A 133,651-nucleotide genomic window follows, 5' to 3' on the forward strand; every position below is an offset into this window, starting at 1 on the left:
GAAAACCACACTCAGAAACCACTTCGAGGCCAATAAAACAAAATTCTGGTTTTTCCTGGGGTAGTGGCGTATCACATTTTCATTTTTATGCCCACCCTGAGGTTCCTGCAAAATTTCATGGAGATTGGCTGACTAGTTTCCGAGATCGACCGTCGATAGATAGACAGATAGACAGATAGAAACATACAGAGTAAGTTGAAAGATTTTGATTGTTTGGAAAACGTTAATTTGGTGCATTTTCTATCAAAATGACCAACTTCAAAACGATGTATCTCCGGCAATTTTAAAGTTACATAGTCGAGTGATAGCTCGTTTTGCTCGTATTTGAAGCGCGAATAAGATAGAATAGGATTTGTGGTGATACAGGCCAAAGGAAAGAAACTTAAATTCTCGCCTATATATAGTTGCCGCGTCTCAAAAAATTTTCTTCGTTCTTTTTTTGGAAGTTAGACTGCGTCAAGTCCTCCGCTATCGCTCCGGACATGATACTGTATACAACAGTATACAGCCTTGCTCCTGCCTTGATCGTTTTGTCGAAGCTTCAACTACAACTGTCTAAAAGAATTCGCGGTATAGCCTCCCATATATCAAATACCTGCTAAAAAGCTTATCCCGATCAAGAGAAAAGGAAAATTTAATTTTCACGTTGGTGAAATGGATTTCCGATACGTTTTATTTTTAGAAAAATTATTTGCCGACGAACAAACTTGGATAACTACAAAGTAACATCGGAGGCTTTTATTCCTTTACATTAGTTAATTGTTACACGATTGTTTAAACGGATCATAGCATACGTTCCCACAAGGACGATAATTTCTGTTGCAAATAATGTCTCCCGGATAACATTCCTGCTTGAACGGATCAAAGCACCTCTTGCCACATGGACGATTATTTCTATTACAGACAATGTTTCCTGGATAGCATTCCTGGTTGAACGGATCGTAACATACTTTGCCACATGAACGATTACTCAAATTGCATACTGTTTGACTTTCCACTATTTTGGTTAATACATTGGAAAAAAAACGGTCACTTTGAGCCATAAATATTTCACGTGATGAATACGAACCCACATACGATATAAGTATCAACATTACACATGCTACAAGCGAAAAATATTCAGAGAAATTCAACTTCATGTTTATGTTTCACTACAAGAAAAGCTAATGAAAAGACAGTTGGATATAACCGCCCTGATATAATTTTTGAGATTGAGATCAAGACCTTAAATACCTTGATGAATTGAGATTATGAGTACGTCGTTATTTGCTAGTACATAATTCACCTCATTAACAGGGACAGGTGATGTATATTTGAAGGTTAAAAATGTACTCAAATACGCTGGTTTCAAGGGGCTTAAGAGAAGGCTTGACTAACAATTAGATTTCCTAATTTTTCCTATTGCCTGATGAACATTTTCAAATTATGATCACAACGGTGACACGTCGCGCCATCTCTGTGAATAATAACTGAAACATTGAAATCAAATATGTTGCTGTCGAAACGGTTCTAACCGAAAATATTCAAAAATCATCGTCGATTTCAATGGGATAGAATCGATAGAATAGAATTCATTCTACAAAGTTACTATAATATTAGATATTTGATGAGACTGACTGCGCCGTATGCGAGCAGTCTTTTTTTTCGCTTTGATAATAAATGAGAATGATCAAGTACCAACAACACCACAAAGGTACCGAAACAGGTAGTTGCGGATAGTACTTATGTTAAGTATGGCTTCCACTCAATAAAAAGTACTCCGTGAGAGAGCCGTGAGGGCTGTGAGAGAGTGACAGGCCCGGACTGGCTCAAAAAAGCCCTTCGGGGAAAAAGTCAAAAGGCCCTTCCGTTCGGGCGACTTTTTCCAATTAGGCCCTCGATTCTTATGATTGAAAATTTTGTGTAATTTCCACAGTGTAAGTGAATCACACAGTTCCGCCACATCACACGAACAATTGGGACATTTGCCTAGGGCGCAGCGATTTGGCGGTGCAAAATTTTAAAAGAAAAAAAAAAGATTGTGGAAATAGCTCAAAGAAACATTTTCGAGGGGAATGTAAAAAGTTTTTTTATTTTTAAAAGCGAAAAAAAGGCCGCAATTTAAAAATGTACAACCAACGAAAAATTTATTAAAAAAATTTCGCTTTGTGTTATTTTTCTTTGAATTCCAATCGAAATTTTCCTACTGAGACCTTTCTCTCAATTTTTTCTTCGATTTCCAATCGACATTTTTCTACTGAAGCCTTTCTGTTGACTTTTCTTCGAATTCCAAACAAAATTTTCCTACTGAGGCCTTTCTCTCAATTTTTTCTTCGATTTCCTACTGAGGCATTTCTCTCAATTTTTTCTTCGATTTCCTACTGAGGCCTTTCTGTTAATTTTTCTTCGATTTCCAAACAAACTTTTCCTACTGAGGCCTTTCTCTCAATTTTTTCTTCGATTTCCTACTGAGGCCTTTCTCTCAATTTTTTCTTCGATTTCTTACTGAGGCCTTTCTCTCAATTTTTTCTTCGATTTCCTACTGAGGCCTTTCTGTTAATTTTTCTTCGATTTCCAACCAAAATTTTCCTACTGAGGCCTTTCTCTCAATTTTTTCTTCGATTTCCTACTGAGGCCTTTCTGTTAATTTTTCTTCGATTTCCAAACAAACTTTTCCTACTGAGGCCTTTCTCTCAATTTTTTCTTCGATTTCCTACTGAGGCCTTTCTGTTAATTTTTCTTCGATTTACAATCGAAATTTTCCTACTGAGGCATTTCTGGAAAACAAACAGAAAGGCCTCAGTGGAAAAAATTCGATTGGGAAACATAGAAAAAATTGATGGAAATGCCTCAGTAGGAAAATTTTGATTGGAAATCGAAGAAAGAATTAACGGAAAGGCCTCAGTAAAAAAATTTCGATAGGAAATTAAAGATTTTGTCTATGTTCGCTAAAATGGACTTCATTTGTTTGAACAATAAATGGCTGAAATTCAAAAAAGGCCTCGTCGGGACTTCGCCCGACTAAGGCAAAAGGCCCTTCGGGAATCGCCCGAACGCCCAGTATGGCCAGTCCGGGCCTGGAGAGTGAGCTGTCAAATAAACAAATCAAAAATTGAAAAAAAAAATCAATTTTGTCTCTCATACGGAGTAATTTTTTGGTAAGTGGAAATCAAGCATTAATCTGATTTGATTCTTGTTCCCTGGACTGTAAGTCAAAGAAAATACGCCGTTACGTACGTTCACTATGATCAAAAATGTATGGAAATGTGATGAAAAAACGTTAAATGTTAAAATTTTATGCCCTTTGTTAACACGATAACTTGAGTAAATCTCAACCGATTTTCAAAAAATTAATCGACGAAGTAATGAAATCCTCAGGTCAAGTTCAAAAATGGGTGGTATCGGCTCAACCATCTGGTGGTAGTTCTCGAAAGAAGCCCTTTCTGCTCTTTGTTAACACGATAACTGGAGCAATCAACAGATTTTCAAAAACTTTTTTTTAATCAACGAAGTATTGAAATCCCCATAGTTGAAGCTCGAAAATGGGTGGCATCGGTTCAACCATCTGGGAGTAGTTCTCAAAAGAAGCCTTTTCTGCTTTTTGTTAACACGACAACTGGAGTAATTCTTAACCGATTTAAAAAAAAATGTTTGGTGGAGAATGGAATTAGTTCCTAAGATAGATTATGTTGTAAACCAAACCGAATAAATAGAACAAAAATTAACGAGTGTGAAGTTTGCGGCCCGAGCGAAGCGAGAAAAATACTATTGAGAAGCTCAGACAAACAGTCAAGGGATCTGACCCACCCAACAGGTGAGACCTAGTTGTAAAAAAACCAAGGTAAATATAGTGAGGAGGTAATGTCATTCGCGGCCTAGCACTTAAGTTCGATGCCAGTGGCATCTTTTTTTTTTAAATGGTTGACTACTATTTTCTTGTATTTCACAAAAATATTTTCACTATCTCACAACAGATGGCCCGACTTTCTATTCCATTTTCTACTTTCAACGAAGGGATGAGATGGCGTTTGTATCGAACTTTCATGCCACCGCACATCTGATTCGATTATGTATGGCATTACCTCCTCACTGTATTTACCTTGAAAACGAGCCATCAGAACAGTCGGAGCGTTTGCTGCGACTGAGCCCCGTACAAACCCGTATATCTATTGCGTACGTGACCCTAGTGCGTCTGTCACCCTACTTTGACCGTAAGCCTATGCGCCGGTTAAAGTAGTTAAAGTAAAATTATTATGTAATGTGTACATCTTAGAAATTGCGCATAGCGCAATTACGAAGCCCCGTACGACGTTCCTTTCAAATAAAACAAAAATTTCAAATAGCCCTAAAATTTTAATTTATTGAGTATAAATACACATAGGGCCTAGTATCGGCCTCAGTCCGAGGATCCAAATTAATTTTTTTTTCAACTACATTCTATTCGGCCTTCGATTACCTTCTAAATTAAACAAAAATTACGAAAAACGGATGAAATTTGCTCGAGTTATATGTAAAATACACATAGGGCCCTAGTAGCGGCCTTAGTCCAAGGACCCAAATTTAATTTTTTTTTCAACAACATTCTATTCGGTGTTCGATTATCTTTCAAATGAAACAAAAATTACGAAAAACGGATGAAATTTACTCGAGTTGTATGTAAAATACGCATAGGGCCCTAGTAGCGGCCTTAGTCCGAGGACCCAAATTTAATTTTTTTTCAACAACATTCTATTCGGCCTTTGATTACCTTCCAAATGAAACAAAAATTACGAAAAACGGATGAAATTTGCTTGAGTTATATGTAAAATACACATAGGGCCCTAGTAGCGGCCTTAGTCCGAGGACCCAAATTTAATTTTTTTTCAACAACATTCTATTCGGCCTTTGATTACCTTCCAAATGAACCAAAAATTACGAAAAACGGATGAAATTTGCTCGAGTTATATGTAAAATACACATAGGGCCCTAGTAGCGGCCTTCGTCCAAGGACCCAAATTTAATTTTTTTTCAACAACATTCTATTCGGTGTTCGATTATCTTTCAAATGAAACAAAAATTACGAAAAACGGATGAAATTTACTTGAGTTCTATGTAAAATACACATAGGGCCCTAGTAGCTTTTCACTTCTAAGGCCCTAACTCACGGTCCACTCACCCGACTTTAAAAAACTTTTTTTTCCTGGATTGGTATTGACAATACCTATCATTTGCCGTGTCATTTACATTTCCATCGTTTATTTTGCCATAAATATCACCAAAAGACCTTAAATCACTTAATTGGCCCTAACTCACGAAGGGCCGACCCGAATATGCCCATCTTCGAACTTAGCCTCACTATTTCGACTATCTTTCAGGGAAATTTTTTTTTTTTGAAATCGGATTTGATTTACTCAAGATATCGACGTGACGGACAGACGGCCCAAATTTTTATTGCGGATTCGTCATCTATAAACATAGGCAAACACTTTGCCCTTACCGTCTGCTTCGAATTCCATCAATTACACACGGCATCGTAATCCTATAAGCCCCTTCGTACTTCGTACGGGGCTAAAAACGTAGAAAACAGTGTACATTAGTGTAACTAGAACTGGGTTGACATTTTGATAACCTATCCGCAACATAATCAAATAAATCAACAGACATTTCAAAGTCAAATTCTAACAAATTTTATGAAAATAATTAGAAATTTTGGTCCCTTTGCGTCACAAATATAAATGAATCAATTTAAGTAGAGAAACAAATAATTCAAATATTATGGATAGCCAAACGAATCGGTAACTTAAGTGGTAACAGAATCAACTGGTAACAGTCAGAGTCTACAACTTGACGAAACCAAAAACCGATTACAACAATAAAAGTCGGACAGATGTCAGTGATGAAAACTTTTTTTTAACGTCAGTCGTGAATTGAATTTAGAACGCAATCGGCGTAAAAATTCCAGCGTTGTCCCCCCGATAAATTGAAAAAAATTCTTTTACCGTGTCATCATTTTGTGAATATCTGTCAATAAATCGATATATAAATAAAAGTAAAACGATAATTGGATAAGTGCAAAATGTGCAGCGATTAACCGTCGCAAACGAAATAAATTCTGAAAAAGCTTCGAAGGAAGTCTGAAAGAAAAAATAATAAAAAATTTTCTGTGGAAGATACTCACTAATTCTTCGTGCTGTGTGTGGTGCAGAGTGTGTTGTATATGTGGAGTGATTTTCAATTAATTTATTTTTTCCGCTAAATTGAGAAAAACTACGCAATCACTGGATTATTTTTGGATAACCAATTTTTCCCAAGGTAAATGACTTATATATTCAGCTTTATGATATGGTCGCCTATTATATTAATTGCTAATAAGAACATCCAGTCAGTTTCACTTACATTCTTACGTTGAATTTTATCGTCTTCGATTAAAAGAATCTACGGTTCTACCAACACATAGATGCAACGCAATCAGTTTGATTCGATCGGTTGAGCCGATTAAACACTTTTGATAAAAATTTTAATTTTAAGTTGATCGTCGTCGTCCGTACAATTCCATTCAATTTGATAATATTACAGTGGACAATGTTCTCTTTCGAATTTGTATTTTGTTTAGCGTTCCAATTGGAACAAGAATACAGGCGATGATGATGTTATACACATTCAAACTGCTGTCACGCATTAAAAGATGCTAATGATTTTAATAATGTCAGTAAAAATTCTCCATTAAAATGAGCTTCTTTACCTTCTCTGGTTCCAACATTCTTCGGTTGCGAATGTTCTTTCAAATTGTCACAATATGCATCTATTTTCGGATGGATTCTGTACTAAAAATTGAATAATCGTCCATGTTACGTAATACATTTAATGAATGACATTGCTACTATATTTCTCTAATTTATAAATCTAATAAGTAGGTACTGTTGCTGGATGGGTTGTTGTTGTTGTTGTTGTGTTAGTTGCGGTTCGATTTTGTTTTAGAAAATCTAACAATTTATTTTGTCAAGTTCAAGTTTGAATTCGTGATCACGATGTTATACCTTTACTCATTGTATTACATGTATTGTGTATTCATCCGTGTACGAAGACGAAATTGAGGGAGATGATCAACTCTAGCTTATGAGTGGTCTTATAATTTAGGAAAACGAATGTCAAAACAATTGAAGTAAAAGATTTTTTTTAACAAAATGTGTCGATCGGTTGAAAATAGTTAGAAAATTCGTTTGATAAATGTATTCTGATCATGATATGCATGCTTGCCGTCCTGTGAAAGGTTAAAATGGTTTGACGAAATATTTTCTTTTTAAATGATCGAATAGTAGGGCTCACTAGCTGCATTTTGGTGCATTTTGGTATAAAAGCGTGAATTTTTTACAATTGATTAATATGCATCCGGTTGAAGTTTTCGATGCATAGGTAACTTTGATGAATTTCTGTGTAGCGGGAATCGAAGCTACGCAGGTGATATTGGTCTCAAACGAAAGCTGAGGGTTCAAAGTTTTTTTTTAGTGCAAACAATTTTCACAAATTTTCCGATTTTCCCGCAGTTTTTCCGAATTTTCTTAAAAATGATATTTTAAAACTGAGGTGAAAGTTAAGTAATTTTTAAAATTGATTCAAAAAAGTTTTTTTTTTCTTCGCTATTATCGTTGCACATTCAATTTCCAAACTTTTAACGATGAAAAAGTTTTTGGATGTTCCGCAACAGTGGTAACTAGTTTCAGTTTTCATCGAAAATTTGAACCCTTTTGCATGGCGAATTTTTTTCGGCGAAATTTTTTTTCGTAAATTTTATGAAACTAGTACTGGGAATGCTAGGCATGATCTAAAAACAAAATGAAACCAGTTTTTCGATTTTTAAAAAAATATTAAGTTTCCGAAATCTGCTAAAATTTGTAAATTTTCCTCCTTCGGCGAACTTTGACAGACCCTAAAAAATCCATAAACGTTTCAAACAGCACAAAAATACTTTAAACGCTTAGCTGGGACCCTCAGCTTTCAACCAATACCAAACACTCCACAACCGGATCAAAGGATGTATGACCTGTGATGTGAGATATGTGGTTGGACGCGATTTCAAGCAAATTTCGAAATATATGAGAGGTAAGTGGAAAAGGCAAAACAAAAACGATTTTAATTATTTTGGGTGAGTCAGCTTTTGACAACTTCCGTTTTCTAATCAATATCCCTTTAAAAATGATTTTTGCGGCTGCGACTCCCGCTACACAGAAATTCATCAAAGTTACCTCTGCATCGAAAACTTCAACCGGATGTAGATGGCGCTAGAGGTCCCTTTTTCAAAGTCTCCTAATCGTTTTTGATTTCCCAAATGTATATTTATCAATGGTAAAAAATTCACGCTTTTATACCAACATGCACCAAAAAATGTATTTTGTTCAACTAGTGAGCAGATAACGCAGATAGTTTTTGAAGATGCACCAGAATATTTGGTACAATTTGTCCTCTTCAAGCCGGTAAAACAACCAATCTTACCTAAAAATGCCTCTCAAAAATCTTTAAAAGCCTCCGGATCCGGATCTGGATGTAACTTTACAAAATTACCTACCTACCGCATCTGTTCTAATTAAAAGACGCTAAGTCTATCAATTACAATGATATATGCGCTTTCGGTAGCGTCAACCCCTGTTGGATGAATAATTACCATTTTTGTTGCATTTCGTTGTCTTGTTCTTGTGCAACGAATTGTATCTGCACCAGGGCCTACTTTTTAGAAACTTTTAGAGAAAATCGAGAAATTCAAGAAACTTTGAGAAATTCAAGAAACTTCGAGAAATTCAAGAAATTTCGAGAAATATTTCTTGAATTTCTCAAAGTTTCTTGAATTTCTCGAATTCGAGAAATTTCAAGAAATTCCAGAAAATTCAAGAAATTCCAGAAAATTCAAGAAATTCGGGAAACTTCGAGAAATTCAAGAAATTTCAAGAAACTAATTTTTCGAGTTTCTTGAATTTTCTCGAATTTCTCGAATTCGAGAAATTTTAAGAAATTCAAGAAAATTCGAGAAATTTCAAGAAATTCAAGAAATTAGTTTCCAAAAAGTAGGCCCTGATCTGCACCACACCTTATCAATTAACTAAGGGTGAATTCAGTCCGAAAAGTGTACGAAAGTATAAAACCGAATTGTATAGTCGACTCATCCATCATATTCCGAAATAATTTTATATTTTCTGCTTCTAGCTATAGCACACAATTTAACAGGTGTTTTGTGTCTGCATTTGTTTGTAACTGAAATAGTTTCGATTTTTGTTTCAATAATAGGAAAAAAACGAATTCCTTCCAGTTGTGTGCAGGCGTTCTTGATCGTATCTCATACGCACAGGGCACACCAATCGAATGTCTTTTCCTATTTGAGGAAAATTATGAATTGAAATTGAAATTATTTATAGTTCGGAGATAAAAAAGTGTGTTCAAGGTCATTGCCCACACATAACATTAACACTTTTTGTATGGTTTTAGCCAAACATAACGTGAAACTCAAACATCAAAATGTTTTACTTCAATAAAAGTTACAAAATCGAGAATATAATTTACATAACCTGATAATCAAAAATTGATATTTTGAAAATGAAATAAAATTATTCAACATTTTGGATGCTTTGTGAAACAAACAACCAACCAACCAACAAAACGAGCCATCAGAACAGTCGGAGCGTTTGCTGCGACTGAGCCCCGTACAAACCCGTATATCTATTGCGTACGTGACCCTAGTGCGTCTGTCACCCTACTTTGACCGTAAGCCTATTGCGCCGGTTAAAGCAGTTAAAGTCAAATTATTATGTAATGTCTACATCTTACAAATTGGGCATAGCGCAATTACGAAGCCCCGTACGACGTTCCTTTCAAATGAAACAAAAATTTCAAATCGCCCTAAAATTTTATTTTTTTGAAGGGCCTAGTATCGGCCTCAGTCCGAGGACCCAAATTTAAATTTTTTTTCAACTACATTCTATTCGGCCTTTGATTACCTTCCAAATGAAACAAAAATTACGAAAACCGGATGAAATTTGCTCGAGTTATATGTGAAATACACATAGGGCCCTAGTAGTGGCCTTAGGCCAAGGACCCAAATTTTTTTTTTTTCAACAACATTTTATTCGGTGTTCGATTATCTTTCAAATGAAACAAAAATTACGAAAAACGGATGAAATTTACTCGAGTTATATGTAAAATACACATAGGGCCCTAGTAGCGGCCTTAGTCCAAGGACCCAAATTTAATTTTTTTTTCAACAACATTCTACTCGGTGTTCGATTATCTTTCAAATGAAACAAAAATTACGAAAAACGGATGAAATTTACTCGAGTTCTATGTAAAATACACATAGGGCCCTAGTATCGGCCTCAGTCCGAGGACCCAAATTTAATTTTTTTTTCAACAACATTCTATTCGGCCTTTGATTACCTTCCAAATGAAACAAAAATTACGAAAAACGGATGAAATTTACTCGAGTTATATGTGAAATACACATAAGGCCCTAGAGCGGCCTTAGGCCAAGGACCCAATTTTTTTTTTTTTTTCAACAACATTCTATTCGGCATTCGATTACCTTCCAAATCAAACAAAAATTACGAAAAACGAATGAAATTTACTCGAGTTCTATGTAAAATACACATAGGGCCCTAGTAGCATTTCACTTCATTCCACTCACCCGATTTTAAAAAACTTTTTTTTCCTGGATTGGTATTCACAATACCTATCATTTGCCGTGTCATTTACATTTCCATCGTTTATTTTGCCATAAATATCACCGAAAGACCTTAAATCACTTAGGTGGCCCTAACTCACGAAGGGCCGACCCGAATATGCCCATCTTCGAACTTAGCCTCACTATTTCGACTATCTTTCAGGGAAAAAAAAATTTTGAAATCGGATTTGATTTACTCAAGATATCGACGTGACAGACGGACAGACGGACAGACAAAATTTTTATTGCAGATTCGTCATCTATGAACATAGGCAAACACTTTGCCCTTACCGTCTGCTTCGAATTCCATCAATCACACACGGCATCGTAATCCTATAAGCCCCTTTGTACTTCGTACGGGGCTAAAAACGACGAGAATAATCCAATCAATAAAATTTGAAAATATCGACTTAAGACATCGAATCGACTATATATCGGCCATAATATATATTCCGAGATTAGCGTTACGATCATGGTCGTTCAATGAATTCGCTTTTTTTTCTACTTTTATCAAAGAAATATTACAACGAACAAAAACACACGAAAACGACATCGCAGTGTCTAAATGTGATTTAAATATTGGCTTTGAATGAATGCATTGTACAATACGTTGGATATGTCGTTGGATTATACAAAACATAAAGATTTTGTCATTTGTGGAATTTTCTTTGAATTAAAGAATTTTAATGTTTCCGTTACATTGTCGCCCTTTACATTCCTTATGCTAGTTTCTTTAACTTCGTTTCATAAACCTTGTGATTGTCATCTATATTGAAAGTTGGTGATACAGTCACGTGAGACAAACGATACACTAGATGCATTTTCGATGTAATCAATTCTTTCTCTCTTATTTTATTTCAATTAAATTCGAATTATGCGATTAACATGCAATCGAATGCCCAGCCTATGAATTGGGTCGTATCCACACACAGTGCAGGCGTAACTTCTTTGCCTGAAAATGAAACATTCTTCACGAATATTGAACCGACAATTTCAGTCCAATTCACATGCGATATCGACATTATATGCTACACATACGGATGCGTTGTAATTCTTATGGGATAAGCGCATGTGGAATGAATGTGGAGAAATGGTTTTCGATTCTTATAATTCTCTTACAGTTGCAGTTTGCATTGTTCCACCAACAATAAATCGTTAACCAACAGAATTGTAATTGTGTGATGCTCCAGATACATCGGGTGGTACGTGTACAATTCAAATAACTTTTAATTCGAGGCACAAGGATTTGAATCAGTCAGGCAGAGAGATACCCTCTTCACTTTTCACCTTAATCACTGTCGGCTGATCATTGTTGACAATCGAAAATATGAAAAGTATGAAAATGATGAGACCATCGCCGATGCAAATTTGGTGTCGTTTCATTAATCACTGTCATTACATTGTTTTGCTGACCAAAAATCTCATAGGGTAAAACTACCAAATACGAACCACTGCCTTAACACGACCCCTGTATTGTCTTTTAATTTGTTAATTCGAACTGAAAAAGGTAACGGCAAGAGAGGGCTCGAGAGATTGAGTGGGCATTGTAAATTAAAATGTTCAACCCATAAACAAAGCTCAAATTTGTGAAAAAATGCCCAGCCAATGTCCGATGTCGAAGACAGTTGCCTAACGTTTGGATGTAAATGTACAATAAAAATCATGTGAAACGACAAGTATGGACGAACAATACTTTAATGCCCATATCAGTGCTCACGAAAAATTTGAAAACTTGAAAATAGGCAGCTCACTCATCTGTAACAGTATGAGCCGTTTTTGATGGTTTTACCCTATTTAATTGACAATAATTGATTTCGGTCAATCACTTTAAGCGTATTCAAGAGCGTAACTGTTACGTAAATGACTTCTCAGATTTAATTAACAAAACAAAGTCGATTGAAACCGATGACTTGAGTGAGCTTAAATTAACAGTTTCACATTTCACAGCAAATCCAATAATATTTCAACACATCAATGCTAATGAGTTACACAAGAAACTGTGTCTTCTCTTGCACCCAAGCACTATACTTCAGTGTAAGTTAAGTGCTTCGCAGAGATATTTTGTTTTTAGCATAATTTGAACTACATCCGCCGTTTTCATACATTTATAATCCAGTCAAATTGAAGACCCATGTTGCTTCCTTATAATATATAATTTATTAAAAATGCTCTAGTGGCCTTTAATGCCTTCCATGACCTGCGATTATAGCGATGATGTACGACGAACGCGATATTCAACAACACCAATTAATTTTTCCTTTTATTATCATGTCCGGAGCGTTAGCGGAGGACTTGACGCAGTCTAACTTCCAAAAAAAGAACGAAGAAAATTTTTTGAGACGCGGCAACTATATATAGCCGAACATTTCAGTTTCTACCCTTTGGTTTATATCACCACAAATCCTATTCTATCTTATTCGCGCTTCAAATACGAGCAAAACGAGCTATCACTCGACTATGTAACTTTAAAATTGCCGGAGATACATCGTTTTGAAGTTGGTCATTTTGATAGAAAATGCACCAAATTGACTTTTCCCAAACAATCAAAATCTTTCAACTTACTCTGTATGTTTCTATCTATCTGTCTATCTATCGACGGTCGATCTCGGAAACTAGTCAGCCAATCTCCATGAAATTTTGCAGGAACCTCAGTGTGGGCATAAAAATGAAAATGTGATACGCCATTACCCCAGGAAAAACCAGAATTTGGTTTTATTGGCCTCGAAGTGGTTTCTGAGTGTGGTTCTCGAGGGTCGGGAACGCGTTTTCGGCTGTAGCTTAGCTGTATTGAAACCTACAGAGGCGTGCGACCCATCAAATGAAAGGTATTCGTAACACGATTCGAAAAAAAAAATAATTAAAAAAATCGGGTCAGATTCGTTTGAGCTAGAGTGATTAGAGTGACCAAATTTTGAGCTACTCGAGCGTAGGATGAAAGGACTAATATTTTTTGGGTTATGAAAGATAGAGAATTACTTTCTTCGGCAAAGTCTCAGAGTTTTTCGAGTAGAACAGGGGGCCATATGTGAAAAATGTCGAAAGTTGGAAATGGGTGGGTCAATTATGTTTTTAGAGGTATTTCTTGAATGGTGGCAGATAGAGAATTACTTTCTTCGTCAAATTTTCGATTTTCGACAAATTTTCGATTTTCGACAAATTTTCGATTTTCGACAAATTTTCGATTTTCGTCAAATTTTCGATTTTCCTCAAATTTTCGAATTTCGTTAAATTTCGTCAAATTTTCGAATTTCGTCAAATTTTCGATTTTCGTTAAATTTCGTCAAATTTTCGAATTTCGTCAAATTTTTGATTTTCGTCAAATTTTCGAATTTCGTCAAATTTTCGAATTTCGTCAAATTTTCAAATTTTGCCAAATTTTCGATTTTCGTCAAATTTTTGATTTTCGTTAAATTTTCGAATTTCGTCAAATTTTCGAATTTTGTCAAATTTTCAAATTTTGCCAAATTTCCGAATTTTGCCAAATTTCCGAATTTCTGTTATAAACTGTTATAAAAAGAAGTGTTTTAAAACTTTTTTGGTAAAATTTTGGTTGTTTCCAGTCAATTTTTTTTTGGTAGAAATTATTTGGCAGATGATGAGAAAAGCTAAGCCAGCTTGTTTGAACTAAAATTGGGTGTAAAATTTAATTTTTGCGTAACGAAGCTGAAAGCGTCAACTCTAGCGATATCATTCATTTTAGAAATTGTACTTCAAAGACTGCGTCACACTTTTCTCGAAGAGATTTTTGTTGGGATTATCATTTCCATACGAAATTGGTACCGCCGACCAGTTGATAAAATAATTCCACGGCTTGTCTAGGCGTTTGAACAGTTGAAAATCAATTTTGCCTGCACAAAATTGAATGAAGAATTTTCCTACTCACTCACCGGCATCTTAATCAACGACAAATTCCATTTCTTTAGAGAGGATTTAAAAAAAAATAATTTCATGTTGATGATAGTGTCGTTTATTATGTATGTAGTCTTGCTCTTGCGGATGCATTAAATAAATTAAATATTTTTGCACTTAATTTCAACGGTGACCTTAACGAAAAACCAGTTTTCATATACATCGTGGTTCTGTGGCTCTCTGTGGCAACGTAAGAGGGATTCTTAGATTTAGCTGGCAGCAATTAAAATTATGTTCTGCATAAAGCTGTTTTACATATGAAACTCTGCACGGTACTTTGGCTACAAATTGGTTTGGGAAATGTCTGGAGGATGATTTTGTGTTTAATTTTATATTTGATTTACACTCTCGTTATATCTATTGGTCTGTATGTGGTGATGAGAGAAAGGTGATGGAATTTTGTGTCCAATTTACCTCATTGCCAATATATATATATATTCAACAAAAGTATTGCCGATGTCCCAACATTCCCATAGTTAAAGTTAAATCAAATTGTCATCGTCAAAATTACATTTTATGTTTCGTTCTTTTCTTCGTCGTCTTCTCTCTTGTCTTTCAAACAATCTTTTCTAACAGGGCAATAATAAGTGTGTGCCAAATATTGTGTGTTTTTATCTAAATTAATGTTAAACGAACAGAATTCTCTGTTTATTGCTTGGTCATGCAGAGATTCGTTGAATTTTATTGTACTATGTGTATACACATCCACATCGTATAGCCACCGTACACAGAGCTATTTCATTTCATTCAGTGGATACACACACTCTCCATACACGTTAGTGGGTTTTTTCATTATTATTTGTTCGCTCCGGTCGAAACGTGTGTATCCACTATAACCGATGTAATATGTTATTGGTGTTATTGAACTTAGGATTAAAAAATTTTATTTAGCTTTTTGCATCGATAGAAATATGTTTTGTGTTTAATAAAATGAATGAAATTTCTTGTTGGGCTTCGAATATGTACACATATGCTGATCGGAACATACATCATACGCAGAGGGTCAAGATCAACATAGAAATGTATTCACATCGGGAGATTTTGATATGTTTCCTTTGCGGCATTCAAAACCCATCATGAATGTTCGATTCAGATTTTTATGAATTTTTTTTTTTTTTGGTTTGATTAATGGGTGACATACAAATTTCAATCTCAGCTGGGTTGGAAATTGTAAATGTTATGCAAGAGAGAAACCGTCACAAATTTGTTTTGTTTGTTTGTTTGCTCGCTTTTTTCTTCACGTTCAAAACGAACGATAAATCTGCAAAGTCTCTCAAAACAATATTTTAATTCAGAGCACTAATTTTGTTGTTTTTTTTTGTGTGAAAAGAATCTTTTCATACGCATCAGTTCGGCTCGATACAATATTCGACGTGATCAAACGAAAGTGAGACGAATTCGGTTGATTTTTTTGTTCGCTGGTTGCAATGAATGTAAAAGAAAGACAAAAATGAAATAGACAAAAATTTAACTCGAAATATTCATTCGAAATCATTGAATGCAATGTAGAGCGAGCACTCGGTTTGTTTATACGTATGACTTTGTTCGGTTTGTGTATACTACACAGTGAGAAAGATAAAATTGTTTTTGTCACTGTGTCACTGATTAAATACTGTTAAAGGCACGTTTTCATTCAAATGGGCAGTTGTTCGTGGAAAATGCATTTAGAACATCTTAACAGTGTTGTAACAATGTCATCAATTTTAAAGATTGAGAAACGAACATCAATCACGGTTGCTTGCAGTTTTCGACTATAATTGGCGTCCAACTTTTCGAGTTTCAAGTACACGCAATTACCTTTCTAATGACACCCCACACGACCTTTTTCGTTTCGTGTACCTGGAGAAATTTCCATGAGAAACTCTCCGGTTTTTGATTACCCACCACTAGCCAGAGAGGTTTTGTATTCTAGGGATCAATACCTTTTCATCCGTGCGGCGTGAATAACCTTATTTTATCCACTCAAATGCGATGTGAAAATTTCGTTTTGTTGACGCTCTCTCTGATGACAATTCAGGTGAGAAAATGTTTATATTCTCAACTCTTGTTTTTAGCATGGGACGAAAAGAAGTTTTTCGCGTTGACTGTCACTTTGATTTGATTTTGAAAAATGGTGAAGCAGGTCAATGTGCTTTTTCGTGGGCATAAAATTGAAAATGTGATACGCCATTACCCCAGGAAAAACCAGAATTTGGTTTTATTGGCCTCGAAGTGGTTTCTGAGTGTGGTTCTCGAGGGTCGGGAACGCGTTTTCGGCTGTAGCTTCGCTGTATTGAAACCTACAGAGGCGTGCGACCCATCAAATGAAAGGTATTCGTAACACGATTCGAACAAACAAATAATTAAAAAAATCGGGGCAGATTCGTTTGAGCTAGAGTGATTAGAGTGACCAAATTTTGAGCTACTCGAGCGTAGGATGAAAGGACTAATATTTTTTGGGTTATGAAAGATAAAGAATTACTTTCTTCGGCAAAGTCTCAGAGTTTTACGAGTAGAACAGAGGGGCATATGTGAAAAATGTCGAAAGTTGGAAATGGGTGGGTCAATTGGGGTTTTGGAGGTATTTCTTGAATGGTGGCAGATAGAGAGTTACTTTCTTCGGCAAAGTCTCAGAGTTTTACGAGTAGAAAAGAAGGGAATTTGTGAAAAATGTCGAAAGTTGGAAATGGGTGGGTCAATTGGGGTTTTGGAGATATTTCTTGAATGGTGGCAGATAGAGAATTACTTTCTTCGTCAAATTTTCGATTTTCGTCAAATTTTCGATTTTCGTCAAATTTTCGATTTTCGACAAATTTTCGATTTTCGTCAAATTTTCGATTTTCCTCAAATTTTCGAATTTTGTTAAATTTCGTCAAATTTTCGAATTTCGTCAAATTTTCGATTTTCATCAAATTTTCGAATTTCGTCAAATTTTTGATTTTCGTTAAATTTTCGAATTTTGCCAAATTTTCGATTTTCGTCAAATTTTCGAATTTCGTCAAATTTTTGATTCTCGTTAAATTTTCGAATTTTGTCAAATTTTCAAATTTTGCCAAATTTCCGAATTTCTGTTATAAATTGTTATAAAAAGCAGTGTTCTAAAACTTTTTTTGGTAAAATTTTGGTTGTTTCCAGTCAAATTTTTTTTTTGGTAAAAATTATTTGGCAGATGATGAGAAAAGCTAAGCCAGCTTGTTTGAACTAAAATTGGGTGTAAAATTTAATTTTTGCGTAACGAAGCTGAAAGCGTCAACTCTAGCGATATCATTCATTTTAGAAATTGTACTTCAAAGACTGCGTCACACTTTTCTCGAAGAGATTTTTGTTGGGATTATCATTTCCATACGAAATTGGTACCGCCGACCAGTTGATAAAATAATTCCACGGCTTGTCTAGGCGTTTGAACAGTTGAAAATCAATTTTGCCTGCACAACATTGAATGAAAAATTCGATGTGAAAATTTCGTTTTGTTGACGCTCTCTCTCTCTGATGACAATTCAGGTCAGAAAATGTTTATATTCTCAACTCTTGTTTTTAGCATGGGACGAAAAGAAGTTTTTCGCGTTGACTGTCACTTTGATTTGATTTTGAAAATGGTGAAGCAAATCAATGTGCTTTTTCGTGGATAAAAACGGTTACTCACGTCACGTTCGAATGAAAACTGTGTTCATATCGGAAATAAAATATGAAATTTTAACAAGAGTGAATTGCAGCACTCGCTTCGCTCTTGTTGTAATTACCTATTTTCTCTACTCGGTAAAGAAATAACCATTCCATCAATTACCGAATCAATAACGTTTCATAAACAGCAAGTGTATTGAATCTGTTACTTCCTTTGTTTAAACAACAAAAATCCAAACAATTGTGTGTGAAGCGTCTGAATGAAACTTTTACATGCACCCGATCTACCAACATCCAAGTTGCCGAATTTTTACACGTGATCTTCGTGAAGTACATGAAGTACAGGCACTTTGCACTGCTCGCGATTTTTTAGCTAGAAGATCAAGAACCTCTATGATCCAATTCCTATTCAAGAATATCCATAAATTGTGCAAGTTAATAAATATTTACAATCGCTGTACGCGGCTCTGCCTCCTTAATTCTACACCAAGTGGCACAACTTTTCTTTTTGGTGTGTACCGACCTTATCAACGCTTTTGCATATAATTTGTAGCAGCTATTTATTCATGACACTAACACATTTTTGGTGCTTACGTTTCGTTAAATGTCGTTTAAACAAACCTTTAGTAAGCATGAAAAGAATTTTTACCTTACGTTGCTGCTCGTGCTTGTGATTCATTCCATTTTTTTTATATAAAATGTTTATTTTAGTTGGCTTGCACTAAGAGCTCGTCTGTAGCGTTATTCAAAAGTTTATTTATTCTAGAAAAAGCAATCCTGAATTTACAGTCACATAAATAACAGAAAACGAAACACACACAGCCCCGATGCATAAAATTGACAAACTAACATTAAATATTAAATTAACTTAAAGATAATCTTGCTCGTATAACACAAAAGAAGACCTACAAAAACAATTGTCTTGAGACTGACAAGTATCACAATACGTTCCTAAACACAATGACCTTACACATATACACACATTGTAGGCAATAAATTGTAATTTGATAATTTATTGATTCATGTTCCTAATTTCCTTACTACAGAAAGTAGTTGGACAGTGTAATCTTTATGATGATGGTCAGGTCAGGTTACAATGTTTTAAGGGAACAAAATAATTTTAAATGAGACAGTATGGGTGGGTACTGAGTGTTCATATACTTAGTTCGACAATTGATGTGGACATGTTCGTTCAACCAAGGTTTACATTTTTACAGACTGTATGCGGTTATCATTGAATCTAAGGCTTGGAACAGCTCGGATACCTGCTTAATATGAACCGCTTTTCCCTGATGAATATTTCAATCTGAACTGACTCGCACTGACTTGAAATCTGAAGACCAGAACAGGAAAATCAGGTCAGATTTCAGGAATATTTGGGTTTTTTCAGGTATACCTGAAGTCTGACCTGATTTACCTGAACTTGTACTGATCTTCAGATTTCAGGTAAATTCAGATCAGGTCAGTTCAGATTCGAGAATTCTCAGGTCGACCTGAAAATCGAGTTCCGAGTCTTATTCGAATCTATTCCTTCCTCTGTTTAACGAAATAGTCTAGAAATAGTCGAAAAATAAGTCGAACCACAGGTACCTGACGGGCTTAAACGTCCTAATTGTCTAGAATTTTCGCTCGGTGTATATTGTTTGGTTGGATACGTAGACCTTCGAACAAGTAACTGTGGTCTTTCGGTGAAAATCAGTCATGTAGAACTTGTAACACCTTCCATTTCCTAAACGTAGTCCAGTAGTCCTACGGTTTTATGTAATTAAGCTGATAACGTTTAAAGGATTGATTTGCCAGTGAACATGGCCATTGTCAGTGGCTTCTTTCGTTTCAAATCTCTGTCTGTGTCGTATTTCAACGCACATTCAAACCAAATCACGATTGACACGCTACTTTCTGCCAAATATTTTATTCAATATTTTGAGCGCAAACATTATCCGCCAATTGTGTGTCGACATTGAAAGTTTCCACTGTAAACACACAGCAAGAATACCCACATCAATTTTGGGTTTAACCAGACCCGTCGGTCGAATGTGATCAATTAATAATCTTTTATTGGAATAAATTCTTTTCGTTTTTTGTTGTTGTGAATAATCACAAATAATAGCTCGATTGACGAGCATATTTCGACGCGAATGTGAATGATGTCCGGCAAACGGTAAAAAGGAAAGGTAGATTCGAAAATGTTCATAGAAGCGATTCTGTTGTCGGTTGATACATAATTGTTTTGTATGGGAGGAGAGGAGGAATAATGGATCTGTGAAATAGTTGAAATAAATTCTCACTCGCATTAATCACTTTCATTTCGAAATTAAACGAGTACTTAGTTGGAACAATTGATTTAAATTCGAGCAGAAAAGTCGCACATTTTTTCAACCGCCACCAGTGGTAAAGTAAATATTAACCTGTTAGGCAAGTGAATAATAAAACAGATAGAAAACACTAAAAAAGAGATCAGAAAAATGTTCAATTTTCACATTGTTGTACAGTAAAATATCAGTAAAATGTATCAAACGAAAACAACAAAAATACAAATTTCAAGATCTCATCGTCGGCCAAACGAATGCCTCCATACCTACACTTTCTTTTGGCCACTAAATATACAAATTATTTAAATGGAAATTCAAAGAAGAGAAGCGAAAAAGTATAAAAATCCCAACCATCAGAGATAATATTTGCTGTAATGCACTATCATTACATTTGCATTGAAAGTTTATCTCGTCAAAATTATAATTTTCGTTTATTGGAATAAAATACAAAATCGGTAACGGCGTTGTTATGCTGAAAGAGACGTGTCTGGCATATATATTTCCCATGTGAAAGTTGTCATTGCATCCGAAAATGGAAATGTACTTTTCGAATGTTATCAATGCGTTTCACGATATCACATTGGCTCGTTCAGCTCTCGTTTTATTTTCGAAAAATATTTTATGGAAAAACGTGAAAAACGCTAAATGAAATTAAAAGTGGCATAATTGGAAGAGGCTGTTCAGTTATGCAGCGATGGTAATACAATCAAGTAATAGCCAAAGACAAATAACGTTTCGATGAATAATTGATGAGATGCAAAACAAGCATTACGTATCACACGTAATCAATTTTTTCGTTTTGTTGAAGTAAGCCCGATCATGGGCGCGCGTTAGCTTAGCGACCGTGACGCAAGTCCTATTACTAGAAAAAATTTAAAAAAAAAATTTTTGTCGTAGACTGCAGAACCATATTAACAGCAAATATTGAAGTTCCACAATTCAAATACAAATGACTCCAAATTACCATTAAAAAAAACTAGGCGTCCGTACGAGTTCAACGAGCTATCACACGTTCTTGCAGCTTAAAATTTGGCCACGCAAAAAATCTTCCAAGAAGCCCCATTTCCATACATTTTGGTCAATCTCAGTACTTTAAACGAAATGAAAAAATCCTACGTTACTTTGTTAGTCCGTCCGTCCGTCCGTGTTTCCTATCTTCTAAAGTCTTCTTTAGATTTTGTTGAAATTTTGGGAGTAGATTCTAGTCGTCATTCTAAGACATTCCAGAAAAAAAAATTTGGGGGAACCGGTCTCGTTTCGGAGATATTGCTCCTCGAAGTTCCCATATAGGCTCCATATAAGAACACCTTTAAGTGTGTGTGTGTGTGGGTATGGTAGAACTAATTTGTTCGCTTTTGGTAAGCTCTGCTCACATCAATTTTTTTCCAAAATTTAGTATTTTTTTAATTTTTCAATTTTTTAAATTTTTCAAAATTTTTTAAATTTTTAAATTTTTTAAATTTTTCAAATTTTTTTAAATTTTTTAAATTTTTCAAATTTTTCAAATTTTTCAAATGTTTCAAATTTTTTTTAGAAATTTCAAAATTTTTCAAATTCTTCAAAATTTTTCAAATTTTTCAAAATTTTTAGAAATTTCTATATTTTTCAAAATTTTTCAAAGTTTTTTAAATTTTTCAATCTACTAATTCTTCCAAAAGAACTGATATCAGTCAAAAACACTCAAAAGCGTAAAAGTGACGCAAGTCCCTGTGCATACTTCCAAAACAACTGATATCGCTGGATGTGACGCATTCTGCGCTTGTACGCAAAAACTGTAACAGGAAAAATTTGACCAAAGAAATTCTAGAAACAAAATTTTACCAAAAAAATTTTGCGTCGCAAGTGGCAGATGTTGAGGAAAGTACTTTTAAGAAATTTTTTAAATTAGACAGGAATACGTCCTAATACGTCCGAATCATCTGCCACTTTGTGACGAAAAATTTTTTTCGTAAAATTTTGTTTCTAGAATTTCTTTGGTCAAATTTTTCCTGTTACAGTTTTTGCGTACAAGCGCAGGATGCGTCACATCCAGCGATATCAGTTGTTTTGGAAGTATGCACAGGGACTTGCGTCACTTTTACTCTTTTAAGTGTTTTTGACTGATAATTATAACACCCAGAGGTGGACTGTTCATAATCTCTAAATTTACCTAGGGAACGCTGACATACATAATGATGATAAGCTGTTGTGTAACCATATTTTTTCTGGGTGCTTAATAAACCGAAGGTTTGATGACAAACACATATTGTTTACACACAAATTCAAATTTAGCGTTAAATTAACGAAGTTTTTTTCTAGTTCAAAATTACATTTTGTCTGAGTCCATGGCAAACGTACATAATATCTGCATAATAATGCGAGTAACGTGATATACACCAGATGAACGTAATTTCTTACATGAAGGGCAATTCAAGGCCATTAGGGTAATACAGAATTCGTTGTCATCATTCAGAACATTTTTTTTTTTTTGATGAAATGTTTATTTTATATAAATGACGAATTTACGTTGCTACCATGTTCTGTATGGGTATACGCAACTGTGTTGATCATATCTGATATGTTATTAAAGAAAGTCATGCTACCTCTGTGTACGAACATGTATTAAAAATTAATATTAGCTTGGAAGAAAAGGCGTGTTTTCTCTCCCTCGTTAGTTTAAACTTCTTTAAATATAATAAAAAGACTGATGGTCTTATCTAACGTCTACGTCGTCGGTTGTTTCATTTGTGTGATGGAATGTTTACCTTTTACTGACTAAACAAACGTAAATTTTATGTCGTTTAAAGATGTAAGCACTTTCAACTGCATGCTACGATGCTACTGAGTTACTCTAAGCTCCGGAAATCATCGTAAAACTTTATGTTATTCGGATTGTTTTCAATTTTATTAAAATTCTCTGTGAAAAATGATTTGAGTCGTAGATTAATTAATTCATCACTTTTATTAATGAGAACACTTTGGCTTAAGAACAAATAAAGTTGTGTGCTGGGGAAGACTAAGAATTTCAAAAAAAAATTCTGATCTCGTTTCAATGGTTGTTGATTTGACTTTTTTGTAATTTAGATTCCTTAACAGTCTGATCAAAACCAAATTTATGTTAGAGGGACCCAAGTTGAATTTTTTTCTATCACAATAATAGCTCGTTGCCTCTCAAATGAATATTTAAATGCAGAATCGGGTAACGACACATTAGCGAATTATAAGAAATAGTACATTTCGTACCTAGGACTAAAAGTCTTTTTTAGCGTGTGAGAAGTACGAATACGCTAAAAGAAAGGCTTTTAGTCCGTGGTACGAATAGTATTTTTCATATTGGACGGAGAAAAAAGTGAGACGAAGTCGCACTTTTCGGGTACTAAGTATGAAAAATTAAATTTCATTTAATTAGCTTCGTTTCGAATGGGCCTAAACTCTAAAAACACATTTATTGACATCGTCAAAAAAGAACTAAATCAACGAAATTTCAGTTTTCTTATAATTCGCTAATGTGTCCCATTTGTGAGTTTAATTATTCAAACACGAGAAAAATAACTTCAGGTTGATCTGGTTAGGTGTGGGTGCTCGAGTGAATCTCGAAAGTTTTTGGTAAACAATTCCTTTTACTGGTTTTGAGCCAAAACAACATTTTCTGTGGGGTAGCGGCCATCAATTTCGAAAAAAAATTTATTTCTGGCTATCTCCCGAAAAATACCACTTCTATAGTCATATCTCCCACAAATTTTGGGCCATCAACCTCATATGGGGCTACGCGGCTTGTCGTAGTTTACTGAAATTGGTTAAGATTTCGTGAGAATATCTCGAAATATCACAATTTAGCTGAACTTAGCTATGGGCAATAATTGGTCTACTTCTAATATCAATTCCTCAAAATTGTAGTTTCACTGCTGGCTTGTGAAAAAATGGGAGCTTTGAGAAATGGCAAACCAAAACTAGCTTTGAATGTACTTGATTTTTACTGTCTTCGTCTATGTACGACGTTTAAAGCGTCGTTCCGTGACGAAAACAGGGATTGAAGTCTTGAGCTGTAATTTGTTATACCATAATGTTTGAGCCTAGGTTTCAACGCCAACATTTTTACAATTTTCCAACCTTTTGCGTCACATAGCCAACGTGGTCGAACATAATTTCGATAATATTTGATATATTGACACGAGTAAAATCGTTCAATAACTTTCAAAGATAACACTCTCTTGCAGCACTATGTGTGAGTCAATGACAGCATTTTAAATTATATTCCAGACATCAAAGAGCATGTGAACAGTCACAAATTTCGATAAGAGTTTTTGGTAAAAAAATAATATTTTCGATAAAATCCTTTTCCACAACTGCAGCTGTTGGCGGCTAATCATCAATGCTGAACGAGCGGTTTTATGCTAAATTCAATATATCTAACCTTGAATTCTCGCTTTCTCGTTTGGTGTTTGTTATCGAAAACGATTCGTCAAAATACCACATAATTTGCAAAGTTAGCGAACGAATATATCTCCGTGAAAATATTGATATTTTTCGTGAATTGTTATCACATATCTTGCAATTTATAAGCATTTGATTAGATTGCATAATCGCGGCACAGTCATCACTTTTTTGTTCGCAACGAACATGATGAGAAGTCTCTGTAAGTTTTTCAAATTAAATTACTGCGAGAACTGGTATATTTGATACATTACTTCCACAATGTATCCGTGAATTAATAACTTTGGCACGTGCTTTGTCGCAAGTTTCCTGCTATCTGGTTCGGATATACTTTTTTGTTTGCGATAGAATGAAATGTATATCTGTCCAGTTCATGTTCGTTCATATGCAACTGCAGATGAGATACGTATAGGGAGTAATTCCAGGAATAATTAAAACTTTTGTCGATGGACGTAAAACTTTTGCAATTTCATCTTTTATGATTGACTTTTCCACAGAAGGTGTTACAAACTTTCAATCACGTACAGACCTACTGAATCAGAAACGTAGTATGAATAGAACCACATTATCGTTTCAAGGCCATTTTTCAATTACAGCGTCGATTGTGGTAGAACCATTTAAATAGAAATTTACATTGATTTCAATTGGTGGTAATGGTTGTTATTGAATGCAGTCACGTTAGTTTCTAAATTGAACAGATGTAATGCTTTCCCAGTTTATTAAATGTAATGTATGTCGCATTACTTTAGCAGTACATACATGAGTACGCCTAAAGGTAGACTGCGTTGGGGGCCGTTGAGTCGGATTTTGACAATTTACTTTCCGTTTCGTTTTTCCGTGTAAGAAACCCTAATTTTCGACCGAACGTATTGTCTACAATAAATGTCTAACGAAAGTAATGACACATTAAGGACTTACTTGGATTTATCATTATCTTGACCAGTTCGAAGTTCTTAGTTTACGCCGAAAGTTGAAGGAAAGTACTAAAGTCCCACTATACTCAAAGAAAGAAATTCACAAGCTATTACGTGCGTACTGTGCCAGGAGGACAGACGCAAAAAACCACTTAATCATATTACCTTCTCAATTTCTTACATAACATTCAACAGTGGGAAACGACGCCATAGATAAGACTCAATCAGTTAGTGCTCAGATAACCGAATCACGTTTTTTAATGGGTTTGCACATTTTCTTCGTCTATGTTAACCGGCTAATGGAAACTACACAGATGGGACGATGTTCACGCATTTTCCGGAATTTAAATTAAACTTTTATGTGCGTATCGTCATGACGATGAAATCTTTAAATTTGTTTTTGTTCAAAGAAGCTTACAGTGATTGTTTGATGCAACATCCTATTCGTTGTATTTTAACATTTTGCTGCATGGAGCAACTCGCCAAAGTTTATCTTTCATTTTTGTCATCGTTGAGCCGTGTCTAAAAGTTTGGACATTTAATGTTTAAGACGAATCGACACATGGCTAAATTGTTGCCTACATTTCGGCGCAAAATTATTATTATTTTGATGATAATTTTGGACTCGAAGCCTTTTTCGAAAATGTACGACCATCGTTTGATGTTAAAATGCTTTCAGCAAAAAATTTAATGTTTGTGGTGATGTAACCTCAGTCCGAGAAAACTCATGTCAATTATATGTGTCAATTTCCGTGAAATACTGAGTTTTCTCGGACTGAGGTTCCATCACCACAAACATTAAATTTTTTGCTGAAAGCATTTTAACATCAAACGATGGTCGTACATTTTCGAAAAAGACTTCGAGTCCAAAATTATCATCAAAATAATAATAATTTTGCCCCGAAATGTAGGCAACAATTTAGCCATGTGTCGATTCGTCTTAAGAAATAAACAAAACGTTACAAAAAGCCAGTACAGAAATTTTGCACATTCAATGTTAATTGCCAGAAAAAATACCTGAAAAAGGCGTGGTATCTTGTAACCAGTTAACAGCTTAGACCTGAAATGCTTTTAAACTTCTGTGTAGAAATAGCAAAAACCTCATAAATAACGTCGAATACATTTGAATTCTCCAATGTATTACATATACAATCACTAAACCGAACTGGTGTGCATACGTTATTTTGCACCAGCTGGTCCCATTTGAAATTGTATGTGACCAGCTGGTGCAAAATAACGTATGCACACCAGTTCGATTTAGCGATTGTAGTTCGAAAATTTCGATTTATTGAGTGTTGACGGTGATTATAACGTACCACAAATTGAACGTTGAATTATCGCGGTTAAACCATTTAATTTTCTCAATTTTCCGATGAAAACTCTATTTAGAAACCAATCTGCTATTGACAAAACGCCTACAAGAATGAGCAATAAGTATTGTGAACCATTAATGAATGACGTCACGCTTTCAGTGTTGCCAGTCGGATTTTATACCATCAATAACTCGACAAGTATTTACTTTTAGAAGGTCAAATAAATGGTCAAATATTGGGATCGTCCACGACCATACATTTGACATTAGAACAGTTCATCCCTTTCGAGATATTGATGATTCAAACCCCGACTGGCAGCACTGAAAGCTGCCGTCATTTATGCATGGTCCCTTTGCTAGTGTTCTTTTATCACAATCTAAATGAGAAGCTTCATTAAGAACTGTACGAACTGACAATTGTACGGTTCACATATGACCGGCAATAGTCGCGTGAAATGCCATTTTCAACAAATTTAAATAGGAATGCTGTCTATTTACAACAGTTACTGTCCTCCTACCTTAATCCTTCATTCCATTTTCAGTCAATATTGGCTCAAGTACTAATTGCTCTCAAACGAAGAGGTGTAATGAACCGGTTTGATAAGCACACATGTCGAGTGGTTTCGACCCAAATCAACGCAAAAAAAGGGAACGCTGACCCATCGTTAAATTTATCTATAATTTTCTCGTTGATGTTGTTTATTGAACAACAATGGCTTACATAAGCTGATAAACCTGCAAGAGCTCGTAAATTCCGCAGTTTATGCTCGTTTTGTTTTATGACTTGTTTTTCTCTCTATCCAAATTGAATTGATTGAAAGCCTGGGTCGAATATGAATGATTGCTTTTCTCTGTTTTTCTTCGCAGCTGTTTTATTTACATTAAGATATGAAATGTCTTTCGGTCAAAAAAAACTATTGGTTTTAAATCTCTTCAGTAATTTAATACGTTTCTTAACTCATCAATTTCGAAACGAAGGCTCGCTGGTGATTGAATAGTTCGATAAGAATTCAGTCTATCTGTATACGACAAACAGTTATTTTTATGCAAACATAAATCTGACACTCAATTTATTATTGATTCTAGAAATTGAATTCAGTGTTTTCTTCCCCGCTTCAACATCAACATAAATACTTGAATCATGTCCGGAGCGTTAGCGGAGGACTTGACGCAGTCTAACTTCCAAAAAAAGAACGAAGAAATTTTTTTGAGACGCGGCAACTATATATAGGCGAGAATTTAAGTTTCTTTCCTTTGGTCTGTATCACCACAAATCCTATTCTATCTTATTCGCGCTTCAAATACGAGCAAAACGAGCTGTCACTCGACTATGTAACTTTAAAATTGCCGGAGATACATCGTTTTGAAGTTGGTCATTTTGATAGAAAATGCACCAAATTAACGTTTTCCAAACAATCAAAATATTTCAACTTACTCTGTATGTTTCTATCTGTCTATCTGTCTATCTGTCCATCTATCGACGGTCGATCTCGGAAACTAGTCAACCAATCTCCATGAAATTTTGCAGGAACCTCAGGGTGGGCATAAAAATGAAAATGTGATACGCCATTACCCTAGGAAAAACCAGAATTTTGGTTTATTGGCCTCGAAGTGGTTTCTGAGTGTGGTTCTCGAGGGTCGGGAACGCGTTTTCGGCTGTAGCTTAGCTGTATTGAAACCTACAGAGGCGTGCGACCCATCAAATGAAAGGTATTCGTAACACGATTCGAACAAAAAAATAATTAAAAAAATCGGGGCAGATTCGTTTGAGCTAGAGTGATTAGAGTGACCAAATTTTGAGCTACTCGAGCGTAGGAAGAAAAGACCAATATTTTTTTGGGTTATGAGAGATAGAGAATTACTTTCTTCGGCAAAGTCTCAGAGTTTTACGAGTAGAACAGAGGGGCATATGTGAAAAATGTCGAAAGTTGGAAATGGGTGGGTCAATTGGGGTTTTGGAGATATTTCTTGAATGGTGGCAGATAGAGAATTACTTTCGTCAAATTTTCAAATTTTCGAATTTCGTCAAATTTTCGAATTTCGGCGAAATTTTCAAATTTAGTCAAATTTTCGAATTTCGTCAAATTTCGTCAAATTTTCGAATTTCGTCTAATTTTTGAATTTCGTCTAATTTTTGAATTTCGTCAAATTTCGTCAAATTTTTGAAGTTCGTCAAATTTCGTCAAATTTTCAAATTTCGTCAAATTTTCGAATTTCGTCAAATTTCTACAAATTTTCGAATTTCGTCAAATTTTCGATTTTCGTAAAATTTTTGAATTAAAACTGTAAACTGTTATAAAAAGCAGTGTTGACTACACTTCTAAAACGACTGATATCCCAACAAAAATCTCTTCGAGAAAAGTGTGACGCAGTCTTTGAAATACAATTTCTAAAATGAATGATATCGCTAGAGTTGACGCTTTCAGCTTCGTTACGCAAAAATTAAATTTTACACCCAATTTTAGTTCAAACAAGCTGGCTTAGTTTTTCTCATCATCTGCCAAATAATTTTTACCAAAAAGAAATTTGACTGGAAACAACCAAAATTTTACCAAAAAAATCTGCGTCGCAAAGTGGCAAATGTTCAGGAACAGACCAGCAAGAAAATTTATCTGCCACATGCGACGCAGATTTTTTTGGTAAAATTTTGGTTGTTTCCAGTCAAATTTTTTTTGGTAAAAATTATTTGGCAGATGATGAGAAAAACTAAGCCAGCTTGTTTGAACTAAAATTGGGTGTAAAATTTAATTTTTGCGTAACAAAGCTGATAGCGTCAACTCTAGCGATATCATTCATTTTAGAAATTGTACTTCAAAGACTGCGTCACACTTTTCTCGAAGAGATTTTTGTTGGGATTACACAAAACTGTTAACTGCTTTGCTTAGCATTTTTGAGATATTTTTAAACCGAAAACCCGAAATCAAGTTCTTATCCCTCCGGTTCAAGAAAAGAAACATAAAATTATAAATAAACCATTCATCATTGAAACAAGATGGAAAGATGTATACCGCGTAGGTTCTTATACTTATACGGTTAACGTATACACATTTGCATGACTGCTGGAAGAAAATTATAATCCATCAGACGTTGTAGACACATCTTACACTTGCGTTATATATTTTCGATTGTTCTTATCTCTTCACACCGTTCACGATGAAGGTTCCGATAATTAGTTGAGCCGCTGGTTGTGTTTATGATGTTTATAATAAAAATAAGACGAAAAGAAGCGGAAAAATAAATCTCGTTCACCAAAAAACAAAAAAGCAAAACAAAAACAAATGTGTAATGCCGAGAAATTGTTTCACATTTCAAATGCATAATACTCTTACGATGACTGATGTAAATGGCTCGTAAAATCGGATATATATAATTTGGGAAGTGAATGGCTTTTAAATTCGATAAAATAGTTTTCATACGCCAACCGAAATAACATTCATTCAATGAAGCACCATTTAATTGACTCAATCTCTTTGCATTTTAAAAACATATTTCGATAGCACTGGTTGTTGACCTACAATTTTAGCACTTGACGAAGTTAGAGGCTTTCTTTTTATTTTTTTGCAGCGTGATTTTTCCATCAAGAGTTTATGATGAAGTTTACAAATTATTTGGAGCATGCACAACGACTACAATTATTCAAATGAGGAGAATTTATGTTTGAAATTGATTTGAATTGTAACTCTTGTAGAATTCATGGCTATGAGTGGATTCACAGTGACTTCTGTTTTGAAAAAGAAAATATTGATCTCCTCAAGTGTCTCACACGTCCAGTGTTTATTTATTGAAGACGTGATTTCTGTGGATTTCAGTCAACATAAAATCGATGTTTGTAGTTCTTTTCCTTCTAAAGATGAAGGTGGACTGTCAAGATTTGTTCGGGGACTATGTAGTTCTCTGACGAAATTTCTCCGACAAATTTTTTTGTTTATGATAGACTTTGTCTCACTAAAATATTGGTAACAGACAAAAAAATCCGGAACTGAACAATGTTAAAACTGATTACCCCCTCGCGGTAATGGTTTGGTATCGAGATCCCCAAATACTTTTAAACGTTTCGTCTCAGCATTGTAGAGTCGTAGAGTACGTTGTTTGCTTGCTTTCCAATTTCGACTCAGAATAAAGTGAATGAGTGAATCATCTGCTATCGATAACAACCACAAGAATAAACGACAATCTCTGGCTAGCGTTTTCTTATATAGCGGAATGAATGTGAAAAATACTGAAGTAGTAGATTTTCCATCAAACATTTTAGATACTTTACACAAATGAAGTAGCAGATTTTATGATTTTGTTGGGCTGGTAGGAATTTCGCGCCCATACGGTGCGAAATTCCTACGTTTATATAGTAAAAAATGGAATTTCGCGCCGCGCGAGATTGTTAGAGGTTCCAGTTTGCGGTGAGGAATAAAAGCAGTGATACAAAAAAGTGATGTTTATTCAATCGCTGATTCTAACAGAATAAACATAAAAACTGTCTTTCCTCAAACTGCCAACTTGATTGATTTAACTCAATTAGAATTTATGAGAATGCTAAGTTCAATCTTCAATACGTCTTCTCATTCCCATAAATTCTACCACTTGAATAAATATCATCCTCCGTTGCATAGCGACAACATAATAAATCAAATTTTATCTTAAGTCTTCGTCTCCGTTAACTTCCTCCTTAACCAGAACCATATGGACTGCCGTAACCAGCTTCTCCATCATAACCATACACTCCGCCGTACGAAGAACTATCGAAGCCTTCACATGCAACTTTGCCACCAACGACCGACTCTGCGGCGACCGATTTCTCAACCATTGTCCCAATGAATCTTCCACCTTCGTCTTATTGCCTTCCGTCTTCGTCTTCCGCCTTCTGTTTTCTTCTTTTGTTCTGTTTATCATCCTCTCCTCCATCTTCTTTTTCTTCTTCTTCTTTTGTCTTCTTCTATTGTCTTCTTCTTTTGTCTTCTTCTATTGTCTTCTTCTTTTGTCTTCTTCTTCTCTTTTTGTCTTCTTCTTCTCATTTTGTCTTCTTCTTCTCTTTTTGTCTTCTTCTTCTCTTTTTGTCTTCTTCTTCTCTCGTATCTTTTTTCTTTTGCAAAAACTTTGTAGCTCTCCGCTCAAGTTCTGTTGCTCAAACTCTGTTCCACTTTCTTCTCTTTTCTTTTCTTTTCCTTTCTTTTCTTTCGTCCGGCAAACTTTGCCATTGTCGATGCCGTAAATAACACTTGTTTCTTCTTCTTTCATTGCTCGCAATCCATTCTTTCGTCCATTTTTAGTCCTGTCGTCAACGTTCTTTCTTTTCCCAATTATATTCCAAATCCTACTCTGTTTTCAGTCCATGTCAGCATACTTTCATTCTCGATTTTTATTTCCATCTTCATCTTCTACTTTTCACTGCCCTATCCCCGATCTGGGCCCATAACCTGTTAGAGGTTCCAGTTTGCGGCGAGGAATAAAAGCAGTGATACAAAAAAGTGATGTTTATTCAATCGCTGATTCTAACAGAATAAACATAAAAACTGTCTTTCCTCAAGTGCCAACTTGATTGATTTAACTCAATTAGAATTTATGAGAATGCTAAGTTCAATCTTCAACAGAGATTCCTACACTAGAGGTGGAATCTCGCGCCCATACATTTTCGGTTTTACATTTAGAATTTTCTCAATTTATAGAAAAATTGGAAATGGGCGCGAACTCGATTTTGGACACTTTTCCATAAACTGAAAATTGGAAACGGGTACGAACTCAATTTTGGACACTTTCGTAAAAGGATGAATTTCCTAAGAACGAATAAAGTGTCCAAAATCGAGTTCGCGCCCATTTCCAATTTTCTGTTTATGGAAAAGTGTCTCGCGCGGCGCGAAATTCCTCGGCACCTTTTGTTGCGATACGCTTTTACAGTTTATAAATAGTTAATGAAAACTCTCGTGCGACTTCGTTCCAGAGTCCAAATACGTCTGCGCTTCAAAATTATGTTCTCATCTCAAAAAATCGTTTAGCATTTCTGTTATTGAATTAGCTCCAATCTCGACTGAAAATCAATAAAAATGTTATTGACATCAATTACGTCCAAGACAAATCGAAATTTGAATAGAAATTGTTTAAATTAAGCCAAACATGGTAAATTAAATTAATAAAATGTCAATGTCACATCCAAGATTTCTTTTTGTCATTCAGCGGCTGGTTGTCTTTCGCAGAGAATTTATTATGTGTGACATTACGTGTAATTAATTGTACAGCCAGTGGGATTAAATCGATTTTCTAACGGAACGGCTTTATAGTCATTCGACGGAATTGAATTTTGTGGAAGTTTGAATTCGACAAATTTTGCGCGCTGCGTTTCGCGATTACCTTGAGTCGTAATGGGAAAACAGTTCTACGGATAATTGTTTTCATAATATTGTTTTGCCACGCCTGATCTATAAATGAAACCGTCTGCTATTTACGCTTTACCGACACACCATCACACATGATCCATCAAAATCGCTTATCTGGTTAATAGCAATGTAAATGTTATTAATCAGGTCAACATGTTCACATCATCGATCAATTGTTTATCGAGTTCGAAATTAAATTTCGTTGTTACTTAGCTCTTCAAAATCTAAATCAAATAAATTTGCTATTACAAACGATGCGATGATATCATCAACATCATCATGTTGGAAAACAATTTTGGCCATCATAATGCTTAACAACAAAAATATTATTTGCTCACATCATCGCTTCTTTAGCCTAATGTGTGTGAGACTAAATGAGTTTTTAATCAAATCAAGGCTATTTAAAATTGAAGATACAAGCTTGTTCGTGACTTGGTGCATGTTTTGTGTAATAAAATATTTTTTCACAGACCAGAAATTTGTTAATTTAAATGCATGTACTGGACGTTAAGGCTAATTTTCGTTGAAAGATGTTTGGTTTGTAATAATGAAACGAATTTTTGGTAAATCTGTGAAACATTAGCCTCATTACAGAGCGTTAATTAACTATTTTCTAGGGACCACATTTTCCCACCTATTCTGCGTTTCTTGGTCAGTCAACTAATTTATGCGGTTTCTTTAAATGATAGAAGGCTTGTAACAACAACTCACACATCTTCTCGAACCAATTAACTCTTTTGGCACTTGTATGAGCCTAACAATATTTATTACATTTCTTAAACTGGGCCTAACTACATTGAAAGCTCATAAAGGCTGTAGAGTGATTACGGCATTAATTCTCTTTTCTCAATTCTTTTTTTTTAAATAATAATTTTTCTGTTGACATTGGCCTTATTGCAGCGGCATCTTTCGGTGATATAGTGAATCGTACTCTATCGCTAGAATTAAGACAACAGAACTGATATTCCCGTATTCCCTCGCTTCGTTGTCTTATATTTGAACGTTGCATTGAATTTTGAAGTCAAATTCTTTAATTGATAAGGTAATAGATCAGTGTCAAATAGCGGTTTCTTCTCTCAAAAAGTGTCAAACAAACAATTTCACAAAGCTAACCTCAAAAGATGTTTCGTTCACAGAGCCGCCCCTTGAAATGTATGAAAATTTGTGCGGCGTCTCACCATCCAATACTTTTTTTGTTCGGTTTGAGGTTAGCTTTGTGAAAATGACAACTTATTTGACAGCTCAAACGACATTGACAATGATCTATAGTAACTGTACGGAAATTGTAGGGAAGCATGCCGCTTGCAGCTACAGTACGCTGGTACAAAAATGTCATAGATACATCTATAATACAGAAAAATTCGAATTTAAAAGCTAGTGCTCGTCAAAGATGCTGAGACACGTTTTATAAATGGCAAACGTACATCGCGCTGTATAATCGTCAAATCTATCACTTCATTTGTGTCTAACAGCAGTCATTAACATAACAATAGAAAAAGAGATGAAAATTGCGGTTTTTGTTTGATTTTTGCTTATCCGAGCCGAGGCCGAGGTCTATAAACATACGAAAATGTGACTTTTCACTTTTATCCCGAGTTTTATAACGGATTTTAATGAACGACTTGCAAGTATGTAATATATATTACACACTTGTCACGAAGAAGTCGAGGCTTCCCGAGACTGATAGTGACAAGTGTGTACTCTATTTTATCACATAAGCGAAAACGAGACAACAATATAGAACTGAAGTGTAATTTTTGAATTATTCTTCTAGTTAAGTAATTTTCGAGTAATTTTGACATCGCGCGTATGTGATAAAATCTATTACATTTCGCTTTATAAGATAACAATATCCAGTGATCAGCGCTTAGTACTGCAGTCGTTGTCGGTAGCAGAATATTTTTCATCTTCCTATTTAATGAGATAATGTAAATGTTCTTTGGGTGTGTCGCAAAAATTCTGAAAGTGTATCAGACGGTCATCGCACAGTTTGTTAACCTTTACTGTGGATTTCTGTAGCAATGTAAAAGTGACAAAATTTTTCTTTTGCTCTTTGACTTTTGAACAATAGAAAAACATTCTGTCAATTTTGCATTCCTATGTAGATCAAGCCTTAAGTGTCCATTACACTCAACAAAAAGTACTCCGTGAGAGAGCAAGCTGTCAAATAAACAAAGGAAAAATTGAAAAAATTCAATTTTGTCTTTCACACGGAGTACTTTTTTGGTAAGAGGAAACTAAGCATTACAAAACACAATTTAAGATTTATCAGTGTTTTACAAGTTGTCGATGTTCCCAGTCAATTATGTGATTGTCAGTATATGATATTTTGGCGCAAAATTTGAATTTGCTAATGGATTGACCTGTAAACACTTTATTGACTGGGAACCTCAATTTCTTTTAAAACTCTAAAAAAACTAAATTTTTTTAGCAAATTCGAAAGTTTTACAGCATAAGTTAGGAACAACGTTTTTCCTAAATGACGTCTGAAATGGGCGATATTTTACCTTTAGCTTTACCTTACGAATACAATTAACGTATTCTCAGGATATCTTTTCAATTTGGTTTGCCGTCACTTAGCTGTATTACTTACAAAGTCAATAAAATATCAAAATCACTTCGTTGTTGATACATCCGCAGCAGAATCCGCCCGAAAAACGAGAGAGAAGAAACGCTAAAGTCGATATATATTGATTGCAAACCGTGACCATTTATAATTCATTTCTTATTATGTTCCATATAATATCCATAAAAATGAACTTCGAAATGTTTACAAAATAAATGGCATGATGGATGATGAGACCGATTGTTAATAAATATTTATGAAGAAAAAAAAAAATCATTTATCTTGTTGACGGTACGGCCACGGACACTAAAACAATGTAACAAGATTCTTGTTAAATAATACCGCGCGTTTACAAGCAAAGAAAAATGTTCAATACCTTTCTTGCGAAGAGAAAAAAAAATTATTTTTATCTCGTAATCTAACTTGTATTGACTTCGCCAATTTTCGGTCATGCTTAAAGGCAGACACTCACATTGGTATCGATAAAGATCAACAAAGCGGTATAATCGTGGTGTCACGTAATAAAGTAAAAGTGTGCACAAACGATTAACGTAAAGTAAAGCTTTGAATTGTTTCAGTGCTGAACAGTTTTGAATGAACCAAAAATCGTGTGGCATACGAATACCAAATGTTTCCTCTCTCGTATTTTCGCCGGTTTTGTTGTGTCAATTGCAGGTGCCTTTAAATCTTTCAATAATAAAATGTCGTTGCTGTCGGTGTTTATTGATCTTTTTTTTTTGTAAGAAGACGACACCTACTCTACACAGAGAAGTTCCAAATCGTTGTATTGAGTAAACATTTTCAAGAGAAAAACGTGATGCTTCGACAATAAGAATTTGTTTCATTTCCAGTTACACGTAAGTGAATTATTGTCAGCCAGCGAAATTGAATTTGTTGTTCAACGAGAAAAATTACCGTTCATTTGTAATAAAATGTTATGACCTTAACAACAACAAAAAGAGTGAAACTCGTGAAATTTTTCACAAAAAGCCACTTTGACGAGAGTCATTCACGCAATGAAATTGTAGTTTTTAAACTTTGTCCCCATAACCACTTTCCGTCCATGGTAATAAATAACTGTGTCGTCAATGAGCCACAAAACCAACTATAAAATCAACACAGCCAATCAAGTGAACTTTTAATTATTAGATTTTGATTGTGCTCGATTGGAACGTTTGCGATTGTGTTTTTTACGGGGCAAAAAAAAAAATTGATAAAAAAGCAAATCCATTCTCATAGGAAATAGGCTGTTAGATAACACCGCCGTTTTTATCGTTTTCCTAACGAATGTCCCATAATTCGATGAAAAAGTAGGACTTAGCTAGCATATGACCAGTATTATTTTCGGGTCTATTACTTCCATCGATGAAAGTATTTTCAATCGAGTGATTTCAAATCTTGTACTTCAATGTTTTTAACATGAATTTTACTATATAAAGGACCATATTACTCAGAGATTGTCTTTGTTTTTGTCATCGTTATCGATAACAGATTTAGATTTATCAGTTTGGGACGATCATTTAAGATCTCGAAACACAGATCGGTTGATCCTTTGTTTCCATTCCCGGTCATCATGTAAATCATGGTAGCCTTCCTGTTGCCGATAGGAACCTGTCCAAGATGTCAGGTCCTATTGCAGCAATTTCCGAAGGAACCACCTCAGTCACATATCAAGTGTGCACCCGTTTCTTCTTCTAGGTCGCAGGAACATCTCGGAGTGTCCGAAAGCCTCAACTTATTCATGTGCCGATTCAGCCCGCAGTGTCCCGTAATCGCTCCTACTACTCTTCTAATGCGATTTCGGTCCATTTTGAGCAAATCTTTGGCCCATTTTTTGTTAGGCTTAGGGAAGAAGCATTTCGTGTGAACGCCTCCATTATACGCTTCCCAGCGTTCTGCGTGTTTACGCTTAACCCAGTCTTCCAGTGCTCTTTTACACTCTGACTGGGGAATCGGAAGGTACGGTTCTGGCCCGTTCGCCTGACTCGCCGAGCCTTCTTTGGCCAGCTTATCTGCTTCCTCATTTCCCTCCACGCCGGAATGTCCTGGTGCCCAGACCAAATTGATCCGATTGCTCAGACCAAGAAGGTTCAGGTATTCCTTACATTCCTTCACCAGCTTGGAGGTGACTACGGGCGATACGAGTGCCTGGATCATTCCTATATTGTCAAGACATATAAGGACCGCTTCGCCTTGCGTCCCTATACGCAGAGTTTCATGTGCTCCCATGAGATAACAGATTAATAGCCGTAAGTGACAGGTTAAAGCGAAAATGTATAGATTCAGACAAAAACCTCTTAGTCACAACGCAAGTGACTCAAGTCATTTACTCACAAAAGTATTGATAACAGAAAGGTTGACAGTCAAAGCTCCGATACTCAACAATTTAACTTTACAATCAGTTGTTTATATTGAAAAATTGCGCCACAAATGGCAGATGGTGGCAAGTATTGTAACTTCCGAAAGTCTTAGCTCTCAAACCATATCATTTAGACCCAATTCTTTTACCAAATGTCTTAGAATCACACCGAAATTTCATCAAAATCGTTTGGGCTAATCTCGCGATAGAAATTGTCTACAAGCAAGCAAAGGTTGGCAAATTTCATCATTTTAAAGTAGGTGAACTCCTACTGACGCCCAGATAACTATATACTATAATAGTAGTTGAAGTGTGAGTGTGAATTGTGGAATAATTGGGCCATTTGAAGTATGTAATCGACCGGTGGTACAAAACTTTATTTTACCTGGAATCCAGACTAATTCCAGGGGTGGCGTTATCTAACATGCAACAAAAAAAATTTTACTCACAAAAGGAGCCTGAGCTCAGAACAAGTAAAGTTCAATCGAAGACAGCTAAACAAACAGAGCAGAATCACTCTTCCCTTTCCCATGGTACGCGTGAAGCGAATGTGGAGACAAATTGCCGTTTCGACCTCCGGATCCAGTGGCGGTCAGAGGTTAGCCATCTTCGCCACAACCACATCTATGTTGCTCGCATAAATTAGAACCCAAACGAAGACCAACAGCAATTCTAAGAGTAAACCCAATTGGCTCGATGGAACTACTTGCAGCCACTTTGAAGATTCTTTAGTTGATGACGCAAGAAGTCTTGCACGAGCAACGGGTTCACTAGATGCAAACATCTCGTCAAACTTACTGTTAATCCTTGGCAGATCCCAATTCTTTTGTTTCTTTTTCTTTTCATCATTCTCTGGAACGAAATCTCGAGGAATTTCCTCAATTAACTCTAAAATATTTGAATCGATCATTGGAAAACTGAATTTTCTCAAAACCTCATTTGATAACTCTAAAGTAGAATAGACAGAAGACAGATATTTTAAGAATTTTCATAAATTTTGAAAAATTTCAAGAATAAATCTCACGAAAATAAGCCCTGCCCTTTACGCCAAGCTTAAACTTAGACTTATCGCAATTTCGAATTTTTCAAGTTTCCATTCGGATTTCAAGTTGTATCACATTCCAATCACCAATGAAATACTCAAATCTTACTTGCCCGTGTTTTCGTTCGAAATTTATGATTTATGAATATTATGTAAGACGTTGCGTGTGCCTGTCACAAACCGAACCCAAACTCACGCCAAACCAGCGTGATTAAAGTGGATATCAACTCCCGTTAGCTGATAGAATGACTTTCTTTCCGAGTGATAATTACTTTTGTTAATGGCCCCGCATCGAAAAGGTTACATTCGAGAACATCATTTTCATTATTATGACTCGTACTGTGTACGTATTATATGAAAATAATCGCCACCGAATCATGGGCGCGCGTTAGCATAGCGCCCGTGACGCAAGTCCTATTACTAGAAAAAATTTCAAAAAATTTTTTTTGTCGTAGACTGCAGAACCATATATACAGCAAATATTGAAGTTCTACAATTCAAATACAAATGACTCCAAATTACCATTAAAAAAAACTAGGCGTCCGTACGAGTTCAACGAGCTATCACACGTTCTTGCAGCTTAAAATTTGGCCACGCAAAAAATCTTCCAAGAAGCCCCATTTCCATACATTTTGGTCAATTTCAGTACTTTAAACGAAATGAAAAAATCCTACGTTACTTTGTTAGTCCGTCCGTCCGTCCGTGTTTCCTATCTTCTAAAGTCTTCTTTAGATTTTGTTGAAATTTTGGGAGTAGATTCTAGTCGTCATTCTAAGACATTCCAGAAAAAAAAAATTGGGGGGGAACCGGCCTCGTTTCGGAGCTAGGGCTCCTCGAAGTTCCCATATAGGCCCCATATAAGAACACCTTTAAGTGTGTGTGTGTGGATGGGTATGGTAGAACAAATTTGTTCGCTTTTGGTAAGCTCTGCTCGCCTCATTTTCCTAAATTTAGTATTTTTTAAATTTTTTAAATTTTTCAATTTTTTTTTTAATTTTTTTTAATTTTTCAAAATTTTTTAAATTTTTCAATTTTTTTTTTTAATTTTTTTAATTTTTCAAAATTTTTCAAAATTTTTAAAAATTTGTAAATTTTTTTTTATTTTTTAAAATTTTTTAATTTTCTAAATTTTTCAAATTTTTCAAATTTTTCAAATTTTTTAAAAATTTTCAAATTTTTTCAATCTACTAATTCTTCCAAAACAACTGATATCAGTCAAAAACACTCAAAAGAGTAAAAGTGACGCAAGTCCCTGTGCATACTTCCAAAACAACTGATATCGCTGGAGGTGACGCATTCTGCGCTTGTACGCAAAACTGTAACAGCAAAAATTTGACCAAAGATATTCTAGAAACAAAATTTTACCAAAAAAATTTTGCGTCACAAGTGGCAGATGTTGAGGAAAGTACTTTAAAGAAATTTTTTAAAATAGGCAAGAATATGTCCTAATACGTCCTAACCATCTGCCACTTTGTGAAGCAAAATTTTTTTGGTAAAATTTTGTTTCTAGAATTTCTTTGGTCAAATTTTTGCTGTTACAGTTTTGCGTACAAGCGCAGGATGCGTCACATCCAGCGATATCAGTTGTTTTGGAAGTAAGCACAGGGACTTGCGTCACTTTTACTCTTTTGAGTGTTTTTGACTGATATAAATCTCGAAAACGAATTGCTCTTTTCCTTCCGTTGCGCAGTGAAATTCCTATGCAAAATGAGCATTAAATGTTTTTGACCTATTGACCCCTTAAAATATTTCCTTCTAATTGATTTAATTCGCAAGATTTTTTGTTGGCTCGATGGCTAATTTTTAAAATCAACAAAAACTGCCTATCAGACCATTAGAAAGAAAAATCACATCTCTGAAGTCTAAGCTAAAATTTATGCCGGCAATTAAAATGTTCCCACAAAACGTGAGTGTAAACAAATTGTTTTTGTGGAAAAAAAAAATTCTTCTAAAATTTTGCAAAAGTTCATTGCCTCTCTCATTGGCTGTGTATGGGTATATGGTGGAAAAAAGGTAGCTAAAACACTGTACTCTGCATAAATAAAACCTTTATAATCAACTGTTAATTATTAAGCCCCGTTAATAATTGTTTACATAAAAAAGACTTTATTGTTGCTTCGCACCTGAGCTATGGTTCGAAAAATTTACTACACACCGCGAATGCCATGCATTACATCATAAGCACACGTTGGTTAATTAATAGGTGTATTATTCGCGGCCGTAAACTTTGGATGTGAATTTAAACAATTTATGCTCCGCTCTATGTTACAGTCAGCTGAACGGAAATCAAGTTGTTTTTTGCTGTTGGTTTCGTATTACGTTTTGGTGGAATTGTTTTGTTAAATCGAATTCCATTTGTCTTCGCCTCGAAGCATTTGTCTTTGTCATGGTCAATTGTATCGGACAGGTTGAATTTTTCGTTTAATTAAAACTGATATCACTGATTAAGGAGATTAAGAAATAACTCAGCGATCAGCGAACAACCATGATGGTACACTAGGCTGTTTATTCTCGTATTTATTACGAAACTGTTGTCAATGTTAAATAGCAAAAAAACAGATCTCTTGAGTGTCAAATATCGCCGCTCCTTTCAATAGATTTTGTCGTGGGATGATTCAATTGAATAAAATTGAATTTCAAGACTTAAGAGCATAAGTTATGGTTATACGTCACAGAATGTAGATGTTGCTGGCCTACCATACCTTTTAAGGCTACACAATGAAACAATTTTTAGCCCCGTACGAAGTACAAAGGGGCTTATAGGATTACGATGCCGTGTGTAATTGATGGAATTCGAAGCAGACGGTAAGGGCAAAGTGTTTGCCTATGTTCATAGATGACGAATCTGCAATAAAAATTTTGTCTGTCCGTCTGTCCGTCTGTCACGTCGCTATCTTGAGTAAATCAAATCCGATTTCAAATTTTTTTTCCCTGAAAGATAGTCGAAATAGTGAGGCTAAGTTCGAAGATGGGCATATTCTGACACGGCAAATGATAGGTATTGTCAATACCAATCCAGGAAAAAAAAGTTTTTTAAAATCGGGTGAGTGGACCGTGAGTTAGGGTCTTAGAAGTGAAATGCTACTAGGGCCCTATGTGTATTTTACATAGAACTCGAGTAAATTTCATTCGTTTTTCGTAATTTTTGTTTGATTTGGAAGGTAATCGAATGTCGAATAGAATGTTGTTGAAAAAAAAATTAAATTTGGGTCCTTGGCCTAAGGCCGCTACTAGGGCCCTATGTGTATTTCACATATAACTCGAGTAAATTTCATCCGTTTTTCGTAATTTTTGTTTGATTTGGAAGGTAATCGAATGCCGAATAGAATGTTGTTGAAAAAAAAAAATTAAATTTGGGTCCTTGGCCTAAGGCCGCTACTAGGGCCCTATGTGTATTTCACATATAACTCGAGTAAATTTCATCCGTTTTTCGTAATTTTTGTTTCATTTGGGAGGTAATCAAAGGCCGAATAGAATGTAGTTGACAAAATTTTAAATTTGGGTCCTCGGACTGAGGCCGATACTAGGGCCTTCAAAAAAATAAAATTTTAGGGCGATTTGAAATTTTTGTTTCATTTGAAAGGAACGTCGTACGGGGCTTCGTAATTGCGCTATGCGCAATTTCTAAGCTGTACACATTACATAATAATTTTACTTTAACTACATTAACCGGCGCAATAGGCTTACGGTCAAAGTAGGGTGACAGACGCACTAGGGTCACGTACGCAATAGATATACGGGTTTGTACGGGGCTCAGTCGCAGCAAACGCTCCGATTGTTCTGATGGCTCGTTTTGGTTTTGATTTTTCGTTTTCAACTCTGTCTGTGTGCACAGTGTAGCTTTTCTTGATCTGATTTATTATTGGTGATAAGCAATACCAGCCGCGAATTCAGTGTGTGGATTGATTGTTTTTCAATACAATTTTTTCTTGTTATTTCATTTTACCCAGGCAATCGAACGGAAAGGCTGAAATTTATTGCTTTTATGTCTGTTAGATCGGAGATTGTTATGTGAAAATTGAGCCCAATAAAATCTGCTATTCGAACAATTTCTTGAAATGTTATACAGCAGCAACATATTTCAGTTTGTTGTGAACAGTAACCCCACATGCATTATGTGCATGCAAGTAAATTACAAAAAAAAACGCGAGAGATTTCACTCAGCATCGTATTTTTGTATTAATTAAATGTTAAGTACCACATACCAACAGACCATGACAATTTTTTTGCGCAATTCAAACTCGCAAGTGTCCGACGAAATGATTAAATAAATTTTCATTTTCAGTTGGTTGTGTTCCGTAACATTTGAAGACGAAGAAGAAAAAAAATGGTTTGCATTGTGTGTACGTACACACAAAGAACGCAAGGCATCTATTCGATTCCATGTTATTTTCATCGTTCATTTACAAATTAAATTAAATTCAGCGACACAGAGACGTTTGTTTGTTATTATTTTGTTCCTTTAAACACAAATGATTCTTTGACTCTTTTATCAGACACAATTGATATTCACATCATTTCACTGTCAAAGACATATTTTCCACATATGGACTAATAAAAAAAAAATGGGCGACGATTTGGTATGGAGTGTTAATGCTATGAGTGTATAAACCTTAATATGGAATAGAATTTCAGTTGTCATTAATTTCCGTTCTGTCGTTTACAATAAAGTTTGACGAATAAAAATTGAAAACGAACAACGAGATTTCTAGCAAAGTCTAGTGGTAAAGTCAAATGCTTTGCAATATTTGACGGAAAAAATTTTTTTTTGCGATATATGTTCTACTACCAACAGTCAAGTCTGCAAACAAAAATGAAAAGTTATCAAAAGCGATGACTCATATTATTTCGTGATCATCATTCAGAAGCTACGGGAAAATGACGATCGTGAAAATGAAAACAACTCGAAATTGTGGTGCGATCAGACACAGAGGTTTTAGTGAATTCGTATCCCTTTCATACCTCGTCGGTAGTTTTCCTAATTTTCTTGCAGTTTTCCTAAAGTTGTCTCTGTGTGGAAGTTTATTATGATTTTCAATCAGTTAAGCTGTGCATAGATTGGGACTTCAAGAATAATCCATTTTTATTAGAAATCATAAATTTGATAGCTGGTAGTTCTGATGGTCGGTAGTTGTAATGCAAATCAACACCAGACAAGTAATAATTATTTGTTAACTGATAACCAATATTGAAATTCGAAGACTTTGGTAGCTGGTAGTTTACTACCAAGATTGTGATTGACTACCACACGTAATTTTCGGCAGAAATGTTTGCTATTTGAGAACTGCGCAGTGACTGCCGATAGAGTGGTGGCAGAGATGTTTACTCTTTGAAAGCTGGACTTCGATCGATGGAGTTATTCGGGTTGTTTGCCTATTTACAATTGTGACGATTGGCATCAAAAGTCGGTGTATTACATCTGTCAAAGTGACGTTTTCAACGTCAAACCAAAAATGTTTAGCTAAATAATTACAAAATTACAGTTAGGATCAAAAGTCGGTCTATTACATCTGTCAAAGTGACGTTTGAAACGTCAAACCAAAAATTTTTAGCTAAATAATTACAAAATTACAGTTAGGATCAAAAGTCGGTCTATTACATCTGTCCAGGGCCTATTTTTGGTAATTTTTTTGGAAAATTTTTACCAAAAATTCCAAAAAATTGCCAAAAATTTCTAAAAGCTGAGATCGTGCAAAAACCAAATTTGTCCACAATTTCGAACAGTTTTGGCAACTCATGAGCTCAGCCTTGTGTTTTAGCCGGCCCTCAATGATTTTGGTTGATTCTTGACACTATCAGCTTTCAAATGAAGTCGAGTATGATTAATTTGATAGATGAGAGCGTCAGTAAGCAAACAAAATCATTTAGAGCCGGCTAAGACACAAGGCTGAGCTCAGGAGTTGCCGAAATGTTCGAAATTTTTAAAAATGTTTTGGACGATCTCAGTTTTTGGAAATTTTTGGAAATTTTTTTGAAATTTTGGTAAAAATTAAAAAAAAAACAAAAATAGGCCCTGCATCCGTCAAAGTGACGTTTTAAACGTCAAACCAAAAATTTTTAGCTAAATAATTACAAAATCGTTTATTTTTCTATAAGTCTATTCCACTGATATGATTGAGGAAAAATAATCGACTTCGTAACTATTTGGCATACAAATTTTGGTTTGACGTTTAAAACGTCATTTTGACAGATGTAATAGACCGACTTTTGATCCTAACTGTCACAATTCGATAGTTTGGTAGTTAGGTAGTCAACCTGGATATTAAACTGATAGCAAGGTGGAATAGATGGTAACTGTTCAACAGCGGCATATTGTGAGTTTTTGGTAGTTTGTAGTTTGTATTCAAAATCTCTCACTTTAGGTGACAAGTAACAGTCTGATTCAATGAGTATAGTATAAGATGGTCAATACTTAATCATACATAATTTTGTCTACATTTTGTTATTACTTACTTTTACTTTTACTATGTAAAAAAACAATTGCTGAAACGTCCGATTTACGGTATGACGTTTTGGTGAAGTGGAAGTGTCAATTTATTAGCTAGTGTTACAGTGTCATACCTACTAAATCTGATACTTCGTTCCATTAAAATAATCGTCTAGTGTTTAACGCAAAATCTTGTACTTCATTTGTTTTAACATTCACTTTACTATATATACGAACTTAAGAGGAACATTAGCGTTTATTTTTATCGGTGCTCTCGATAACAGGTGATTATTTAGTTAGTTGCATGTAATGATTTACTGCAAAACGTTCTTTCAAATCGAACCAGAAAACTTATTAAAATCTGTACCCACTCTTTCCCACAACTTCCATAATATGAATCAGCTGCACCTTCATAACATATGTTCGGATGCTTTTGTTTTCGTTGTCACAGTAGACAAATTTTTTGTCATCAAACATCAACAAAAGCTACTGGAAATGCATATAACTTGTACTATTGTTGTACTACCCTGCCGTTGTTTTGATGTTTAACAGCTTGCAAATGTTTAATGTGTTCCCGAAATCACAGTTTAGAGTGAATCAGCGGGCTTAAATGTATACAAATACTGTACGATAGCAACACGATTCTTGAAAATTGTATCATTTGATGCTTAGCAAAGCAAAGTGATTGTGTATTAGTTAACCGAAGTTTTTATAAGTGCTTCATGACATGGAATTTTAATTGCGTCTGTACATAGCACATTCATACATGAGTCAGATGAATCGATGAATATTCGTCCGTACAAGTATCGCTGAGAATTCTTTTTCGAAAACAAGGTTTCTAGCGCGCTACGCTGCATTGTAATTCACAACAAAATGTAATCAAATGGCATGTTCGAATGTACTCAGCTTCATTAATTATATCGTGTCGTACCCAACCATTTTCTTTTAATCATAAATTAGATGCTAAGTTCACGAAAAGAAATGATTACATTCATTATTGGTGACCGGTCTTTAATTAGTCAAATCGTACTGTACATAATTGGTACTCTCTCTGAAATTTATCCATCTGTCCATCTATAAAATACGAGAATGGTTAGTCCGCTCGGTGTATATTGTGGACTGCATTTTGGATTCAATTTTCTGATTTTTTTTTTCACACACAAAAATGGAAGCAAAGGATATGATCTACCATGGTGTGTATACATTCCATAGCATTTAAATCAGTCAAAAACACTCAAAAGAGTAAAAGTGACGCAAGTCCCTGTGCATACTTCCAAAACAACTGATATCGCTGGAGGTGACGCATTCTGCGCTTGTACGCAAAAACTGTAACAGGAAAAATTTGACCAAAGAAATTCTAGAAACAAAATTTTACCAAAAAAATTTTGCGTCACAAAGTGGCAGATAGTTCGGACGTATTAGGACATATTCTTGCCTATTTTAAAAAATTTCTTAAAAGTACTTTCCTCAACATCTGCCACTTGTGACGCAAAATTTTTTTGGTAAAATTTTGTTTCTAGAATTTCTTTGGTCAAATCTTTGCTGTTACAGTTTTTGCGTAGAAGCGCAGAGTGCGTCACCTCCAGCGATATCAGTTGTTTTGGAAGTATGCACAGGGACTTGCGTCACTTTTACTCTTTTGAGTGTTTTTGACTGATATCAGTTCTTCTGGAAGAATTAGTTAAAATTTGAAAGATTTGAAAAATTGAAAAAAATTGAAAAAATTAAAAAAAAATAAAAAATTTGAAAAATTTAAAAAAAATTGAAAAATTTAAAAAAAATAAAAAATTTTGAAAAATTTAAAAAAATTTGGAAAATTTTAAAAATTTTGAAAAATTTTGAAAAATTTATAAAATTTTGACAAATTTTGAAAAATTTAAAAATTTAAAAAATACTAAATTTAGGAAAAAAATTGAGGCGAGCAGAGCTTACCAAAAGCGAACAATTTTGTTCTACCATACCCATACACACACACACACACACTTAAAGGTGTTCTTATATTGGGCCTATATGGGAACTTCGAGGAGCCCTAGCTCCGAAACGAGGCCGGTTCCCCCCAAATTTTTTTTTCTGGAATGTCTTAGAATGACGACTAGAACCTACTCCCAAAATTTCAACAAAATCTAAAGAAGACTTTAGAAGATAGGAAACACGGACGTGTGATAGCTCGTTGAACTCGTACGGACGCCTAGTTTTTTAATGGTAATTTGGAGTCATTTGTCTTCGAATTGTAGAACTTCAATATTTGCTGTATATATGGTTCTATGCAGTCTACGACAATTTTTTTTTTAATTTTTTCTAGTAACAGGACTTGCGTCACGGGCGCTATGCTAACGCGCGCCCATGATGACTGGAATCAACCAGATTGAATTCCCCCTACCCAGCATTTATATTTCAGAACTGGTATGCTGGTTCACACATGAAATCATTAATGATTTTAATCTGGTTTACAGATTCCATGTTAATAAAGTCCGTTTCCGATTTTATGGTATGCAAAAAGTGTCATGTAATGTAATATGGTAACAAGTTTCTTGCATTTGTTAACATTTAGCTATCACACCGGTTGTTCGGATGAAGCATAAAAAAGCAACAACAAATTCGTAGCCAATGCGTTTGATGAACTTTGATTGGAAATTGTGGTCGAATGAAAGTAGCAAAACCTTAAAAGGCTTAACCATGTACTGGTCCTGAAACAGTGTGCGCAATATTTTTTGTGATTTAGGAACATTAATAGTCTCGACGTCGTGTGGTTCGAGCAATATATTTCGCCCATATAAAAGAACATTTCGGTAACGAATAGATTCTCTGCCGCACCTGAATCGAAACGAATGTTTTACCTTAATCACAGCTCGCATTCACGTAGGATTTGTGCTGAATTTTACTGAAATAATCTTGTTTTAAGCATTACAACAAATTACACATCATTTTTCAAGCCAATTTTGTATTATACTTTACACCTCCTTTCCATTACGATTTAATCTCTGAACGGTTCGGTCGGTTCGGTGTAAGTGTACGACTTTTTAAAAACGAAATCTTTTCAAATAATTAGCAAAAATTGTTTCGTGACTCTTTCCATTCCATCAAAGTAAAATCACCAGACAATAACACCGAACTGAACACGGATCATTAGACTGAAATATCATTTTAATAAGAATTAAGAATATGAAAAATTGGCCGAACATTAACTTCTATGTTAAAGGTGATACTGATTCGCTTGTGATCATATTAGTCACACATGATTAGAGAATGATCCGTGGCGAACAAATAAAATAAGATTTAAAAGAAAGAAAACTGAAACGATGATTGTAATGATTTAAGTCCATTGAATCAATTTAATTTAAATTTGAGATGAAAGAAGACGATGATGATGATGATGATGGTTAAATGGGAAGAACCTGTTTGTATTGTCGTTTAATGGACCGGACTTTATTATTAATATTCGGAGTTATGCGATTGTTGATTGAAATGGGTGACAAGTGAGCAAAATGTGGAAAGAATGTGGGCATGACAATTTAGTTATAGATTATGCATGCAAATATTTAATCAAATTCAATGAATGCCTTCCATTTATGTATTGATTGTCAACGATTTTTTGGGAAGATAAAACATTTAATTGGAAAATTGACATTAAAATGATCTTTATAATATAAGAAGAATTAATGTAGCAGTTAGTTCGTGTGAGAGACAATCTGAAAGCTTTGTTTTACAAGAATCTATTTTAGCCTTTTAGAGACAACCAGCATGATATAACAGGGCCTAGTTTTATGGAATTCATACTTAAAAAATCCATAAAATTTCCATTATTTCTTTAAAAAAATCCATAAAATAAATTCACGAATCTAGTACTTCTATTGTGTAAAGTATTTTCAGGCACTCGATACAAAATCTTCTACTTCGATGATTTAAAGATTCTGCTTAAAAAGTGAACCCCAATCAGAGATAATCCTAATTGATATCAGTGTTTTCGCCAATGGATAATTATTGATCATTGGTTAGTCATTTTTCAATGTCAACAGCGAAGAAGAGGTCAAGGAGTGAGCAGATTCAACTCTAGCACCGAGTAGTGATGGGTCAGTTGGGTAATAAAACATAATGTGCTTGATTCAATAGGCCACCGCGATAATCCAATTAAAATCCTTCAGCTAAGCAATCCAATGAACTTTACTCAAAGTTATATCATGAAAATCTTATGTAAACTTTGGGATCTTAAAGTTAACTAAAAGGTGCAAAGGATTGAAAAATAAAATTCTGCGATTAAGGGACAACCATAAAGTATGTACGTCCACCTTGAGGATAGGAAGACCGGTTCGAATAAACTGAGTCACTTACGCAAATAGGAAAATAAATTTCGCGAAGTAGCACAAATTTACCTCACCATTCCTGGTTTGCCGAAAGTGGCGATAAAATGAGGCTCGCAAATTTTAACTCGTCTTGTCGAGTATTTTAATGAATCTAAGAAGCCGATTTTATGAATGAATCAAAGTACCCGTGAAAATTATAATGAAAAATCATTCTACCAGTTGTATTGTATTAGAATCGACGTAAATTGAAATCTCTCAAATAAAATCATTTTCCTTTTATAAATTCCCGTTTTCTTTATTCTTCCTGATCCAAAAAAAATCGAAACATGGCGACCGTGACAGGACCGGTTCAGTTGGATTACGGAAAAGGAGATTGTTCAAATCTAAACAATTGGTCATTCTGTTAAGAAGGTTGGGTCCATTGCGAAGTTGATACAAACAGACGAGAGTTTGGTTAACAATTGAAGAGCTCCTGAACCGAGAGAAAGAGAATGGTCAACTGGTAAAGAATCTGTTCATCCCTTGAAATATCAATGGTTAATCGGGATTCAAGAAATCTGGCATTGACAGTTACTGAAAGAAGTCCATGGATAATCGGGGAATTGCATCCGGCATCGGCGACAATTGAAAGAACATGATGGGAGGAGAAACAATAACCGCGGAATTGATGTGTGGTTCCTCTCTTCGTTCGAAACCACAGTTGGGAGTGTTCTGTATTCCACGAGTGCTTCCATACTGTTCAAAAATTAAATGAGTCAAGTTCTATTGTAATGAAATTGGTCAAAGTGAGCCAAGAACGCATTCACTTGAAATGGGCTAAATCCTGACATTTTGCTAAACCCCAAATGTCAGCCCTTCCAAGTGAATGCGTTGTATAAATACGAGGTGCTTGTATGAATGAAATTTAGAATAAACATGAACGTTGAAAGAGCAACACGCCCGAAATAAGTGTTGCATTCTCAGTAGAAGGAATTTATTTTTCTGGCACTGTGATGTGCGGGGAGAATATCGCTTCCAGTGGCTACAATTCTGTTAGTGTAGCTGAACGACCGACTTCAAAAATTTCACACGTCTAATCTTTGACGAACAATTTTGCAAAAACAAATATTTAAAGGAAGAAAAAAATCGAAATTCGACAAGTTTTATGATTGGGGAGTTGTTGTGGTTCCTAATTTTCTCTCCTTGTAGTGGCTTTCAGTTAAAACCATATTTTGTGTGGGGTAGCTGTTCGTCATTTGGATTTCTTTGGCTACCCTAGTTAATGTAAAGAAGAGATGTTACAAGATGGGTGGGCATTTGGAGAACATTTCTTGTTTCATGGATTTTAAATTCCAATTTTAATATTTTCAAATTTTGGTGGTAAAATTCGAAGAGGCACAGAGTTCAGATATGTTAGTATAAGTATTCAAACTAGCATATCACATTACTATTACATTTCAAAAAAACTTTCTGTTTGCTTCTCTGCAGTACTTGCAGTACTTTGGCTTTCATCTCTGTTGTCTCTGCCTTCCACAGAACCATTTTTAACAAAATCATTAGATAACAAAGGCTTTTTAAACAACGTTACATAGTCTATTGGCCGATTTTTCATTTTTATTTTACGCGTCTAGAGCTATAGCTACAAATAAGTTAATTATTTTTTACGCTTCAGCTGACACCGGAATATCCGAGTTTTTTTTACCTAATTTGTACTCATTTTTATTTCCTCTCGTTTGGCGCATTCAATGTTATGTAGCTGTGTGTATCAAATCGAAGCGAACACATTAACTTTGGTCTGAAAAATGAGAATTCATTTTTTTTGTTCATCATAAACATTTAAAATGTTAGTATTCCAGTCTCAATTAATAAAGGTTTAATTGTTGACTGTGTAAATATATGAATATGAACGAAAGATACAAACAGACAGAGACGGGGCACTAGCGATGAAATTATGCATTTTTGACGGCCTTATAAATTTTTATAACAATTTTTCCTCGACATTCTTTATTCAATGATTTGCTTGTAATACGTTTTTAAAGAGAGTCTCGTATTGTTTCGAAGTAATATTAGATTGAGATAAAACAAAACAAAAAAACTCACAGAAGAAAAAGTGGAAAGAACAGAAGAGGAAAAAATTTAATTTCAAAAATGTTTCCACTTGTCATAATACGATTCCAAGTTTCTTTATTGTCGGATATAATTAAGTTATATAATTATTATTTAGACTAGACCTCATTAATCTTTCATGCAATATTGTAGTAGTTGTTAATCACCAGCGAACACATGTTGTTTGGGACGAGGCGATCGACGGTTCTCGGTCGGCTCGCAGGCCATATAAAAATGAACAAAAAAAAAATTACATTTTTTCCACTTACTTTAAATATAGATCGTTGTCCTATGTCGTGATTCGTTTAAAAGATTGACAGTCGCGTATTTTACGCGATTTAATTTGACTTTATGATTGGCTGTCTAAATGTCGCACGATGTGTAAAAATAGTTAACCGAGGGATGAAATAGGTAAATTCCACCTTGAGCGAATTACGGCTCTCGCTTCGCTCTGACCGCAAGCGGCAAGCCTTTACTCTTAGTGGAATTTCCTATTTTCTCCCCGAGGTGAACACAACGTTTTTCATGCTAGCGATGCGAAAATCCTTATTGTGTCCACTATGAAGCAGGGCCTACTTTTTGGAAACTAATTTCTTGAATTTCTCGAAATTTCTCGAATTTTCTTGAATTTCTTAAAATTTCTCGAATTCGAGAAATTCGAGAAATTAGTTTCTTGAAATTTCTTGAATTTCTCGAAGTTTCTCGAATTTCTTGAATTTTCTGGAATTTCTTGAAATTTCTCTAATTCGAGAAAATCAAGAAACTTTGAGAAATTCAAGAAATATTTCTCGAAGTTTCTTGAATTTCTTGAAGTTTCTTGATTTTCTCGATTTTCTCTAAAAGTTTCTAAAAAGTAGGCCCTGCATGAAGCCTTGATGAAAATGGCGTTTTGTTGTCATTCTGAGAGGCGCCATTTTAGGGTAGAAAATGATTCCTAAAATGGCGACCAGAATGACAACAAAACGTCATTTTCATCAACGCTTCATAGTGGACAAAATAAGAATTTTCGCATGGATAGCATGAGTAGAGTATCCACTCCTACTCCTATAATTAGCAGCATTGAACAGTGATATTTGTTGGTGTTGAAAGTTGGCTACTGCTTGCCGACTGATTGTAGCCCAAAACGGCGAGTATTTTCTTCTAATTTCTTAACATTTCATGCCAGAACAGCTTCTATAATTTCGTTAGGTTTCACAAATTTTAATGTCGTGAAGTTTTGGAAGATTTCGGTAAATCAGTCATAATTTGAATAATTTCAGTAAGATGGCAACCTACAGTCGGCGACTTTGAAATAAGTGACCCATTTCGACTAGGGTAAGGGGCAGGCCTACTTTTTGGAAACTAATTTCTTGAATTACTCAAAATTTCTCGAATTTTCTGGAATTTCTTAAAATTTCTCGAATTCGAGAAAATCAAGAAACTTTGAATAATTCAAGAAATATTTCTCGAAGTTTCTTGAATTTCTCGAAGTTTCTTGAATTTCTCAAAGTTTCTTGATTTTCTCGATTTTCTTTAAAAGTTTCTAAAAAGTAGACCCTGGTAAGGGGAGGAGTTTGCCGAATGTCCTCTAAAACAAAATGTTTCACTCATTTCAAAGTCGCCAAAGAATTTTTCAAAAATGAAAACATTTTAGTGAATTTTAGCGAATTTCTCTGTTAACATTTTCACTAAGTTTAAAATTTCACAAAGTTTGTGTAAAATAGGCTCTGTTTCATGAACAACCATCAATATCACCAGCATAATCGCGTCTGCTACTTCTTTTGACTAAAGAATTTTGAACAGATGCAAAAATCAAATCTATTACTTCATTAGATTTAACATACACTTTTCTATATTATACCACATCATCCCGATATCTTCGTTTTTTGTAGTGTAGTTGTTGATAACAGATGACACATAAAAGATTATGTTACAAATTCACACTTCTATGTACAACATTAGTGCTTTATTCACTAATTATAAGATTCTAACTACCAAAAAGTTCAGTTGAGAATTGTGACTAAGAAAGACAGAAAATTGTTCTGTTCAATAATGAGAAAGTCATGAAATACTTTGATTAAAACAATTTCTTGTGAACACATTTATCTTCACACGTTTTCTCTGCAATCAAAAATTGTATTAATCTAATGTGAATCGTTTCCATTTTTTTTTTGCAGACAAACTCTTTTATAATTGAACCGAGAATACATCCGCTAGCCGCCTTAATCGTTTGTGATTAGGTGGTATTGATTCCATTCAAAATTAAGTGAAACAACGACAGTTACAATTGATCACGAAAATGTCACATCACAGCGATGATCATCTTTTACAAGCGGGCAGCGATTCCTTTTGGGAACCGGGAAACTACAAAAGAACAACAAAACGAATAGAGGATGGCTATAGGTATGTATACACGAACTGCACATTACAATTTCCTTTCACATACAGGAAAAATGAAATTGATTTTATTTTCTGCTTTGACAGACTGTGTACAGAGCTGCAGACTCTTATTCAAGAACGAGCAGAAATCGAAAAGGGATATGCAAAGAATCTACGAGCCTGGTCGAAAAAATGGGGCGAGTTAATTGAAAAAGGTAAGCCACAACCATCCCTTCTAATGTGAAATGTAAATGAAAGACAAAACCAAACGATTTTAATTAGAAAAAAAAATAGTTTTGCAATTTCGTTGAAGTGATTCTCGACAGACAGTCTTTATTTAAAAAACAAGGCATCAGAACAGTCGGAGCGTTTGCTGCGACTTAGCCCCGTACAACCCGTAATCCTATTTCGTCCGCAACCATTATATGTCCGTAGCCCTAATAAGCCCGGAACCCTAATACGTCTACAACCCTCTAATGCGTCTGTTACCAAAATGCAAGTCAAGTTGGGCATTGTCAAATTTACTGAAAGTGTTCATTTTTAAAATTGCGCATAGCGCAATTACGAAAGCCCGTACGAAGTACCTCTCAAATAAAACCAACAATTTACGACATTATTTTAGAAACCCAAAATTTTTTGCCAACTTTCCATTGGGTATTCAATTACCTCTCAAATGAAACAAAAATTAGCAAAATCGGATGAGATTTACTCGATTTACGTGCAAAAAACACTTAGGGCCGAGTAGCGGCCTTAGTCCAAGGGCTGAAATTTGAAACTTTTTTCGCCATCATTCTATTCGGCATTCAATTATCTCTCAAATGATACAAAATCTAGCAAAATCGGATGAGATTTACTCGATTTATGTGCAAAAAACACTTAGGGCCGAGTAACGACCTTTGAGCCCTCCCAACAAGCCCACGTTGCATCTTACCCAAAAACAATGTTCAGCAACTTTGTTCTACTCGTCAATACCTTTCATTTGATATATCATAAGCAGCTATTGCGTGCGTATTTCGGTAGATATCGTCGAAAGACTGAAAAACACCTATAGGGCCCTAGCTCTGGAAGGGCCCACCCTACTATGCCCATTTTCGAACTTGACCTTACTTTTGTCGATACCATTCGGGGAAAAAAAGAATTTTGAAAAAAGGTTGCGATTTACTCAAGCTAGAGGGGTCACGGACAGACGGACAGACGGACAGACGAACAGACGGACGGACAGACGGACAGACGGACATTTTTTTTTATTGCGGATTCGTTATCTATGAACATATACAAATGCTTTGCCCTTACCGTCTGCTTCCAATTCAACATGTTACAAACGGCATATTAATCTTATAAGCCCCCAGTACTTCGTACGGGGCTAAAAATCGATTCCATTAAAATACTGAATGTGCGCTGAACAGAACGACAGAAGTTTTATGTTGAAACAGATGAGGGAAAATCAACGAAAGTTACATTTTTCTTCGCTCGCCTATCAATATTAATTACCCAATCCATTTCTATCTATAATGTCTGTTAACCGAAATTGTAAGAAGACAGGAACAATTTACCAATCCCATTCATTAGTAGCACTCCTTGCAGCTAGTCCGTCTGTATCTCATTCTTTTAATTGACTCAGTGACATGATTTATTTGTTGCGGGAACAATGTCTTTCAATGTCTCAAAATGTTTTCGTCAGAAAACTAATTCTTAGACAATTTCTATGAAAATTTTGCTACCAAAACGATAATCTGCTGCTATGCAGTCAAGATGCATTCGGTTACTTTATAAATATCAAGAAGATTCAGAATTTTCTATTTTTAGAAGACCTCGCTTTAAATCATAGAACAGCTAATGCTGGACGTTCGACTAAATTACAGCATAAATTGACCATATTCCACCTTTCTAATTAACCGAAAACGAATCCCTTTCGTGCTTTCTTACTTTATTATCCCATTCATCGATTACATACCTGTTGATGTAAAGGTCGAGGTGAACCTATTAAAAACCGAGAATACTTAGATCTATCAGATGGGCGGATCTGAACATGAACATGACTCTCTTTATTGCTAAGTTAGTAAATCATAAAAATTGCAGGGATTCCACGGAGAATTTAAAGAAAATAGTTGCTAGAAATAGTTGATTTTCTGTTCTAAAAGTAGGTAAAAAAGTGAGTTTTCGGGAAATTTGTAACCTGTTTTTACGCGAAGCCAAAGTTATATCGCAAATAAGTTTCTAAAAATTAAAATTCGTCAAACTCAATTAGAACTTTGTTGCGTCATATCAGCACTTTTCGAATTATCATTTATTTATCGTATGGCTTCGTTACAATCAATCAATTAAAAGAAACTTAGCAAAAAACATAGAACAACAAAAGGAGAAAAGTTCGTGAATCATTTTAGAGGTTTAAATCAAGATCTGTTAACCATTGAACACCTCCTTCGTCCAAACAATGCAATCCTCTGATTTAACCGTCAAATTTCCTCAGTGGACATTCATTCACCAAGCTTTCCTTGGTAAGTCAAAACCTGGCAGACGTTGCGTTGGATCGGAAACTAGCTCGCTGTTCTGAACATTGACACGGTGCCAAATGTTCTTCCACTCTCTGTCTGGCTGGTATGGACGTTCGATATCGTTAATTGTTTCCCAGGGTGGTTTTCGAGATTCGAGCCGACGAAACGGCAAGTTGCTTAGATCGGCATTTATTGGCAATTCGATCGCATTTTCCTGCTTCGTCCATTCTTTGATGTACGCCTTACGCCTTCTAACTGTAGGTGGCTCGATGTTCGCTAAGACGCTTAGCCATTCAATAGGTGTTGAAGACACTGTCCCAGTAACAATTCGTAGAGCTTCGTTCACTGCGACGTCGACTTTTGTTGCATGTGCACTTTCTGACCATACAGCTGCACAATATTCTGCCACAGAATATACCAGTGCCAGGGCTGATGTTCTTAGGACGTTGGCATCAGCACCCCAGCTAGTACCTGTCAGTTTTCTTAAAATGTTGACTCTTGGCCCAATCTTTGCTACAATACGCTCGCTATTTTCTTTGTAAGTTAACGATCTGTCCAACGTGAAACCGAGGTACTTTGGAGAAAAATCGTGCTTGACTGTTACTCCATCGAAGATGACATTTAACTTTCTTTGCGCTCGACGGTTACACAAATGGAAGGAGGTGACAGTTGTTTTGTTGGGATTTGGTCGGAGCCTCCATTTTACAAAGTACCGACGCATGATATCCAGATCGCAGGAGAGAGCAAAATCCAATTCCGCAAATTTCTTGCCTTGCACAGCCAATGCAAAATCGTCCGCGAAAATATACATTCTTGATGACTGTACATCTGGGACATCGCCCACATATAGCAAAAACAGCAGAGCCTTGCGGTAATCCATCGTTCAGGGTTCTCTTTCTACTCACTTCGTCGTCCATATAAACGTAGAAGGTGCGATTGCTGAGCATATTGTTTAACAGCGTGTAAAGCGTCTTACACGGAATGATGGAAACGAATTTGTACAACAATCCATGGCGCCACACTGTATCATACGCTGATGATAGATCGTCATCATCATTAATTGCTTGTGACAAAATGGGTGTAAATTCAGAAAGAATCCAGGTTTCGGCATGTTGTCGTAAACTTTGATGTGGAGAACATTGAGGACATCCGTTACCTCCATCTTACTTCTTACATTTCCTATGACTCAGTCAGGAAGGCTTGAGAAAAATTTGTAACATTCAAGAGAAATCGGCAGATAAAATTGACTGAAAAGCAGAACCTCATTTTTTGTGCCGATTTCTGGTGACATTATGGACCCGCCCGATATGCATAAAAAATAAACATTTCTGTTGGAAATTGATAGAACAATTACGGCACTACAGAACTTTAATGGAGGTTGCGTGTGAGAAGCTTTGGTGTAATTTTGTATGGTCAATCAAACAGACTTCCATCCTCCCTAATCAGGATTTCAATAAACTAACTATTTTCGAGCTCAACATTAAACTCTTGTTCTTGTGTCTGCTGTTTTCATTTGACGTTTGTTTCATTGAGACTTAATCCATACCTGATCTGAAACCTGGAGAGTTACCAGGAAAATTTGTATGAAAGTTGCAGGTTACCTCTAACTCACCTGACAGCTTTGAAGCTCTGATCAGATCCATCCACCATAATAAGCGTGCGTTCTGTTTGAATGACTCAAGCAATGGCACAAGCTCGTGGTGGAATCAAAAAGTAGATTGGAGTCGACGCAAAGTTTCTGCGTACACTAACTCCAGAGGTAACATTACTAAATCATAATGTACAAGACTGGAAAAAAAAGGAGAGTTTCGAGCTCCCGAAATTTCACAAATCTAACATGGTTTCCAACCTGTTTTAAGTGGTTTTGAAAAAAGTGAGTGAACGGATTGAAAAAAGTTGAAAAAAGTGAGAAATCGAGCAAATAGTTGCTCACTTTTTCACATGTTGAAATTAGTTGTAAAAAGTGAGAAAAGTGAGTGCGTGGAATCCCTGAAATTGAACTTTATGCATCGATTAGACGGATTGTTACGTACATCATTGTGCCACTAATGAAATAAAAGTAGAAAAAATTATGTTAATTCACCGTGTATAGCCCTTCGTTATCGTTCTTTTCGTATTGCATACGGTTCTTTAGCCGGCTTGAATTAATGCGAAATGGAGAAAATGTAAAATCGATTGAAACATGTCCGATTCATTAGCACGATTAGCTAACGAATTTCTCGCCATTTATTTCGATAAACCCAAGAATATATTATTGCTCCCAGCAGTAGTCTCAGAGGAATTATGAAAATATCAGGGAAAAATGTATTATCATTTCCTGATATGGCTCTGTCTCGTTCTCTCAAGGGTAATAACTGTTGACTAAAAATGGAATTGAACATAATCGTTGCTTCGGAGATTGATTTTGAATCGTTTTCTATCACTTTTTTCTTGAAGAATGTTGCGATTTAATTCACAGATAAGTGAGGTTCTGTGGTTCAGAAATTAATAGCTGCGGTCTCTAAGTATGTAACTTGATAAGGTGTGTTCCGACACAACACCGGATCAGAGGATGATACATTTCTTTCAATTATATCGGCAAAACATTCCACTACCGTGGCGCCCTGAAATAACATGACGATTGCTGATTACATACTGTAATGCTGAGACGTTGTCTCAATACTCCTGACTGCGCTCATCGTACACACGTTCAATATAACAGCTATTAGAATGACCTAGGCATTCATTATTCCGATGTTGAAGAGCCCCTTTAACTTATCAATACAAAGAAACAACAACAAAAATGAAGAGTGTTCTCTGTCGGCCCAATCATAAAGATATGATTGTTAGCATTGCTCTCATTTCTCTGACGCAATATCCATACAAATAGCTGAATTTATCACAACAATATCTTATCTACTGAAGTATTTTTGTGGTATTTCTTAAGATAAACAGCAATTTATTACTTGCGCGGCCGATTTATTAACATTGCCTCTCATAAAAAAAAGTTTGTTTTTTTTTACAGCGAAATGGAATTCGTAAAATAAAAATCTGAAAAATTGCTAAGTGTGTAACTGAATGTAGCATTACATGCACTTATTGTAGCCGTTCGTATAATACAAACTATGGCTAAAAATAAATAATGAAAAAAATGATTCGTGTAAGTACATACACCCAGCATCATCGTCTAAAAATAGATGCAAAGAAAAATCTTATCGAAAAGTATATTCCGTTCCTACCTTGACTTTCCTTGAATATTGCAATAAATTTTGTGTTTGAATATTCGAAATCAATGAGAAAATATTCAAATTCATCGCGGCTCCGTGTATTCCAGCACGGCAAATTAATATTTTATTTTATTCGTTTTTTTCTCGTTCGCTCTTCTCATTTTATTTATTTTGATTATTACAACATCAGATGATGATATCGTTTGTTTACATCATCTTTATGCAAATTTGATGCCTGATTCGTTCAGTTTGCAACGTTTGGTTGCAGTAATTTGTTATGTTATCCGATACCTGCGTTGTTGTCAGATTCGGCTGTAGAATATTCATTAGAATGATGATTCAAACGACCACCAAAATCGTACTAATTGCCATCCACGAAATATCAATAATTCATCGAACGGCTCTGATACACACAGTAGGAAATAGGAAATATGTTCGATTTCATTCGCTTTTGCAGATAAAAATGCGACTTGACGAATATTTCGAGTCTCAAGGTTAATTAGACCATTTACTTCTGGTGCATCATACATCAACCAACTTGAGATGGGCTGCTTGACAATGAAAACGTTTTTGATTTGTTATCGTTCAAGTTTGGTCTTCCCGTTTTAAGAGTTTTGTATCTGGTTGACATCATTCATCAGATTTTGGTTCCATAATGAAGACAATCAAATGAGTCCTCGAAGATTTGTTTTCTTTTCTTGATAGAAGATTTATTCAATCTCTACCTTCATATGAACAGTTATATGCAGAAAGGTGAAATGTTGCATTAGTGAATTATAGGAAAAATGAATTTTTAAATGTTACGTAGAATGTGTTTGGGATTATTGGTCGAAAATGAAAAAAATGATGTATTTGTGCCGACAGCAGTAACTATCATTTTTCTTATAATTCGCTAATTTAACACGGTAGCCTTCAGTATTCATGTAATTTGGTCGATGTTGGTACAGTGACTATTTTTGGTAAAACATTTTCCGATATTTTTATAGGAAATTTTTTTACCAAAAATGATGTTAAGGTTTCAAAGAAATCGACAGAATAAAAAATAGAAAAAAAATGGAACTTAAGAGGCATCGGTGCGCAGCTAAAATTGTAGCCTACATTTGCGTGTCTTGCATTTCATTTTTGATGATATCGCTTCATCAGAATCCTTTTTGAAAAATTTATTTTGGTTGTAGTCGTTCGACCAGCCCTGAAAACAGTGAGCAGCTAAATGAAATTTTCATAAACTGGTCAGTTATCTCAGAGTTTGTCAAAGTGGAAAATGCTGCAACCAAATCCATTTTCTGTTGAAAGCTCATACATTCGTGGTGGTTATTGCGGTCCTATATTTTTGAAAAAAGATTCTAGTGGAAAGATATCATCAAAAGTGAACTAAAATCCAATATTTAAAAAATGCCCAAGTGTATGCTCTTCAGCAAAGCATCGATGCCTCTTCAGTCTATTGCTAGACATGGATACTTAACTAAAACTGTAGCCTACATTTGCGTAGTGACTATTCGCAGGCGCCTGCCAATAGCCAAATTATTATTAAAGATACTATTGGCAGGCGCCTGCCAATAGCATCTTCCTGCCAATAGCACTTTTCCTTTCACAAAGACTATTCGCAGGCGAAATGACGTACCAATTGCATCTACGCTACATTTGTGCGTTTCATAATTTATTTTCGATATTTCACCTGAATTATTATTGAAAAACGTACGACGTCAATAACGACCGCAAATGTATTGGTTTTCAATAAAAAATCGATTTGTTTTCGATTTGTTTGTGGTAGTTTGAACCACCATCCTGTGAAAAATCAGCAATTTGCCTAAATTGCATAGGTTGTTGACTTCTCTCACGACTAAGCCAACTGCACCCACTATTTTTTGTGTTTGAAAGCTACCATATTTGTGGTGGTTATTGTCGCTTTAGATTTTTCAAAATGAGTTTTGTTAACAAAATATCTTCGAAATAAAATACGAAACGCACAAATGTAGGCTACAATATTAGCTGATCATACTTTGCCTTTTTGCCTCTTAAGGCACCACTTAACGCCATTAAAAGTCAAAGGATTAATTTCTGTAAAAAGTTGTAAAATGATTGCTAAAGACGTAAAAACTTGTCCTTGCGTTCCTACACAGCTCATTATAAATTTGTCAAAAGACTGTGAGGGATTCTTTTGAAAAACAGAATCTTGAAATCGGACGCATTTTCCATTGGACTTTTTTATATGTGCCTGAATTGGTATTGGTCCCTAGAACCTAAAACCACTTTCAAAAAAATTCTTCGAATCTTGTGTGGCTAGTGGGAGGTGATCGAAAACTGAAAACATGCACTTTTCTTACAAAAATTTCTCCAGTTACACGAGCCGTACAGGGTCGTGTGGGGTGTCATTAGAAAGGTAATTGCATGTGCTAATGGGAAAAATAGGGTCTTGTTGGGTTTAAAATTCATCCACACTGAGATATGTGCAGTTGAAGTTTTCAGCCGAAAAAAGACTGAAAACTGACACTTTTCTTACAGAAATTTGTCGAGGTACACGAAACGTACATGGTCGTGTAACGTGTCATTAGAAAGGTAATTGCATGTACTTTCAGGGCAAATATGATCTTATCAGGGTTCGGAAGCATCTTCGATGCAATATAAGCACTTAAACATTTCAACTTCACATAACTCATCGAAGATGCTACCAAACTTCTGTAAGCTTTATTTTTCCTAAAAGTACATGCAATTACCTTTCAAATGACACCCCACACGACCATGTACGTTTCGTGTACCTCGAGAAATTTCTGTAAGAAAAGTGTCAGTTTTCAGTCTTTTTTCGGCTGAAAACTTCAACTGCACATATCTCAGTGTGGATGAATTTTAAACCCAACAAGACCCTATTTTTCCCATTAGCACATGCAATTACCTTTCTAATGACACCCCACACGACCCTGTACGGCTCGTGTAACTGGAGAAATTTTTGTAAGAAAAGTGCATGTTTTCAGTTTTCGATCACCTCCCACTAGCCACACAAGATTCAAAGAATTTTTTTGAAAGTGGTTTTAGGTTCTAGGGACCAATACCAATTCAGGCACATATAAAAAAGTCCAATGGAAAATGCGTCCGATTTCAAGATTCCGTTTTTCAAAAGAATCCCTCTGTGCATCTCATTTTCCACCTCAATTTTCAATGAATTTTCAATCAATTTGTTCAACAGCAATTTGTCCATGGCTTTATTAAAACGATTTTCCGCCTGGTGTCGGAAACAGAATCCCATTGAAAGTCTGATCGTTCAAACATTTCCAATATGTAACAAGAGACCTTCAGTCGATGCTGTTTAAGCCTTTGTCAATACCTCCTTTACATCTTGTAGGAAAATTGTTTACATTTTAATATTGCTCCAAATACCATCACACTAAGTAATTGAACGATGAGATGCTATTGCCACACAGCCATTCATTTTTCTATTAATCACAAGAGAACAATGTAAACATCCAACAACGCCAGAACGTTGTTTTATATGAGAAAGCACACAAGTAGAGCACACGATACATTCTTATAATGTCGGTGGGGTTTTTTTCTTAGTTGTAAAGTACTTACTACAGTGTGACCTATTTTCTACAAAAACTTTTTTTTTTCTGATTTATTCTTTCATTTTCTTGTTCCCAATATCAAGGCCCCGAATATGGTACAATGGAAGCAGCATGGAAAGGCATTTTAACAGAAGCTGAACGATTGTCAGACGTGCATTTACGGGTTAAAGAAAATTTAATTGCTGGGGAAATTCAAATGATTAAAACCTGGCAAAAAGACAATTTCCATAAGGTTTGTGGATTTCGAAAAATAAAAGAGTGAGAAATAATCGATTGATTTCCGTTCCCATTCAGACAATGATGCAAATAAAGGAGAGAAAAGAAATGGATGATAATTTTAAGAAAGCCCAGAAACCATGGGCTAAACATTTAGCAAAGGTTGAGAAGACCAAAGCTGATTATCACGCTTCCTGCAAGACTGAAAAATCTGCCACAAATCAAGAAAGAAATGCCAATGCCGATAGTTCACTATCACCGGATCAGGTAATGATTTTGATTGTAGAAACAAACAACTAATTAAGTCTGAGTCAACGGGCTGATCGCCCACTCCGCATATATATGTATTTATGAAGTGATTGTTATCGAAACGTAGCGCTATCAGCCAAGGTTCGACTTTGACGATATTTGTGTGTTGTATAGATACAATACAAACGGCAAATTGAACCACAATTCCACAATTCCATATCAATCAATTTATGGAATTTATTTGTTAAATGACACATCGCATTATTGTCACTGATAACGAGCACGGAGCACGATAAAATACACAATTTGACATTGGTGTTCATTACAACCACTGGTACAGTCATTCCTAAATTTGATATGTTTTCGTACATATGTGATTATGAACTGGCTACACCTAGACGAACGAATATCGGAAATATTTTGTTGGTTGAAATGAGACATTTTTCTTGGTTTCTGTAGCGATTGCAGGGTTTCAATTGTTCAATTTGGAACTTGGAATCTTTTTGCAGTGGCCAAAACAGGACACGCAAATCAGAATGAAGTTCCAAGTACCAAAAATCTTGTTGAACAGATGAAGTTACTGGAGTTGGGTGTCTCGGTCTAGTTACTATCACTGAAAGTTCGACCTCATAACAATAATGAACCTTCGACTCTCATTTCGGCCTCAGACAACTCAACTTCCAAAACTTCGCGTACACCACCAGCAGTCACGCAAGATCTAATTTTTTTCCCAGAAAGGTATTCGACCCTAGAAGCCAAAACCAAAGTTGGGTGTCTCGGTCTAGTTACTATCACTGAAAGTTCGACCTCATGACGATAATGAGCCTTCGACTCTCATTTCGGCCTCAGACAACTCAACTTCCAAAACTTCGCGTACACCACCAGCAGTCACGCAAGATCTAATTTTTTTTTCCCAGAAAGGTATTCGACCCTTGAAGCCAAAACCAAAGTTGGGTGTCTCGGTCTAGTTACTATCACTGAAAGTTCGACCTCATAACAATAATGAACCTTCGACTCTCATTTCGGCCTCAGACAACTCAACTTCCAAAACTTCGCGTACACCACCAACAGTCACGCAAGATCTAATTTTTTTCCCAGAAAGGTATTCGACCCTAGAAGCCAAAACCAAAGTTGGGTGTCTCGGTCTAGTTACTATCACTGAAAGTTCGACCTCATGACGATAATGAGCCTTCGACTCTCATTTCGGCCTCAGACAACTCAACTTCCAAAACTTCGCGTACACCACCAACAGTCACGCAAGATCTAATTTTTTTCCCAGAAAGGTATTCGACCCTAGAAGCCAAAACCAAAGTTGGGTGTCTCGGTCTAGTTACTATCACTGAAAGTTCGACCTCATAACAATAATGAACCTTCGACTCTCATTTCGGCCTCAGACAACTCAACTTCCAAAACTTCGCGTACACCACCAGCAGTCACGCAAGATCTAATTTTTTTTCACAGAAAGGTATTCGACCCTTGAAGCCAAAACCAAAGTTGGGTGTCTCGGTCTAGTTACTATCACTGAAAGTTCGACCTCATAACAATAATGAACCTTCGACTCTCATTTCGGCCTCAGACAACTCAACTTCCAAAACTTCGCGTACACCACCAACAGTCACGCAAGATCTAATTTTTTTCCCAGAAAGGTATTCGACCCTAGAAGCCAAAACCACTTTCAAAAAAATTCTTCGAAGCTTACGTGGCTTGCCAGTAACACGATCCGGACAGGGTTAGAAAAAGACTGAAAACCTTCACCTTTCTTACAGAAATTTCTCGAGGTACACGAAACGTACATGGTTGTGTGGGGTGTCATTAGAAAGGTAATTGCATGTTCTTTCGGGCGAATAGGGTCTTATGGGGGTTTGGAAGCACCTATGAAAAGTTGAAATGTTTAAGTGCTCATATTTTATCGTAGATGCGTAAACTTTCGTAAGACTCTAGATTAGATTAGATTAGATTAGATGGGAGGGTGTAAGCCCAGCACCTAAGCCTCAGATGGGCCTGTTGTGCTATTGTACAAGTCTCTTGATCATATGGACTGTGATTTTACATCATATCTCTCCCGACTTAGATTGTTCACAAATCGACCGTGTGGTAACGTCCCATACGTTGTGAATTCTCCAAGCCGTGGGTGGTATGCGAATACCACAACCATCACTAATTGACCTGTACATTTTCCCAAAGATGGCGCTATCAACATTGTCATGTTGTAGCTCTTTCTACTATTGACGTTATGTCGATATGGTTTCTTTTATGGAGAAAGCGAATGTTGGGTTTTTTGATATTTCCGACTTTGTTACGGTTACGGCTATTAGTTTTAGGTAATAGCAAGTGTCTAATCACCATAGGCCATGAGTTGCCTCTTCGTATAAATCGCCATGCCACCATGTGACTGAACTCGTTCTGGCGTTGCAGGTTGTAGCGTTTGAATGATTCGTATTTCGTCATATCCCTTGACATCCATACAACGTATCAATCAATAGATCTGTTAAACCTCGCGGTCATTTTGGAGTACAAGATAGTTTCTGTATCTTGGGATTGTACCACAGCAAATTTGTAAAAATTTGCTATGTGGTTTTGGGGTGTCAAATGAGAACCCGAGGCGTTTGTACCTTACCTGCACTAAAATTGACTGCCAGATGCCATACGGCAATGTGTCATTTTCGTACATTAATCGAGCACGTAATTTAGCATTAGCTTCTGGTAGAGTCGATTGTTAATCCGTACACCGACGCCACGAAGCACATGTTAAATAACAAAGGAAATAACACAATTGTTGATATCGCACAATGAGGCGAGAACAACTTTATTGATCAAAGAGAAAATGACCTACGAGAACAACACTTTGATTTCGTTAATAAAACCTTTAAAATAATTTCACCATTTAACCATTACAGCAAAATAAAAACACCAAAGCCGTAAAAGTTGGCACAGAAATTAGACAAAATCGAAAATGAATTCACACACAGCCACACAAAAGAAACACTTTTAGAGAGCAACGCATAAACACGTCCGTTCTCTGTGACTGAGCGTAAGACTCTACGTGTCCTGAAACAACATAGAATTACTTTTCAAATGACACCCATACAAGCATGTATGTGTCGTATATCTCGAGAAATTTCTGTACGAAAAGTGTAAATTTTTGCCCCAGAAGTATATGCAATTACCTTTCTAATAACACCCCATACGACCCTGCACGGCTTGTGTAACTGGAGAAATTTCTGTAAGAAAAGTGTATGTTTTCAGTTTTCGATCACATCACATCACACTAGCTAGAAAAAGCGTCCGATTTCGGAGCCTGTTCTTCGAAAGAATCCACAAGAATCGCTCTGTGCAATAGACATTGGGTTAGGGTTAGAAAACTGGTAGACTTAACTCCCGCTAAATCAATGTAAAGGCAATCTGCATTACAGTCGAATTTAATATAATGAAAAGTTGTAATTCCTGTTACAGAGAGTCTGCTTACCGTTTCTAATCAAATACGTGTTCCCTTCACTTCGTGATTTTTAATGATCGTTTTTAGTGATCGTTCACAAACGAAATTTCTGTTGGATTTTAATTTTATAATTGGCGACGGGAAACCACCACCCCATCGAATCATTGTATGAAAATTCACCGTCTGTTTGACTCATGAATCTAGAGTTGACATCATCTGCATCAGTGCCTATATTCGCGAAAATATTTTCACGAATTTTACCAAATTTTAGCGATTTTCTCAAATTTCAACAAAAAACTTTTTGCGAAAATTCACAAAAATTTGTGAAAATCGTGAAAATTTCAGAAAATTCGTGAAACTATTTTCTCGAATAAAGGCACTGCTCTGCATCCTCTGCAGTATTAAAATTAGGAACTGAAATCGTTGCACGTCGATTAAGCAGTGCTGCCATTTTGTTTTCTTTTTCCTTCAAAAGGCCTAAAGGTTTAAAAATTGGCTTCCGGAATCCTTCTGTCTATAAATGCAATAGTCTGCACAAAAACCAAGTCTAAGAAAATGCCGCATTTTCAATTAGAGTCAGAGGTTCAGTTGGGGGTTTGGTTTCTTTGGTTAGTTTCATGTTTTTACGCATCCTATCCGAAATTATCAAGCGATTTAAGAGTGATATCGCCAAATCTTCAGGTGATTGGGAAACAAGCGGTCTCCGATTTTAATGAGTGATAGGTCGTTGGATTCGTCTTTCAATTCTAGGAAACACGTATCCTTCACTTTTTCTTAAAAAAATTGGTTTTCTGTGAAAAGCGCTCAAAAGTGAAGACATGCCAGAGGGTACCGAAAATAGTTTTTCGGCAATAACTCAAGAAAAAATTATTTTAAATTGTTGTAATGTTGTACGATTGTCGGCCTTGAAAAGACCTACAGGTAGAGTATACGCACCGCTTGGTGCTAGTTGATCCAATAGAGTTATGACTAGAAATATAGTGAATGTTCGGAGAGTCCGCCTTTTCTGCAGCTTCGATGTACCACGGAACTGAGTATGGGGTGTTGTAGCTGGCCTCACCCACTATCGTTGCACATATAAATGAACCCAGTACTTTTGGGCTGCAAGCCTACAGAAGTCTTGAAAAAAAAGTTGGTGCCAAAATGTAGATTTTTTCCTTCTGTCTGAGGGCCCAACTGCCAGAAGAGCATCTGGAACAGTACTATGGCAATCATTTTTTATTGTCTACTATTCTTTCACCTTATCAATAGAAAAACGCTTCGCTATGTCGCGAATATATCAGATCCACCATTAGTAATATCAAGAGAAAAATCATTAAAGTTTTCTCCAAAGATTTTAGTCAAATAAAGTTTTAGCGTATAGCAAATGACCTCAGGACTACGGAACAGTATTTAGTTTTTCAATTGGACCAATATTTGCTACTAAAATCATCCGAGAAAAATTTAATAATTTAATAATTTTTCACAAGAATTACTAACACTGGATATGTTCTAACGACTTATATTCGAGTCAAAGTGAAGCGTATACGGTAAGGGAATAGTAGACGATACAAAATTACTCACGTAGAACCGTTCCAGACGCTGTTCTGGCAGTTGGGCCCTCAGACAGAAGGAAAAAATCTACATTTTGGCACCAACTTTTTCAAGACGTCTGTAGGCCTGCAGCCCAAAAGTACTGGGTTCATTTATATGTGCAACGATAGTGGGTGAGGCTAGCTACAACACCCCGTACTCAGTTCCGTGGTACATCGAAGCTGCAGAGAAGGCGGACTCTCCGAACATTCACTATATTTCTAGTCATAACTCTAGTGGATCAACTAGCACCAAGCGGTGCGTATACTCTACCTGTAGGTCTTTCCAAGGCCGACAATCGTACAACATTACAACCATTTAAAATAATTTTTTCTTGAGTTATTGCCGAAAAACTGTTTTCGATGCCCTCTGGCATGTCTTAACTTTTGAGCGCTTTTCACAGAAAACAAATTTTTTAAAGAAAAAGTGAAAGACACTTGTTTCCTAGAATTGAAAGACGAATCCAACGAGCTATCACTCATTAAAATCGGAGACCGCTTGTTTCCCAATCACCTGAAGATTCGGCGATATCACTCTTAACTTTAGAAATACTGGTTGAAATGATGTGGTTTTCCACCAGAATAATGACGAATATTTGACCGATCAGACTGAATATGTTGATGGGTTTACGATAAACTCGATCTAAAATGACTCAGAGTCGTAGAATGCTTTTGTACGAAAATGTTGCTTTCCTTCTCATCTACAATGTGACGTCATTTGCTAATTTAACATTTAACAAAACCACATCGTACACTCAGATCATTAAATCTGTTACTTATGTTGCTTCAACCATATTCTAATGGTCTACGGAAAATCTTCTACTTCATTCGTTCGAACATCCATTTTGCTATATAAAATGCTAGCTAGAGTTCTTGGCTTATTTTTCTCTACATTGTTGGTAACAGATGACTAGCCATTTGTGAACCCTTAACTCATCTTCTTGACAAGTCTCCCTATAACCTTTCCGAATTACGTGTTCTAGATCAAAAAGATGCAGGATCGAGTGCAGAAAACAAAAGATGAGGTGCAAAAGTGTAGGGAAAAGTACGAACAATCGCTGCAAGAGATTAACAAATACAATCCCGTGTATATGGAAGATATGACATCAGTATTCATCAAGTGCCAAGAAATGGAAGAGACTCGGTTAAGGTTCTTCAAAGACGTTCTATTCAAAATTCATAAAAGTTTGAATGTGTCCAAGGATCCCAGGTACAAACAATTCTTTCGATTTCGATGTGTGTGTGGGGGAGTGTAACCGACGATGACTGAAATCTTTATTACTGCAGCTTACCTCAGATATACGAAGAACTCTATCACACCATCAACAATTCGGATCACCAAAAAGATTTGAAATGGTGGTCGAACAATCATGGTGTTAACATGGCAATGAATTGGCCATCGTTCGTGGTAAGTGTTCCGCTTTGGCAATGGATTGATTTGATGGAAGAAAAATGTCTTTTTATCGGCAATGTTCTCCAATTTAACTGTGTTGATTTTTCGCATCTAAAAAAATATTTGTTGTTTGGAATGTCTGTGATCTAAACGAACTTCAATTTTAATTTCAATTTTTTTTGTTTTGTTTACATTAACGTTTTTCGTGTGATTTCTCTTCTAAACCCCCAAATTTTTAGGAATATACTGAAGAGTTCCGTGACATTGCTAAGGGCAATAAATCCAAAGAAGCCTTACCAGCGGCACCGATCACCCTGATACATCAACGACCAGTTGGCGAGGAATTGCCTGTATGCATGCCGTTTGAGTTTTTATTTTTTTTCTTATTTTGCATAATTTTTTAAACGACCGTTTCTCAGTTAACGTGGAGGAGCAGTGCGCCACTTTGAACAAATGACAGAAAATTGAGAAGTTGGGGAGTCTGACTACATCAGAAGAAAATTGTGTTCTTCTCACCTGCTTCGTTTGTTCAGAGTGACTATTGCTCTCCGATTCATTTTCATTTGTTTTTAACTCCTTTGAATGTAACATTCCTTTTCAACGAAACGTCGGCTTTTTTGATAAAACCAAATCTTTAAGCTTCCTCGCCTCAACTTGACAAAAAAATTAATTTTCAATTTTCCTCCTTAGGAATATCCTCCACCAGCCAACAATCGAAACAGTGTAAACCGAACATCAGCCACAGTGACAAATGCTAAACCAACATCGCGTGTCAATAGCGAATCACCGAAATCGGATAGTACACCGTCGCAGAATTCACAGAATGCTTCGCCCAACCACAGAGCATCGACAATAACGTAATTCCAATTTTTTTTTTTTCATTTATTTTACGACTGACTCGTCTATCCCATGTGTTGCAATTAAATGTTTGACGATTTTTTCTCGAAATAGGAACGGCAATGGTAACGGCAATGGCAAGACCGATGCTAATCCATTCGATGAAGAGGAGTGGGACGAGGGCGATGGTGAAACGGTTTTGGTAGACAATGGTGAGCCGGGTGTTCCAGTGAAAGCTTTATATGATTATGATGGGGCTGAAAGTGATGAATTGACATTCAAGCAAGGTACGCTAACAGAGAATTTTTAATTTGCATGTCGGCAGTGATCTTACTTCGAGCACCGAAGCTACTTCGGTGCTAGAGAGAGAGAGAACATTGAAGTTTGTGAGAAAATAGAAATTGTTCAAAACAGTCCGGTCAGCAAAAATGAATTTTAAAGTCATGTCAGTAGAATTGGCTTTCCGGGACTGTTGTTTTTGTCATCGAAACCAAATTGATCTCCTAAGTGCCAGTTCTTAATCAGAAACGTTAAAATCCGAAAATGGAAATTTTTCCCAAAAAACATCCTTCGGAAACACTGCCCGTAATGGTCATTCTGATGTAAACAAGTCATTCAATAAATTGATGTCAAATAAAACTTCTACTTCCCAAATGACACCGTGATTGGCTTCCGTATTATGTTCTAGTGCTTCATGTCTGATTCATTCTAAAACTCCATTTGGCATCTGCCACTCGAAGCACTTTTGCTTGAGGTGCGTTGATAGAGTACTTCTTCACAGAACCCTTGACCAATGTCTTTTGAGCCTTTAATTTTTCAAAAATTACTTCAGTGCAGTACAGTCGACGACTTTGAAACAAGGGACATATTTCGTTTCAGCTGTTTTTGAGCTGTTTCCAATCAAATATGGTTTTATGGCTTTGAACGGTTTTACCATTACCACACGCTTGTGTGTACAATGTTTACCTGTAATTAGCGCAACTGTTTTGTATGAGTGAATCAGCTGAAAAAAAAAATGCGTCGTTGAAAGTCGCCGACTGTAAGAGAACTATTTGATGGAAGTAGTGTCGAAACATCAAGGTATCGAAGACATTGATCGACAGACATCGTTTTCTTTAGCTGAATTGAATTACTATTTCTATGTAATATAGTCGGATCCCTTGTGTCAATCCTCTCGCTCTACGTTTTTCGAACTTTTCAGTCATGATTGGGAATGAAAAGTGGTGATCGAAAGTCGACATTTTCAGTACACTTTTGGCGAACGCAGAAAATTTTTCTGACACAACGGTCTGGGCTAATAATTCGATCTCTGTTTTCCAATTCAACTACAGTGACTAACATTCTAAAACCAGCCACTGTGTGGAATTGGAATTTTTCAATATTTTTGAGGGGTAAATGTCAAGTGTCATTGGTTTGTGCTGTGGCGTTTCAATCTCTGCGACTTGTCAAAATTATCAGAAAAACTGAAATTTCTTGGATCGGCTGGTTTTAGAATGTTAGTCACTGTAGGAGCTAGAACCATGTTTCTGTTAGACGACAACAGACAGCGTGAAAACTCGGCTCAAAATAATCAAAAAATTTCCGTTTTCAGGTGACATATTTGAAAAGCTCGAAGACGAGGATGAACAAGGCTGGTGCAAGGGCCGGAAAAATGGCAAAGTAGGTTTATATCCAGCAAATTATGTCGAAAATGTTCCGTCATAAAAACGATAATGCAGTGCATGATGAATATTCACCGTTGAGGGTGTATTAGTGTTAAAGATGCACCGCGAGATGGGGTGTGTGTTGTGTTAAATAAATTTCTTTAAAATGAAAGGGAAAAACAAAGGAAGAGAAAAACAAAATAGAATTTCGTTAGAGAGATTTGATCATTTCACTCTCTCAATGGGAAAAACACCTAACACCACAAAAATGTTGTATTTTGTTGTGACATTTTTTGGTTTTTTTTTTTCGTTTTGTTTGTGTGGAATGATTTGAATTTACCGGTAAATTTAAATTATTTTATGTTTTAAAACATTTATCCTTTTTTTTTCTTTGTTAAATTTAGCAGTTAAAGAGTTCTGGTAATAAGAATCAAAAGAAGAAAAAAAATCTTTAAATATTTTTGTTATTTGTTATTTATCAAGAAGAAGAAGAAGAAAAAGAAATCTAAGGAAACCTGTATAATCCGCGATATATACATTAATGGTAAAAGAAATCGTTTTTTTTAGACGTAAAAGGAAAAATATTTCGGAAGAATTGAGAGGACGGGAGGGATAGAGGAAAGAGTTCAATTTTTTTTTTTGTAAAATCTAAATCATTGTCGATATAAAAGGGATATTACAATCACCTAAAATGTATGGCACCTCCAATTTAGAAATTTAAGGTAATTTTGAAAATAAAATTGCAAAAAAGAAAAATTTTTGTTTCTGGTTGAAAGGAATTGTTTTGTTGGATTGGATTCGGTTTTTGTTTCATTATTTAACAAAACTTAACACATTGCAGAATAATGCGCACGCTGGAACTTTAGACACCCTGGCGAGTAGTAAAGGAGTCGAGGGCTACATCCAAATAAAATTTAAAAACTCTAAAATTTAATTTTTGATTTTTAAAACTTCTCTTTACTCCTTTACTGATTTGCAGGGTGCCTAAAGTCGACAAGACACAATAACCGGCAAAGTGTTAAATAGAGTCGCGACACCACCTCTGATTTTTCTTCACTATTGAGGAACTCGAGTACTATAAGGAACCACATTCAGTTCGCGGATCCATCCAGCCGTTTCGGAGAACCGGCACTCATGGCCGTGCGGGACCAACGAGTCAATTTGAATTCAGATTGTTATCGCAACGGATAGGGGGACCAATTCTAAGCTAATTCGTGTTAAAATGGCTTCCCTCCACAACCTGACCACGTAGCTACAGTCAGCTAAAGTCGAAAATTCGACATCTTTGAATGGTGATATGTCCAAGACGAAGAAAGTTTGAAACTATTTGAATGGCGATATTGGTAGAGGATTCCATGCTCTATTAAACGCCGAGAATGGATTTTACAAAATTTGTCTGAATTGTACAATATTTGAAAAATTTTATTTTCACTATCCTCGGCGAAACTTGAACTCCTCTGTAACACACAGGTAGACCCGTCTTGCAACAAAACAATAATGCCTGATCAGTCTGCAGTCTAAGCTTTACAACGATCCCAAACTTGCCATACCAGCCTCACAACAAGTATCTGTTACGACATTTTGTTTGCAGCAAGGTCACTCTACGACAAAATGTTCAATTTATTATCTATTTTCAAGTGGCCGTTCCTTTAGGATGAGTGGAATTGTTACATTAATTACGTGTATTTAAGTTCTCCGAAACGGCTGGATGGATCCGCGAACTGAATGTGGTTCCTTATAGTACTCGAGTCGAGTCCCTCAATAAGAACATGAAGTTTTGTTCAACCTCACGGTTAACCGTTGAGAAAAGAAAATATCAAATTCCAATAAAAGAATCGAAATTTCTGGACCAAGCGCAGCGAGTGCTGCAAATCACTGAAGTTGGAAATTGGTATTTTCTCTCCGAGATTAATGTTTTTCATGTTTGTGATAGCGAGAAAACGAGTTACTTCGAAATGTTGTCACTTCTAAACTATTTGCAATCGGGTAAAATAAACTTCGTCGAAAAACCCAATTGTTACGCCAGTTTGCACCAGGAAGATTCAAGATGCTTCTGTCGAAACACCGAATTCTTAGAATACTTTGTACAAGGCGGAGTCGGTTCTGTCCAACCTAAACGTAAAGTCAGTTCGAACAAGTAAAGATGAAGTGTTGCAAGGCTGTATTAGTGAAAATAGTGATGTGTAGACCACCCGGGTTAAATTTTAAGTTTTTTTTAATTTCCTAAATTTTCTAAGATTTCTGAAATTTCAAAAATTTGTAGAAATTTGACGAAATTCCAGATTTTTTTGGAAAAGTTCTAAAGTTTCTGAGAAAAGTCAAGCAATTTTCACACCCCAAATGCTGGGATGAAACACTAGTTTTCTCAACGCGCAAGCATGAACATTATTTCTTCATTACAAAATTACTTACCGATTTTCAAACAAAAAATTCGTCCTACTCCGATTTCATGAAATATAAAAAAGCAATCCATCGATTTACGAAAATGTAAACAAGAAAAACCTTAGCGCTTAGTGAACGGTAGTAGAATGAGGAAATGAAAATGAGAAAAAATTGTAAGACAAAAGAAGAAGAATTTTTGCGTGTAATTTACAGGATCAAGTTGTAACGTACTATTTAACATTGTAAAAACAAACAAATTAAACAAAAAATTATGTCAAAAAAGAGAAAACGGTTAATGAGAAATAAAAATTTGAAAAAAAAGCAAACAATAAACGAAGCGAAAGCGAAAATGTACTAGTTCAATGGACCAATACTGAAAAAAAAAGTTTACGTCTGACACGTATAAAGTGTGGTAAGGTAGTTATACACCAGTCATGTATGCGTACTTACACATGACACGTATTTCCATACATAGTCATTGTATAATATACGATGACTAAGGTAAACGAGCCGTCAGAACAGTCGGAGCGTTTGCTGCGACTGAGCCCCGTACGAACCCGTACATCTATTGCGCACGTGACCCTAGTGCGTCTGTCACCCTAGTTGAAGTAAAATTATTATGAAATGTGTTCATCTTACAAATTGCGCATAGCGCAATTACGAAGCCCCGTACGACGTTCCTTTCAAATGTAACACAAATTTCAAGTTGACCTAAAATTTTAATTTATTGAGAGGCCTAAGGCCTAGTTACGGCCTTAGTCCAACGACCCAAATTTATTTTTTTTTTCAACAGCATTATATTCGGCCTTCGATTACCTTCCAAATGAAACAAAAATTAGGAAAATCGGATGAAATTTACTCGAGATATATGCAAAACACACTTAGGGCCGTGGAGAGGCCTTAGTCCAAGGACCCAAATTTTAAATTTTTTTCAACAAGATTCTATTCGGCCTTCGATTACCTACCTTTTAAATGAAACAAAAATTAGGAAAATCGGATGAAATTTACTCGGTGTTATATGCAAAATACACCTAGGGCCGAGTAGCGGCCTTAGTCCAAGGACCCAAATTTAATTTTTTTTCAACAACAATCAACTCCTCGTTCGATTACTTTTCAAATGAAACAAAAATTAGGAAAATCGGATCAAATTTACTCGAGTTATATGCAAAATACACCTAGGGCCGTGGAGAGGCCTTAGTCCAAGGACCCAAATTTTAAATTTTTTTTCAACAACATTCTATTCGGCCTTCGATTACCTTTTAAATGAAACAAAAATTAGGAAAATCGGATGAAATTTACTCGAGTTATATGCAAAATAGACTTAGGGCCGAGAAGCGGCCTTAGTCCAAGGACCCAAATTTAATTTTTTTTTCAACAAAAATCAATTCCTCGTTCGATTACTTTTCAAATGAAACAAAAATTAGGAAAATCGGATGAAATTTACTCGAGTTATATGCAAAATACACTTAGGCCGTGTAGCGGGCTTAGTCCAAGGACCCAAATTTAATTTTTTTTTTCCAACAACATTCTATTTGGTGTTCGATTACCTTCCAAATGAAACAAAAATTAGGAAAATCGGATCAAATTTACTCGAGTTATATGCAAAACACACTTAGGGCCGTGGAGAGGCCTTAGTCCAAGGACCCAAATTTAAAACGTTCTTCGCCACATTATATTCGGGCTTCGATTACCTTTCAAATGAAACAAAAATCACGAAAAAAGGATGAAATGGAGATGACACTTAGGGCCGAGTAGCCTTTCACTTCTAGGGCCCTAACTCACGGGCCATTCACCCGATTTTAATAAACTTTTTTTTCCTGGAGTTTTTTTTGCCGTAAATATCCCCAAAAGACCTTAAAGCACTTAAAGCACCCAAATATGCCCATCTTCGAACTTAGCCTCACTATTTTGACTATCTTTCAGGGAAAAATTTTTTTTTGAAATCGGATTTGATTTACTCAGGATATCGACGTGACGGACAGACGGACAGACGGACAGACAAAATTTTTAATGCGGATTCGTCATCTATGAACATAGGCAAACACTTTGCCCTTACCGTCTGCTTCGAATTCCATCAATTACACACGGCATCGTAATCCTATAAGCCTCTTTGTACTTCGTACGGGGCTAAAAACATGACACTCGTATTTTATACAAGACGTATGTATAACAAAACGTGTCGTACGTTAGCACGCATACGTGTCTGTCGTATAACTTCCTTACCACACTGTATACGTGTCAGACGTAATCTTTTTTCTCAGTGAATGAAGATATTGTCCTGATTCACCTACCAGTTGACCATTGAGTCAGTTTCATCCACAGAATTTTATTGCCATTCATAGTTAGACGAACAATTGAACAACACACCTCCTCCACTCATTTCATTGCATCAAACCCAGACTATAGATAAAAATGTCACGTCGAGTCGCGCACTGTAAGTATTTAGGTTATGGAGAAAGGAATTTTTCCCATCGAGCGATCAAAAATACCTTGGAGAGACCTTGATCAGATTGTTACTTTTCTGAGAAGGCAGTGGTAAAAGAACCACTTGAAAAGCGTTACTGACATTGACCATTAGCCGAATAGAGAGAAAAAACATTTGAAAAAGAGTTGTAAATCGAATCCGATTTTGTAATTTATTTTTACAACGCAGGAGAGAAAATAGTCAATTTCTGACCTCAGCTGAAAGTTCGGAAGCCTTTGTTGTCAAAAACGTTGTGCTTAACTCGGTAAAAAAGTTGGAAATTGCATTTTCTCGGGTGAATTGGACAACACTCTTGAAGTGCAATATCCACCTTTTCTTCCTTCATTGAACCAATAACTATTGTTGCCTTGCAGCCGAGAATTGCGTAAATACCACAGAAACATCTCTGGTCAATACTGTCTCACTCAAAACCAGTTTTTTGCAATTTCCGCCGGGACATTTTGAGGCGTGTGGGAAAGTTGTATTTCGAGCCGAAGACGAGGCAAAAAAAATGTCCCAGCAAGACAGCATACTATTGCTATTGCAGGAAACCATTGATGTAATAGAAGTTAAACCATTGCTGTAATAGAAGGGAAACCATTGCTGCAATTGGAGTATCGGAAAGTTTCTTGTCGGGGGATTACATTTTCCGACTAACTGAAATTCAGTAAAATATTTATACCGGGACCCAATGAAGGTCATCGGAAACGCTTAAATTCGAGTATGAATTTCTGGATTATTTCTCAAGTTTTTCCCGGGAACCAATGCTATTTGAACCGTAATTTTCCGAAAATACCCATGCATGTTTGTATGGTACACACAGCACAAACGACAACGCAAAGCACCAATGGAATTTTTTTTTGACCAAATTCAAAGAACATTTTAAGCAAATGATGATCACGTAACTCTGCATCATCTTCATCATTGGCACAGCACAGCTACTAGCATGAACACTGAATTGACAAGTGTCAAATTTGGAGGCTTTAGTGATACGAGCTACCACTTGGGATTCTTTGTATTGTATGTTTTAACTCATACAACGAAAGCAAGTCATCTATCTGCACAACAGAAACGCAGTACCTACAGGTTTCTTCCATCGTACGGTAAAAACGAATTTTGACAGGCCGAAAACAACCGACCGTCATCCGCAGAAGCAAACATAACCGCAACTTAAACAAATTTGTTCGTTAAAACTTCAAAGTGAGGTTGTGTTGGCTTCTCTGTGGATGACGATTGACATTTTGAACGATCTTGGAAGAAACCTACTGTGGTTTCATCAGTCTCCGAATATTTTGTATGTTCATGCTAGAAGCAGGGCTGTGTCATTGGTCATAAACTTCATTTTACACAGTTTTACAGGTAACAATGAAAATGACTAACGTGAACATTTTTTGGAAAATAGAAATTTTTTTGAGCAATTTTTTGCGTCTGATTTTTGTAAATTGTATTTTATGAACACTAACTGGGATACAGTTTATATGTCATATTAATTTGTAGCCAAGTACAAGTACTTTAGCGAACAATTAAAGGAGATTGTTGTTGAAAGAAATGTATTTTCTTTTGGGCAAAATTAGAAATGAGAGATAAGCAAACGGAAAACTTGGTAAGTACTGCTTTCAGAAGGTAACCCGAATAGTGATCAGTCACTTTAGGCATGAATTTGCTTCAGCTGTTTTCCAGCTGGTCCCACTCATACAAACAAAAAACTGCTAATACGGATGAAATAGTTACACGCGTATAAGAAATTTTGTTTGTATGAGTGGACCATCTAAAAAGCAGCTGTCTGTCTAAATACCACTGAAGTCCACTGTACTTTACAAAAGGTGATCGGTAGATCTATCACCTGAATTGTTTCGCTTTATAACAGAACACTAACCAGATCTCAATGAGATCATCTCATCGTTTATTCTCGTCATCTATAGCAGATGGACTAGACCTTTTCGATAAGTTTGCTGTGACTCAATTTATCTGATTTGAAACCTGACGTGGTTTCCCTGAACTCTTTATGATTTTCAGATTCAGTTCAAGTTTACCGGACCTGTTCTAGTTGCCAGGGATTCCACGGAGAATTTAAAGTGAAAAAGTCGAAAAGTGAGCATACAGTCAAAGACAGTCAATTTTCAGCATAAATTTGCTTCAGCTGTTTTTCAGCTGATCCACACATACTGCCTACAAATTGACTGCCTTTGACTGTAAGTCACGAAAATAGTTGCTAGAAATAGTTGATTTTCTGATCTAAAAGTAGGTAAAAAAGTGAGTTTTCGGGGTAATTTTTACGCGAAGCCAAAGTTATACCGCAAGTAAGTTTCTAAAAATTAAAATTCGTCATTCTCAACTAGAACTTTGTTGCGTCACATCAGCACTTTTCGAATCATCATGAATTGCTTGTGTCAAAATGGGTGTAAATTCAGAAAGAATCCAGGTTTCGGCATGTTGTCGTAAACTTTGATGTGGAGAACATTGAGGGCATCCGTTACCCCCATCTTACTTCTTACATTTCCTATGACTCAGTCTGGAAGGCTTGAGATAAAATTTGTAACGTTCAAGAGAAATCGGCAGATAAAATTGACTGAAAAGCAGAACCTCATTTTTTGTGCCGATTTCTGGTGACATTGGGGTAGGGTAATCTCGCACACCACACAAATTCATGGTGTGCGAGATTCACATCTAAGTGGTGAATCTCGCACAGTCATGACTTTTCGTTACATGTCGTAAAAGGACGCATACTATGATCGCGTGTGCGAGATTCCCCGACACCGTGACATTATGGACCCGCCCGATATGCATAAAAAATAAACATTTCTGTTGGAAATTGATAGAACAATTACGGCGCTACAGAACTTTAATGGACGTTGCGTGTGAGAAGCTTTGGTGTAATTTTTATGGTCAATCAAACAGACTTCCATCCTCCCTAATCAGGATTTCAATAAAAACTAACTATTTTCGAGCTCACCATTAAACTCTTGTTCTTGTGTCTGCTGTTTTCATTTGACGTTTGTTTCATTGAGACTTAATCCATACCTGATCTGAAACCTGGAGAGTTACCAGGAAAATTTGTATGAAAGTTGCAGGTTACCTGTAACTCACCTGACAGCTTTGAAGCTCTGATCAGATCCATCCACCATAATAAGCGTGCGTTCTGGTTGAATGACTCAAGCTCGTGGTGGAATCAAAAAGTAGATTGGAGTCGACGCAAAGTTTCTGCGTACACTAACTCCAGAGGTAACATTACTAAATGATAATGTACAAGACTGGAAAAAAAAAGAGAGTTTCGAGCTCCCGAAATTTCACAAATCTAGCATGGTTTCCAACCTGTTTTAAGTGGTCTTGAAAAAAGTGAGTGAACGGATTGAAAAAAGTTGAAAAAAGTGAGAAATCGAGCAAATTGTTGCTCACTTTTTCACATGTTGAAATTAGTTGTAAAAAGTGAGAAAAGTGAGTGCGTGGAATCCCTGTAGTTCGAAGTACCAACTTTCAAGAATTTTGCCCATCCGAAGAAAATTCATTAGAAAATTTGTAAAAAAAAGGAACGTTTGATAACTGCCCATGAAGAAAACATCCGAAGTCGAGCGAAAGAACTAGTTTCGATTCTAAGATTCGTACCAAACCATTAGACGTTGGGTTGAGTACTTCACTGCTCGACATTTATCAGCGGTAAGTTATGAATCTAAAAACCCATCGGTAGACTTTCGTCCTGATTGTAATCATGATGAAAAAAATTCTAGGACGCCAGGATCACGAGTTATTCTCGTTTTAAGTTAAATGGGAATTGCATAGATGCGCGTAACGAAATTAATAGAAAAGGCCTACTCATAGCTCTGCTACTAGAATGAACATAAGAAATATTTGTAGGCTAATGCTATCTTAATAGGCAGGAGAAGACAGGAGTCATGATTTGTTAGTGTGAATAAAAACGCACAACACATGCAATCGTACACGCATCTTTGAAATTTGAAGGCTATTTTGACGTTGATAAAATGAGTGTTCGAGCTAGTAGCAGTGCTATGACCATCTGCTATCGATGACGATGACGAGAATAAACGATGAGATCTAACTTGTGTTCTGTTATATAGCGAAACAAGTGCTAAAACAATTGAAGTGATAGATTTTGCATCAAACACTTGGATTTTATTTACATAAATGAAGGACCAGATTTAATCGATGAGGCGACATAACTACACGGTCAATACAGTCAGAAACGATATTATCGTTTTTTAGACTATCGACGATACTATCGTTTTTTTGATGATGCTATCGTCTAAAAAACGACATTATCGTTCAAAAAACGATAATATCGTTTTTTTGACGATAATATCGTCCTGGATGAAAATATCCGCTGGACGATATTATCGTTATTTTCTTTTTCTGAACAAATTTATCGTTATTTTGGACGATATTATCGTCCTGGGCGATAATTTTTGGGACGATAATATCGTTCTGGACGAGACAATATCGTTTTTAATTAATTTATTTTTTTAAATTTGAGATGATAATATCGTCCAGGGCGATAATATCGTTTTTAATTAATTTAAAATAAAAATTCTAGACGATAATATCGTCCTGGGCGATATTATCGTTCTGGATGGTTGTTGAAGACGAAACACAAAATCTTGTAGATAAACACCTTTTTATAGACGGCAAATATATATTAAAAAATGGTTCATTTGGTTCCGTAAATTTAAATTTTATATAGAAAAATTAGACAGACTAATTATGAGACGATGCGAGAGAAAAAAAATTAACTCCTAAGTTCCGACACCGTTCCGGCGCCCGACTCGCATTGCGGCCCTCCGCTTCGCTCCGGGGCAATGGGCCGGATCGCTCGGCGTTTATGTTTATGTATTCATTTCGTAAAAAGATGAATTATTTAGGGACGAACTAAACGTCTTTTTTAAACACTGATGTGTAGGTGATTTCCTCTGACAATTGTTTTTCGATATTTTGGAAGAGAATTCGGTTCTTGCTGCACCTCTGAGTAAAATTGAGTCCTGGACAATATTACCACCCAAAACTAAACGATAATATCGTCCTGGGCGATATTATCGTTTTTTTAAACGATAGTATCGTCCTGAACGATATTATCGTTTAAGAAAACGATAATATCGCCCAGGACGATATTATCGTTTTGGACGATATTATCGTACAGAAAACGAAAATATCCATTAGATTTTCTAGAACGGTAATATCGTCCAGAAAACGATAATATCGTTTTTTGAACGATAATATCGACAAGAAAACGATACTATCGTCCAGACAATATTTTAGAATTTTTCAATTTAGACGATATTATCGTCCTGGATGAAAATTTTTTGGGCGATAATATCGTTTTTTTGGACGATAGTATCGTCTAAAAAACGATAATATCGATTTTGAGACGATACTGACGATATTGAGACGATATTATCGTTTTTTTGGACGATACTATCGTCTAAAAAACGATACTAAAAAACGATTGAGACGATACTGACGATATTGAGACGATATTATCGTTTTTTTTGGACGATACTATCGTCTACAAACGATAGTATCGTTTTTTAGACGATAGTATCGTCCAAAAAAACGATAATATCGTTCCTGACGATATTGACGGTGTGGAAATGTCCCGCCACCGATTTAATCCTTTTGCTAAGAGGTTCGCCGCGTAAAACATTAATTGAGAGAAGATATTCTGAGGAATTTATGTGTCCGAAGGTGCGCAGACTGATCGACACGTTTTGCAGGTGTATTTACAGTGTAGATTCTAGACCCTTCTATGCTGAAGCATGGAAAATTGAAAAACTATCTCACTGCAAGTACAAGCACTTTTGTTGGTATGAGTGGACCAGTTGAAAAACAGCTGAGGCAAATTCATGTCTAAATTTCAGTGACGCCCACTGTAGTCTAATCAGCAATGGAATTTTCTTTAGACGAAAGAAAAAATAGTTTTCTCCCGGTTCAAAGATCTCAATTTATTAATTCATTCGATTTTGATGCAGCCATAACAAGCAGTCAACTGAATTGCCACTGCACATGGCTCGCTTTTCGAAGAATGAAATTTGCTTCTGCAAATTTGGTTCGCATTTTTGGACGCTAAGCAGTACGCAGTTGAAACGGTTCGCAATTTTCTTCAGATTTGGATACAACAACGCTGACTCCTTCCACCACGACAGCACCAGTTGGTCCAGGTTTGCGTCGGCGTTTGCATTGTAGCTGTTGAACTCCATGTCAAATCGATCTATGCTTTTGTTGGGTGTCGCTTTCTGTTCCTTGTTGCCGAAGAAAAACTTGAGTCCAACTGGAAACGTGAATTGTATCGGTCAGTGAAGTGATAAAGCAAAAGTCGCAAAGTCCCCGTCTCACCTGACTTCTGTTTGTTGACTGGTGAGGACACTGCGAGTGATGTTTCCTTTTTGATGAACAATGGATCCGGTATATCCGGATCGGCATCGTTCAATTTCTTCAGTGCACATTTAATGGTAGCCACGTCTTCCGCACTCTGCAAACTCTGGAAACGGGGATCGAGAAACGAGGATTGCATCAGGAAGCCGGACGCCAGGGATCTGTTCATGAAAAGGTTCATTAGTCACCACGTTCAGCGAATGTTTCGTATAGCTGTGTCCTACTGTGTGTTCTTCAGCTCTTTGTGGATGATTGCATTGAATTCATTCTCCAAATCCGTTGCACCGCCATCCAATGTAAAATGTAGGTTTAAGAGTTGAGAGGTCAATGGTCGTATCAGGGAGGCCATTGCAATTTGTTCCATGGAAACGGTTTCCAGCGTCAGCTGTGAATCGAGAGGATTTTGGTTTAAGACATATTCGAATAGTGAAAGAACTGAACCGGTGCTACCTTCAACGGTGTCAGACAATCAATAACAGTTTTCACTTCAATTATCAATTGAGCTGCGTCGCCTTCGATTTTGTCGCTGTTTTTCACCAGAAAATCGAAAATGAATTCGAAAAAGTTCATTTTGGTCATCCAAAAGCTTTTGTTTATCTTCGGCGGATCGGGAACGTCGGACACGAAGCGACTGAGTTCGTTGAAAACGTTGATGGCTCTGGCGAAAATGTCCTCCGTTTTAATGTTGGACAGACATTTGGTCGCAGCATTGGCTATTGTGGTGAGGAAGCAAGGGATCACTGGGATCTCTGGAAGGAATAAATTTAAATCAATTCCGGATGGAGCACGTTACCAAAGCAAATTCGGGGGAAATGCAGTCAATGGTAAGGTATTCTCTGTTGAGATGTTGGTCTCATTCCACTCAACAGCTCGCAGGCGAAAGCGACTTTTACTCTCTTGGAGTCAGTCGGTACTATGAGACTTCTAAGAACCCCGTTTTTCTTCAATTTCTCTATTCAAAAATTTACGAGTCTGAGTCTACCCTTATAGTCCTGACTGGCATTACTGGATGTAAGAGATATTCAGAGTATGCTGTCCTGTACAGTCTCCTACTCATAAGAGGTTTTGTCCTTACTACGGGATTAGAGCAGGGATATTCCAAGACTAAAAGAGATCCGAAAAAATGCGAAACCGTACGACCTTTCCCACATTGACTGCATCCCTCTCTCACTAAATTTCTTACTAAGATTTTCCAGAAACATTTTCAGCGCCTCTTCCTCGTTGATATCAAAATCAGCAATCGCCGCAACGCAATTTTCCATCGTCAAAATGTTGAAATGTTGTTTCCAGTCGCTAACATAGCTGGAATCCACAACATTCAGTACCACCGTATTCACTTGATCATCATCGGTCACATAATTGACATGGGTTGTAATGAATGTCAATTCCTCCTTGTTGCACCACTTCTCGAATCCGATCGAAAAGAACTTGTCGTCTATGTCCGTCTTAAGGCCTTGACTGAGTCGGTCATAGTCGGTTTGGTACAGACGTTGTATCTGCTTTTCGATGGCCTTTGCGTTCGGAATCTGTACTCGACTGCCGCATAGGGACGTTACGAAATTTATGAAACCCGAACCCTCGCTTATTGTAATGGGTAACAGATCGTCAACAATCAGCGAAATAAGTGACGATTCGATGTTGAGCGTTTCGCTGTTTTTCCGTTTCAATGTCTTTGCATTAGTGTTGGTGGTGGTGTTGGAGACGGCGGTCTTCAGCACGGATGTTTCTTCATCAAAATTATTCAAATCATCCGCTGCCAAATACTCGATTTGATACTCATCGTTCATTTCTTGAAAGTCGTCGGCATCCACGTCATCGGCCAGTATTTCAATCAAATCATCCGGATTCGGAATTATATCGCCTGTTGCCTGTTTTATGCTGTACACTTGTTTCAGTTCGCTGTTGTCATTGGTCGGCGTGTAAATGAATTTCATTTTCTTTGCGGGAGGAGTGTATGTGAAATTCATTTGTTCCGGATGTTTCGTCCGGAGATGAGACTTTAAATTGCTAGTGTTTTTGTTGTAGGACAAGGCTAGGCCGCAGATACTGCAGATGACGCTACGTCGCGTTATTATCGAACTGGAATCATCAGCTGGAAAACCGAAAAATTTCCAATATGTGCTACGCATAGACGTTGGCCGAATTATTTTCGAATAGTTGTACACTTCCTGCTCGTTAATCTCTTCAATTACGTTCATGGTATGAACATTTGAATATCAACACAAAACAATGCACTTTCGATAATATCGTATCGAACCCCCGCATCAAAATCTATCGATTACGATATTTTAACTCTGTCGGTTTTTTCGTTACCGGTCCCCGGTCAATGCCTGTGACTGGGTCAATATTATGGTAACTGGTAACGATTTTGTATGGAATTATTTGATCTTTTGTCGAGCACACGTGAAATGTTTTCTTTTTTCGGTTTTCCAATTCACTTCACGTCAACACAATTTTGCACCCAAACTGGGACTTTTCCACCATTTTGGTTGAACTGCGGTAAAACGGATTTTTAGGAGAATGTTCACTAATGCAACCAAACCATTTTAAACTTTTTTTCAGCTGTTTGTATTGGCGGAATCGACAACCGTTTTGCTAACAAGATTCTGAATCAATTTCTTTCAGTTTTGTTTACAACCATAAATCTCACAAATGAATAAATTGTGGAGTGGATGTCTTGTCGGAAATATTTTCAAAATTTCCCACACTCAATATGAATGTGTTCGCATGTCAAGCATGTCAACAACTATCAACACTGGGATGATAGGGTCAGGGATATTTTGACATTTTCTTTTCATGTTGTTATTCTATGCATTTCCCCCATTTGACTCTAGACACACACAAAAGAGAGGAGGAAAGAAAATATCATAACAAAAATTCGTGTTTATTAAAAGCGAAGACATCTAAATAAAAACAGAGAAAAAAAATTCTTTCGTTCGAAAATTGTAATCCAATTTGGATGATTAATTAACGGTTGATAATAGAGTAAGTGATTGCGAATGTGGTTCATTTTTTGTGGTCAATTTGAATATTGATTTTTTTTAAATGCGTTTGCGATGCAAATTGTACCGAAAAAATAATGGAATCTTTGTGTGGTGCAATCTAAAGTAAATAAAACTTTCCTGAAGTACATTTTCGAGCAGACCAAAGGTGTGTCTGAATCGCTTTATTTGTCCTCATAATCGAGATTGCCAACTGAAGCGTTTTCATGAACAGAAAATGCAAACTCGAGCAAAATATTACGTATCGTCTCTAGGTACTGTTTTTCGCTGGGTGGAGTGGATATGCCTTTGTTATCGACATTATAGGATATAATGTTTGCTCACTGAAAGAGCAGATAGGTTCAATTATGTTCGAGATACTTCTCTGCGAACTCTCTGATACGGCAATACTTACGTGTCCCTTCTGTTGTCTTTCTATAATACACAACCCGTGTCATTCATCAAATTGTTTTCGTGGTCTTCTCGTTTCATTTACACAATTTGGCGTAAGTGACGACACGACCATGACTAATTTATGTTGCAGTAAGCAGCATAGTCAGCCTCACTGACGAAACAGAGTTGAGAGCCTCACGCCTCACCTGTCACAGGAAACTTTGTCTCCAGGTAATTATTTCATTAATTGTAGCAGCTGTATGTTTCTCGTGGGGCGTTACAGCTATTGTAGATTACCTGGAGACAAAGTTACCAGCATCAGGTGAGATTTATAACACTTCTTTGTCAGTCTTGGCCACTTTAAGTTGTCACAAAATGATTTTAAAATTTGCCACGAAAATTCTGGCTACATCTCCCGGAGTACGATCAACACGCGAACTTTGTTAAAATTCCCAATACTGCAATAGATCGTCATACCTTTCAGGTGGCTCCGTACTGCCAATGTAAACGAATGAACTGGAAGTATCAGATAATCAGCAAACGAATTGTGGCAAGACGAGCGACCCGATTTAAGGTGCAATGTGCAAGATTACGTGTTGGAAAAATTGCTGTTCACAGTGGCGTGTATGGTTTCGTCCCATAGTCATCACGGTGTACATTTTGTTTGTTATTATAATTGTGCCAACGCTGATCGTGAATTCAGGTAAAATTTCGAAAACTCGGATGCGTTAACAGGGCGTACGATTAAAGAAACGGGTGCAATTTTAGTGCGAGATGGATTCTCACGAAAAGATCAGCTGATCTTGATCGGTGGCCTATTCGTCTTAACAGCCATTCCAATGTCGGTATGGCATATCAGTCAGCACATCATCCACTTTACGAAGCCACAACTCCAGAAACCAATCATTCGCGTCTTATGGATGGTACCGATATATGCCAGCAACGCGGTTAGCACAAGACATTCGAATTGGTTAACTCGAAGTTGAAAATTAATTTCCTCGAAATTTTTGTGTGTGTCTTTTCGCAGTGGTTTGGACTCTTGTTTCCCGAATACTCGTTTTACATTGACGGCGTGCGTGAGATCTACGAGGCGTATGTCATTTACAATTTCATGGTTTATATGTTGAACTATCTCAATTTGCAAATGGATCTGGGAGCGAATCTGGAGTTCCAGGCACCGGTGCATCACACGTTTCCGTTATGCTGTCTGGCGCCGATCATTATGAGCCGAGAATTTATCCATAAATGTAAACACGGAATTTTACAGTATGCGGTAGTTAGACCGATCGTTACGGTAATATCGATGTGAGTATGGTGCTGTGCGTGAGTGGCGTTACATATCACACGTTCGATTAACCGCTGTTTTGTTTGCACATTTCTAGCATTTGTGAACTGTGCGACGTATATGGTGAAGGTAGCATTTCGCCGAATGTTGCATTCCCGTACATCATGTTCATCAATAATTTGTCACAATTCGTCGCTATGTATTGCCTTGTGTTGTTCTATCGGGCGAATAAGGTTTGTTGCTTTTGCATTATAAAAACGGTTGACGACTGAAGGACAGGGATTCAATGTAGTGTGAGTAGAGTATGACATGTAAGTCAATGGTTCCGTTCAAGCTTGATTAAAAGTAATTTAGATAAGGAAAACTTAAAGACCGGACAAGCACTGGGCAATGTTTCTGTCATGAAAGCAAGTTCCGCGAACAAAATATTTTAATGTAAATTCGCGGTCATCCTGCCATTTCTGTCATGATCAACTTTACTTCTCGATGAGTTCGACTCGTACGGACAGTTTGAGTTAATCGGTCAAAAGAAATCGTCTTCGACAAGGCGACCAAAAATCATTAAAAAAACAAGGCGTCAGAACAGTCGGAGCGTTTGCTGCGACTTAGCCCCGTACGACCCGTAATCCTATTTCGTCCGTAAACATAATACGTCCGTAGCCCTCTAATGCGTCTGTTACCAAAATGCAAGTCAAGTTGGTTGGGCATGGTCAAATTTACTGAAAGTGTTCATTTTTAAAATTGCGCATAGCGCAATTACGAAAGCCCGTACGAAGTACCTCTCAAAAAAAACCAACAATTTACGACATTATTTTAGAAACCCAAAATTTTTTGCCAACTTTCTATTGGGTATTCAATTATCTCTCAAATGAAACAAAAACTAGCAAAATCGGTTGAGATTTATTCGATTTATGTGCAGACGAGCCATCAGAACAGTCGGAGCGTTTGCTGCGACTGAGCCCCGTACGAACCCGTATATCTATTGCGTACGTGACCCTAGTGCGTCTGTCACCCTACTTTGACCGTCCAGGTAGCTCAATCGGTAGAGCATAGGACTCATACCCAAGAGGTCCCGGGTTCGACTCCCGGTGCAAAAATGCTTGCCTGGTTTTATTCTAATCACTTGGTGATTAAGCACTCGCTATTAGTTATCTAATGGCTGTACGACCGTAACAAAGTCGCAAATTTCAAAGAAATCCAATATTCGATTTCTTCGCAACAATCACGCCATATTGACATAATGTCAATGACACAATTCACAATATACAACAGACTGTAGGATAAGCGCCATCTATGATCGACTAGTCGCTCATTGGGAAAATACATGAGTCATTAGTGATGGTTGTGGTCTTCGCATACCACTCGTGGCTTAGAGAATTCACAACGTATGGGACGTTTACACGGTCGATTTGTGAGCTATCTGAGTCCGAAGAGATATGATGAAAAATAACAATTCATATGATCAAGTGACTTGTGCAATAGCACAACAGGCCCACTAGAGGCTTAGGTGCTGGGCTAACCCCCTTCCCATCCAATCCAATCCAATCCTACTTTGACCGTAGACCTATTGCACCCGTAAACGTAGTTGAAGTCAAATTATTATGAAATGTGTACATCTTAGAAATTGCGCATAGCGCAATTACGAAGCCCCGTACGACGTTCCTTTCAAATGTAGCACAAATTTCAAGTTGACCTAAAATTTTAATTTATTGAGAGGCCTAAGGCCAAGTTACGGCCTTAGTCCAACGACCCAAATTTATTTTTTTTCCAACAGTATTCTATTCGGCCTTCGATTACCTTCCAAATGAAACAAAAATTAGGAAAATCGGATCAAATTTACTCGAGTTATATGCAAAACACACTTGGGGCCGTGGAGCGGCCTTAGTCCAAGGACCCAAATTTTAAATTTTTTTCCACAACATTCTATTCTGTGTTCAATTACATTTTAAATGAAACAAAAATTAGGAAAAACGGATGAAATTTACTCGAGTTGTATGTAAAATACGCATAGGGCCGAGTAGCGGCCTTAATCCGAGGACCCAATTTTTTTTTTTCAACAACATTCTATTCGGTGTTCGATTACCTTTCAAATGAAACAAAATTTAGGAAAATCGGATCAAATTTACTCGATCTATACGCAAAATACACTTAGGGCCGAGGAGCGGCCTCAGTCCAAGGACCCAAATTTAAAACGTTTTTCGCCACATTCGGGCTTCGATTACCTTTCAAATGAAACAAAAATTACGAAAAAAGGATGAAATTTACTCGAGTTATATGCAAAATACACTTAGGGCCGAGTAGCCTTTCACTTCTAGGGCCCTAACTCACGGTCCATTCACCCGATTTTAATAAACTTTTTTTTCCTGGATCGGTATCGACAATACCTATCTTTTGCCGTTTCATTTGCATTTCCATCGTTTTTTTTGCCGTAAATATCCCCAAATGACCTTAAAGCACTTAGGCGGCCCTAACTCACGAAGGGCCGACCCAAATATGCCCATCTTCGAACTTAGCCTCACTATTTTGACTATTTTTGAAATCGGATTTGATTTACTCAAGATATCGACGTGACGGACAGATGGACAGACAAAATGTTTAATGCGGATTCGTCATCTATGAACATAGGCAAACACTTTGCCCTTACCGTCTGCTTCGAATTCCATCAATTACACACGGCATCGTAATCCTATAAGCCCCTTTGTACTTCGTACGGGGCTAAAAACACTTAGGGCCGAGTAGCGGCCTTAGTTCAAGGACCCAAATTTAAAACTTTTTTTGCCATCATTCTATTCGGCATTCAGTTATCTCTCAAATGAAACAAAAACTAGCAAAATCGGATGAGATTTACTCGATTTATGTGCAAAAAACACTTAGGGCCGAGTAGCGGCCTTAGTCCAAGGGCTGAAATTTGAAACTTTTTTCGCCATCATTCTATTCGGCATTCAATTATCTCTCAAATGAAACAAAAACTAGCAAAATCGGATGAGATTTACTCGATTTATGTGCAAAAAACACTTAGGGCCGAGTAGCGGCCTTAGTCCAAGGGCTGAAATTTGAAACTTTTTTTGCCATCATTCTATTCGGCATTCAGTTATCTCTCAAATGAAACAAAAACTAGCAAAATCGGATGAGATTTACTCGATTTATGTGCAAAAAACACTTAGGGCCGAGTAACGACCTTTGAGCCCTCCCAACAAGCCCACGTTGCATCTTACCCAAAAACAATGTTCAGCAACTTTGTTCTACTCGTCAATACCTTTCATTTGATATATCAAGCAGCCATTGCGTGCGTATTTCGGTAGATATCGACGAAAGACTGAAAAACACCTATAGGGCCCTAGCTCTGGAAGGGCCGACCCAACCATGCCCATTTTCGAACTTGACCTTACTTTTGTTGATACCAATCGGGGAAAAAAAGAATTTTGAAAAAAGGTTGTGATTTGCTCAAGCTAGAGGGGTCACAGACGGACGGACGGACGGACATTTTTTTTTTATTGCGGATTCGTCATCTATGAACATAACCAAATGCTTTGCCCTTACTGTCTGCTTCCAATTCGACGTGTTACAAACGGCATATTAATCTTATAAGCCCCCAGTACTTCGTACGGGGCTAAAAACAGAGAAATGATAACAGATGACGTTGTTGCCGCCTCACCGGCTGGGCTATCTGGTATCATTTCTTTCCAAGAAATTTTTCACCAGAAAAAAGTCCTTCCACAGAACTCAAAGTTCAATTGACGTTATATTCAACTAATTGAATCCGTTCCTTGGCCGTCTGCTTTTACACTAAAAATTTCTTGAAACTTGAATGACCAACATATCACTTCCAGACTGAACTGAAGCCAATGAATCCAGTACCAAAATTTCTATGCATCAAGGCCGTCATTTTCTTTTCATTTTTGTGAGTTAATTGACTCTCCTACTGCCCCTACAGCACAAAAACGTTTACCGAAAATCTGTTTCCATTTACAGCCAAGGTGTAGTCATCACCTTTTTGGTGTATTTCGGTTACATCAAAAATATATTCGGCTCAGAGGAAGGTAGTGACTACAAAATCTTATCTTCAAAGCTACAGGTGAGTCCAATGTCAAAGATTGACCAACAGATGTGCTCTAACCGAATCATTTTCAGGATTTTCTCATTTGTATTGAAATGTTCTTTGCGGCACTGGCTCACCAATACAGCTATCCGCATCGACCATTCCACCGAAACACACCGGACGGCAACAATGGTCTCACTTACAACGCATTTCGGGCAATGTGGGACGTTTCGGACATCCGCGAAGATATTTTCGAACATTTTTCGGTTGTCTGCAGTTCGGTGAGTCGTCGCGTACTCGGCCGTGGTTCAACAGCCGAGACAAGTCATCTGATACCGAGCGGTTCCAGTGGATCTGGCTATCAAAGTGAATATAAAATCAATACTCGTCCTAGTACGTACGGTGCCGTTGCTAGTGGTCACGAGCACCAGCACAACGATGGAATCAATATTGTTAAGCAAACAGTGACCAAGGACTATTCGCCGCAGTTCGGTGCACCGAAAACGACTAGTTATTTTCAACCGACATCGTCCAGTTCGTCGTCGACGCGGAATGATAAATCGAACAGCAACACAACGAATACGTCGAGGAGTGAAACGTTTATGGAAATACCGATCGGGATGCGAAAATCGGACAGCACGGCTAGTGATTTCGGGCTGAACACACCGATCGATGAGTGTGGAATTAATGTGCGGGGAATGGAGAAGGACAGCTACATTTTGAAATATCCGAACGCTTAATGTGGCAACAGGTGAATGTCTAAAGAATTTGTCAAGGGAATCTGTGTGGTGGTAAGTCTGTAATCACCAGTATTTCTGCTATAATCTAGTCCACGTTTAAGTTAAGAAAAGAAAGTTTCCAAACAAAGACTCCTTAACCGAATCGACATTGTGACAAAACTCATTTTATTCCGATTAAAAAAGAAAGTGAACATTGACCTGTTAACGGATGCAGAGACTGTGTGCAGGAATTTAAATTAATTTGGACAAACTAATTAGATAAAAAGAGAAGGGGACTGTATGCAGGGGAGAGAATGCTTGCGAATAAGTTTGTTATATGCAAAGTGTGCTTTGGCATTCCGTTTCCCTTAGGGTAAGACGTCCTTTTTAAGAGCCTTGCTTAAATGCCTGCTTGTCAAACGATCGGCTACATTAAAACAAAAATCGTTCGGACGAAATGTAGTCCGAAAATGTAAGCTCAGGTCAAAATGCCGGAAGCATTTAGTTGGTTCGACCATCGAACATTATTTATTAGCATTGAATGCCAAAATGTATACGCTGATGTCATAAGGATATATAAATTGTAAATTGATTAAAAAGTGACTTTTGATGGTCTGAAGGAATTTCTTTTACATTTCAAATTTGAGTGCCGGCCTGTCACTCATCAAAGTTTTCACAAAATAACTTACAAGTGTTGCCATCATTTACATGAATTTCTGATGTGTCAAGCTATAACTCTGTCTGACAACACTCAATTGCGGACGCCCGAACTTATAATAAAATTCCTGGTCCCAACAATATGCGAGACAACAAAAATTGTCGTAAAATCCACCTTGTAAAAGACAAACAAAAAAGCTTCCCAGATCTCTAAGAATTTATTTGGAATCTCACTACAGTCAGAGGCAGCGAAATTTCGTTTCGTCATGAATTTGCTTCAGCTGTTTTTCAGTTGATCCACACATACAATCAGAGCCTAATATTTGGGAATTAATTCTCTAAATTCCCAAAAATTCCCAAAATTCCCTAAAATTCTCAAAAATTCCCTAAATTCCCAAAAATTCCCAAAATTCCCAAAAATTCCCAAAATTCCCTAAATTCCCAAAAATTCCCTAAATTCCCAAAAATTCACTAAAATTCTCAAAAATTCGCTAAATTCCCAAAAATTCTCAAAAATTCCCTAAATTCCCTAAAATTCTCAAAAATTCACTAAAATTCTCAAAAATTCCCTAAATTCCCTAAAATTCTCAAAAATTCCCTAAATTCCCAAAAATTCACAAAATTCCCAAAAATTCCCTAAATTCCCAAAAATTACCTAAATTCCCAAAAATTCCCTAAAATTCTCAAAAATTCCCTAAATTCCCAAAAATTCCCTAAATTCCCAAAAATTACCTAAAATTCCCTAAAATTCCCAAAAAACAACAACAAATATTTCAAAACATATTGAAAATAATATATTCAGTAAATACATCTTAAGCAGTTTATCGCCAAAACTGCAGGTGCGAGTGATAGGGGAACAAGTGGTCTCCGATTTTAAGGAGTGATAGCTCGTTAGATTGGTCTTTCAATTCTAGAGAATCGTATCTTTCATTTTTTTCGAATATTTTTTTCAATTTTCGGTTAAAGCGTTCAAAGTTGAAAGCATGTAAGAGGGTCCCGAAAGCCTTTTCTCGGCAATAACTCAAGAATAATTATTTTAACTTATTGTAATGTTGTACTGATGTCAGCTTTGGAGAGGCCTACAAAAATGGAAAAAATAACTAAAAATTGCTCACCCCTGGCTGGTGCGAGTACATCCACGAGAATTATACCCTTCAGAGCCAAGTATTTAGGAAATAATTATCAAAAGTTCCCTAAAATAACAAAAAAAGTTTCTTTGCTTGTTCATAGTTTTTAAAGATTTTTGAACTTTTCTTGATGTTTTACGAGCATTTAAGAGGAATATACACATGGCTAATATGTTGTCTACATTTCGTGGCAAAATTATTATTATTTTGATGATAATTTTGGACTAGGATTCTTTTTAGCAAACGTACGACCATCGTTTGGTGTTTAGCTTTCAGCAAAAATATAAATGTTTGCGGTGATGCAACCTACCTCCGAGAAAACTCAAAATATGTGTCAATTTTCGTGACTCGGACTGACAGATATTTAAATTTTTGCTAAAAGCTAGCACATTTTAACACCAAACGATGGTCGTTCGTTTTCTAAAAAGAATCCTAGTCCAAAATTATCATTAAAATAATTATAACTTTGTCCCAAAATGTAGGTAGCAATTTAGCCATGTGTAGATCCTTTTAATTTATTATAAAATTGCAAAAAAAAGAAATTTTGGAATTTTTTTGGGAATTTTAGGGAATTTTTGGGAATTAATTCCCAAAATTCCCAAAAAGTCACTAAATTCTCTAAAATTCACAAAAATTCCCTAAATATCCCAAAAATTCCCTAAATTCCCAAAAATTCCCAAAAACGATTCCCAAATATTAGGCTCTGCATACAATCAAAGTTTGTACCGTTGAAGCTGCTCCACGCACGCTCGTGGTGGTAGTAAAACCGTGTAAAGACGTGTAAACAGTTTTGATTGCATGTGTGGATCAGCTGAAGCAAATTCATGCTGAAATTTCACTGCCTTTGGCTGGCTGTACCGTCTGTACCAAAGAACACTGAAAGTAGAGTTATGTTGCATCCGTGACGTTTGACGTAATAATGTTGTTGGAACTGGGTTTATTAGTATTGAGTTTTGGCATGTGTTGCATTTTTACACATTGAATTTGACTAAATTAGGGTTCCGTGAGTTTTTGTGGGCTTGCATTACCTTTAGTGTGTATATACTTTGGGCAGGACAACGAGGGTTTTTTTTTTGAAGTTGGCTTCACATTGTGAGCAAAGTATATAAACACTGAAGATAATGCAAATAAGCAGCTACGCAACGGTTCCCTAGTTTCAGGTGAATTGAGTTTAGTTATGTTGCACACATATTCAATTTGTCAAGTTGCCGCTATTGGTGAGATGAGTTCGATTCCATACAAACTTAGCAGGAGCAACAAAATTAGTCACAAGAAAATGTGATGACACGGCAACATGACAAAAATGAATTCATCTGAAAGTCGGGATCTGTAATTTCTCTGATCCGTTGAGGGTTCGCATTACCTTCAGTGGTCATTCTCGACGTTCAAATATTTTTTTTTTTTAATTCAAAAATGAAATTTCACTTTATCTCGAGGAAAGAACGGATGGTTTAACTCAAAGCACCTTGCATAGTTGTAGTAGAATGTTGCTTATGTCAAAAAACAAAAGAATTTTTATGTCAAACTCATGTTGCTATGTAAACGTACACACTTACTTTTACACATGTAATATTCTACTACGATGCTAGATGGTTTGTTAAACTCTGTGAAATAGTAACGAATGATAGGACATGGTGAATTATAGTGTTGATATAGGACATTGTTCTAAAAAAATCATTTCTTTCTCAACAAAATCTATCCATTTGTCATGATAAAATTGTGAATTGATTGAGTGAACTGATATGAGTGTGGCGGTGATGCATATCAGAATTTGTAGTTGCGAATATTTAAATGTGCGCGTAGACTTTGATTTGAAAAATTCCCCACATTTATATGTTATTCGTTGTAAATTATTTGATAATTTTAGATATATGGAAGCAGAATAGTGCTAGATATTATAAAAGATAGAAAACATTGATAAGCTTTTTTACAATTAATTAAATTATATTTTTAAAAAACATTTCCGAAAAAAGAAAAACATTTTACGAAATAAAAATTATTTTGTTCTTTACACAGATGTTTTCCTACATTTTCCACAATTTTTACTTCCAAATTATTATATCCCGTCCATTTACTCTCCGGGTGGGATGCAAATAATATTCTAACGCTATTTGCACGCAATAGTCCAAACGTCCAATTGTTAGGCCCGTTTGTACAAGGACGATTCAAGTTACTTCCGAAAGGACTGTTGCTGCATGCGTGTCCTGCTATGAATAACTCACAAGAATGCTCAATATGCTTCTCCCTTCACTTCTTCGCTTCACCCCATCATCAAAGTGACAACGTTCATGTTGGATTTAACGATATTCACAAATTACCCAAATCAATTGAATCGTTCCTAGGTTCGATACCATCTTGAGTTGAGGGTCGCTTTGAATTTACATTCTGGGCTTATTGAGTCATTGTTGAAAAACTTTTAATAATTAGACACGCATTTCATTCTCCATTCAAACAGTGTAGTTGAAACCGCTGCAGCTTTTGCAATTGCAAGAAATGCTAATTTTTCCTTAACAAATTTTGTAACTACTTCAGGCGGGTATTTTATCCCATTGCCTAAAAGAGCAACTTTGCCTCAAATCAAGACTATTCCTCTGATTTTACTTCCTTACGAAGTGGCGTGTTTGTTTAAGTGACCGTTAATCATGTCCGGAGCGATATCGGGGGACTTGACGCAGTCTAACTTCCAAAAAAAGAACGAAGAAATTTTTTTGAGACGCTGCAACTATATATAGGCGAGAATTTAAGTTTCTTTCCTTTGGCCTGTATCACCACAAATCCTATTCTATCTTATTTGCGCTTCAAATACGAGCAAAACGAGCTATCACTCGACTATGTAACTTTAAAATTGCCGGAGATACATCGTTTTGAAGTTGGTCATTTTGATAGAAAATGCACCAAATTAACGTTTTCCAAACAATCAAAATCTTTCAACTTACTCTGTATGTGTCTATCTGTCTATCTATCGACGGACGATCTCGGAAACTAGTCAGCCAATCTCCATGAAATTTTGCAGGAACCTCAGGGTGGGCATAAAAATGAAAATGTGATACGCCATTACCCCAGGAAAAACCAGAATTTTGTTTTATTGGCCTCGAAGTGGTTTCTGAGTGTGGTTTTCGAGGGTCGGGAACGCGTTTTCGGCTGTAGCTTAGCTGTATTGAAACCTACAGAGGCGTGCGACCCATGAAATGAAAGGTATTCGTAACACGATTCGAACAAAAAAATAATTAAAAAAATCGGGGCAGATTCGTTTGAGCTAGAGTGATTAGAGTGACCAAATTTTGAGCTACTCGAGCGTAGGATGAAAGGACTAATATTTTTTTGGGTTATGAAAGATAGAGAGTTACTTTCTTCGGCAAAGTCTCAGAGTTTTACGAGTAGAACAGAAGGGCATTTGTGAAAAATGTCGAAAGTTGGAAATGGGTGGGTCAATTATGTTTTTAGAGGTATTTCTTGAATGGTGGCAGATAGAGAGTTACTTTCTTCGGCAAAGTCTCAGAGTTTTACGAGTAGAAAAGGTGGCAGATAGAGAATTACTTTCTTCATCAAATTTTCGAATTTCGTCAAATTTTCGAATTTCGTCAAATTTTCGATTTTCGTCAAATTTTCGAATTTCGTTAAATTTCGTCAAAATTTTCGAATTTCGTCAAATTTTCGATTTTTGTCAAATTTTCGATTTTTGTCAAATTTTCGAATTTCGTCAAATTTTCGATTTTCGTCAAATTTTCGAATTTCGTTAAATTTCGTCAAAATTTTCGAATTTCGTCAAATTTTCGATTTTTGTTAAATTTTCGATTTTCGTCAAATTTTCGAATTTCGTCAAATTTTCGAATTTCGTCAAATTTTCAAATTTCGTCAAATTTTTGATTTTCGTCAAATTTTCGAATTTCGTCAAATATTGTCAAATATTCAAATTTTGCCAAATTTCCGAATTTCTGTTATAAACTGTTATAAAAAGCAGTGTTCTAAAACTTCTAAAACGACTGATATCCCAACAAAAATCTCTTCGAGAAAAGTGTGACGCAGTCTATGAAGTACAATTTCTAAAATGAATGATATCGCTAGAGTTGACGCTTTCAGCTTCGTTACGCAAAAATTAAATTTTACACCCAATTTTAGTTCAAACAAGCTGGCTTAGTTTTTCTCATCATCTGCCAAATAATTTTTACCAAAAAAAAATTTGACTGGAAACAACCAAAATTTTACCAAAAAAATCTGCGTCGCATGGGGCAGATAAATTTTCTTGCTGGTCTGTTCCTGAACATCTGCCACTTTGCGACGCAGATTTTTTTGGTAAAATTTTGGTTGTTTCCAGTCAAATTTTTTATTGGTAAAAATTATTTGGCAGATGATGAGAAAAACTAAGCCAGCTTGTTTGAACTAAAATTGGGTGTAAAATTTAATTTTTGCGTAACGAAGCTGAAAGCGTCAACTCTAGCGATATCATTCATTTTAGAAATTGTATTTCAAAGACTGCGTCACACTTTTCTCGAAGAGATTTTTGTTGGGATGAGAGCCAGGCCTACAAGGGCTTTTTGAAAGTTGCATTCATATTCTTTGCCAAAATTTCTACAAAAAATCACCGATTTTTTCCTACGTTTGAGCGTGCTTTACAATCAAAACAAACTTAGCGCATGACAATGACAAAACTTTAGCACAATCCTTACCAATGGCATTCTTACCTATTAATCCTGCAACGCATCCAAGTGGGCAACTACAGTCTTATAATTCAGTTTTTTGTTGTCACATTCACGTTCTTTCTTCAATGATCAAAACAAGAAACGGTCTATGAAAACCAGTGACTAACCAATGATGTTAATGATCATAGGTCAAACAGTAAGTCTCGTGCTTAGACCGTACGTGAAGATCATCGTCGGGCTAATCGCAAGCTTTTTCGTCGCTATTAAATTTAGTCTCACACTGTACCCAATCCATGTTCAAGAAGTCATTTATTTCCTTGCGGTGATTTTACTTTACATTTCCTATAAACTTCTATCAATTGCCTTTTCACTCTCGGCATTCCGCAACGATATCTCCATAGCCAACTTCCCCGCCAAAATGCCATTCGCTTCCATCGAATTCCACAATGTGGCCATAAATAAGAAAAATAACGCCAGTCCAGACACGATCACCCGCAGCACCGTAAACATTGTCTGCAGTCCATACGGCGGAACCATGTCAATGAGATAAAAGAGTGTCATCATGACAGCTAGTGCCATGGTGAAATAGATCGTCTTATGCGAACGAAGCTTCTCCAAATTGTCCCGGCAAATGTCGATTGCTTCGTTCAGGGCGGTAACTAGACCGTTGTCTTCGTTCTTAAAGGTAATATTCGAGCTGTCTGGCAATGGGCTCTGAGGAAGCGTTATTCGAATGCGAGAATAGACGGCTTCATGGTCGGAAAAGCTGATTGGATGATCGGGTATGGAGTGCGATAGTGGGAGCTTGTAGTCGAGCACATTTGCCTGGAAATGATTTACCTTAATGGCACTGAAGTGACTTGTATGTGTCTCAACGTTCAACTTGTTTAGAGCACAAAAAGTCCATTTCTTACCTGACAATCTCTACCAGGTCGATAGAGAATGTAATCGATGCGCTTCCCGTTCGGCAAAGAATCTATCGTCGATTGTGGTGTGTACGAATTTGTCGGATTATCACAAGTTGGAACACTATTGTCGCAAGTTTCAGTCAATTTTGCCGTGGACAGTAATAACCTACCAACGAAAGCCGTCTGAATTTGATGTTACGAACATAATCCGAACACAATTTTACCTGTGTGCCAGATCACCTGGTTCCGTATTTAAGTCTCCGGCCAGTACCTGTAATATCGATTCGCCACGAGTACTTTCTATGAATTGAGCAGTATCGAACGATTGAATTACTCTGTGCGCCTTATAGTCATCACAATCTCGATCGTATTCGGCATGAAGCTGCAAATTGCAATTTTTTTAAGGGAAATCTTTTGCTGCCATCACATCACACTTACATGAGCAATGTAAATGTTTATCGGTTGTTTCTGCACCATAATTTGGCACAAGCCGACTCCCTTGCCACCGAACCAATCACCTGAAAAAGGACTCTGAAACGGTGTTCGAAACGACTGAGCGACAGTAAATTACCATGTTGAATACGATGAACGTATCCGTTGACCGACCACGAATGGAATAGTGTCATTGTGATGGGATATTTCGATAAAATACACAGTCCTGATCCAACGACACCGCTGGAAAATACAATTTAGTGAGAACATCGAACGTAGTTACAACGGGGAACCATACCTGTGAAAGTAATGAGAGAACGGCAAACTTTTCTGCGTTACTTTCCGGATGTATTCAAAGTCGTCGTTGCTCCACACCTAGTGATAGTAAGAGACATTGTTGTGTCGTACTCAAATTAATTCCGGTGCCACTTACTTCTTGTAGTGAAACGACATCATAGTCACCATCAGCTAACTGCTTGCTGATTGCATTCACTCTGAGGCTCCGGTCCTTTGAAATGAATGGAATCCCCCTGCAATACGATTTAAATCTTTAGAACGCTGGCTGTGGTACCGATACTGATCTACGAACCATATATTCAGTGTCAGGATGCTTAACTCGACTATTGAAATCATAATGACATCATAGAAGCGTCTGTCTGTCTCTATCGTCGCTATGCAAAATGCAACAAAAATATAATTCCAAGCTTAAATCAGCTGGTGTTTGCAAACAAAGGTGTCAATAGTTCGTTGACATTTTCCCTGGTAGCATATTTTGTACCCGTTGTCATCGCTCTGGAAAGAATGGGAGCACTGTAAGTTGAGCTTCACATTAGTATCTTTGGAACTCTGATTGAGTAGCTACTCAACGTAATAGGGCATTCCATGTCGGAAATTGTTCACTTTTATGCTGCGTGTTCTTCTGCAATTTTTTATATGGGATGCCGCGGGGACAAAGTTGTTCGAAATATTATCGAAATTCGAACTGGAACTGGAACGCATGTGGCAGATAAATTTTCTTGCTGGTCTGTTCCTGAACATTTGCCACTTTGCGACGCCGATTTTTTTGGTAAAATTTTGGTTGTTTCCAGTCAAATTTTTTTTGGTAAAAATTATTTGGCAGATGATGAGAAAAACTAAGCCAGCTTGTTTGAACTAATTGAGTGTAAAATTTAATTTTTGCGTAACGAAGCTGAAAGCGTCAACTCTAGCGATATCATTCATTTTAGAAATTGTACTTCAAAGACTGCGTCACACTTTTCTCGAAGAGATTTTTGTTGGGATATCAGTCGTTTTAGAAGTTTTAGAACACTGCTTTTTATAACAGTTTATAACAGAAATTCGGAAATTTGACGAAAATCGAAAATTTGACGAAAATCGAAAATTTGACGAAATTCGAAAATTTGACGAAAATCGAAAATTTTACGAAAATCGAAAATTTGACGAAGAAAGTAATTCTCTATCTGCCACCATTCAAGAAATATCTCTAAAACCCCAATTGACCCACCCATTTCCAACTTTCGACATTTTTCACAAATGCCCTTCTTTTCTACTTATAAAACTCTGAGACTTTGCCGAAGAAAGTAACTCTCTATCTTTCATAACCCAAAAAAATATTAGTCCTTTCATCCTACGCTCGAGTAGCTCAAAATTTGGTCACTCTAATCACTCTAGCTCAAACGAATCTGCCCCGATTTTTGTAATTATTTTTTTGTTCGAATCGTGTTACGAATACCTTTCATTTGATGGGTCGCACGCCTCTGTAGGTTTCAATACAGCTAAGCTACAGCCGAAAACGCGTTCCCGACCCTCGAAAACCACACTCAGAAACCACTTCGAGGCCAATAAAACAAAATTCTGGTTTTTCCTGGGGTAATGGCGTATCACATTTTCATTTTTATGCTCACCCTGAGGTTCCTGCAAAATTTCATGGAGATTGGCTGACTAGTTTCCGAGATCGTCTGTCGATAAATAGATAGACAGATAGACAGATAGAAACATACAGAGTAAGTTGAAAGATTTTGATTGTTTGGGAAAAGTCAATTTGGTGTAACTATTTTCTATGAAAAGTGCCAATTTCAAAACGATGTATCTCCGGTAATTTTAAAGCTACATAGTCAAGTGATAGCTCGTTTTGCTCGTATTTGAAGCGCGCATAAGATTTGTGGTGATACAGGCCAAAGGAAAGAAACTTAAATTCTCGCCTATATATAGTTGCCGCGTCTCAAAAAATTTTCTTCGTTCTTTTTTTGGAAGTTAGACTGCGTCAAGTCCTCCGCTATCGCTCCGGACATGATGTGCGCAAACTAACCACTTTCTCTCTAACGACATTGAATTCAACCACGGCAGAGTAAAATAAACCAGGAAGGAGCGGTTCATTTTCGAAACGTCAAATAAGGGACCTAATACATGGGATGAAAATGAACTCAAATGAGCACTGACATAAATTAAAAAAAATTTTTCGCGAAATATCAAGGGCTACTAGATTATTCAGGTCCCTAGTCAAACAAGCGCTCCTGCCTGGTTAACTTTACTCTGTCGTGATTCAACTTCAGTAACAATCCAGAGATGTTTTTGTCGAAAAAAATATTTTTCTGGAATTCTTCTGGTCCTCTAGCGCTCCAAAACAACACTGACTGTTCTATCTACATCTCTTTCTTAGCAGCATGACTTTTTCGAAAACGTTCGTTCGGGTATCTTATGGTACGCTATTCACACCGAGTGTCTGTTTCCCAGTACATAATTCTGAAGGTATTCGTGATTTTCGAGGACATCAAAATATGAATGATCTAATATGTCAAACTAGTATAGGAGAGAGCTGATAGAGAAGCTCAGTCAGTCGTAACATTAACCAACTAACATTTTGTAAATATTTACTAAACAAATCATCTAACAGCTTCGTAGCATAGACGGGTAGTATGAGATATTAGACGAGTCATATATTTTGGTTGAATCAACAATCAGTGAATAGCTAATAAAACGTACAGGATGTTGGTTGTGATAGTCTTCTTGCTTTTCAACGGCTGTGGTGTACAAACAGAAGTCTCCTCAGTAAAGTCTCTAGATCTGCGTAAGACGAAAGTCTGGGGACCGGGCATACAAACACCGCAGGCTGTTATGCCTGCAAGATATTTTTTCATTCAAGCCGTTGATTCGAAGGGGAAAGAGTAAGTGAAAGAACCATTCGACCATCAACGAAATTTTACCTCAGTTCATTTGCACACAGCATACCAACGTCCCGGCCAGAGAAATATGAAATCAACATTCAAGGCTCATCGCGTTTCGGCGCTTGTCGATATTCGTTGGATCAAATTGATCGAAAGGACGGTTCCATCATTGTACGCTATAAAATGGTCGACGTTTGTCGGAACGCTGAAATTCACATCAAATATCGGAATGAACATGTGGCCAAGTCACCATACTCGGCTGGAACAATTTATTCCGAGAGCTGTAATTGTCCCGTCGACGTAGACGAATATCTGGCAACGAATGAATGTTCGCCGCAGAAACAAATCGACGATGATCTGAGCCCGTTTCGGAAGGTTAATTTCACCAACATTCGAGCGAAAATCATACAAAAATATGACCTGCCCAACAGTGTGTCGTTGTGCAACTATGTTGTCAGAAATAATGAGATATTCCGCCAATGCTTCGGACAGTATACCGGCTTTAAGATGTTCATGGACGCTGTACTGATATCGTTGGTGAAGAAGGTCAAACTGCCGGACACGGAATTCTTTATCAATTTGGGCGACTGGCCACTGATGAAGAAAGGCGGACAGACTAGAACAACCGGTCCATATCCGATATTCTCGTGGTGCGGCAGTGAAGATACGTTCGATATAGTCTTGCCGACCTATGACATCACCGAATCAACTCTACAGAATATGGGACGAGTGACGTTGGATATGCTATCGGTGCAACGAGCAGGAAAGCCATGGACCGAAAAGGCAGATCGGGCATTTTTTCGAGGTCGAGACTCTCGTCGCGAACGTCTTGATTTGATCGACATTGCCCGTGAGAATCCGGACATTTTCAACGTGTCTCTGACCAATTTCTTCTTCTTTCGTGACGACGAGGAAAAGTATGGTCCGAAGGTTGCGCACATTTCGTTGATGGAATTTTTCGATGTAAGTACCATGAATGCGGATCCGATCAACTCGATCGTAACGGGTTTTAATAATTGCCGTTCCAGTATAAGTACCAAATCAATTTGGATGGAACTGTAGCAGCTTATAGGCTTCCGTATCTTCTAGCTGGTAGTTCTTTGGTGCTGAAGCAAGACTCTCCATTTTACGAACATTTTTATAAGAAACTCATTCCGAATCATCATTACATTCCATTCAAGCGGGATTTGTGTAAGTCGTTCGAGGAGCAATCATTTTAATCCGTCTCTGACCACGGAAAATATTCACTTCCACAGCCGACTTAACGGAGAAAGTGGTGTGGGCCATGAAAAACGAGCGAAAAGTCCTGGAGATCGTGAAAAACGCACAGCGATTCACGCGAGAAAATCTTTTACCCAAAGACATTTACTGTTACCATGTGTTGCTGCTGAAGCAATGGAGCCAGAATCTCGTTGAAGTGCACATTCAACCTCATATGGATCGGGTGCCGATGCCAGCCAGTGATTGTGATTGTCACGATGAATCGTCTCAATTGAGAGACGAATTGTAAATTAGAAATTGTAGTCATTGTTACCGATGTAACCGGTATATAGATTGTATGAACTGGGTTCCTATGCAACGTGTTTACCTTAATTTTTTTTAAAGATTATTTTTTGTCTATTATTCCCGACATGCAGGTGTAGCAATAAATTGAATTTATGCGATTCGGGAGATGCATTTTCCTTGTGGGAGTGCTTAGTAGGGGTGTGGTTAGGTCGCTGACGATTTAATCGTTTGTAAGTCGAGTTAATTCAGTAAGAGTTAAGAGTTCAACTCAAAGAATGAATTGAAATCCATTTTATTCAACATTCAACTTACACTGACCGTTCACACCTTTTGTATCGGACATATGTTTTCCAACAGCATTTTGCATGGCTTTCAGACAGCCCCTTAGTCCTGGCCTGTCGACCAGTTGGACCAGACTAGCATAAGCCAAGAACGGAATTTTTTTCAATGTGCGACCGCTCAACCCTTTACTCATTTCCAGCAACACTCTAAATTGTTGATACAACTCGCCGTCCACCGATTTCTTGAGCAACAAAAATTCATTGTCACCATCGACGACAAGGCCAACGTCAATCAGTTCCCGTAACATCAGCGTGTATATCTGCGCCAGGCCGGTCACATCGGGAAAACCAACGTATTGCTTGATGTCGGCTCGATCGAGGAATGCTGAATCGATTGATGATGTTAAATTGCTGGTGGTGAGCACTAAAACGTTGGGATGTTTGCGTATTTGATCGAGTTGAGTTAGCACTGCATTCACCACGCGTATGGAGTCGGTGGGTTCGTTGGCTGTGGGGGGAGAATTGGGATAGGAAAACTTCGATTTCTGTATTTGTGAAGAGATGGCTTACACGATGAACTTCTTGCGAAGGCAATCGATTCGACTTCGTCGATTAGGACGCACACCAAATGGGTTGGATTCTCGACCACGTCTCTGATTTTTTCGAACAATTTCATCACAAGCTTTCCACTCTTTTCGGAAAGGAAAGGACAGTTAACAGAATTGCAAGAAGTCGGTAGAGATAGAGATGCATTGAAAGCCACAACTTACCTCCGAGAACCATTTCGAGAAGAGGCTGTGCGAATTGATTTCAATGAGATGCGTGCATTTGAACGTACTTTTCATGCGAATTGAGATCTTCTGTGCAATGGCTTTGCATAAGCTGGTCTTCCCTGTTCCGGCCGGTCCGTGCAACAAAATCAATCGATTGCATGAGATCACATTCGGATTGATTCCGCTCTTCGAGAACAACATCGACGTTTCAACGAACTGAAGGAGCTAAAGGCAGAACGGAAGGCAAATTTTAAATCCGATTTCATCCGGTTCGCAGACCAAATACCATACATTCTCTTTGAGCCCTTGCTCGAAATACAGGTTGTTCCAACTGTCGTGAAATTCCCTAGACGGAAGTATCCAATGATTGGCTGCAGCTGTCTCTTCATCACTCCCATTCTAGATTCGTAAAAGAAATGCCTCGGAATATCAAAAGAACTTTGATGAAGTTGTACATGAAGACGGTGTCTGTGTACCTCAATCATTTCCAGTTCGGGATCGGGACGATTCAGTTTGTAAACAAAGAACGTTGTGTTATTGGTGTTGATCGGGAATTCGTCCACTTTGCAAGAAACCAATAGCGCCTCAGCATGATCGGCGATTGCACCATGAGCACTCTCTAATTTCAAGTATTTATGATCGTAATCCGATAGAGAATTGACATTGAAATGTTCATTGATGAAGGGAATGACAAGAGTTTGCACATTTTCCGGTGATATTTCGCTGGAAAACAATGAATTCGAAATATTGTCTAATACGGATGCTGGGTGTACCTACGTCTTTTTGCAAACTACTTCCACTGAATTGAGTTTCATTATTCTACAACAACAGCTTTTGTGTTGTTTCTACGGAACGAATATTTAAATTAACGAAATGGACTGGTACGACTGGTATGTTTCAAAATATAAATTATTGGAGCTGTCATCATTTCACTATCGGTAAAATAGGATATGACAACCCTGGTGGTAATTTTCGTCACTGGGATTGAGACACAAAAATGGCGGGAATTTTCAATTTTCTCAAAAAACCGAGCCATCAGAACAGTCGGAGCGTTTGCTGCGACTGAGCCCCGTACAAACCCGTATATCTATTGCGTACGTGACCCTAGTGCGTCTGTCACCCTACTTTGACCGTAAGCCTATGCGCCGGTTAAAGTAGTTAAAGTAAAATTATTATGGAATGTGTACATCTTAGAAATTGCGCATAGCGCAATTACGAAGCCCCGTACGACGTTCCTTTCAAATAAAACAAAAATTTCAAATAGCCCTAAAATTTTAATTTATTGAGTATAAATACACATAGGGCCTAGTATCGGCCTCAGTCCGAGGATCCAAATTAAATTTTTTTCAACTACATTCTATTCGGCCTTTGATTACCTTCCAAATGAAACAAAAAATACGGAAAACGGATGAAATTTGCTCGAGTTTTATGTAAAATACACATAGGGCCCTAGTAGCGGCCTTAGTCCGAGGACCCAAATTTAATTTTTTTTCAACAACATTCTATTCGGCCTTTGATTACCTTTCAAATGAAACAAAAATTACGAAAAACGGATGAAATTTGCTCGAGTTATATGTAAAATACACATAGGGCCCTAGTAGATTTTCTCTTCTAAGGCCCTAACTCACGGTCCACACACCCGACTTAAAAAAACTTTTTTTTTCCTGGATTGATATTGACAATACCTATCATTTGCCGTGTCATTTACATTTCCATCGTTTATTTTGCCATAAATATCACCAAAAGACCTTAAATCACTTAGGTGGCCCTAACTCACGGAGGGCCGACCCGAATATGCCCATCTTCGAACTTAGTCTCACTATTTTGACTATCTTTCAGGGAAAAAAAATTTGAAATCGGATTTGATTTACTCAAGATATCGACGTGACGGACAGACGGACAGACGGACAGACGGCCCAAATTTTTATTGCGGATTCGTCATCTATGAACATAGGCAAACACTTTGCCCTTACCGTCTGCTTCGAATTCCATCAATTACACACGGCATCGTAATCCTATAAGCCCCTTCGTACTTCGTACGGGGCTAAAAATCCGTTCTTGGCTTATGCTAGACTACTTAGGGGCCTACACAACCCACATTTCCTGGTGGCATGACGGTACGGCTACGACTAATAATATAGATGACGAGGACCATAGCAAAAAATCTTGATATATCAAGAACCAGAATAGAAAAAATTGGGATCACTGGCATTGTGTAGAAAACTCTTTGCAAACAATAATATAATCTTTTATTAGAATGATTAGGCATGGGCGATAATGATAATGATTATCGATAATTATCGATAATCGATAATTGTCGACTTTTTTATTGAAAATTATCAAAAAAATATTGATAATCGATAATTATTGATATTTTGATAATTATCAAGATATCGATAATTCGATATATCGATATTTCGGTCCGAAAATCCGATTTTTATCGATATATTCCGATATATCGGTATATTATCATGCATTTTCAGATAAATATCAAAATATCGATACTTTGATAACTAGGTCCCACCTTTTGGGTGGGTCAGGTCCCTTGACTGACAATTATTGCAATGTAATTTTGATCAGCTTATTTTTCATTCTTAAACTTCCTAAGCATCTTAAATCACTATCACCGATACAATAATTTAGTTTTTGATATGCTATAAACTAACTTCAATCTGTGATGAGCTGTCAAAGAGTAAACATCTCTGCGAAATCAAGGACATTCAGTCGATGATTGGCTCTCAAAGAGTAGACATCTCCGCCAAAACAATGGTATACTTCAGTCGATGATTGGCTGTCAAACAGTAAACATCTCTGTCAAAACAATGGTATACTTCAGTCGGTGATTGGCTGTCAAAGAGGAAACATCTCTGCCAAATCAATGGTATACTTCAGTCGGTGATTGGCTGTCAAAGAGTAAACATCTCTGCCAAAACAATGGTATACTTCAGTCGGTGATTGGCTGTCAAAGAGTAAACATCTATGCCAAAACAATGGTATACTTCAGTCGGTGATTGGCTGTCAAAGAGTAAACATCTATGCCAAAACAATGGTATACTTCAGTCGGTGATTGGCTGTCAAAGAGTAAACATCTCTGTCAAAACAACGGTATACTTCAGTCGGTGATTGGCTGTCAAAGAGTAAACATCTATGTCAAAACAATGGTATACTTCAGTCGGTGATTGGCTGTCAAAGAGTAAACATCTCTGCCAAAACAATGGTATACTTCAGTCGGTGATTGGCTGTCAAAGAGTAAACATCTCTGCCAAAACAATGGTATACTTCAGTCGATGATTCGCTGTCAAAGAGTAAACATCTATGCCAAAACAATGGTATACTTCAGTCGGTGATTGGCTGTCAAAGAGTAAACAACTCTGCCAAAACAATGGTATACTTCAGTCGGTGATTGGCTGTCAAAGAGTAAACATCTATGTCAAAACAATGGTATACTTCAGTCGGTGATTGGCTGTCAAAGAGTAAACATCTCTGTCAAAACAATGGTATACTTCAGTCGGTGATTGGCTGTCAAAGAGTAAACATCTCTGTCAAAACAATGGTATACTTCAGTCGGTGATTGGCTGTCAAAGAGTAAACATCTATGCCAAAACAATGGTATACTTCAGTCGGTGATTGGCTGTCAAAGAGTAAACATCTATGCCAAAACAATGGTATACTTCAGTCGATGATTCGCTGTCAAAGAGTAAACATCTCTACCAAAACAATGGTATACTTCAGTCGGTGATTGGCTGTCAAAGAGTAAACATCTATGTCAAAACAATGGTATACTTCAGTCGGTGATTGGCTGTCAAAGAGGAAACATCTCTGCCAAAACAATGGTATACTTCAGTCGGTGATTGGCTGTCAAAGAGTAAACATCTATGCCAAAACAATGGTATACTTCAGTCGATGATTCGCTGTCAAAGAGTAAACATCTCTACCAAAACAATGGTATACTTCAGTCGGTGATTGGCTGTCAAAGAGTAAACATCTATGTCAAAACAATGGTATACTTCAGTCGGTGATTGGCTGTCAAAGAGTAAACATCTATGCCAAAACAATGGTATACTTCAGTCGGTGATTGGCTGTCAAAGAGTAAACATCTATGCCAAAACAATGGTATACTTCAGTCGGTGATTCGCTGTCAAAGAGTAAACATCTATGCCAAAACAATGGTATACTTCAGTCGGTGATTGGCTGTCAAAGAGGAAACATCTCTGCCAAATCAATGGTATACTTCAGTCGGTGATTCGCTGTCAAAGAGTAAACATCTCTACCAAAACAATGGTATACTTCAGTCGGTGATTGGCTGTCAAACAGTAAACATCTCTACCAAAACAATGGTATACTTCAGTCGATGATTCGCTGTCAAAGAGTAAACATCTATGCCAAAACAATGGTATACTTCAGTCGGTGATTCGCTGTCAAAGAGTAAACATCTATGCCAAAACAATGGTATACTTCAGTCGGTGATTGGCTGTCAAAGAGTAAACATCTATGCCAAAACAATGGTATACTTCAGTCGGTGATTCGCTGTCAAAGAGTAAACATCTATGCCAAAACAATGGTATACTTCAGTCGGTGATTGGCTGTCAAAGAGTAAACATCTATGTCAAAACAATGGTATACTTCAGTCGGTGATTGGCTGTCAAAGAGGAAACATCTCTGCCAAAACAATGGTATACTTCAGTCGGTGATTGGCTGTCAAAGAGTAAACATCTATGCCAAAACAATGGTATACTTCAGTCGATGATTCGCTGTCAAAGAGTAAACATCTCTACCAAAACAATGGTATACTTCAGTCGGTGATTGGCTGTCAAAGAGTAAACATCTATGTCAAAACAATGGTATACTTCAGTCGGTGATTGGCTGTCAAAGAGGAAACATCTCTGCCAAAACAATGGTATACTTCAGTCGGTGATTGGCTGTCAAAGAGTAAACATCTATGCCAAAACAATGGTATACTTCAGTCGGTGATTGGCTGTCAAAGAGTAAACATCTATGTCAAAACAATGGTATACTTCAGTCGGTGATTGGCTGTCAAAGAGTAAACATCTCTGCCAAAACAATGGTATACTTCAGTCGGTGATTGGCTGTCAAAGAGTAAACATCTATGCCAAAACAATGGTATACTTCAGTCGGTGATTGGCTGTCAAAGAGTAAACATCTCTGTCAAAACAATGGTATACTTCAGTCGGTGATTGGCTGTCAAAGAGGAAACATCTCTGCCAAAACAATGGTATACTTCAGTCGGTGATTGGCTGTCAAAGAGTAAACATCTATGCCAAAACAATGGTATACTTCAGTCGGTGATTGGCTGTCAAAGAGTAAACATCTATGTCAAAACAATGGTATACTTCAGTCGGTGATTGGCTGTCAAAGAGTAAACATCTCTGTCAAAACAATGGTATACTTCAGTCGGTGATTGGCTGTCAAAGAGGAAACATCTCTGCCAAAACAATGGTATACTTCAGTCGGTGATTGGCTGTCAAAGAGTAAACATCTATGCCAAAACAATGGTATACTTCAGTCGGTGATTGGCTGTCAAAGAGTAAACATCTATGTCAAAACAATGGTATACTTCAGTCGGTGATTGGCTGTCAAAGAGGAAACATCTCTGCCAAAACAATGGTATACTTCAGTCGGTGATTGGCTGTCAAAGAGTAAACATCTATGCCAAAACAATGGTATACTTCAGTCGGTGATTGGCTGTCAAAGAGTAAACATCTATGTCAAAACAATGGTATACTTCAGTCGGTGATTGGCTGTCAAAGAGTAAACATCTCTGCCAAAACAATGGTATACTTCAGTCGGTGATTGGCTGTCAAAGAGTAAACATCTATGCCAAAACAATGGTATACTTCAGTCGGTGATTGGCTGTCAAAGAGTAAACATCTCTGTCAAAACAATGGTATACTTCAGTCGGTGATTGGCTGTCAAAGAGGAAACATCTCTGCCAAAACAATGGTATACTTCAGTCGGTGATTGGCTGTCAAAGAGTAAACATCTATGCCAAAACAATGGTATACTTCAGTCGGTGATTGGCTGTCAAAGAGTAAACATCTATGTCAAAACAATGGTATACTTCAGTCGGTGATTGGCTGTCAAAGAGGAAACATCTCTGCCAAAACAATGGTATACTTCAGTCGGTGATTGGCTGTCAAAGAGTAAACATCTATGCCAAAACAATGGTATACTTCAGTCGGTGATTGGCTGTCAAAGAGTAAACATCTCTGTCAAAACAATGGTATACTTCAGTCGGTGATTGGCTGTCAAAGAGGAAACATCTCTGCCAAAACAATGGTATACTTCAGTCGGTGATTGGCTGTCAAAAAGTAAACATCTATGCCAAAACAATGGTATACTTCAGTCGGTGATTGGCTGTCAAAGAGTAAACATCTCTGTCAAAACAATGGTATACTTCAGTCGGTGATTGGCTGTCAAAGAGGAAACATCTCTGCCAAAACAATGGTATACTTCAGTCGGTGATTGGCTGTCAAAGAGTAAACATCTATGCCAAAACAATGGTATACTTCAGTCGGTGATTGGCTGTCAAAGAGTAAACATCTATGTCAAAACAATGGTATACTTCAGTCGGTGATTGGCTGTCAAAGAGTAAACATCTCTGCCAAAACAATGGTATACTTCAGTCGGTGATTGGCTGTCAAAGAGTAAACATCTATGCCAAAACAATGGTATACTTCAGTCGGTGATTGGCTGTCAAAGAGTAAACATCTCTGTCAAAACAATGGTATACTTCAGTCGGTGATTGGCTGTCAAAGAGGAAACATCTCTGCCAAAACAATGGTATACTTCAGTCGGTGATTGGCTGTCAAAGAGTAAACATCTCTGTCAAAACAATGGTATACTTCAGTCGGTGATTGGCTGTCAAAGAGGAAACATCTCTGCCAAAACAATGGTATACTTCAGTCGGTGATTGGCTGTCAAAGAGTAAACATCTATGCCAAAACAATGGTATACTTCAGTCGGTGATTGGCTGTCAAAGAGGAAACATCTCTGCCAAAACAATGGTATACTTCAGTCGGTGATTGGCTGTCAAAGAGTAAACATCTATGCCAAAACAATGGTATACTTCAGTCGGTGATTGGCTGTCAAAGAGTAAACATCTATGTCAAAACAATGGTATACTTCAGTCGGTGATTGGCTGTCAAAGAGGAAACATCTCTGCCAAAACAATGGTATACTTCAGTCGGTGATTGGCTGTCAAAGAGTAAACATCTATGCCAAAACAATGGTATACTTCAGTCGATGATTGGCTGTCAAAGAGTAAACATCTCTGCCAAAACAAGGACATACTTTAGTCGATGATTGGCTGTCAAAGAGTAAACATCTATGTCAAAACAATGGTATACTTCAGTCGGTGATTGGCTGTCAAAGAGTAAACATCTATGCCAAAACAATGGTATACTTCAGTCGGTGATTGGCTGTCAAAGAGTAAACATCTATGTCAAAACAATGGTATACTTCAGTCGGTGATTGGCTGTCAAAGAGGAAACATCTCTGCCAAAACAATGGTATACTTCAGTCGGTGATTGGCTGTCAAAGAGTAAACATCTATGCCAAAACAATGGTATACTTCAGTCGATGATTGGCTGTCAAAGAGTAAACATCTCTGCCAAAACAAGGACATACTTCAGTCGATGATTGGCTGTCAAAGAGTAAACATCTATGTCAAAACAATGGTATACTTCAGTCGGTGATTGGCTGTCAAAGAGGAAACATCTCTGCCAAAACAATGGTATACTTCAGTCGGTGATTGGCTGTCAAAGAGTAAACATCTATGCCAAAACAATGGTATACTTCAGTCGGTGATTGGCTGTCAAAGAGGAAACATCTCTGTCAAAACAATGGTATACTTCAGTCGGTGATTGGCTGTCAAAGAGGAAACATCTCTGCCAAAACAATGGTATACTTCAGTCGGTGATTGGCTGTCAAAGAGTAAACATCTCTGCCAAAACAATGGTATACTTCAGTCGGTGATTGGCTGTCAAAGAGTAAACATCTCTGTCAAAACAATGGTATACTTCAGTCGGTGATTGGCTGTCAAAGAGGAAACATCTCTGCCAAAACAATGGTATACTTCAGTCGGTGATTGGCTGTCAAAGAGTAAACATCTATGCCAAAACAATGGTATACTTCAGTCGGTGATTGGCTGTCAAAGAGGAAACATCTCTGCCAAAACAATGGTATACTTCAGTCGGTGATTGGCTGTCAAAGAGTAAACATCTCTGCCAAAACAATGGTATACTTCAGTCGGTGATTGGCTGTCAAAGAGTAAACATCTATGCCAAAACAATGGTATACTTCAGTCGGTGATTGGCTGTCAAAGAGTAAACATCTATGCCAAAACAATGGTATACTTCAGTCGGTGATTGGCTGTCAAAGAGTAAACATCTCTGTCAAAACAATGGTATACTTCAGTCGGTGATTGGCTGTCAAAGAGGAAACATCTCTGCCAAAACAATGGTATACTTCAGTCGGTGATTGGCTGTCAAAGAGTAAACATCTCTGTCAAAACAATGGTATACTTCAGTCGGTGATTGGCTGTCAAAGAGGAAACATCTCTGCCAAAACAATGGTATACTTCAGTCGGTGATTGGCTGTCAAAGAGTAAACATCTATGCCAAAACAATGGTATACTTCAGTCGGTGATTGGCTGTCAAAGAGTAAACATCTCTGTCAAAACAATGGTATACTTCAGTCGGTGATTGGCTGTCAAAGAGGAAACATCTATGCCAAAACAATGGTATACTTCAGTCGATGATTGGCTGTCAAAGAGTAAACATCTCTGCCAAAACAAGGACATACTTTAGTCGATGATTGGCTGTCAAAGAGTAAACATCTCTGCCAAAACAAGGACATACTTTAGTCGATGATTGTCTGTCAAAGAGTAAACATCTCTGCCAAAACAAGGACATACTTTAACCGGTGATTGGCTGTCAAAGAGAAAACAACTCGGCTAAACAAGGACATACTTCAGTCGATGATTGTCTGTCAAAGAGTAAACATCTCTGAAAAACAATGGTTTACTTCAGTCGATGATTGGCTGTCAAAGAGTAAACATCTCTACCAAAACAATGGTATACTTCAGTCGATGATTGGCTGTCAAAGAGTAAACATCTCTACCAAAACAATGGTATACTTCAGTCGATGATTGGCTGTCAAAGAGTAAACATCTCTGCCAAAACAAGGACATACTTTAGTCGGTAATCAGCTGTCAAAGAGTAAACATCTCTGCCAAAACAAGGGCATACTTTAGTCGATGATTGGCTGTCAAAGAGTAAACATCTCTGCCAAAACAAGGACATACTTTAGTCGATGATTGTCTGTCAAAGAGTAAACATCTCTGCCAAAACAAGGACATACTTTAACCGGTGATTGGCTGTCAAAGAGAAAACAACTCGGCTAAACAAGGACATACTTCAGTCGATGATTGTCTGTCAAAGAGTAAACATCTCTGAAAAACAATGGTTTACTTCAGTCGATGATTGGCTGTCAAAGAGTAAACATCTCTGCCAAAACAATGGTATACTTCAGTCGATGATTGGCTGTCAAAGAGTAAACATCTCTGCCATAACAAGGACATACTTTAGTCGGTGATCAGCTGTCAAAGAGTAAACATATCTGCCAAAACAAGGACATACTTTAGTCGGTGATCAGCTGTCAAAGAGTAAACCAATCAAAGCAAAGTACTGCTGTTTTTGTTATCCGGAGAGCCACTCATGTATAATAAAGATACAGAAGAGAATTGTTGCACTGTGTGGTATGTTTGGTTGTGCTGATATTGTTTGCTATGCTAGTTGATATGTGTTGTGTGCATACTTATTTTGCGCTCTAGGTTTTAATGTCGGTCGCTTGAATGACAGCAATATCTACTAATGCAGCTAAATAGCACGCTTCACATGCTATTTAACGGTCCCAAGCCCGTGAAAACGCAGAGGGGTAGAGTAGGGTATTTGTAGGGTTTAGTTAGTTATGAATAATTTAGCGAAGGATAGGACATCACGTTAGGGAAATTTGTCACCCTTCGATGTGTAACAGCTAATTTTGCAAAGAAATTCGATTCTAATGTGAACTTTCCACTGGTAAGATAGGTGTCCTTACTTGATCCATTTGCATAGCACATACGTGTGTAGCGAATGTGTCTTGTTTTACCACCCATTGCCGCCGGTATTGGTAAGATAGGTGTCCTTACTTGATCCATTTGCATAGCGCATACATTCGTAGCGAATGCGTCTTGTTTTACCACTCATTGCCGCCGGTATACGTTGTATATAGTTCACATTAGTTTTGAATTTCTTTCGGGTTGGCGATCATTCGATAGGTGATCAATTAACCTAACTCCTTGTTAGGCAATGAGAAACTGTTTATACGATCATTGTGTATCAGTTATAAGCAAACTCTCCTTAAAATTGCCACATTAGGTGGGGTAGATAGGACGCAACGTTAGGTCAATTGTAAGCCATCAGAGAAATGATAACGGATGTCTGGGCCGGGACAACACCATCTGTTGTCATTTCTCTGTCACCCATCGATGTGTAACAGCTAATTTTACAAAGAAATTCGAATCTAATGTGAACTTTCCACTGGTAAGATAGGTGTCCTTACTTGATCCATTTGCATAGCACATACGTGTGTAGCGAATGTGTCTTGTTTTACCACCCATTGCCGCCGGTATTGGTAAGATAGGTGTCCTTACTTGATCCATTTGCATAGCACATACATGTGTAGCGAATGTGTCTTGTTTTACCACCCATTGCCGCCGGTATACGTTGTATATAGTTCACATTAGTTTTGAATTTCTTTCGGGTTAGCGATCATTCGATAGGTGATCAATTAACCTAACTCCTTGTTAGGCAATGAGAAACTGTTTATACGATCATTGTGTATCAGTTATAAGCAAACTCTCCTTAAAATTGCCACATTAGGTGGGGTAGATAGGACGCAACGTTAGGTCAATTGTAAGCCATCAGAGAAATTATAACGGATGTCTGGGCCGGGACAACACCATCTGTTGTCATTTCTCTGTCACCCATCGATGTGTAACAGCTAATTTTACAAAGAAATTCGAATCTAATGTGAACTTTCCACTGGTAAGATAGGTGTCCTTACTTGATCCATTTGCATAGCACATACGTGTGTAGCGAATGTGTCTTGTTTTACCACTCATTGCCGCCGGTATTGGTAAGATAGGTGTACTTACTTGATCCATTTGCATAGCGCATACATTCGTAGCGAATGCGTCTTGTTTTACCACTCATTGCCGCCGGTATACGTTGTATATAGTTCACATTAGTTTTGAATTTCTTTCAGGTTAGCGATCATTCGATAGGTGATCAATTAACCTAACTCCTTGTTAGGCAATGAGAAACTGTTTATACGATCATTGTGTATCAGTTATAAGCAAACTCTCCTTAAAGTTGCCACATTTCGGACCTAACTCCTCGCCGATTCCTACGGGAAGAAAAGAGGGCACAGGCAGGGCCTTGGGGGCAGTTCCCAAGTGCGCTCAACTGTGAACAATCTTTTTCAACATCAGTACATGAAATATTTATCTCATAAAAAAAGCGTCATAATTGTCAATATTATATAAAATCAGGGTGAAGGTGACGCACCTCTTTGTGTTTTAACTTACAAAGTATCTGATATCTCTTGTGGTGACGCATTCTGCGTGTGAAATAAATAATTTGAGAAAAAAATACTTAGTCGAATGTACTTAGAAAGGACAAATTTTTGGTTTAATGAAAAATCCATTAGACAACAATATGTATGAATGAAACAGCGATGTAAAGCTTTAAGCTTAACCATTTCTTTTTGTTCTAAAATAACATTTTTAACTAACAATACGTGAATTAAGAGTAGGTCCGGAAGGAAAGGACAATTGAGGACATATTTTATGTATAATTAAAAATTATTTATTCTTTTTTTCTTGAAATTTTATTTTACCAAAATTTAGCTTACAAATAACTTTGAATCATTTAAATATTATGGACGGATGACTTAACTTAACTTAACGAACTTTATTATTCAAAAAAATACAAATTACAAATATAATATAATATTTCACTTGCAGCAACGGACGGCTTTCCAACTTAATTTAGCGTTAGTGTGTTAGATGCTTATTTACATGGCGACGGACGAGCGAGAAGGCGAAAGGAATTATGGACGGATGATTACTAATTAAGGATCACTAATTATGGACAAATTGAAGACAGTTGATTGAAAGAAGAGAATTAAGCGATTTAGCACCAAGGAAAATTATTTGATGTGTGGACACAAATTTGCAGATCTTCAACTATTTTTTTTGTCTAATGCACCTTTTGAGTGACTGATATTTTCTCAATAGATTTTTGTAATTGTAACAAAAACGTAAGCAAATAAGTTAAAACTTTGTAGGATTGAGCCATCTCTGTCAAAGTATGGTCAACTTTCAAACAGTGCTGTACTTCTGGGCCGCTGCTATTTGCTCGTCGTGCATAAAGTACCTCTTGATCATGAAACATTGTTTAGCCACATCTCTGCTTGCAGTTGTTTAGACGAAATGATGCTTCCGTTGTAGTTTTGAATGTGTGGCATGAATCAATCACAACATAAATCAAAAAAATCCCTAGCTGTATTTACAGCATTCTATTTGCTTACCCTGTATATGTAATTTTAGGTATCTGCTGCTTGTTAATTATCAATTATCAAATTGATTATTTTGTTGTATTTATATTTTCTGGCAAACCTTTTGACGAATTGTTCACACATAGTTCTTCGTCGAACTTGACCTTCCAAATGTCAAATCGATAATTTTGGGAACCTAAATTTTTCACTATTTTCTCCAGTCACTGGAGAATAACACATTAAATTATCAATTATCAACAGAGTAAAATCCTGTTTTTCTGGAATAATTTCCAGAACCTTATTCCGAGATGGCCCATCTTCGAACTTAACCTCAGGAATCCCATTCCTCGTCGATTAAACAGAAAATCATCAAAATCGGTTAAGAATTACTCAAGTTATCGTGATGACAAAAAAAATGGTAACAAACAATTAAGTTTTTGATAACATTTCATACATTGTGTGGTAACCAACATTTTAGGGTATTTTCTGGCGTAAGACCCTTGACTTTCAGTCAAGGGAATTATCGAATTTCGATATTTTGATAATTATCAATAATTATTATTATATTATCGATAACGATATGATTAATTAATTATCGATAATTTCTTTTGATTGATTGTTAAGAAATGTTCTAAGCACTGTGTGATCTAGTTTCGGATGCGTTTCCAGATGACCAATTTTCTTTGATAAAATTGAAGCCTTCAACCGGTGAAATAATTTGCGAATATAACCAACTCGCTCTACTGACCAAATCTGTGTAACTCGTCTTGTTTTCCTGATTATGTATCCGATTCGTCGTTCCTTCGACCGCTGTACATCACTTCTATTCGTTGAAAATTCACATTGATGACAAATCTATCTGATACGTTTCCTAGTGACCAAATCCTTTTTGATAAAATTGACGCCACCAATTGATACTTATCACAAAATTCCTTTTTTCTTGGAGCTTCACTTAAAGGATTACTTCCTTTTGTTTTCCTGCTGCGCCACTTGTCAAGAATTCTACTCATCACTACATTGAAACCACTTTAGTTGGGGATGCTGTCCCCTGAACTTCTTGTTCAAAAACTGATTTTTATTTTCCCTTTTTTTCTTCTGTTACTTTGATTATCTACAACTTGATTTTCTCGCAAAGGATAACTCGATCACACATTGGAGTGCTTAGAACATTTCTTAACATCCCTAAGAATGATATAACGTTCAAAACGACCGTAATTTTACATGATTGTTTAAGCTCGGCGATATGAAGACCCTTCACGGTGCGACTGAATGAATTTTAACTGAGTATTTCGATGCACTTTTGATATTTTTGGATATTATTAGTCAGCTCGGAGCCTTGAACAAGGTTCCACAAAAATTTTAGATTTTCATCCGTACCGTCGTCGGTGACAGTGACATTGTCCACAGAGAGAGTGGTGGAAAATTGGTTGTGGTTGCAATCGATAGTGCCTGAAATTCTAATAACAGTTGTACAAAAAATCGGTACCATAAGTGCAAGGGAAGTCGACAGACACACGCTAAATTTAAAAAAAACGTGATTTTCAAACAGTCATAGAGGCGTGGATACTTGAGAGATGAAGCTAATAAATAGTTCTAGCAGTAGAACAAAATTTCCTCTACCAATGACCAAGAAATTATTTTCGGAGACTGTTACGTAGAGGCCAGTAGCTCAAAGTTTTTCCCTCATATTGGGTAAGAATCCATTGATTCGTCATTCTGTCTCTGAGTGTTATTCGAAGCATATACCGTTCCATGGCTCTTTGTGTCACTCTCAATTTATCTTCGGATGCTTTTGTTAAAGTTAACGTTCCGCTTCATAAGTGAGCACTGGAAGGACACAAGGGTCGAAAACTTTGCGTTTCAGACTATTATTCATTTTGCTTTTGAAAATTAGTCTGAGTTTTCCGAACGCTGCCCATGCAAGACCAATCCTACGTCTTATTTCTGCAGTTTGGTTGTCCATACCTAACTTCAGTTTATGTCCTAGATATACATAGCTGTCGACTCGTTCAATGACAGTGTCACCAATTTCGATTTCTCTATCGTCCCCGATGTTGGTCATGACTTTTGTTTTCGATAAGTTCATCTTGAGGCCAACATTGCTTGCCTCTTCACTTAACTGTTGTAGCATAAGCTGAGCCTGACCTAGATTTATGTCTGACATGCGGGAAGTCTCAGCTTTCCATCGACAGCACACTTGCAATGGCTCGTGTCAACAGTGCCGATATGTTACGTGAATAAGTAAAATGTGTCCTTCACTCCATACACAAAATCTCATCGTAGAAGAACACATTTCCCTTATTCACAGCAACATATCAGCAGATTGCAATAGCAGTTGTTCCAGTTGTTCCAGTTTATCAATTAAGGAGACAAAATTGACGTTCAACTAAACGTTGCCATACGACTGATAACTGGTTCAGTTAGCTCCACACCTGTCCCGTGGCTCCATGTGCAAACATACAGCCACCACACATCAGGCGAAATGGATCATTGTCGTTTGAGATGTCAAATGGGCTGTCATTTTCACAAAGCCAACCACATTGTTACAAAAGTTTATACGAAGCTGTCATTGTTTGAGGTTAGCTTTGTGAAATTGACAACTAATTTGACACTATTTTGAGAGAAGAAACCGTTATTTGACACTGATCTATTGTAAGATGAATTGAGAATTGTTATGGAAGAAATGCATGGACGAATCCAGACCATATGAGCTTCCAATTAAATCTGACCTGAACAACCCTCCTCGGATCCGCCCTATATCACGATCACCCTTTTGGAGCGAATTACAGATTTTGATGAAAATGAACAGTGGCACAAGTCATCCAGAGCCCTCATCAAAAACTAGAGGGCTTTAATCTGCAGCAAAGGTAGTGGAAAATGTTAAATCGGTTCCGTTCGGGTCACGGCTGCTCGGTTGATCAAATGTATAAGTGGAAGTTTCGGAATTCCCCGTACTGCGACTGCGGTCATGACATCGTCCAGACAATGGATCATATTCTAAACGAATGCCCTATTCGTCAATTCAGAGGCGGACTCCAAAGTCTTAATGAAGCAATGAGTGAAGCAATAAATTGGTTAAGTGAATTAGACATTGACGTTTGAAAACAGTGTTTTTAGAGCAGTGATTGCAGCTATGAGCTGTTAATTGATTGAAACTAAAAGAAGACTTGTTATAGGAATTAATGTAAGCCATAAGTATGGAGATCGTGATCAAGTATAATTAAGGAGAACTTTCATTTATTTATCGTAAAGAAGTACAAGATTTAGCAATTTTATATCGCGATACGCATGCCGTTTCTATATGGTTAAATTTTACAGTTCGGATCATTTCTATAAAAATACAATTCACCTAGTGCCGGAAAACGTGCAATTGCTGACGCTATAGATGCCATTGTGGATGCAGTCACCTCGTTTCTGGTTGAAATGGTTCCGACCGCTTTGTGTTTATCTCCGACTTCACTGCAACTGTACCAGATAACGTAATCGTTTAAATCTGGATCAGATGCCACGTATTGATAGTAATTGGTTCCATTTGCTCCGATTGTACCGAAATAAAGGCCTCGGTAATATGGACCAGGAATGACGGATGTCATTACCAGAATCGTTCCATCGAAACTCCAACGATACTCGCCACGGTCAATGATTTGTTGATTTGTAATTGAATCAATTGCGTAATCCTCGTACGCGTTCGTGGAATTATTGATTGGCGTTAGCTTTGAATATAAGCAGCGCAATCGATTTTTAGTCCAGAGTGTACCATAATCGGTGTCCAAATACCATTCCCAATGCCAGGTGCCGGTGGTAAACTTCTCCATTAACCTATTAGGTGTTCTTGTGTTTATTTTTGGACATGGGCCGTCTCTTAGTCCTGGTAGAACACGGATCCGTTCAACATTTGCTGTTGAATCAAATGCTCTTCTTGGTTGCAAGGAATTCGGCTCGGCAATACCAGTTAATGGTCTCTTAATTCGGATGTGAATGTTGCATGATGCAAAATTCACACAAATGAAAATTAACACCAAACGTTTCATTGTGCCTTATTTCTGTGGCTCAGTTTAATTTGAACACAAAATATGAGTTAAATGTTACTACGGCTAGCAACAATTAACAACTGTTACACCTTTTTTCAGGAATTAATATATAGCGCTTCTGCAAAATAAATATTCTGTTTTAATAATGATATTTGTTCAAAAATGTTTAAAGTACCCAGATCGTGAAAAATGCTTGCAAAATCGTGCTTACATCAAGCGTGAAAAATATTGACAAAAATACACGGTGGGGTTGAACAAAACTTAAATAGAGTCGCGACACCACCTCTGATTCTTAGCCCCGTACGAAGTACGAAGGGGCTTATAGGATTACGATGCCGTGTGTAATTGATGGAATTCGAAGCAGACGGTAAGGGCAAAGTGTTTGCCTATGTTCATAGATGACGAATCCGCAATAAAAATTTGGGCCGTCTGTCCGTCTGTCCGTCACGTCGATATCTTGAGTAAATCAAATCCGATTTCAAAATTTTTTTTCCCTGAAAGATAGTCAAAATAGTGAGGCTAAGCTCGAAGATGGGCATATTCGGGTCGGCCCTTCGTGAGTTAGGGCCACCTAAGTGATTTAAGGTCTTTTGGTGATATTTATGGCAAAATAAACGATGGAAATGTAAATGACACGGCAAATGATAGGTATTGTCAATATCAATCCAGGAAAAAAAAGTTTTTTTTAAATCGGGTGTGTGGACCGTGAGTTAGGGCCTTAGAAGTGAAAATCTACTAGGGCCCTATGTGTATTTTACATAGAACTCAAGTAAATTTCATTCGTTTTTCGTAATTTTTGTTTCATTTGGAAGGAAATCAAAGGGCGAATAGAATGTTGTTGAAAAAAAAAAAATTTGGGTCCTCGGACTAAGGCCGCTACTAGGGCCCTATGCGTATTTTACATACAACTCGAGTAAATTTCATCCGTTTTTCGTAATTTTTGTTCCATTTGAAAGATAATCGAACACCGAATAGAATGTTGTTAATTAAATTTGGTTCCTTGGACTAAGGCCGCTACTAGGGCCCTATGTGTATTTTACATATAACTCGAGCAAATTTCATCCGTTTTTCGTAATTTTTGTTTCATTTGGAAGGTAATCAAAGGCCGAATAGAATGTTGTTGAAAAAAATAATTAAATTTGGGTCCTCGGACTAAGGCCGCTACTAGGGCCCTATGCGTATTCTACATACAACTCGAGTAAATTTCATCCGTTTTTCGTAATTTTTGTTTCATTTGAAAGATAATCGAACACCGAATAGAATGTTGTTGAAAAAAAAATTAAATTTGGGTCCTCGGACTAAGGCCGTTACTAGGGCCCTATGTGTATTTTACATATAACTCGAGCAAATTTCATCCGTTTTTCGTAATTTTTGTTCCATTTGAAAGATAATCGAACACCGAATAGAATGTTGTTAATTAAATTTGGTTCCTTGGACTAAGGCCGCTACTAGGGCCCTATGTGTATTTTACATATAACTCGAGCAAATTTCATCCGTTTTTCGTAATTTTTGTTTCATTTGGAAGGTAATCAAAGGCCGAATAGAATGTTGTTGAAAAAAATAATTAAATTTGGGTCCTCGGACTAAGGCCGCTACTAGGGCCCTATGCGTATTCTACATACAACTCGAGTAAATTTCATCCGTTTTTCGTAATTTTTGTTTCATTTGAAAGATAATCGAACACCGAATAGAATGTTGTTGAAAAAAAAATTAAATTTGGGTCCTCGGACTAAGGCCGTTACTAGGGCCCTATGTGTATTTTACATATAACTCGAGCAAATTTCATCCGTTTTTCGTAATTTTTGTTCCATTTGAAAGATAATCGAACACCGAATAGAATGTTGTTAATTAAATTTGGTTCCTTGGACTAAGGCCGCTACTAGGGCCCTATGTGTATTTTACATATAACTCGAGCAAATTTCATCCGTTTTTCGTAATTTTTGTTTCATTTGGAAGGTAATCAAAGGCCGAATAGAATGTTGTTGAAAAAAATAATTAAATTTGGGTCCTCGGACTAAGGCCGCTACTAGGGCCCTATGCGTATTCTACATACAACTCGAGTAAATTTCATCCGTTTTTCGTAATTTTTGTTTCATTTGAAAGATAATCGAACACCGAATAGAATGTTGTTGAAAAAAAAATTAAATTTGGGTCCTCGGACTAAGGCCGTTACTAGGGCCCTATGTGTATTTTACATATAACTCGAGCAAATTTCATCCGTTTTTCGTAATTTTTGTTCCATTTGAAAGATAATCGAACACCGAATAGAATGTTGTTAATTAAATTTGGTTCCTTGGACTAAGGCCGCTACTAGGGCCCTATGTGTATTTTACATATAACTCGAGCAAATTTCATCCGTTTTTCGTAATTTTTGTTTCATTTGGAAGGTAATCAAAGGCCGAATAGAATGTTGTTGAAAAAAATAATTAAATTTGGGTCCTCGGACTAAGGCCGCTACTAGGGCCCTATGCGTATTCTACATACAACTCGAGTAAATTTCATCCGTTTTTCGTAATTTTTGTTTCATTTGAAAGATAATCGAACACCGAATAGAATGTTGTTGAAAAAAAAATTAAATTTGGGTCCTCGGACTAAGGCCGTTACTAGGGCCCTATGTGTATTTTACATATAACTCGAGCAAATTTCATCCGTTTTTCGTAATTTTTGTTTCATTTGGAAGGTAATCAAAGGCCGAATAAAATGTTGTTGAAAAAAAAATTAAATTTGGGTCCTCGGACTAGGGCCGCTACTAGGGCCCTATGTGTATTTTACATATAACTCGAGCAAATTTCATCCGTTTTCCGTATTTTTTGTTTCATTTGGAAGGTAATCAAAGGCCGAATAGAATGTTGTTGAAAAAAAAATTAAATTTGGGTCCTCGGACTAAGGCCGCTACTAGGGCCCTATGTGTATTTATACTCAATAAATTAAAATTTTAGGGCTATTTGAAATTTTTGTTTTATTTGAAAGGAACGTCGTACAGGGCTTCTAAGATGTACACATTACATAATAATTTTACTTTAACTACTTTAACCGGCGCATAGGCTTACCATCAAAGTAGGGTGACAGACGCACTAGGGTCACGTACGCAATAGATATACGGGTTTGTACGGGGCTCAGTCGCAGCAAACGCTCCGACTGTTCTGATGGCTCGTTTTTTATATATTCTTATTGAGGGACTCGAGTACTATGAGGAACCACATTCAGTTCGCAAAACTTTCCAGCCGTTTCGTGCGGAACCGACGAGTCAATTTGAATACAGATTGTTATCGCAACGGATAGAGGGACTAATTCTAAGCTAATTCGTATTGAAATGGCTCCTCTCGACAACTTGACCACGTAGCTACAGCCATCTAAAGTCGAAAATTCGACATCTTTGAATGGTGATATGCAGGGCCTTTTATAACATACGAGCTCGGAGGAAAAATCCACCCCAGCCCCACATCGTTCCACCCCACTTTTTATAAATCCACCCCAGTGCACCCCACTTTTTACAAATCCTCCACACAAAAATTGTAATGAGAGTGCTGTATAGCATCTATCATAAAATTTGCTCAAGGACCATCTTTTGTGAAAAAAATTCTCGCTGCGCGGCATAAATTCTATTCTGTGCTTTTGAGAGCTGTTATGATGTGTTCATCGATAGATAATCTCTGATTCTGAACCGGAAAATAATCGCAATTAACTTAGTAAGTTTTTAACATCTATTTTTTATTGATGCAGAAGATAAAGAATTATACTACGGCGTGCCTCAAAAATATTTTTCAAATAATAATGAAATTAAATCAACGATAGTTATTTACGTATCTGTTGTGGACGGTTTATATTAGGCAATTTCGCGAGTGAAAGTACCTAAGATAAACCGTCCACATAACAGATGCATACGCAACTTTTCATGCTGAGGGCCTAAATTACGGCAAAAATTCCGTAATTTATTGCCAAGGTATGAAAGGGTGTTGACCTTGTCGTGTATTAGCCCCAATTATTACAGAAAATGCGAGGGGTAACTCACTTCTAGATTAAATGGATTAAATGGATTAAATGGTATTAAATGGATTTAATGGATTAAATGGAATAAAAATTGGATTAAATGGATTAAATACGAAAAAACTTCATTTTACAAAATACTGTAAAAGTCTTAAAAATTGTTGATTTTGATCGAACCACGTACTACAACTCATACTACAATGTTAAAAAGCGAAAAAAATCCACTTTTAGGAGTTTTTGGTGTAAAGTGGATTAAATGGATTAAATGGATTAAATAAATTTAATACCATATTTAACAAAAAAAAAATCCTTTACCTCACGAGTACTTAAACGAGCTGGTGATCGTGCAAATCTATTTTTCGCAATTACTTCACAAATTTTTCAGGTGGGTAGCCTAATTATTTCGGTAAAACTAAAAAAATTTTTTTGGATTAAATGGATTAAATGGATTAAATGGATTAAATGGAAGTGCGTCACCCCTCGAGAAAATGTTGTTTCTGATTCATAGTTCCCGAATACAGAACTGTGTGTTTTGAAAAGTATGGTCTAAGATCTTCACTAATCTCCACAGAAAAAATAATATTTTTTTTTTTGAAAAAACTCTATTTTACATACATAGTTGGGAACGGTTGTGACCTCTTGGGAAGTACAAAGTACATCTTGAGTGATCATTTATTGACTGCAAATGAATGGCGAACGGTTCTGTTCATTTTATAAAGTCAATTTAATGAGATTTTACACCTTCTACGAAGTAGGACGAAAGCTACATTTTCAAGGCCAATGATGGGATCGGACCGTTTTGGGCTAACATGTAATTTTGACCTTACATTTTCATCGCTTTACTCCTGTTTCACGACCAAAAATAAGTTGAAAGCACTGAAAAATATGGGTCTACTGGTCAGAAATTTTACTTCGACTACATTTTTGACTTGTACCACAATTTATTTGGGGTGTATTATACATGGAACGAAAGAGGCTAAGTCGAGCTGTTATAAGCCAGCAGGAATGTCCAAACGTTTGCCATATTTTGAGTCATAAGTCTAGAACGGGCTGCGGCGCTTACCGATGATTATACTTTTAATGAAGGTTTACTAGAGGCCTATGTTCCTACAACATTTCAACTTTTAGAAACATTTCTATCTCGAGCTATCACAAAGAAACTGTTTTCGCGACCCCTTGACATGTTACTACTATTCACGTGTTCACTCTGAAAATGGGAAACTAACACAAAAAGTAAAAAATACCTATTTCTTAGAATTGAAAGACGATTCAAACGAGCCCGGATCGCCGAACCATTGTACCCGATTTTCACCGAAATTAGTTGAAGTTTTGGCGATAGGTTTTTTCCAAGGTGAAATGAAATGTCAAACCGTCATCCATAGAGCCAAAACCTCAACACTATTAACAATGTAATTGTCAAAATAACAAAGAAACATAAGTTGTGGTTATGGTTCTATGGGTGACATCGGTTCGCGTTCTGTTCATTTTGTTCGGCTTAACCGTTGCTTGGAAGAAATCTATATCATTCTTAATAGTAGATTATTCACCTTTGTCCTCATGTTTGTTTAGACACTTGGGGAGTTATTGCATGAGCCGAAGGCGAATGTTATAACCCCAAGTGTCTAAACAAACATGTGGACAGAGGTGAATACGCTATTTTATCTACCGACGGCGAAATAATAGCACTCTTCACTGCTATTATTTCACCTAGGTAGATAAATGTCAATTTTTTATATCAATTTAGTATGACCACGCATATGACGGAAAAATTTCGCCTTCGGCGCTTAAAAGCACAATTTTCATGTTTTTCAAAATCTAAATATTTCACGTAGCAACCAGCTTACCAGCTTAATTTCGTAGAATTGTGACCCCTTAATATTAATACTGCAGCTGTTTATCCAGACAGTAAAAAACGAAAGCAAACATTTTTAAATGAATATCATTTAAAACGGAACATTTATCTTCCAGAATTTTTTTTTGTTTTGTTCCGTCACGTGGAACTTCCGTATCGCCAAATTTGTACGCAAATATGCATACTCCTTGTTTTTTCCCCGATCCAAGTCATGAGACAGTCATGAGATTTCAGGAATCGAAATCCGCCGACTAATACCAGTGATTTTCTTCTTGACTAGTGCGCTCTGCCGCCATTTTTCTGAATTCATAGTTATTAATGTTGATGGATATCAAATATGTCAAGTGCCAAATATATGAGGCTAATACGCAGATTGTGAAGGCTTTCAAAATCATGCCTGCACGTTAGTAAGCAGGCGTGACGCAAGTCCAGACTACAAAAAATTAAAAAACATTTCCACATTTGATTGGTAATTTTGTTGTGGCACTCATAAATAGTATTTCTATCCAAGAAATGTGACAAACGTGCCATATCTAGGCCGGTGACAGTCAAAAGTGGTCAAAAAATGACCAAAAATTGTTTTTTTTTCTGTTTTTTATGCTAATTCACGCCGTCAGTGCGGTCAAAATTCAAAATGGAAAGTGCGGAGGTCTTTCTGACGTAGCGTCATTTTTATACAAGGAAGCGTTGAAATGTATTTTCCGGTTCACTTTTTCATCGAATCGTTCACTCAAAATTCAAATTTTATGCACATTTACGGCGTCAATTCAGCTGTAATTGCATTTCTTATTGTTTTCTTGCGATGGAATCAGCAACTAATTTATAGTTACTGGGCAAATAGTGTCACTCTCAAGCTTTATGTAACAGATGTAAAGAAAGTTTGACGTTAATTATCTCCGAAAAAGAGCCAAACATTAAATTCCTTTGGACTGGTCTTTTTTAAAAATGCTAACACTTTCACACTGTCGACTTTATTGTCCATTTACTTAACAGAACAACCTTTGCAAGTTCAACTTTCATCTTTTTTAAATGTGGGATTTAACCAATCGTAATGATGAGCGCCAGTACAAATAATTACCGATTCCCGCAACTCCCTGGTGAATTATGATCACAGAAAAAAGAAATTGGCAGCAGTCGATAAGTTTGGAATCATTGGATTGGCACTTGAATTTATTGTTGATAAAACCATCTTGTTCTTTCAGAACCTTGAAGACACCCACGAAGGCGGGTGACACCGACATCGATAAACGCACTCAATACAGATTGTGTGTGAAATCAACTCGAAGAAAATGTTGTTTAGCAAAATTCGGAATTTTGTTTTTGTTACGTTGCGTTTTTCATATAAACTTCGTAGCCGCTGAACTCAATTTGTGTGTCAGCGCCTTCGTGATCAACTCAGAGTTGTCTTAACCTGGTTCTTTCAGAACCTTGTCCGCAGTCTCCGTCATTGTTTCCCAGTCATCAAACGCTTTTGAGACTCGAAAGAAATACTGACTAGGCGAATAGAACCCTGTAATAGTTTCCAGCTTTCCTTGAACGAACTGGTCTTACGATTCTGGGTTTTTCGCCAGAAGTAACTCGAGTCTCCTTGTAAAAATGGTGCACCCAGGTGCAAACAGATTCTCTCAAAATTGTATTTGTCAAGCACGATGGATCGCGTTTTACTTTCCCCGGGAACATCGTTTAAATCATATGAATTGAATTCCACCAGAGATCCATATCACGAATTGTTGTAAAAGGAAATTTATTCTTACAATAAACAAAGGAGAATTAATGTGTGATCGATCGAAGTGTACGTTCATTAACACCGTGCTTTGCAGAGCCTAATATTAATATTTGGGAATCGTTTTTGAGAATTTTTGGGAATTTTAGGGAATTTTTGGGAATTTAGGGAATTTTTGGGAATTTTGGGAATTAATTACTTTTAAGAATTAATTTTCTTTGCATTTTTATAATTAAATGCTCGTAAAAGATCAGGAAAAGTTCAAAAACCTTTAAAAACTATGAACAAGCAAAAAAAATGGATTTTTTTTTAAAATTTTAGTGAACTTTTGAGACTTGGTTCCCAAATATTATGCTCTGAAGGATATAATTCTTGTCGATGTACTCGCACCAGCCAGCGCGTATACTTTACTTGTAGCAGGGGCACTTTTAAGCTTTTTGAGTAAATACACACTTTTCTCCAAAAACCAAAAACGTACCATTTTGCAGATTTGAAAATTGAAAACCTTCCCTTTTTGCAGATTCGAAAAGTGTGTAATTACACATTTTCTTTGTAAACAAAAAAGTGTGTAGAATACCCTCTGACATGCTTTCACCTTTGAACACTTTAACCGAAAATTTAAAAAAAAATGTTCGAAAAAAAATGAAAGATACGATTCTCTAGAATTGAAGACGAATCTATCACTCCTTAAAATCGGAGACCACTTGTTCCCCTATCACTAGTTTTGGCGATATGCCGCTTAAGCTCAATTTGAATTGAATGCGGGCAAGTGCAAAATAATGACGATCTCCCGTAAACAGCGCCCGGTCCTTACCGATTATCATATAAATGGTCAGCCACTCAAGCGAGTTAACAACGTGAAAGACCTCGGTGTAACTTACAGAGACAACTTTTCATTTGACGCACACTACGAGCTATCATCGAACAAAGGACACTCCATGTTATCTTTCGTCAAACGCCAATTTTATGGGCTTTTCAACTCCGACACTGCAAAAATGCTCTATAACTCAGTCGTGCGATCTCACCTAGAATTCGCCTGCCCGGTTTGGTTGCCCCGGCACGATGTTCACATCCAAACGTTTGAAAGCGTACAAAGGCAGTTTGTTTTGTACGCCAACGCCGACCGATACATCCCTTCGAATAATGGAACCCGCCATCTACGTCCATACGTTGATAGATCCAGTGAACTGCACTTACAATCATTAGCAAGACGACGTGTTAACGCAGCAGTTTTCTTCATTCACGATGTGTTGACTGGGAAAGTTAACTCTCAACCACTTCGAGATCGTATTGAGTTGTACAGCGGATCCAGAGCATTACGCAACCCCCCACTGATTCGCTTAGCAACATACAGACGTGAATACCTGACGAACTCTCCGTTTAATTTTGCATGTCGTCTGTTCAACTTTGCTGCCGCCCATGTTGACCCAACGTTACCTTCACGAGAGTTTCGCCGAAATGTTATCGAACTTGACGATTCAACGTTTGGTTCATTTTCATCCTGCTAAATGCTGTTTGCTTCTTTTGACTTGATTACTGACGACAGATGTTTCGTAATTTTCGTTTGTTCTTTTTGACGACACCGTTTCGGTGATTTAATTTGATTTGATTGCTGATGATGAATTTTTCGATTTTTTCATTTATTCTATTTGACGACACCTTTTTGGTGATTCAATTTGATAATTAGGTTATTTGACCGTACCACCTTGGTGGACTTTTGATTAATATTGATTTTCGTTGTTTGTGTTTCTGCTTATCTTCTTGCATTTGAATGATTAATTTCTTACGCTTAATTGGATTTATTGAATTTATTTATGTTTATGTTTATATCTGTGATATACTTATGTATGCCTTGTACTCGGCTAGAATATAGTAGAGAATAAAATTATTATTCATTCATTAGGCTCTGGTGCTTTGTGTGTTTTTAGGAAGTCTTGAAGCAGTTGTAGGTTCAGTTATTGAATGCGCGCTTCTAGAGCTTACTTACTTCCAGTCTGTTGACGAAGTTTTTAGGTTAACGTTGGAGTCGATTACTAATAATAGGGTAAAGGGCTTTTCTTGGGATTAAGCTTCGCTTCCCTT

The 133,651-nt window shown here is 36.8% G+C and overlaps 6 protein-coding genes across 9 annotated transcripts; 3 read left to right on the forward strand and 3 right to left on the reverse strand.

Moving 5' to 3' along the window:
• Positions 1-5,855: 5,855 nt before the first annotated feature.
• Positions 5,856-73,715, forward strand: LOC119084604 (protein kinase C and casein kinase substrate in neurons protein 1). 3 transcript variants are annotated; one of them, XM_037194664.1, is made up of 12 exons: positions 36,489-36,498; positions 45,727-45,730; positions 54,422-54,647; positions 54,729-54,838; positions 63,965-64,113; positions 64,176-64,364; positions 70,337-70,563; positions 70,641-70,761; positions 70,986-71,096; positions 71,437-71,603; positions 71,698-71,870; positions 73,175-73,715. In XM_037194664.1, the coding sequence occupies exons 3-12, from the start codon at positions 54,544-54,546 to the stop codon at positions 73,285-73,287; spliced, it is 1,464 nt and encodes a 487-aa protein (XP_037050559.1). In that variant the 5' UTR covers positions 36,489-36,498; positions 45,727-45,730; positions 54,422-54,543; the 3' UTR covers positions 73,288-73,715. The 3 variants fall into 3 exon arrangements, with proteins under 3 accessions (XP_037050558.1, XP_037050560.1, XP_037050559.1); XM_037194663.1 differs by lacking the exons at positions 36,489-36,498; positions 45,727-45,730 and adding an exon at positions 5,856-6,270; XM_037194665.1 differs by lacking the exons at positions 36,489-36,498; positions 45,727-45,730; positions 70,986-71,096 and adding an exon at positions 5,856-6,270.
• A 10,279-nt stretch (positions 73,716-83,994) lies between these two features.
• On the reverse strand, positions 83,995-86,960 carry LOC119084605. The gene is made up of 5 exons (XM_037194667.1): positions 85,634-86,960; positions 84,901-85,199; positions 84,675-84,835; positions 84,412-84,611; positions 83,995-84,346 (listed from the first exon to the last, which is right to left on the reverse strand). Exons 1-5 carry the CDS (start codon positions 86,646-86,648, stop codon positions 84,024-84,026), a joined length of 1,998 nt encoding a protein of 665 aa, XP_037050562.1. The 5' UTR covers positions 86,649-86,960; the 3' UTR covers positions 83,995-84,023.
• A 316-nt stretch (positions 86,961-87,276) lies between these two features.
• Positions 87,277-94,486, forward strand: LOC119084606 (transmembrane protein 184C). 2 transcript variants are annotated; one of them, XM_037194668.1, is made up of 8 exons: positions 87,277-87,435; positions 88,309-88,527; positions 88,593-88,771; positions 88,852-89,129; positions 89,207-89,342; positions 92,940-93,010; positions 93,082-93,184; positions 93,241-94,486. In XM_037194668.1, exons 2-8 carry the CDS (start codon positions 88,404-88,406, stop codon positions 93,886-93,888), a joined length of 1,539 nt encoding a protein of 512 aa, XP_037050563.1. In that variant the 5' UTR covers positions 87,277-87,435; positions 88,309-88,403; the 3' UTR covers positions 93,889-94,486. The 2 variants fall into 2 exon arrangements, with proteins under 2 accessions (XP_037050563.1, XP_037050564.1); XM_037194669.1 differs by lacking the exon at positions 87,277-87,435 and adding an exon at positions 87,483-87,600.
• Positions 94,487-100,583: 6,097 nt separating this feature from the next.
• Positions 100,584-102,441, reverse strand: LOC119084607 (putative neutral sphingomyelinase). The gene is made up of 8 exons (XM_037194670.1): positions 102,221-102,441; positions 102,065-102,161; positions 101,930-102,006; positions 101,771-101,874; positions 101,638-101,717; positions 101,424-101,581; positions 101,206-101,365; positions 100,584-101,116 (listed from the first exon to the last, which is right to left on the reverse strand). Exons 1-8 carry the CDS (start codon positions 102,262-102,264, stop codon positions 100,634-100,636), a joined length of 1,203 nt encoding a protein of 400 aa, XP_037050565.1. The 5' UTR covers positions 102,265-102,441; the 3' UTR covers positions 100,584-100,633.
• A 1,977-nt stretch (positions 102,442-104,418) lies between these two features.
• LOC119084608 (protein O-glucosyltransferase 2-like) lies at positions 104,419-106,470 on the forward strand. The gene is made up of 4 exons (XM_037194671.1): positions 104,419-104,795; positions 104,855-105,758; positions 105,824-105,986; positions 106,052-106,470. The coding sequence occupies exons 1-4, from the start codon at positions 104,617-104,619 to the stop codon at positions 106,303-106,305; spliced, it is 1,500 nt and encodes a 499-aa protein (XP_037050566.1). The 5' UTR covers positions 104,419-104,616; the 3' UTR covers positions 106,306-106,470.
• A 107-nt stretch (positions 106,471-106,577) lies between these two features.
• LOC119084609 (pachytene checkpoint protein 2 homolog) lies at positions 106,578-108,281 on the reverse strand. The gene is made up of 6 exons (XM_037194672.1): positions 108,133-108,281; positions 107,832-108,078; positions 107,647-107,754; positions 107,353-107,580; positions 107,153-107,273; positions 106,578-107,090 (listed from the first exon to the last, which is right to left on the reverse strand). Exons 1-6 carry the CDS (start codon positions 108,168-108,170, stop codon positions 106,594-106,596), a joined length of 1,239 nt encoding a protein of 412 aa, XP_037050567.1. The 5' UTR covers positions 108,171-108,281; the 3' UTR covers positions 106,578-106,593.
• Positions 108,282-133,651: the final 25,370 nt, after the last annotated feature.

This window comes from Bradysia coprophila, unplaced genomic scaffold (genome assembly GCF_014529535.1).
Source record: "Bradysia coprophila strain Holo2 unplaced genomic scaffold, BU_Bcop_v1 contig_87, whole genome shotgun sequence".
NCBI classification, from domain to species: Eukaryota; Metazoa; Arthropoda; class Insecta; order Diptera; family Sciaridae; genus Bradysia; species Bradysia coprophila.

What these genes read in the sequence shown, in the direction of transcription:
- LOC119084606 (XM_037194668.1), top strand. Translation starts at nt 88,404, where the DNA reads ATGTGCAAGATTACGTGTTGGAAAAATTGCTGTTCACAGTGGCGTGTA. An exon ending in TGTTCTATCGGGCGAATAAG is followed by an intron (nt 89,343 to 92,939) that starts GTTTGTTGCTTT and finishes TATCACTTCCAG; the next exon opens with ACTGAACTGAAGCCAATGAA. An exon ending in GTCATTTTCTTTTCATTTTT is followed by an intron (nt 93,011 to 93,081) that starts GTGAGTTAATTG and finishes TTCCATTTACAG; the next exon opens with CCAAGGTGTAGTCATCACCT.
- LOC119084607 (XM_037194670.1), bottom strand. Translation starts at nt 102,264, where the DNA reads ATGATTTCAATAGTCGAGTTAAGCATCCTGACACTGAATATATG. An exon ending in TAAACATTTACATTGCTCAT is followed by an intron (nt 101,582 to 101,637) that starts GTAAGTGTGATG and finishes TGCAATTTGCAG; the next exon opens with CTTCATGCCGAATACGATCG. An exon ending in CCAGGTGATCTGGCACACAG is followed by an intron (nt 101,366 to 101,423) that starts GTAAAATTGTGT and finishes TTTCGTTGGTAG; the next exon opens with GTTATTACTGTCCACGGCAA.
- LOC119084604 (XM_037194663.1), top strand. Translation starts at nt 54,544, where the DNA reads ATGTCACATCACAGCGATGATCATCTTTTACAAGCGGGCAGCGATTCC. An exon ending in GGGCGAGTTAATTGAAAAAG is followed by an intron (nt 54,839 to 63,964) that starts GTAAGCCACAAC and finishes CCCAATATCAAG; the next exon opens with GCCCCGAATATGGTACAATG. An exon ending in CACAGAGCATCGACAATAAC is followed by an intron (nt 71,604 to 71,697) that starts GTAATTCCAATT and finishes TTCTCGAAATAG; the next exon opens with GAACGGCAATGGTAACGGCA.
- LOC119084609 (XM_037194672.1), bottom strand. Translation starts at nt 108,170, where the DNA reads ATGAAACTCAATTCAGTGGAAGTAGTTTGCAAAAAGAC. An exon ending in GAAGTAGTTTGCAAAAAGAC is followed by an intron (nt 108,079 to 108,132) that starts GTAGGTACACCC and finishes ATTGTTTTCCAG; the next exon opens with CGAAATATCACCGGAAAATG. An exon ending in CCGAACTGGAAATGATTGAG is followed by an intron (nt 107,755 to 107,831) that starts GTACACAGACAC and finishes TTACGAATCTAG; the next exon opens with AATGGGAGTGATGAAGAGAC.
- LOC119084605 (XM_037194667.1), bottom strand. Translation starts at nt 86,648, where the DNA reads ATGAACGTAATTGAAGAGATTAACGAGCAGGAAGTGTACAACTATTCG. An exon ending in AATGTTTCTGGAAAATCTTA is followed by an intron (nt 85,200 to 85,633) that starts GTAAGAAATTTA and finishes TATTCCTTCCAG; the next exon opens with AGATCCCAGTGATCCCTTGC. An exon ending in AAAGAGCTGAAGAACACACA is followed by an intron (nt 84,612 to 84,674) that starts GTAGGACACAGC and finishes TTTCATGAACAG; the next exon opens with ATCCCTGGCGTCCGGCTTCC.
- LOC119084608 (XM_037194671.1), top strand. Translation starts at nt 104,617, where the DNA reads ATGTTGGTTGTGATAGTCTTCTTGCTTTTCAACGGCTGTGGTGTACAA. An exon ending in GTTGATTCGAAGGGGAAAGA is followed by an intron (nt 104,796 to 104,854) that starts GTAAGTGAAAGA and finishes ATTTGCACACAG; the next exon opens with CATACCAACGTCCCGGCCAG. An exon ending in TCCATTCAAGCGGGATTTGT is followed by an intron (nt 105,987 to 106,051) that starts GTAAGTCGTTCG and finishes TCACTTCCACAG; the next exon opens with CCGACTTAACGGAGAAAGTG.